Source organism: Aulonocara stuartgranti, assembly GCF_965226115.1.
Source record: "Aulonocara stuartgranti genome assembly, chromosome: 3".
Classification (NCBI taxonomy): Eukaryota; Metazoa; Chordata; class Actinopteri; order Cichliformes; family Cichlidae; genus Aulonocara; species Aulonocara stuartgranti.
This window is the reverse complement of record NC_138941.1, coordinates 78,715,238-78,829,467: the sequence shown is the minus strand read 5'-3', so window position 1 is coordinate 78,829,467 and position 114,230 is coordinate 78,715,238. Positions and strand designations below refer to the sequence as shown.

At 46.3% G+C, this 114,230-nt stretch overlaps 6 protein-coding genes, 2 long non-coding RNA genes and 1 pseudogene across 18 annotated transcripts; 7 read left to right on the top strand and 2 right to left on the bottom strand.

Annotated features, from left to right (window-relative positions):
- Nucleotides 1–12,357: 12,357 nt before the first annotated feature.
- LOC309702152 (uncharacterized protein) lies at nt 12,358–15,579 on the top strand. Of its 4 annotated transcripts, none has more exons than XM_082526594.1 (7): nt 12,358–12,482; nt 13,164–13,239; nt 13,345–13,413; nt 13,497–13,607; nt 13,692–13,728; nt 14,003–14,079; nt 14,178–15,579. In XM_082526594.1, exons 1-7 carry the CDS (start codon nt 12,468–12,470, stop codon nt 14,192–14,194), a joined length of 402 nt encoding a protein of 133 aa, XP_082382720.1. In that variant the 5' UTR covers nt 12,358–12,467; the 3' UTR covers nt 14,195–15,579. The 4 variants fall into 4 exon arrangements, 3 of the variants coding, with proteins under 3 accessions (XP_082382720.1, XP_082382721.1, XP_082382719.1); XM_082526595.1 differs by having other exon boundaries at nt 12,406–12,787; XR_014275390.1 differs by lacking the exon at nt 12,358–12,482 and having other exon boundaries at nt 12,794–13,239; nt 14,178–14,776; nt 14,821–15,579.
- Nucleotides 15,580–20,360: 4,781 nt separating this feature from the next.
- mogat3a (monoacylglycerol O-acyltransferase 3a) lies at nt 20,361–26,250 on the top strand. 2 transcript variants are annotated; one of them, XM_082528204.1, is made up of 9 exons: nt 20,364–20,629; nt 21,102–21,280; nt 21,438–21,498; nt 21,577–21,720; nt 23,753–23,883; nt 24,108–24,151; nt 24,230–24,320; nt 24,565–24,673; nt 25,742–26,250. In XM_082528204.1, exons 1-9 carry the CDS (start codon nt 20,536–20,538, stop codon nt 25,894–25,896), a joined length of 1,008 nt encoding a protein of 335 aa, XP_082384330.1. In that variant the 5' UTR covers nt 20,364–20,535; the 3' UTR covers nt 25,897–26,250. The 2 variants fall into 2 exon arrangements, with proteins under 2 accessions (XP_082384329.1, XP_082384330.1); XM_082528203.1 differs by having other exon boundaries at nt 20,361–20,629; nt 21,438–21,720.
- LOC309703415 lies at nt 20,639–21,081 on the top strand. Its single transcript, XR_014275893.1, has 2 exons — nt 20,639–20,878; nt 20,991–21,081. It is a non-coding gene; the product is annotated as an uncharacterized lncRNA (long non-coding RNA).
- Nucleotides 26,251–27,581: 1,331 nt separating the features above from the next.
- LOC309703613 (TSC22 domain family protein 4-like) lies at nt 27,582–41,987 on the top strand. 4 transcript variants are annotated; one of them, XM_082528536.1, is made up of 5 exons: nt 27,582–27,982; nt 29,935–30,611; nt 31,307–31,440; nt 38,562–38,610; nt 39,218–41,987. In XM_082528536.1, the coding sequence occupies exons 2-5, from the start codon at nt 29,961–29,963 to the stop codon at nt 39,365–39,367; spliced, it is 984 nt and encodes a 327-aa protein (XP_082384662.1). In that variant the 5' UTR covers nt 27,582–27,982; nt 29,935–29,960; the 3' UTR covers nt 39,368–41,987. The 4 variants fall into 4 exon arrangements, with proteins under 4 accessions (XP_082384662.1, XP_082384659.1, XP_082384660.1 ...); XM_082528533.1 differs by having other exon boundaries at nt 27,584–27,982; nt 38,559–38,610; XM_082528534.1 differs by lacking the exon at nt 27,582–27,982 and adding an exon at nt 29,329–29,463 and having other exon boundaries at nt 38,559–38,610.
- Nucleotides 41,988–42,086: 99 nt separating this feature from the next.
- On the top strand, nt 42,087–61,113 carry LOC309703488 (phosphatidylinositol 4,5-bisphosphate 3-kinase catalytic subunit alpha isoform). The gene is made up of 28 exons (XM_082528351.1): nt 42,087–42,651; nt 45,774–45,897; nt 46,131–46,234; nt 46,312–46,474; nt 46,540–46,749; nt 50,093–50,160; nt 50,251–50,379; nt 50,459–50,512; nt 50,689–50,798; nt 50,878–51,019; nt 51,307–51,392; nt 51,492–51,597; nt 52,358–52,510; nt 52,591–52,722; nt 54,269–54,393; nt 54,706–54,787; nt 54,877–55,041; nt 55,208–55,311; nt 55,397–55,496; nt 55,859–55,930; nt 56,015–56,121; nt 56,401–56,522; nt 56,606–56,684; nt 56,756–56,926; nt 57,002–57,119; nt 57,195–57,346; nt 57,421–57,569; nt 58,883–61,113. The coding sequence occupies exons 2-28, from the start codon at nt 45,813–45,815 to the stop codon at nt 59,005–59,007; spliced, it is 3,213 nt and encodes a 1,070-aa protein (XP_082384477.1). The 5' UTR covers nt 42,087–42,651; nt 45,774–45,812; the 3' UTR covers nt 59,008–61,113.
- Nucleotides 61,114–61,346: 233 nt separating this feature from the next.
- On the top strand, nt 61,347–68,915 carry eif4e2rs1 (eukaryotic translation initiation factor 4E family member 2 related sequence 1). Its single transcript, XM_082528589.1, has 7 exons — nt 61,347–61,531; nt 62,125–62,206; nt 62,791–62,925; nt 63,110–63,214; nt 64,398–64,550; nt 65,533–65,669; nt 68,696–68,915. Exons 1-7 carry the CDS (start codon nt 61,515–61,517, stop codon nt 68,733–68,735), a joined length of 669 nt encoding a protein of 222 aa, XP_082384715.1. The 5' UTR covers nt 61,347–61,514; the 3' UTR covers nt 68,736–68,915.
- Nucleotides 68,916–69,026: 111 nt separating this feature from the next.
- On the top strand, nt 69,027–100,232 carry LOC309703489 (retinal guanylyl cyclase 2-like). 2 transcript variants are annotated; one of them, XM_082528352.1, is made up of 24 exons: nt 69,027–69,278; nt 82,942–83,188; nt 83,747–83,977; nt 87,485–87,640; nt 87,721–87,863; nt 88,058–88,213; nt 88,314–88,463; nt 89,333–89,552; nt 89,718–89,793; nt 91,983–92,067; nt 92,278–92,394; nt 92,462–92,545; nt 92,703–92,879; nt 93,245–93,398; nt 93,587–93,730; nt 93,820–93,968; nt 94,063–94,226; nt 94,989–95,112; nt 95,183–95,251; nt 95,363–95,537; nt 98,017–98,115; nt 98,250–98,335; nt 98,866–98,951; nt 99,035–100,232. In XM_082528352.1, the coding sequence occupies exons 1-24, from the start codon at nt 69,255–69,257 to the stop codon at nt 99,120–99,122; spliced, it is 3,204 nt and encodes a 1,067-aa protein (XP_082384478.1). In that variant the 5' UTR covers nt 69,027–69,254; the 3' UTR covers nt 99,123–100,232. The 2 variants fall into 2 exon arrangements, with proteins under 2 accessions (XP_082384478.1, XP_082384479.1); XM_082528353.1 differs by lacking the exon at nt 69,027–69,278 and adding an exon at nt 74,999–75,136.
- Nucleotides 83,132–89,343, bottom strand: LOC309703736. Of its 2 annotated transcripts, none has more exons than XR_014276001.1 (4): nt 89,288–89,343; nt 87,496–87,606; nt 84,417–84,693; nt 83,132–83,215 (listed from the first exon to the last, which is right to left on the bottom strand). It is a non-coding gene; the product is annotated as an uncharacterized lncRNA (long non-coding RNA). The 2 variants fall into 2 exon arrangements; XR_014276002.1 differs by lacking the exon at nt 89,288–89,343 and adding an exon at nt 87,715–87,801.
- Nucleotides 100,233–104,444: 4,212 nt separating the features above from the next.
- LOC309703509 lies at nt 104,445–112,064 on the bottom strand (annotated as a pseudogene). Its single transcript, XR_014280844.1, has 3 exons — nt 111,845–112,064; nt 110,638–111,721; nt 104,445–108,574 (listed from the first exon to the last, which is right to left on the bottom strand). The product of XR_014280844.1 is annotated as an uncharacterized misc_RNA (transcript).
- Between the last annotated feature and the right edge of the window lie 2,166 nt (nt 112,065–114,230).

Genomic DNA, 114,230 nt, shown 5'->3' with positions numbered 1-114,230 from the left:
TAAAACATAAGACACAGGAGGAGGCAAAGTCTCTGTTCATGCTTCTCATCAGGGCCAGTTCGTCTATCTTGTTCCCGAGTGAGCGTACATTAGAAAGGAAGATCCCAGGAAGAGCAGTACGCAGTCCACGTCTCCTCAAACGCACGAGTGCGCCCGCTCGCTTCCCTCTCTTCCGGCGTCTCACTTTCCTGATCAGAGTCAGCAGTAAATCTGCCGCAGATGCGACAAATATTGGAAGTAAATCCACAGGCGTTGTAGTCCTGTAGTTAAGGAGCTCTTCTCTGGTGTAAGAGTATCCAGAGGAGTGCCCAGACACAGAAGAAAAGCACAAAAACAAAACAAAAGTAACGCACTGAAGCACCAGGGCATCCATACGCGGCGCCATCTTGGTCGTTGAGTATACTCCACTGTGTTACATGGGAAAATACAACAAGAGCTTGTTGGAACAAATCTGTCATTGTTAATAGTCTTGTAACGTTTTGCACACAGTCACTACATGAATCTGTGACTGTTTAGTTCAATTTGATTGTTTGCCATTAAATAATGTGGTGGCAGATTTCTTTTCTCATGTATTAATCACATATTTAATCACATCACATTAGTTATAGTAATATCACTTTCTCACTTTACCATAGTGAGAGCACTCCTGTCACTAGTTTACATGCATGTGGAAAGTTACCACAGTGAGGCCGTTGTAATGGGAGACGTTAAACAGATAGTGGGACTCCTGCTTATCAGGGATGTAAATCTTTAGGTGACGGCCAAGCAGAAAACAAGGTCATAATTCTCTCTGTGAGGGAGGAGGTATAGCCCCCTGTGAGAGGGGGCTATACAGGCAGGTCAGGACAGGCAGGTGGCAGACGCCGAGTAGAAACCTGGACACAAGTTGGCAGATGAAACACAGTTCCAACCAGAAGTGATTGCACGCTTTCGAGGAAGTCTAGTTACCACTGTGGGGGTGACTAACGGACTGGCGTGGAACATCCGTCAGCGCCGGGTTAAGTAGATCTTGGTTGATCTGATTTCCTCGTGTTGGTGTTGTTCCCAGATCATCATACTAAATGTTGTTCCAGGATCAACATTGCAAGTGACCAATCAGAATGTTGTGACGTCATACTTTTGCGACTTCGGGAAAAACCGGCGTAAAACAAAAAACTGTACTTAAGCTGCTTGAAACCGCCTCTGTCCGCCGATCAACGGACCCTGACCCTAACCCTAACCGTAACCCTTTAAGAATTGATATTGTCATTGCAACATTGGAATTTCATAAATGCACGAATGGCTTGGCGCGCAAAGGAATAACGTCACAACAATATGATTGGTCACTTGCAATGTTGAACCTGGAACAACATTTTCATGATGGTCTGGGAACAACACCAACACGAGGAAATCAGATCATCCGTAGAGGTTCGTGTAGTCACCGTGATGGAGAGCAGGTGTGCCGGTGATGGCCCAGCCCGGGGGTGTGGCTACCCGAGCATCACGCATTCCACAGACACAGGACACAGTCTCTGTCTCACTCTGGCTTCAGACCCTCCTGGATCAAACTCACCTGGAAAGGCTTTCAAACACCTTTGAATAATAAACATCGTGTTTTATAAGATAAATATCATGTTTTCATGTGTCTGTGCAGTTTGAGCTTCAGTGGATGAATCAGTGCTTAATGTTTAATGTGGATACTAATGATCAATAAATGTGCTGATTGGAATCAAATGAATGACTCGGACTGAATCTGTTCCTGCTTTTCTGTCATGTGGATTCGATCCAGACCTCCAGCTTCTGCCCTCCGCCTCACATTAGTCGCCCAGCACAGCAGCTTTCCCATTAAAGCTCACTTTTCCCACCTTTAAAGGAGCCTCAGACACACCTGGAAACTCGGTTAGAAAAAGTGAGATGGGATTAAGAAAAGCTGGGACAAAAGACACGGCACGAGCTTGTCGTCTGTGAACCTTTGACTCATTTTTAATCTTTGCTGTGATGCAGCTTTGAACACAGGAGACTCACATTTGACCTTTAAATGACACTGTGACCTTTCCTCCAGAGCCACCCTCAGTCCACAAACAGCATGTGACTGATTAACTGAACTGATCAATATTCCAGAAGTTTCACAGACTCGATGCTGCAAAAAATAGCTTTTATTTTGACGAGCAGGGTATAGGTCACTTCCTGTCACTGCTAGCGTGACATTAAGACGCATCAGGAATGTCCTGAACAGTGAAATAAGTTAAAATGAGCTCAGTGAGCAGACCCCCAGACCACACACCCTGTCGGTCTCTCAGGTCAGCTGACCAGCTGCTCCTGGAAGTACCGAGATCCACGAGGAAGCTCAGAGGGGGCGGGGCCTTTTCTATCGCGGCTCCTAAATTATGGAATAGCTTAATAATAATTAATTAAACAAAGTAATAATTTTATGTTTTCTTTTATTTGGCTTTTATTTATATCTTATGTAATTTTAACCAATAACCAATGTTATTCTGCTCCCTCTCAGACCAATATTACCAGTATCATAATCAGCAATATTACCCAACAGATATTAAATTGAATATTTAATATTTGTTTCATCCCCCATCACACGCTGCTACTCCCTTTATTCTATTGCACAACACTTTGTCACTTTCTAGAATCGCCTGCACTGATAGTTAAGTTCTTTATTCTCCAGGATACAGTCATTTATATTTGATACTATGTCTTGCACTATCCTACTACTGTATATTACTGTATACTACTATTCTTACTGTGTATATTATAGATCTTATTCATCTGTCCCTCTGTCTCTCCTGCTGCTTTGAGCATGTACATGACAAAAGAATTTCCCTCGGGATCAATAAAGTCGTTCTTATTCTTCATTTTACTGTATAGTTCCAGTGTACTGCACGTTAGTCAGCTGTGGTTGTTTTAAAGTGTTTTATGAATGCATTTGATGATGATGATGATGATGATGATGAAGCCTACTCAGCAATCCCCTCCCGAGGCACTCACTGTTTTGTTTTTGTCTATATACCGAGCTTCTTACTAACTGCACGCACACACCAATCTCTGCTCCGATTCCACTTTATTTCGTCTACCTCTCCATTTCCTCTGGAGCTTCTTGCTCGCGAGTGAATTGCACACATTGCAGCAACACAGTGCCATCTAGTGGCTGATACACACATGAGTCAACATGTTACATCTCCCTTCTTAAAAAAAAAACACAACTCAGGCTTGTAAAATTTCTAAGGCAACTGAAATTACAGGAATAACATCCTGAGCACATCCATTGATAACATAGCATTCGACTCAATACTGGCTATATCACAAACATAATAAACAGATGCATATAATGACATCATTGGAACAACAAACATGTAAACAGCTTTTGTTTTGTTTTTTTTTGTTTGTTTTTTTTTTTAGGGCAGCGATCCGCCTGCACCCTTTACAATATTACAGGTCCAAGACCTGTCTTGGTTTGGTAACACGCCCATATCGAGTCGTGTATCCAGGTGTTGTAATGTCTTTATCAGGGGGCTCCACAGGCGGGGGCTGAGATACCACAGGGCTGTCATCGCTGATGCCTGTTGGTTGAATGAACTCCTCACCTCCTACGCTGTTCCTGCTTCTGCGGAGGTGTCGGCGGTTACGCCGGTAAACTTGTCCTGTATCTGTGGTTATGTTGTAGCTTCTGGACGTGTCAGCACAACTTGTGATCACAGCTGGTTTCCAGGAACCGTCTTTTTGCCGGAACCGGACCGGTGTGCCAGGATATAGTTGAGGCAGAGGTCGGGCGGCTCTGTTGAAATAAGTCTGCTGGCGCTGCTGGCAGACTTCTCTCCTCTCACGCACTGTTTGCTGGCAAACTACTTGGGGTTCCAGCTGTTTTGGTGTTGCAGGGAGGATGGAGCGAAGTCTCTGGCTCATGAGTAGTTGTGCAGGCGACTTTAAGTTGTCCACGGGGGTGTTCCGGTATTCTAATAGGCTCAAGTAGGGATCCTTATGTTCCGCTTTGGCCTTGTCCAGAAGTTTCTTTGCTGTCTGGACTGTTTTCTCGGCTAGCCCGTTGCTCTGTGGGTAATGGGGACTAGTAGTGGTGTGGGTGAAACTCCATGACTTTGCGAACTGTTGAAACTTACTGGAAGCATAGCACGGACCGTTATCACTAATCACCGACTCTGGAATACCATGCCTAGCCATGGCTGACTTTAGTTTGTGGATCACTGCTTCTGCAGTGCAGCTGTGCAGTCTTTCCAACTCGAAGAATCTACTGTAGTAATCTACCATGATGATGTAGTCTTCCGAGTTCCAAGTGAACAGATCGGTGGCTATGACCTGCCACGGTCGTTCTGGTATTGCATGTGACAACAGGGGTTCCTTGGGGTTAGCAGCTTGTCTCTCCTGGCATGTGCTGCAGGCTCCGACTGCTTCCTCAATCTGCTTTCCCATGCCTGGCCAAAACAGAAGGTCTCTGGCTCTGTTTTTGCTCTTTTCTATGCCCATATGGCTGGAATGAATCCGCTCTATCATGTCCTTTCTGAGCCTTTTTGGGATGATCATTTTCTCTCCTTTAAACATGATCCCGTCTATCAGTGAGATCTCATCCCTGTGGTTCCAAAACTCCTGAATGTCAGGCGGACATTGAGACCGTTTATCAGGCCATCCACTCAATGTGGTCCGTCTCAGGCTGTTGAGCTGAGGATCTTGGGCTGTTTCGTTTCTTATCTCTGAGAGTCTCTGATCACTGACAGGCATGTTGCTGAGGACTGAGTGGATCTGCGCATCCATCCCGTCACATAGTGATTTGACGTGGAACTCTATGGATTTCCGGGAGAGCGTGTCGGCTACCGGGATGTCTTTCCCTGGCTTGTGGATGATGCTGATGTCGTACTTTTGCAGCTGTATTATCATCCTCTGTAGCCATGGTGGTGCTGATGCTAGTGGTTTTTTGAGTATGGACTCAAGTGGCTTGTGGTCCGACTCAATGGTCACATGTTGACCGTACATGTACTCGTGGAACCGCTTGCAACCAAAGAGAACAGCATACAGCTCTTTTTCTATTTGGGCATAGTTCTGCTCAGTGCTGTTAAGTGACTTGGATGCGTAGGCAACTGGCTTGCCGTCCTGCAGCATCACAGCACCGAGGCCACTTTTGGATGCATCGACCTGGAGTCGTAGCGCTTTCTTGGGGTCGAAGAAGGAGAGAACTGGGCCTGGTTCTTTAGTGATCAGCTCCTTCATTCGTTGAAAGGCTCTGTCATGGTTCTTGTCCCATACAAACTCACTGTCCTGCTTTAACAGCTGGCGGAGCGGAGCATTTATCTCTGACAGGTGTGGGGCAAATCTTGCTAGATAATTAACCATCCCCAGCACTGTTTCCAATTCCGCCCTGTTCTGTGGGGGCGCCATGTCTTGGACTGCTTTTACTTTTTGTGGATCTGGTTTCAGCCCTTCGTGTGACAATGTGTGACCGAAGTAACTGACCTCTTTGACGCAGATGGTGCACTTGTCAGGGTTCAGTTTTACACCTCTCTCCCTGCTGCGCTGCAGCATGGCCCTCAGGTTGTCGTCATGCTCCTGTTTGGTTTCTCCGAAGACCAGTACGTCGTCCACAATGGCTGCCACGCCCCTCAGGCCCTCGTAGGTCTCGTCCACGCGTCGCTGGAACTCATCCTGAGCTGAGATTATGCCGAATGGCAACCTGAGGAAGCGGTACCTGCCAAACACCGTATTAAATGTGGTTAACAGAGATGATTCGTGGCTTAGCTTAATGGCCCAGTAGCCTGATCTGGCGTCCAAAACACTGAAATACTTGGCCCCAGCAAGTTTTGTGGTGACATCCTCCAAGGTGGGTAGAGGGTAATGGGGTCTTTGTATAGCCTTGTTGAGGGGTCTGGGGTCCAGACATACTCTGAGTCTGCCTGTCTTGGGTTTTTCCACGACAACAAGTGCATTCACCCAGTCCGTAGGATCTGTGACCTTGCATATGATTTGGTTCCTTTCCATGTTGTCGAGCTCGTCTTTGAGTCGGGCTCGCAGAGCAATGGGAATCCGACGAGGTGGGCTGACTGTGGGTGCAACGTCTGGATTTACATGGAAACTGCATTCACCAGGAAATTCTCCTATCCCTTTGAATACGTCTGCATATTCGTCTAGTATTGCCTGTGAACTGTTGGTTGTCTTGCCTCTTTCCTCCGTCACTGCCATCACGATCCTTACCAGGTTAAGGTCACGGCAAGCTTTCATTGCTAATACAGGTGGGGCGCTTGTGTTAACAACATGGAATTCCAACGTGCAGGTCTTGTCTTTGTGTTTGCATTTTAACTGGCATTTTCCTTCCACGCTGAGTGAGTGTCCCCCATAATCTGTGAGCTTGTGTGTGACAGGCTTCAGTGTCACGTGTGGGAAGAGTGTCTGGAACATGTTAGCTGGAATTGTGTTTGCTTGCGCCCCAGTGTCAACTTTAAACCTCACTGTCTGTGGGGGGGGACCAAGCTGCATGTCTGCATATGCTTGCTCATCATTTCTTCCTTCATTTTCTATGGTGATGCTATCAATGTAGAAACAGTCTTGGTCCTCATCTGTGTCCATAGTTGACATTTCTATGTTCTCTCTCACAGTGTGTACTGATTTGAGGTGGGCTTTTGTCTGCGAAGGGAGTCTTGACCTGCATGCTCTCGCAAAATGGTTCATTTTCTTGCATTTTGCACATTGCTTCCCTTTTGCTGGGCAGGTGTCTTTATTACTGTGTTGTCCGGCACAATAGCTGCACGTTTTTAGTGTTGCATTAGCGTGTTCTTTTGGTCTCACGCTTCTTGTTTGATATTCTTGTCTGTGTGATTTCCTGCCGATGGCGTGCACAGTTTCTTGGCCCCTGGAGTGACCCATAGTTTTTAGCTGTTGCTTTGCTAGCTCGTGTGATCGTGCTATATCTATAGCTTTCTCTAGCGTGAGCTCTGCGCCTTGGCTGAGTAGCTTTTCTCGGACGTGTGGCGAGTTAGTGGCAAATACAATGCGATCCCTGACCATTTCATCTGTATTTGGGTACCCACAGTCTTTAGCAAGCAGTTTCAGCTCTGTAATAAACTGTTCAAATGTCTCATTTTCACCCTGCATCTTTTCATGGAACTTATATCGGGCGTAGATTGGGTTAGCTTTCGGTATGATGTAATCAGTGTACTTATCGTAGTACGTCTGAAGCTTTCGGGAGTCGTCTGCGGTGAGCGTCCACGTGTTGTAGACGTCCCGTCCTTTCTCACCGACCCATAGAAGAAGGTAGCTGCATTTATCTGCCTCCTCCTTCCCCCGAAGAGGACCAGCGAACATTAGCTCGGCGTGCTGCTTGAAACGCCGCCATGCCTCGGGCAGGTTGCTGGAGTCCCAATCCATACGCGGTGTGGGAACGCCGTAAGCCTCCATGTCTGCGCTGTCCGACGGCGAGGGATTGCGTAGAATCCCACTTCTGACACCATGTTTTGTTTTTGTCTATATACCGAGCTTCTTACTAACTGCACGCACACACCAATCTCTGCTCCGATTCCACTTTATTTCGTCTACCTCTCCATTTCCTCTGGAGCTTCTTGCTCGCGAGTGAATTGCACACATTGCAGCAACACAGTGCCATCTAGTGGCTGATACACACATGAGTCAACATGTTACACTCACCACCTGATGTAACAACCCTGGTTATTGTGGTATGGCACCAGTAGGGGGTGCTGTCCTACTATTGTGGTAGTTGGGGAGACTGTTCTGTTTAACTGCCTGGTCTCCGAGTTGTCCGGCTAACATCCACACCACATGCCCGCGGGACCTGCTAGCCACTCCTTCCTTGCCAGACTGCCGTTACACTGCCTGCAGAGTAAGCCACATCAGATGAGACTGCTTTGTTTGTCCACATCCTCGGTTTCTCAGCTAATCAACCATCTCTGTCTGTTCCAGAGAGCCACGCTCGAGTTTCCCACACCTCGATTATTCCCCTGTGAATAGTTAGTAGCTGTGACATTCTGTGCACATCTCCCCACATAAACTCTCCTCATCTGTATTTTGTGAATAAAGTCTGTGTACACGTTAAAAACTGCATTTCATAGGTCCACGTGCACGTGCTGGCCTCTGGGCCCGCCTTGACAGGCGAGCTGCAGAGAGGCATGTAGGACTGCAACTCTTCTTCACCGTCCCAACTCTGGATAGTCACGCTTTGACAGGTTACTGAATTTACGTAGCGAGTGGTCAGTAAACATCTTACCTCTGCTGGATCAGGTGGACCCTACGCAGTTGGCATCTAAGCCACAAAGGGGGTGAAATGAAAGAAGATGCAGCGCTGCTTTCAGTTGATACCGTTGCACATCAGTTACGACAAACAGATGCTCAGGTAAGAGTTGTATTTGTTGGTTTGACTTCAGCTTTGAGGACAATGAGGACACAGGTTTTATTGCAGCACTTAATTAAGACGAGGCTAACTCCAGGGCTGATTCACTGGATCAGATTTATTACTGATCGTCCACAGAAAGTTTGTATGAATCATGTTTTATCTAAAGAAATCATTGTAAGCGCTGGAGCGTGTGTCAAGGGTGTGTCTGATTAACACCTGACACAGAGCGAATCAGCTACGAGCTAAGCTAAGCTGGCCAATCCCCAAATACACAGAGAGTGTGGTTTGGCTGAAGCGAGTGGAGATCACACAAGGGAACAAGAAGTGATGAGTTTTCAATTAAAGTTGCTACACAGATCAGCAAAAACACCACTGTTCGTGGGAACAGGAAGTGATACTCAACACCAAGTGACAACGCCATTCACTTTTTCTATGTGCAAAAAATATATAAAGTAATAAACAGCAGTATCTCCCATGTGCTCTGGTGAAATGCTGATGTCAGTGTGGTGTCATGACTCACCTGATACAGCCTGTCTCTAATCAGTGCAAATGTCAGCTCTACGTCACTTGGTCGAACGCTGATCGTAGGGTGTCATCACAAGAGTCCTCTAGTGGGAAATCCACAGCTTGTTGCAGACTGGTGCCCATCCTTACCTCTGAGAAACCTGGCCTCTCTCTGATTGGCTATAAACGTTCCTCTAGCTGTTTCTGTTCAGTACCACTGACTTTTACAGCCTTTTATCAGCAATGCTGCTTCCATCAAGTTCAAAATGAGCTCACAGTTTAAATATTTGACATATTTTCTGTTCTACTGTGAATAAAATGTGGCTTTGATGATTTATAAATCACTGTATTCTGTTTGTATTCACATTTTTACAAAGCCTCCTAGTGTCACGGTCTGTGGGGGGGCAGACGGTGTGGAGGACCCAGGTGTGGACACAGGCGGGAGGCGGAGCTAATTCTAACCAAAGGCGAGCGTTTGTTTTGAGCTGATAAATCAAAACTATTGCACTGTGACTAGACTGCTATGGACTGACTATGAAACTATAGATTAACTATGATTTCGATGATGGGGAACGATACACACTGGACGTGATGAGGAACGAATGGAAACACTCAGAATAAATACACAGGAGGTGAGGAGGGGACACAGCTGACACAAATTAACATGATCACACCACAGGAGAAAGTAGAAACAAAACAATGAGCTCTTCAAAATAAAACAGGAAACATGGAGACTTAAACCAGACGTGAAACACATGACAAGAAACCAAACAGAAAAACAAGGAGACAGATGACAAAAACAACTTGACCTCAACTAAAACCTAAATAAGAATAACCCTCAATCACAAACCTAACACGAGAAGCTCAGCAATCCAAAATAAAATTCAAAAGGCCCAGCCTGTGACACCTAGAAACACCTGCTTTGTTTCTGGTAACAGATCGTTGTTTACAATTAGCCCTGTTGCAGAAGCCAGGGTAAAGCTGGTCCTCACCTAGCAGGTTTCTCCCAGTCAAGGTGCCAAACTCTTTGTTGCTCTCACTGACGCCTGCAGCCGTCCTGCACCTGTCAGGACTCGTCCTGAACTATTTTCAGCTCTAAACGAGCAGCTTTTATCCCACAGTTTCACTCACACTGCATCTCTCACGCACACACATGAATGTTGTAAAAACAACCTGTTCAGCACACTGAGAGTCACCTCACACATTTTTAATTCCCCCTTTATCCACAGAGGCTCAGCAGGAAACGTTACAAAAAGGGAAGTAAAGCCTAAAAGCTCTCGGAGCAAAAGAACTTTAAGAACTTTAAGTGCTTTAAGTACTTTAAGTGCAATGGAGCCTCATCAGGGATCAGTCTTAACACACACAATGTCAGCTGTGACCAGGATCTGTATTTACTGCAAGCTGTTTGTTGTCACACCTTCTCTCCAGCTCCACGTGATGAGCTGCAGAGTCAGAGATCCAGATGTTGTCCACAGAGAGAGGACACGTTTCAGTGAGCTGTGCAACCGCTCATATCTTCAGTCGTTGTGTTTTTGTGGTTCAGAACTGCTCAGTCACACACAGAGAAACGAGCTTCCTCCATTCTTCATGAACACCAGCGAATGCTCCAGGAGCAAAAATATTCAGTTCATCCATCCACTTCTGCTTATCCGGGGCCGGGTCGCGGGGGCAGCAGCCCAAGCAGAGAGGCCCAGACCTCCCTCTCCCCAGCCACCTCCTCCAGCTTATCTGGGGGAACACCAAGGCGTTCCCAGGCCAGCCGAGAGATATAATCTCTCCAGCGTGTCCTGGGTCTGCCCCGGGGCCTCGTCCCGGTGGGACATGCCCAGAACACCTCACCCAGGAGGCGCCCAGGAGGCATCCTTGTCAGATGCCCGAACCACCTCAGCTGGCTCCTTCCAATGTGGAGGAACAGCGGCTCTACTCTGAGCCCCTGCTGGACGCCCGAACTCCTCACTTCTATCTCTAAGGTAGAGCATCTGCATCACTCCAGCTGCAGCACCAATCTGTCTGTCAGTCTCCCGTCACTCGTGAACAAGACGGATACTTAAACACCCGCGCTTGGGACAGGAACTCGTCCCCGGCCCGGACTGGGCACTCCACTCTTTTCCAGCTGAGGACCATGGCCTCAGATTTGGAGCTGCTGATTCTCATTCCCAGCGCTTCACACTCGGCTGCAAACCGTTCCCGTGTGAAGCCACCAGAAACACATCATATGTGATAATGTAAACAGAATTGGTCCTGCCACTGAACCCTGCAGAGCTCCATAAGTAACCTCAGCGTGTGAAGAGGACTCTCCTTTCACATGATAGATGTTAGATAGATATGATTGCACTGAAGGCTCCACTGGGGTCTAGCCGGACAAACACACACAGTGTGATGAAACAAAGAGCACGTCTGCAAACAGACACCATGGAAACTGTGTGTAAATATTTATCACATCCAGATGTTTGCACTGACACAGTGAGCAGATCCAAACCATCTGCTGCTGTAAGGTACACTCATCAGGAAACCAGACCTCGGGTCCACTCAGAGCCTGTGTCTGTGACCTTTAGCGCGTCTGTAGAGTTCACAGTGATTCTGACTCCTCGCTGCTTTACAAGACGCAGCTTTTATCTGACTAATGATGACAGATCCATCAACACAAAACTTTCTCTTTACTGCAGTGGGCTAAATGTCCACTGAAAGGGCAAAGTCACTCGCTGATATTTTTAACTCTGTGAAAGAGCGCTGGCTCATTCAGGGTAAGGTGTGGCGCGGTGTGGCTCAGCTGCAGGGCAGGGGTGGAGCAGTGGGTAGGGTGTGATGTCAGGGAGGCGGACTCGCACGCGTGGCCCCATTATCTATTCATGTGTCGCCTGATAAAGATGTTGCTGCGACCTGAGGAGAGGGTGTGGTGTGTGTGCTACAGAAGCAGGGCAGGTGGAAAGCCAGCCAATGAAAAACGTGCTGTTGTCGGCTCATTCACCGCCACAAAGCACTTTTAGCAACTTTAAGAGTCTAAATACTTCTTTAAGCACTTTTTGAAACAGACCAACACAAACTAGCCATCCATCAGTAATGGTGATAGGCTCACTCATACTTCACAGGAAGTGATCTCATCTTGGCGCTCTACCGTTTGTGGCATCCTGCAGAAGTCTTGGACCAACATGTTTGTTTTGATATAAAAGGAGTCTAAGAATTTCTGTGTGATCTCAGTCTGAACAGGTGAAACTAGTTATTCCTGACAGGTTTGCACCTTTACCTGAGTGTGTAACAAAACACTCTCTTCAGTCAGCATCACCTTTAGTCCCCACTGCTAGGAGCACCTGGACAGCTGGACACAGGTAGAGTTGGCCCATGTTGTCTCCTTCCTGTCATTAAAGGTCTCTCAGAGACAACAATTTACACCTTTTATGACAATAAAGCTTCAGTTAAACAGTCACACTGCATCTGTTAGTGCCAGAGCTCTGCCCAGACAATAACAGTCCTTCCAAGGAACTCTTTGCCCCTCCCACTTTGCTGATGTAATGTGATGACTCAGGAGTGTTCCTCATCTTAAAGTGGAGCGCAAAAGTATAAAAGAGGTCATAGCGTGCAGGGTCACTCATTCGATCACTTCACACCGTGACAGCAAGGAGACGACAACATGGACGGTCTGCAGGTGAGTGCTGGGCAGGTGACGATGGCAGGAAGCCTGAATAAGTCTGAGAGCAGAAGAAAGCGCACACAAGGACAAGCATGTACAGCTTTAAGAGAGGAGTGCCAGCTCACTGAAGATACATGAAGTCAGAGGAGGAGGAAGGTGAAGGGTTAAAGGAGTCCTGAGATGAAGACTTTTCTCTGATTTTACGACTGACTGCAGATTTAAACACGTTTAATGCAGTTCAGACTTCTTCACTCTCTGGAAGTCCATGACAGGAGGTGCCTGGTCTGTGGTTTTTGCTCTGCGCTGGTCTGATATGGTCTGTGAGTATTTGTGACTCCTCAGATCAGATCAGCTTGTTCTGGCTCGTTTTTTGCTGATACGTGCAGAGGGGTGGAGCCGCATTCTCAGGAATCCACATTTGTTGAACTTTGTTTCTGTCTCCTAGCAACAGGGTTTGAACTGATTGTTTACAGATTAAGATTAGGTGAACATGTGTCTAAAGTTGGATCGCTGAATCTGGTTTCTATCCAGGTGTGTTTGTTACCTTACAGGACAGAGCAGATTGGGCTAATAGAAAGGACTTTAGCTTCAGGTATACTCAGGGTATAGCTTCAGTATAGCTCAGGCAGGTGCGCTATAGTTATGCCCTTCTTACCTGACACTTTGTTGTCCAACTGTCTATGTGTCTTATCCCAGGTGAGCATTGCATGTCTGCTGGTGAAGATGACCTTTGTACAAGGGGTTGCAGGGAGCTGTCCCACCTGTGCACCAGGTAAGGAGTCCTAATGTGTGTTCTCCTGCAGCTGAAGCTTTGACTCAAACAGATCTACCTGTGCACACCTGCGCATGTCTCTTAGCTCATGTGTGTGTCTCTCAGGTTTCTTCCTAGTGAAGAACTGCTCCAAGACTGTAGGGATCGGGTGCAAAGACTGTACTGATTGCTCGGGTAAGAACACTTTCAGTAAAAGGGCTGGACTTACCTATTTGCAATCAGTCACTGCTTAATTTGTCCTCCTATGTGTCCTCCAGCTTTACATCGGGACACTCTATCTGAGTGCACGCAGTGGACTGATGCTGTGTGCGGGAACCAAACTGTGACCACGGTGACAGTCACCACGGTGACCACTGCTGGACCTCCTGGTAGGCTCACCTGTTCATCCTTCTTCTTCACACGGCTTGAGAGGAACCTGAAGTTCTTATCACTGTCCTTTTTCTCGTCCACAGTCTTCCCTGGTGAAATGTGGATCATCCTAAGTGTGATGTAAGGATAACTCTCCTGTAATTATTAAGTGGCCTCTAATCACTTTTTAATCAATCAGTCAACACTCTGTGATGAGCTGTTCATCTGTTATTGATTCCTTTCTTCATCTGATCCTTTTAACCTACTAGTGCTCAGTGTTTTCTCTTCCTGTTTGTGTTTTTGTATTAAACGGATGAAGGCTTCTGATTGGATGTTTAGCTGGACTTAGTTTTATCTGCATTACAATTGGTTCTTTTTTGAAGGGGTGGAGCTAACTGTGTTTCTATATCTGCAGATCAGTGTCTGTGTTCCTGGTTCTGGTGCTCGCTCTGGTTCTCTCAATGCTATCCCAGCGGTACAAGCAAAAGAAAGGTAACAATCTCCACAATCTCCACCCCCTCAAACATCCACCTGCCCCTCAGGTAACAGGCCCTCTGACCATGTGACTCACCTGCTTGTTTCTTCTGCAGCTTTGTACCTGCCCTGAATGAAAGCAAGTCATTCTGAATGCCTCTCAGCACCAACGTCTTAGGGACAAGCCACTGTCCATGATGGCCAAAGCAGCAGATCCAGCTCTCAGAAACCAGAAACGTGGAGTCCAGGTCCAGGGCAGGTTTAGAGTCCAGGTCCTGGGTGGATTAAAGACCAGGTCCAGGCCGGGCTCATGAGTCCAGGTCCAGGTCGAGCTCATCATTCCAGGTCCTGAGTGGATCAGAGTCCAGGTCCTGGGTGGGATTAAAGTCCAGGTCCTGTCCGGGGTCAGAGTCCACCTGTAGACTGGTTTGATCCACCCATTATACTTCACATCCAGGCCACCCTATAAGAATACAAATGTAGACCAGGTGTAGACTAGGTGTAGTTCAGGTGTGAAGTAAGGTTAGATTCCAGGTGTAAGACAGGTGTAGACTAGTTGTAGCCAGATGTGGCGTAACTGTAGACTAGACGTAGTCCAAGTCCTAGGAAGAATTTAATTTCAGGTGAAGTCTGGGTCCACTTCATTAACACGTAGCCCAGGTGTAGCTCAGATGTAGCTCACACATAGACCAGGTGCAGCTCAGGTGTAGAGAAAGTGCAGCTCGGATGTAGCTCACACATAGACCAGGTGTAGCTCAGGTGTAGAGAAAGTGTAGCTCGGGTGTAGCTCACACATAGACCAGGTGTAGCTCAGGTGTAGAGAAAGTGCAGCTCGGGTGTAGCTCACACATAGACCAGGTGTAGCTCAGGTGTAGAGAAAGTGTAGCTCGGGTGTAGCTCACACATAGACCAGGTGTAGCTCAGGTGTAGAGAAAGTGTAGCTCGGGTGTAGCTCACACATAGACCAGGTGTAGCTCAGGTGTAGAGAAAGTGCAGCTCGGGTGTAGCTCACACATAGACCAGGTGTAGCTTGGGTCTATAAAATAAGTCTGTAATTTGTCACAGCTCACCCAGAACCCCCCCACCCCCCCACCCCCACCCCCCACCCCAGCATCCTCCCGATCAGCTGTTTCATTTCCTATATGTCCCATAATGCAACTTTACCTCTGCAGAGGCGACAAGCTGAGAGTAACGTGTGTAAAATCAGTGGAATGACCTTTAACCCTTTCACTGTGAGTGTGAGATGTCTGGATGAGCTATTTCAGTCAGTAGTGATGCTTATTTATTGATTCTGGATCAATAAATCTGATCACCTCTGTAAACTGAACGTGTTGTAAACCTAAATCTCTTTTAAATGTTGAAGTCATTCATGTACTTGTGTGCTCCTGTTTATTCAGAAATCTGTGACAGTTTTATACTTTAAACTTTCTTTGGTACTTCAGGTGTGTATTAGATAATCTGCTGTATGAACAGAGTGTGTGTTTGTATCACATAATAAACTCTAAACTAAAAACATAATGACTCTCGCCATGGATTCATCTGTTTTATTGTAAGCTAGGAGGTTGTAATGTGACGGTACAGGCTCACAGAAGAAGATTTACTGTTTCCAGGATTAATTTACTCCCACAGATGTAATATTATCTACAGCTACTCTTAGTACCATTGATGTTAAGTTAGACTCTTTTTCTCCAATTGATCTTTCTGAGTTAACTTCAATAATTACTTCCTCCAAACCTTCAACGTGTCTTTTAGACCCCATTCCTACAAAACTGCTCAAAGAAGTCCTGCCATTAATTAATTCTTCGATCTTAAATATGATCAACCTATCTCTAATGATCGGCTATGTACCACAGGCCTTCAAGCTGGCTGTAGTTAAACCTTTACTCAAAAAGCATCTCTAGACCCAGCAGTCTTAGCTAATTATAGGCCAATCTCCAACCTTCCTTTCATATCAAACATCCTTGAAAGAGTAGTTGTCAAACAGCTAACAGATCATCTGCAGAGGTTTATTTGAAGAGTTTCAGTCAGGTTTCAGAGCTCATCACAGCACAGAAACAGCTTTAGTGAAGGTTACAAATGATCTTCTTATGGCCTCTGACAGTGGACTCATCTCTGTGCTTGTCCTGCTAGACCTCAGTGCAGCGTTCGATACTGTCGACCATAATATCCTATTAGAGCGATTAGAACATGCTGTAGGTATTACAGGTACTGTGCTGCAGTGGTTTGTATCATATCTATCTAATAGTCTCCAGTTTGTGCATGTAAATGGAGAGTCCTCTTCACACACTGAGGTTAATTATGGAGTTCCACAGGGTTCAGTGCTAGGACCAATTCTGTTTACATTATACATGCTTCCCTTAGGCAGCATCATTAGAAGACATAGCATACATTTACACTGCTATGCAGATGACACCCAGCTCTATCTGTGCATGAAGCCAGATAACACACACCAATTAGTTAAACTGCAGGAATGTCTTAAAGACATAAAGACCTGGATGGCTGCTAACTTTCTGCTTCTTAATTCTCAGCAACCATCTTTTATGAACTCTCTTAACAAGGTCAAGCAGAAAAATCAAGATGATTGAAGGTTTTTTATGATGAGGTGATAGCTTATCAGTTATCATCTCCTCGATTGATCATCTTAAAACTAATAAATCTCCTGGAACTGATGGTTAGCAACCTTTCTCTGAAGAGCTAGCTCCATTACTGCTAGACATTATATTAGAGAGGATTGGAAAAGGCTCTTTATCTCCTGCACTAACAGAAGACATAATCCCCACACCTAATGTGGTTATTGATAACTGGAGACCTAATTGAATGCAGACGACAACATTTTTGCCTCAACACTGGCTTTTCTGGAGCCGATCATTGATGAAACCCAATCTGGTTTCATGAAAAACTCACTGTAATCAACATTTCTATGCCCTGGTGATAACCTAATCCTTTGCCTGGACTTTTAGAAGGTCTTTGATATGTTAGAACTTTATATTTCAAAGCATTGAAAATGTTGGCTCTGGTGACTTCTTCTGTCAAGCTGTTAAAACATTGCATTTTACAGGCTCCATAAGATTAAGACGGTGAACATCCCCATGATTCAAGCTGAGTCGGGGGAGGAGATCAAGACTTCCACTGCTTTAATAAAGACAATGGATTTAAAACAACATCCACTCCATCCATTCTCTTATCTTCATCAGGGTTGGAGGGGGGCTATCCCAGGTGTGATAGGGCGAGAGGTGAGGTAGACCATGGACAGCTCACCAGCCTATCACAGGACAAACAGTGAGACAGACAACCATCTGCATGGCAATGTTCCCTCTAAGCTGCGCACTGCCGGCACGGTCTCTGCACACAGAAAATCTGCGTCGCGCACAAAAAAAAAAAATCTAACCTGAATTGAAATTAAAGTAAATACGTTAACAATTCAGTTTTGCAGTGTTAGTCAGTGACTGGCTGCTCCCGTGTGGGATCAGAACGATGCCACCTTATCCCACAGTCCAGACATGGCATTTAGTCGTTTAGGAAGGGGGGAAGTTTTAGGAGTGACGGCGTGTTTTGAGATGTGAGAGACTTGAGACGTTTAGCGCAAATCTTGTGTAGTTAGTGTGTAGTTAGAGTGTAGTTAGTGTGTAGTTAGTGTGTAGTTAGTGTGTAGTCAGTAGTTTTGTTGTGTGTGTCAGAACAATGAGGCGACTGCTGAGTGTTACAGGTGTTACAGCAGTGATACATCTGCTGCTGTCAGGCCTGCAGGTATCAGGCTGTTGTTCTCCTTCATCTCATAGTGGACACAAATTATTTTTTGGAGCGGCACAAATAATTTGTGTGGCATCAAATTAGATGCAGAACAGCTGATTGTTCTGTAAATAGTTTGAAATGTTTATTTAAAAAACACCTTGGCTGCATTTTTAGGTAAACAGCTGCAAAACACTTTGTTGTTTGCATAACTCAGTTACTTTTTTGAAGAAGTAACTATATAATTAACTGCCCAACATTGGTCATTATTTACTGTATGTTGCAGACAGAGTTACAGACTCTCTCCCAGACCACAGACTCAGAATACAAGTCAGAGCTTTATTAAGAAAATATATATTTTTTTTTTTTACTTCCAATAGTGTTAACATGCTACAGGTCATGGACAAGATTTTATTTTTCGTTGTAAGTGGGCTAAAGCACTTAATTAAAAGTAGTGTAACGTGAATGCTGTAATTTGATTACTTTAATAAACATGTAACTTGGATGGATTGGATGCTGGCGTGACCACAGTGCACACGTCTGCTGTTGCTCACAGTGGTCCAAGGGCCGCTCAGGGAGTTTGTGTGTTCGCGCAGACACGTGAAACATTACAGGGAACACTGCTCACGGGTAATATAAACCAACTAACCAAGCCCACTAACTGTGGGAGAAAACCAGAGTAGCCACTGCAAACGCAGCCGGACTGTGGGTCTGAACCAGGACCTTCTTGCTGTGGGGCAGCAGTGCTAACCACAGCACCACCGAGCTGTCGACCCAGACTTTAAGAAACTAGGAAAAGTATGATTACAGCTCGGTACTGCTTCTTCTTTGTGTTGACAGGTTGAACACAGCAACCACCAGCAGCATGCACGTGGTGTGTGCGGGTGTCTGCCTCTCACAGTGATTCTCCTCGCGTGTGATCTTGTAACATCGGGAGTCCAAACACTAAGACACTAACTGATACGATCACCATAGAAACGTGAAATCACTTAGTTCACGTTCCATGTTAGACTGTTGTAAGCGTCACACCCTCCAGTTTCAGTTTACTGAGCGAATTGATAAACATCTGTAACCACCAACAACTCTCAGTAAAGACTAATAACGAAACGAAGCAGCAGCAGGAGGCGTTGTTGCGGCAACCAAACAAATAGCGTTACCGTGGTAACAGCAACGTCACTCGGAGAGTTTCTGCTGACGTGCGCGTCATCAGCCCTGTGCGCAGAGGTGAGAGGTCACGTGTCTGACTCACCCGGATGAACCTCGTTGATCACCGATGTCAGAGACTTATTATTAGGACTTAAAGTATTCACTAATAAGAACATGACGATAGGTAACACCGCAATAAAGGACAAACAATTTAATAATAAGTTCATCTCTAATACCTCTAATACTACAATGTACCTGCCTTCACATCTAAGGATGTTCTTTACTTTATGGACAATCTGGATTCTAACATCTCAGATGTTGTCATTTTGTAATAGTGCTACGTAAGTTTTTATTCATTTATGTAAGTGGAAGAATGCGTCTCCTATGTTTACCGTCTTCTTGAATTACTTTTGTCAATATTTTAAGTCACTTAAGCTTATTCCAAATATGAACCAAAAAACTGCTGTACTATAAATACTTGCTATTCTAATTTTCCTGCCTGTGTCAAAAGTAGTGATGGGACGTTCTGTATCGAGGCTTCGAAGCGTGTGTCAAGTAATGGAGGGGGCGTTTCCGCGAAGCGCGTATCGAGGCATGCTTCATTTATGGGAGGAGCTGAAAATGATGACGTCCGAAGCCTCGCTGCCCGGCTGTACCACGTGACTGGTTCAGGAAGCGGTTCGAACTTTGCCGCGAGCTATGACAGCGATATAAACCCCTCAGACCCCATTCAAAATGTGGGCGTTTGATGGAGAGTTAGAGACAGTTTAGAAAAAAAAGAAATCGCCTACGACCTGCCACAGTGGAGAAACTGTTGTTTTTAAATAAAAACCAATGATGTGTCCCCTAAACACTAATCACTGTCCTTGCCTCAATGTTACAAAAGCACAACCACTGTCCACACCTCACCTCACAGTATATGATCATTTCCATTTTAGGCATTTCCAAATGATCATTTTCCATACTGCCAGTATAAATATACACAGTACACTGCATCACTACAATATACATGTTTTACACACTCCTTTTGTTGTTGACATTTACAGGCTGTGTGCAAAATGCCACACTCTTCAAATTCATGCCAACTAATATTTTTACGTCCAGTAGGTGTCCTGCTAGAGCAAATGAAGCTTCAAGAAGCTTCGCGTTGGGGTGAACCAATTGGATGAAAAGCTTCAGTGCTTCATGGGGCTTCATCTGCCCATCACTAGTCAAAAGGTCTATGTTCCTTATTTCTTTACCCAAGAAACTTTTATTTTCTCCCTGTAAAGTTATAAAAAAGAAAAAGACTTATTATTAGGGCGTTTCATGTTTTAAATAAACTTTATTTAAAGTTTTTGAGCGTCCCCCTGGCGTGCACGCGCCTCCGCACATGCTCGTTCTCGCCGTGTGTCGTCACGTGCTGCGATTGGCTAAAAGGACACCACCCAGTGTACAGCACGCATGCGCAGTGTAGCAGGATAGGAGACCTCAGAGTTTTGAGTTCAGTGGCGCTTACTGCTTGCAGCAACAGCACGCGTACGGCTGACACACGCACACCTCCACAGACACCGGGAGCACGCACAGCTGCAGACCCGGCCGAGGAGCTCCACAGTCGGCATGAGGATCGAGTTCGCCCCGCTGAACGTCCCGCTGCGGAGGAGGCTGCAGACCGCCGCCGTCGTGCAGTGGATCTTCTCCTTCCTGGCGCTAGGTACAGTCACGTGACCTGCCGAGACACACGTAGAGACAGTGATTGATCAGTGTGATCAGGGTCGTTGATTAATCAGCACAGCGTGCAGTAGTATTGATCTGCAGTCACTCTCAGGCGAGTCCTCAGCAGCTTCAGCCTGTAGGTGGACCCTGCAGGTGGACCCTGCTGTGCTCCGCAGGTGTTTGCGTTTGGCTTCACTGTCCAATCAGAGGCACATCACAGGAAAACTGAAGGATTTCACGGCTTCAGGTGTTAAAAAGGATCCTCCCACTTCTACCTGTTCATTTGTATTCGGATGTTTTATGTGATGTTTGAGTTTATCTGATGTTACACACTCATTTTTATTTTCACCTGGTAAAAGGTTTAAAGAGGCGGAGCTTAGACACACACACCTGTTAGGTGTAGATCAGCCTGGTCACTCAGAGAGCACCTGAACGCCTCAGCTCAGCTGTCTGCCTCACCTGTCTCCCAGCTCAGTGCTGTTTGGCGGCCTTCGTCCTCCTCGCCTTCTCTGATTGGTGGATGGTGGCTCTGCTCTACGCTGGCTGGCTGTGGCTGGACTGGGACACACCCACCAATGGGGGTCGAAGGTCACAGTGGATGAGGAGGTGGAGTGTGTGGGAGCACTTCAGAGACTACTTCCCGCTGACGGTGAGCGATCCCTGAATATTGGTTACTGATCATTCATCAATCACTACTGATCAGCGATCGATCAGCGCTGCTGTTCGCTGATTGATTACCGATCAGTGATCAATCAATCGGTGATCGATCACTGATCGGTGATTGATCACTGCTGGTTTGTCTGCAGCTGCTGAAGACGGTCGACCTGGACCCGAAGAAGAACTACATCTTTGGATTCCACCCACATGGTAACAAACACACCTGTACACCTGCCCTTTTTAGTCCCGCCCCCTGGTGTGTGTCTCCATGCATGTGCCTGTCCTCAGGTGTGCTGGTGGCGGGGGCGTTTGGGAACTTCTGCACGGAGGCGACGGGTTTCTCTCACCTGTTTCCTGGACTCAAGCCTCACCTGCTGATGCTGCCGTTCTGGTTCCGAGTGCCGTTCTTCAGAGAATACATCATGTGTGGAGGTAAGGACCTGTGAGCTCAACTGTGCTGGTCATGTGACAGCGGTCTGTGTGCTGATTGGAGGACAGTCATGCTCTGTTAATGACGCTCCTTTAAACTCTACGCTCCTTGGACTCTTTGTCGCTGTGACCTCCTCCAGCTGTTGTAATCCAGCTGTGCTTTCATCACAGCGTCTCCATCGGGCTTCAGTTGCTCCATCAGCCCTTTGGACTCTGGGCTGCAGGTCAGCAGGGAGGAGGCTGACACAGGCTCTCTGATTGGCTGCCTGACCACACGCAGGGTCACATGGGTCGATGTGTCCCAGCTATCGAGCACCTGGTCGTGTGACTCCGGCTCGGCTCCTGTTGCCCCCTCGGTGCGTGCACCTGTGTCACCTCGGGTCAGACTCACCTGAGGGAGGAAGCGGGGTCATGTGACACCTGGTGGTCTAATGAGAAACTGCAGGATGGAGATTTAGAACATCGTCGTGAGGGTGTGACGAGCGCAGTGTTGATGGAGTGATGGGTGGAGCTGGTGTGTCAGGGTCTCACCTGTGAACCTGTGTATTCTCTGGACCGAAGGTTGATTCCATCTGGATCAGTAAGAGCTGCAGCAGGGATTCAGTCAGTGTTTTTATCTCTAACTAAACTGTTTCTGTTGTTTGATATCTGGTTGTACTTTTTTCTTCTTGTAAGAAACAAACATCTGCCTTTAGTCTGACAGGGCGGGTGATGGTTTTGGTCCTTTTCAGCCGACACCCGTACCAGCCCGAGGTCAGTGTTAGCGATGACGGGCCGATGGGGACTCCAGGCCTCGAGGGCCGGGGTCCTGCAGGTTTTAGATGTGTCCTTGATCCAACACAGCTAGGGCTGCTCGATTATGGCAAAAATGATTATCACGATTGTTTTCACTGAAACTGAGATCTCGATTATGTGACGATATTTATTTAACAATAACAATGTATTGAATAATGACTTTAAAGATTGTCAAAAAATAATATAAAATAGTGCAAATACTGATAACAGTGCAAATGTTTGCAATATAAAAATGAATGAAAAATGTAAACATCTGTGTTTAGTGAACTTTGCAGTGTTGCTCTGTGGTGCAGCTACACTGTAGCAAAGTTTACACACTGTGTCCACTTGATCCACGTCTGACTGAACCCATAATGTTTCCAACCACTGAAGGTTTTTACCTCTTTTCAACCAACAGCAGTCACTCTCCTCTCCAAATAACTTCTGCTCAGCTTTCCGAGCTTCCCTCGGGTCCTCTTAATCAGCGGTCCCCAACCCCCGGGCCTCGGACCGGTCCGTAAGTCGTTTGGTTCCGGGCCGCGAGAGTTGAGGCTCAGGTGTGAAATGTATAGTTTTTATCGATTTTCAGCGTTATTTTGTTATCGTTTTTATCGTTAACTCTGTTTTCCTGGGTCTTTTCAAGTGTGTTATGAATAAATCTTTTATTCGGTACTAGTTTTATTTTGTTGTATTTATCTGCGACACCTTAAAGGCCGGTCCATGAAAATATTATCGGGCATAAACCGGTCCGTGGCGCAAAAAAGGTTGGAGACCGCTGCTCTTAATTGTTGTGACACGTGTTCGAAATGCAGAGAGGTGCGCTCGATTTGCCACACGGAGCAGCGCGAGAGTAAAGCGGGAGGGAGGGGCTATTGGCTCAGTCATTTTTAATGATTGTTGAAAATTCGATTAATTGAGCAGCCCTAAACACGGCTGATTTAAAGGCTAAATGACTTCAACACGTACTGAAGCTCTCCAGAGGCTGGGAATGAACTACTCATGCCAGTCAGGTGTGGAGACCCACCGGCCCTCGAAGCCTGGAGTTCCCCAGCCCTGTCCTGGACGATGAACGTGGTGAAAGTCGATCTGATTGTCAGGTGGAAGGTTTTTGGCGGAGCGCTTTAACGGTGGTGTGGGGGGAGTGGTCTGAGCTCAGTTTCATCAGTCTGTAGGTCGCTGGTGTCTACATGGCCTCTATGCCTTGTGGTAACCATGGTAACAGGTGAGGGGAGGAGTCACTTGTCACCCGTGTCTCTGTCAGGTCTGGTGTCCAGCTCCAAGTCCAGTCTCTCGTACCTGGTGAGCCGTCCCGAAGGAGGGAATGTGGCCGTCGTCGCAGTGGGTGGAGCTTCCGAGGCTTTGGACGCTCGGCCCGGAGCTCTCACCTTACAGGTACGTGTAGTCCTGCTGTGACCGCGACTCGCAGCTCCACCCCATCGCGGTTACATCACTGATGTAGAAAGAGGAAGCTGTGTGGAAACACACCGCACTCAGTGACATCATCGGGTTATTAGCACAGTGAAACATGAGGTCAGAGGTCACAGGCTGGACTAACCACATTTTAAATTTTAAATTTTGCTTTTCCTCACCGAGCGCCGTCTCCGTCTGTTTTTCAGGTTCAAAACAGGAAGGGCTTCATCAAACTGGCTCTGAAACATGGGTGGGTGGAGCCTGTAAAGAGGGCGGGGCCGAGAGGGGCAGGACTATCACCTGACTGACTGTGTTTGTCTGTGTGCAGAGCTCAGCTGGTTCCCGTCTTCTCCTTTGGAGAGAACGAGCTGTTTGATCAGATTGAGAACCCGACCGGCTCCCCTCTGAGGAGGCTGCAGGTCAGAGGTCACACCCCACATCACCGTAGACGCTTCAGGGTAACCTGCTCGATAAAGGAAGCACAGGGGGCCCTCACAACCTTCTACAATCATTTACCACAGCTCTGATTGACCCTATAGCAGCCTCTCAGCGGCCACAAAGCTGATACACTGAATATAATCTATTCATCGCTGCACTTTTACAGCTGCTTGAAATGACTGTGTGGCTATTATGGGATACCAGTGTGTTATCCTGTGTCTACAGAACCGACTGCAGAGCATCATGGGAATAGCCATGCCTTTGTTTCATGCCCGAGGAGTTTTCCAGTACAGCTTCGGCCTGATACCCTACAGGAAGCCCATACGCACCATCGGTACGAGCACACAGCTTCAACCTGACCCTGACTCAGTGTTTATCCCAGCCTAATATAATGCTAACCTGATGCTGTTGCACTGTCGTTCCTCTAATATAGACTCAGAGCTAGCCTAATGGTAACTCCATCTGTGTCCCGTGTTGACTCAATGCTAACTTGATGCTATTGCACCGTCCTGCGCCTGGCGCGTCCTGCCATTGTTGCACACTTGTCCTTTATGTCGTCCTGTGTTGATTGTGTTGAACACTGTGTCGTTTCACTGTGTACTGTATGGTTAAAAGGACCATCAAGCCTCTTCACTTGACTTGCTGACCTTTATGGTGTTCATCTAATGCTAAACCACAGCTAACCAAGTGTACACCACACTGAGCACTAGGAGGGGATGGTGTTGGTCTGCTTTAGTCCCTTTGAGTCCGTATCAGCTCCCGTTCCTATCTCAGTTTTTAAACACCCTCTACCCTTTATCTCTGGCCCAGTGTCAGCCTGTGTCAGCCCCGTTGGCTGCTTGTTGGGTTTATCTAGGCACAAAGCTGCTGGAACACAAGCCCAAACTGCACAACCAAACTGACAAGACGGAGCTCTTTGTCCTTGTTAGCGAGGGACGTCAGCCCAGGCCTTCACCTGTCCTAATTGAATATGCAATTACAAATACATGTGGCATTGTTAAGCAGGTATACCTGAACAACATCAGTGTCTGTAGTCTGTGTGCGTGGGTGCAGCTGTTCCATAGATAGACATGTGACCTTTCAATGCACTTAAACTGTGTGTCTGCAGGACAGCAGAGTAGGCGTCTCGCTAAATGATCAGAACAGGAGGTTGCAATAGGTCATGTGTCAGATGAGCATCTAAAGGTCAGGACAGTTTCTAAAGCTCTGATGGAAATGATAACGTCGAGGCTGCTTCCTCGTCTCGTGGTACACAAGTGCACACAGAATCTCATCAGACCTAACAAGGATCTGATTGTTATCAGCATACGAGTGATGTATGTTTCTAAGCATAAAGGACGATATAAAAAATCAATTCCAACACTGCTGTCAGCCTCATGCCTCTCTCTGCCTCTGCCCTCAGTGGGGAAGCCCATCCCAGTGGTCCAGACTCCGAGTCCCAGCAGCGAGGACATCGAGAGTCTTCATAAAGTCTACCTGCAGAACCTCGCTGAGCTCTTCGAGCAACACAAACGCAGCTACGGCCTTGCTGACGACCAGCACCTCGCCTTCATCTGATGGAGCGCGTGAACATTGAACTATGAACTACATTCATGTAAACACCTGACCTGTGTGTGACTTGCATGTGATTTCACTATGAGTTGGATCTGCTTGCAGAGCCTGTTGACTTAAATTGGAAATTCCAAAGCTGCTATCAGGAAGCACTGATTACAATAGCAAAAGCTAACAGTGCTGGGAGGAGCCATGCATTTAAATAGGAGCTAACACACAGTGGGAAGCATTCTTGCAGGAATCTGCCTGTAATGGGCTTTGCTAACGTTAATGCTAATGGAGCTTTCATGGTACGTTTAAGGGTGTCATAAAGACTACTCTCGTGGGTTTATGTGCAATAAATCATGTAATAGGATCACAGGTAAATGGACTGGTTCTTATTTTGTGCTTTCCTGCTTCGAGCACTCCTAGCGATTTACACAATTCACCCACAGTCATACTCCGATGGATGCGTCAGAGAGCAACATGAGGTTACTGTCTTACTCGAGGATGTTTTGCATGCGGACCGGAGCAGACGAGGGTCGAACCACGAGCCCTCCGGTTAGTAGCTCTGCTCTAACCTGAGCTACAGCCACAGGTGTGGCAGCACAGGGGGTGGTGCAGTGTGAGTCAGAGCTGTTTGCCTATAAGCAGAGACCCTGGAGGACTGAAGCTGCAGATGCTGAAACATCTGGAAATAAACTGAAGCTACGTCTTTGAATTGTTTCCCTTGTTTAAAGTGTTTGGCATGGACGAGCTGAGCGTTGGAGGGTCTTCATGAGCTGTGACTGATGCTGAGCGTCTGCTCGGCAGCAGGTTATGTTGAGAGGGGACGCTCATGGGGATCTTCTGACCTGTGAATTTCCCCAGAGAGCCGAGGTTACCAGAGACATAAATAAATACACTTCACGATTCACATTGATCTGATTTGAATGATGCAATATTCAATAAATTCTGGTAATTGGATTCCACGAAAGCGTGTCAACAGGAAGCAGAGGTCCGACGGCACATGCACGCACATGCTGCTGAGAGCAGAGGTATCACAGGTTTCATCCCTCTGGACAAAAATTCACTGAAGCAGCAGAAAAAGAAAACAACGCTTCACGTTGGAAGAACATCATCATGAGTTCTTTATCTACAGCTTTCAGTACCAATAATCAGCTATGTGCTGCAGGCCTTCAGGCTCCCAGTCGTTAAACCGTGACGGTAACGTCTGTGGACCCAGCAGTCCTACCTAATTATCTCCACCCTTCCTGTTTGATCGACTGCAAGCAGGTATCTGCTATAAAACGCCAGGCCAGGAAAATCTGCTTTGTCTGTTTCCTCCTCAGCTACACAAAGACATCTGCTCACAGCGCCAGCTTTGGCTAAATGCATGTGTACAGTGAGGCTGTGATTGCAGAGGAATAGTGAAATAATTTGAACGCAGGAGCTTCAGAGGGTTCCTTCGACAGCACGCTGATCTGAACTCTAATACTTGTATGATTTATATTATTGTTCATTATAATATTTATGAGCTGAGCTGAATCCGGTCAGAGGTCAGTGCCGACACGCAGGCTGCTCAGTAACGCTCGCTTTCACCTTTAAAGACACACGTGTGTGCACTTTGAACCAAACTTTATTGACAACACGTTTACGGTAAAGACCCCTCCTCTGTCCCCACTGCGCAGGCGCTAACTCTGTCAGAGTCTGTCGTGCACGCGCACGTCGGTGCTCGGACGTGATCCGGATCGGACCCGGACCTGGCTGCGCGTTCACGAGCTGGTACAGAGACGCGCACGCTGTTAGGATGGAGAGGAAGAGGAGGAGCGTGCAGTGACGGAGCGCAGGGTGTTTGTTTACAGAAGAAGAGGAGGAAGAGGTGAAGCTGCGCCTCAGAAGAGTCTCGCTCCTGAAACAGCGCGAGGAGAGGAGGAGGAAGAGGAGGAAGAGTCCCCAACTTCTGACTCCGTAAACTTCCTGCACGCTCCACGGTCGGGCCGTGCTACCGCGCATGCGCCCTGAAGTTTTCACCCCATCGGAACACAATGGACCGATTGTGACGTCACCGGTTGCTTATCCGGATCTGAACCAGTGACGGCGGCGGGAGCGCGCCTCGGCTCAGCGCGTGACCGTGAGTGTTTACTGAGAAGTAAACTTTACGTAACTTTTGCTAAATCCAAACATGTTTTACAAACACACGTTTGACAGACACACAAAGACACACGTCAGCTCCTCCCTCCACCGTGTCCAGAACATGCAGCTCTGCTGACACAGGTCGTCGTGGACCTTCAAGAACATGTCGTGGACCTTCAATGACCTGTGGCTCAGGGTGCGCTGGTGCTACAGGACACCTTTAGGTTCGGACACGGTGTTCGTTATGGACACGCTGTGGTTTCCACAGAAGACCAACAACTCAGCACCGCTCGGGTTCAGATCCAGGAGGCCGTTCCTCCTAACCACACCCCTCCAGGTCTCGCTGTCGTTGTCCATATGAGCACTGACGTCTCCCAGCAGGACAACAGGGTCCCCAGGTGGGGAACCCTCCAGCGCCCCACCCGGGGACTCAAGTAAAGCTGGGTACTCAGAACCGTTGTCCCGCGAATAAGTGCAGACGACAGTCACACTTAACTGCTTCCCACCAGGGAGGTGACATTCCACGTCCCAGTTACTAGTCTTGGTAGCCGGGGTTCGGCCCACCAGGGCTGCCTGACACACGTTGCACCCGACCCCTACGATGCCTCCTGCAGGCGGTGGGCCTCTTTTTACCTTTTTTGGCTGTGCCCGGCCGGGCCCTAACGGACTAAGGCCCGACCCCCAGACTCTCGCACTCGGGCACCCTCGCAGGTCTGGCTCCAGGTCGGGGCCTCGGTAACTTTATCCCAGGCAGGGTGAACATCACCATTAAAGCTGTTTTTTAAGTTATCGTCCCTGCAGAACCGTCTGCACCATGAGATACTCGTATGCTGAGATCTCCAGTAACTAGTATCATCTGGAGTACAGTCAGATTCTGACGACACAACAGCAGAATTAGACTGCTCAGCAAAAACAAATATGGCTTTATGTTATGAAGTAAAAATGTAAGTGAAACACAGGAAGTGCAATCAAAACAAAACAGGTGGGAGCTGGTCTCACTGTTTCTTACATACAACCAAAAATAAATAACTTTGTTTACAAAAGCTGTAATTTATGTTTTATTACAGTTTTATTAAAGCTCAAAGTTTTGTTGAAGCGGTGTTTCAGGCTTTGAGGGTCAGTTAGCAAAGTGACCAAAAGTCTGTGGACACACCTTCATGTTCAGAAACCAACATCATCATTATCACGTGGTCCACCTTAACTCAGCTAGCCAATCACAGCACAGCTCTGAGAACTCCGAGTGCCTCACCTGACCCGGAGAGTGAAGGGTTAAACCCTGCAGAACCTAAAAAACACACACACACACACACACACACACACACACACACACACACACACACACACACACACACACAGTCATGTTGTGCAACAGTCTGAAGCAACACAGCTGAGCAGGGTGGAGTGAACAGGAAGTAGAGAAGAAGCAGAGTGGGATCTGCAGGGCGGTGCACTCTTCTGGACAGACAGACTGCACGAGGGGTGAGACACGTTACTGCTTTTACTCGGACCTCTGCCTCCACACACTGTGTTGGTTTTTGTGCTCTACGGGGACCTGGGTGTGTACATGCTTCTCTGAGGACTTCGAGTGTATTGTGTGTGTTAGTTTTTGTGCTTTATGTGGACGTACCAGAGGTCTGTGCATCTGACGACTTAGTCCACTGATGTAGACCACCTGCGTTTATTGTGAGGCTACGTCCCCAGGATGCGGATCAACACACGTGCACATGCTCAGTGTGTCCTGTTTGGACATAAACAGCAGTGAATGTTAGGAGGCGTACCTGTCAGGTGTCTTCACACTGGACTGTGGTTAAAGCTGAACTTTGACCCCTAAGCTCCTCCTCTGTAGATCAAAAATCCATGTTTATTCTTAATTGTGTTTAATTTTTTAAGCTTGTGTCTCTGAAATGTCCCAATAAACCACATTAACTGGTGTACTCTGCTGTGTGTCAGTGAGCCTGTGGAGTGTGTGCGTGAGAATGAGTGGTGGTAAAAAGAGGAGTGGCTTTCAGATCACCAGCGTGACTTCAGAGGTGAACCAGAGTCCAGCAGACCAATTGTCTCCTAGCGCTGTCCTGCCCATCATCCAATCAGAGGTCTCTCTGCAGTCCCCCCTCTGCAGCCCTCAGGGAAGCTCCTCCCAGCCAACCACACCCTCTCTGAAGAGGAAGTACGTCTCCCTCGATGGCGGGCAGGGGGCGGGGTCTTCCTCCAGGTTCAGGGTGGTGAGACTAGTGAGCGGAGCCGGCGGCGGAGGCCGGGGTGAATCGTATCGTCGCGGGCGATGGATGTGCACAGAGTTCACAGAGCGGCAGGAAGGCCCGGGGTTCAGGCGGGTAATGGACAGCATGAGACACGCCCACTCCTTGGAGTCCCTGGAGATGATTGGCCGGGAAAGCGAGTGGGGTGGAGTCCACTCTCAGGACAACACCCATATGCTGGCTCAGCACGTGCTGCACAGCGGCCCGCCTTCACCCACGCACCAGACGCCAGCTAATGTCCGGCTGCTCGACCACAAGGAGTCACGCCTTGTGGTCGAGCAGGGCTTAGGCTCCACCCCTCCACCACCTTCACCCCGCCCACGCTTCGCCCCAACTCCTCTGCGGCTGGATGTGGACGCCTCAGGACGGGTAAACACACACACAGACACTCGTTTTAATGCCTTAGTGAGGACATCAATCTGACATAATATTTTTGCTAGCCTCTTACCCTAACCCTCAGAAACGACCTAATCTGGACTAACCCGGACTAGCCCAGACCTAATCTGGACTAACCCGGGCCTGACCAGAACCTCATTTAACTCCAAAGCACAACCACAGTGGGCTTTATGTTCAAATGTAAAGAGAAAACCCACCAATCAGCAGCCATATCCCTACTCCTTTGTGAAGCATTTGGTTCCCACAAAGACATTTAGACAAGTATACACGCACACACACGTGTCCTACTGCCTGACTCAGGCGTGATCTCTGCACAGGTGGAGGCTGTTAGCTGCACGCCTTCTCGTTTGCGACGTAGCTGAGTTAGCAGCACCTGTTCTGCTCTGCAGTTTCACCCCTGACACACTAGGGGGCGGTGCAGCTGCTAACAGAGGTGGGGCTAGGGCGTCAGCTGCTTGTGATGTCACAGCTGCAGCTGATCGAGCTGATTGTTGATCAGGTCATTGGAATAATAAAAACATGTACGTGCAGCAGTGACATCAGCGCAACATGTGACATCATCATGACATCACTGAGGAAACCCGCTGGTATATAAAATGAATCTTTAATGTTAGAACATTGCTCGTTGTTTTTACGACAGTCACTCACACCTGTGTCTCACCTGTCAGTCTGTCCTCAGGCTGTCTCACTCTCAGCCTGGCTCCCCCCCTGCTGGACTGTACCAACCCCCTCTGACCCCCGCTCAGACGCCGTCAGGCTTCAGCCTGGACCGCACCATGTTCGACCTGCCGGGGGACGCCAGGTGAGTGTGTTTAACAGGTGTTTGTGATGTCACTGCTCAGTGGGAGGAGTCAGGATGCTTCTCAGAGGTCAGCTGATTAGTTTTCAGTGTTTGGTTTGTTTGTGATTGATCAGGTTGATTGATTGAATGATGAACCCGGACTTTCACAATAAAAGTCCACCCTGTTTGAACTGCGTGCGTCTTAGAGGGCGGTGATGTCATACAGTTTCAGGTAACAGCCAATAAAACACCTGAGAGTCAAACTGACATTAAAGACAACTAATAGACCAAAACGCCTGGAAACCAACCACAGAAATGTCAGCGATCAATATCAGTGATCAGGAATTAATTACTGATCAATACCAGTGAGTGATTACTGATTAGTTCCAGTAATGAGCAGGCAGTTGGTCGTTTCCATGGTCCCTCCGTCTGAATCAATGGGCCTCTGTCTGCGAGTGGGCGGGAGAAGAATGCTGCTGCTGCCTTGCCATTGGCTGAGACCGTGAGTGGGCAGGAGCTGGCAGGCAGCAGCCAATCAGAGAGCAGAGATGTGTGGGAGTGACAGAGAACATGAAGATCTGAAGTCTGGACGCACCTTAGTCTGAAGACAACATCTGGATACAGCTGCTGACATTTACACACCTGTGAGCTCACAAGGAGGCAGCCAATCAGGGGCCACCTGGGAAGGCGGAGTCAGAGGTATTACGATTACATTAAGCTGATTGGAGTTTGCTCTGATGGTGTGCTGTGATTAGTTGGTGCTCTGTGGTGAAGTTCTCACTGGATGTTTCCTGTTGTGCTGTGCTGTGATTGGACTGGGTTTTTTTTCAGAGTGCTGTGATTGGACTGTAAAATATGTAGCTGAGTTCTGATTGGCTGGTGTTTCAGTGGGCCTCCATCAGCTGAAGATGTTTGTAGGTGAGAAGAAGAGGACCTGTCAAACACGTCCTCAGCGCCGTCTCCCTTCGACTCCGCCCCTTCCTCCCAGGACTCTGCAGCTTGTTGCTAAGCAACTGGAGCCTCCAGTTGTCTTACGGGATCATACAAAGGTCAAAGGTCGTGGCTCAGCTGTCAGGGAGTCCTGGCCAAGTTCTAGGACATCGATCCAAGAACTCAAACCACGGGTGACTCAGAGGTCCCTGACCCCTCCCTCCAGAGCTCAGCCTGTCACAGAGGCCCGCCACCGATCCACCAATCAACCACAGCCATCCCAGCGACCCCAGAATCCTCTGCGTCACACTGCCCCGCATCCTCATTGGTCAGTTCCTGCCAGGGCTTCACCCACCGGGCAGGGCTCTGAGGCCACTATGATGGCTCTGCTGCTGTTCTGCAACAGGTAACCACGGTAACCCGGGCGGGGTTCAGATTCACCTGCAAAATAATAAATATGTGATAGTACCTGTCCAGGGCACCGTCGTAATGGAGATTTATCATTTCAGTGGGTTTGTTCATGGTTAGATAAAGTAATAACAGGTGAGAAGAACATCTGTGCAGATTAGAGATGGACCGATCCGATATTACGTATCGGTATCGGTCCGATACTGACCTAAATTACTGGATCGGATATCGGAGAAAAATAAAAAATGTAATCCGATCCATTAAATATCAGGAAAGCACCTCACAAAACTTGCAACACGCCGTAACTCACCTCAGAACGTTAGCACGTCGGAGCAGTATGCATCACGTGATAGAGCGGCTGTGGCATGCGGGACCTGTCGGTGGTCTGGATAGCATGTGGAGCTTCGCTAGCAACCCGGCATTTCATCTCCGACAAAGTTATCCCGAGAGAAGTAAAGCAAGTGTGTAAGTCCATCTCTGAATGTTTGTAAAGCATTCCTGCGTTAAGCTTAACAAGCGACTGCCTCTTCTGGCTGCTGCTTCAATCATGAAACTGCTTAATGATCAGCTGATCGGCTTTTCTGTCGCGAGTCCGTGTCTCTGGTTTGTTTTTGGCCCACTTTGCACCAGAAAGAGGAAACCAGCGGCTGAACAACAGCAGCACGTTTAAGCTTGATCAGCTGTTGTTAGAATGTATTTAATATTACTTTCTACTCCAGGATCTTTTTCTACGTAGCTGACGCTGGTAACTGTGCAGGGGTGGATCTAGCAAAGTTTAGCCAGGGGGGCCGATAGGGCATTAATGAATGAATAATGAATGAATGAATGAATATTCTTTATTGTCATTGTCACAAGTACAATGAAATTGAAAGATGTCTCCGGTCAGTGCAACATCACGAAAGATAAATACTTAAAAACTATAATAGATATGATATAAAAGATAGAAATACATATAAAATACAGTATTCTCATACAGTAAATACACCCAAGCAATCCAGGCCTAAGGCCCCATACAGACACTCAACATACGACCTAGTTGATATATCACTCAAACAATCAATCACTCAGTCAATTTGTTAGCGCATCCAACAAAACATGTCTGAAAGCATTCCAACATCAAGGGCACAAATGACAACAGGGGCAATGAAAGTCATCTACTTTTAGTAGCATTGAGACATGATATTGCAATTGGGTAGAAACTGTGTTTGAGTCTGTTAGTCCTTGTGTATGTTGTTCTATACCGTTTACCTGAAGGCAGCAGTTCGAACATGGAGTGTCCAGGGTGTGAGGTGTCCTTTATGATGTTATGGGCTCTTTTGAGGCAGCGGGAACTGTGTAGGTCTTTCAGTTTGAGGAGAGGGCAGCCGATTGTCCTTTGGGCAGCGTTGATTACTCCCTGGAGTGCTTTCCTCTGAGCCACTGTGCAGCTAGCGTACCATATGCCTATGCAGTACGTTAGTATGCTTTCGATGGACATACTTTTCTTTCTTATTCTCATTTAAAATGTCGAGCTTTTAATAAATAATTATCTGACACCCAAAGTTTTAATTTGATGTAAAATGAATAGAAGTCAATTACTGTATATAGTAACTATTAAGTCTAATATATATACCCTAGTAAGCTATAGTACTTTTTACTTTGGGAAGGTACCATCTGTGCAGTCTGCAATTTTGTTGAAGAAAGATGTTGAATCTATTTAATATTTCTTGAAAAATAATTGATTTCTGTGCATTTTTTTCACACTGCATCAAATTAAGGTTGATTACGTCGATTAAGCATCATGAGGTGGCGCGTGAGGGGTGGTTCCCTATTTTTTATTTATTTATTTTTGTTGCTGGGAGTTGGAACCCTATTAGTTAGGTTGCTTAATATTTACGCTAAGTACTCTTTAAAATACCAGAATAGGGAGGATGGTGTAGGTCTAAGTTTATTAGATTGATCAGTATTGCTGAACTATGAAATGTTTTTTTTTGCATACAGGTATAACAGAATAGCTTTAGTGTAGTTGTTGTTTTAAACTTGAGTATGAACTTATACAAAATGCAGCAAGATATTTAAAAAACAGTTTTGTTGATTAAAAAACACTATATCGGATTCATATCGGTATCGACAGATATCCAAATTTATGATATCGGTATCGGTATCGGACATAAAAAAGTGGTATCGTGCCATCTCTAGTGCAGATGTGGATAAAGGTGCTGATAACGGTCATTCACCTGTCTCAAAGTCACCTATCAGAGAGTCACCTGCCTTTCTCACCTGCCTGTCTCAGCTGCCTGTCTCTCACCTGTCTGTCTCACCTGCCTGTCTCTCACCTGTATGTCTCTCACCTGTCTGTCTCACCTGCCTGTCTCTCACCTGTATGTCTCTCACCTGTCTGTCTCACAGGCCTGTCTCTCACCTGCCTGTCTCTCACCTGTCTGTCTCACTTGCCTGTCTATCACCTGTCTGTCTCTCACATGTCTGTCTCACCTGCCTGTCTCTCACCTGTCTGTCTCTCGCCTGTCTGTCACCTGTCTGTCTCACTTGCCTGTCTATCACCTGTCTGTCTCTCGCCTGTCTGTCTCACCTGCCTGTCTCTCACCTGTCTGTCTCTCGCCTGTCTGTCACCTGTCTGTCTCACTTGCCTGTCTATCACCTGTCTGTCTCTCACCTGTCTGTCTCACTTGCCTGTCTATCACCTGTCTGTCTGTCACCTGTCTGTCTCACCTGCCTGTCTCTCACCTGTCTGTCTCTCGCCTGTCTGTCACCTGTCTGTCTCACTTGCCTGTCTATCACCTGTCTGTCTCTCACCTGTCTGTCTCACCTGCCTGTCTCTCACCTTTCTGTCTATCACCTGTCTGTCTCACCTTCCTGTCTATCACCTGTCTGTCTCTCACCTGTCTGTCTCACATGCTTGTCTCTCACCTTTCTGTCTTTCACTTGTCTGTCTCGCCTGCCTGTCTCTCACCTGCCTGTCTCTCGCCTGTCTGTCACCTGTCTGTCTCACTTGCCTGTCTATCACCTGTCTGTCTCTCACCTGTCTGTCTCACCTGCCTGTCTCTCACCTTTCTGTCTATCACCTGTCTGTCTCACCTTCCTGTCTATCACCTGTCTGTCTCTCACCTGTCTGTCTCACATGCTTGTCTCTCACCTTTCTGTCTTTCACTTGTCTGTCTTGCCTGCCTGTCTCTCACCTGTCTGTCTCACCTGTCTGTCTCTCACCTGCCTGTCTCTCACCTGTCTGTCTCACAGGCCTGTCTCTCACCTGCCTGTCTCTCACCTGCCTGTCTCTCACCTGTCTGTCTCTCACCTGCCTGTCTCCCACCTGCCTGTCTATCACCTGTCTGTCTCACCTGCCTATTTCTCACCTGTCTGTCTCTCACCTGCCTGTCTCTCACCTGTCTGTCTCTCACCTGCCTGTCTCTCACCTGTCTGCCTCACTTGCCTGTCTCTCACCTGTCTGTCTCTCACCTGTCTGTCTTTCACCTGCCTGTCTCTCACCTGTCAGTCTCTCACCTGCCTGTCTCTCACCTGTCTTTCTCACCTGTCTGTCTCTCACCTGTCTTTCTCACCTGTCTGTCTCTCACCTGCCTGTCTCTCACTTGCCTGCCTCACCTGCCTGTCTCTCACCTGTCTGTCTCACAGGCCTGTCTCTCACCTGCCTGTCTGTCTCACATGCCTCTCTCTCACCTGTCTCTCTCTCACGTGTCTCTCTCACCTGCCTGTCTATCACCTGTCTATCTCACCTGTCTGTCTTTCTCAGCTGTCTGCCTCTCACCTGTGTGTCTCACCTGCCTGTCTCTCTCACCTGTGTGTCTCTCACCTGTCTGTCTCACCTGCCTTTCTCTCACCTGCCTGTCTCACCTGCCTGTCTGTCTCTCACCTGCCTGTCTCTCATTTGCCTGTCTGTCACCTGCCTGTCTGTCACCTGTCTGCTTCACCTGCCTGTCTCTCACCTGTCTGTCTCACATGCCTGTCTCTCACCTGCCTGTCTTTCACCTGTCTGTCTCACTTGCCTGTCTATCACCTGTCTATCTCACCTGCCTGTCTTTCTCACCTGCCTGTCTCTCACCTGTGTGTCTCACCTGCCTGTCTCTCACCTGTGTGTCTCTCACCTGTCTGTCTCACCTGCCTTTCTCTCACCTGCCTGTCTCTCACCTGCCTGTCTCACTTGCCTGTTTATCACCTGTCTGTCTCACATGCCTGTCTCTCACCTGTCAGTCTCTCAACTGTCTGTCTGTCTCTCTCTCACGTGTCTGTCTCACCTGCCTGTCTCTCACTTGCCTGTCTATCACCTGCCTGTCTCTCACCTGTCTGCCTCACCTGCCTGTCTCTCACCTGTCAGTCTCTCAACTGTCTGTCTGTCTCTCTCTCACGTGTCTGTCTCACCTGCCTGTCTCTCACCTGTCTGTCTCACTTGCCTGTTTATCACCTGTCTGTCTCACCTGCCTGTCTGTCTCACCTGTCTGTCTCACCTGCCTGTCTGTCTCACCTGTCTGTCTCACATGCCTGTCTCTCACCTGTCTGTCTCACCTGCCTGTCTTTCTCACCTGTCTATCTCACCTGCCTGTCTGTCTCACCTGTCTGTCTCACCTGCATGTCTCTCACCTGTATGTTTCACCTGTCTTTCTCACATGCCTGTCTGTCTCACATGCCTGTCTCTCACCTGCCTGTCTTTCACCTGTCTGTCTCACTTGCCTGTCTATCACCTGTCTATCTCACCTGCCTGTCTTTCTCACCTGCCTGTCTCTCACCTGTGTGTCTCACCTGCCTGTCTCTCACCTGTGTGTCTCTCACCTGTCTGTCTCACCTGCCTTTCTCTCACCTGCCTGTCTCTCACCTGCCTGTCTCACTTGCCTGTTTATCACCTGTCTGTCTCACATGCCTGTCTCTCACCTGTCAGTCTCTCAACTGTCTGTCTGTCTCTCTCTCACGTGTCTGTCTCACCTGCCTGTCTCTCACTTGCCTGTCTATCACCTGCCTGTCTCTCACCTGTCTGCCTCACCTGCCTGTCTCTCACCTGTCAGTCTCTCAACTGTCTGTCTGTCTCTCTCTCACGTGTCTGTCTCACCTGCCTGTCTCTCACCTGTCTGTCTCACTTGCCTGTTTATCACCTGTCTGTCTCACCTGCCTGTCTGTCTCACCTGTCTGTCTCACCTGCCTGTCTGTCTCACCTGTCTGTCTCACATGCCTGTCTCTCACCTGTCTGTCTCACCTGCCTGTCTTTCTCACCTGTCTATCTCACCTGCCTGTCTGTCTCACCTGTCTGTCTCACCTGCATGTCTCTCACCTGTATGTTTCACCTGTCTTTCTCACCTGCCTGTGTCTCACCTGCCTGTCTCTCGCCTGCCTGTCTCTCAGCTGTCTCTCACCTGCCTGTTTCTCACCTGTCTGTCTCACCTGTCTGTCTCACCTGCCTGTCTCTCACCTGTATGTCTCACCTGCCTGTCTCTCACCTGCCTGTCTCTCACCTGCCTGTCTGTCACCTGTATGTCTCACCTGTCTGTCTCTCACCTTCCTGTCTCTCACCTGTATGTCTCACCTTCCTGTCTCTCACCTGTATGTCTCACCTGCCTGTCTCACCTGCCTGTCTCTCACCTGCCTGTCTCTCACCTGTATGTCTCACCTTCCTGTCTCTCACCTGTATGTCTCACCTGCCTGTCTCACCTGCCTGTCTCTCACCTGCCTGTCTCTCACCTGTATGTCTCACCTGCCTGTCTCACCTGCCTGTCTCTCACCTGCCTGTCTCTCACCTGTCTGTCTCACCTGTCTGTCTCACCTGCCTGTCTCTCACCTGTCTGTCTCTCTGTGTCTTGCAGTAGTTCCAGTACCAGTTTGATCGCCATCGACAACAAAATTGAGCAGGCCATGGTGAGTCCTGTTTCTACGTTTCTAGTCGTCTATCAGGCGTCGATCTATAAACCTTTGTATCTGTTGCTGGTAGATTCTGTCATGAAGACATCAAGTCGTCTGTTGTTTTTCTAGTTGTATATTTACTCTTTGCAGTGAGAGAGAGTTTGTCTGTGACTCTGTTCCTGTGTAGATATTTCAGTTCTGTAGTTATTTGATTTCACCTTGATTTAAACGAGGATAACCTGACTCCTGAGGTTAAGGATCTGTTGTGTGAGAGGGTCCTGACTGAGAGACAGTCAGCAGTGGTTAAACAACAGCTGTAAAGGTTTCTGAGCCAACTCTGATGGTGGTCCTCCGTCAGGTCGGTCCTGGCTCAGTTTGTCCTCAATCTGAGGTTGAATGCATACATTCCAAGTATGCATGTAGAGCTGTTCAGATCTGTCCCTGCTGCTGACGACCATAAATGTGACACCGTTCTGTGGTTACAAACGTCTCTCAGTGAGGACATATGAGCAGGAGTTCTCCTCTATGCTGATGATGCTGTTAATCACACAATGCTCCCTCTGTAGGACGGGCTTTATGATTGGCTAGTTTATTTATGCACATCACGTGTGTGTGTGTGTAGGACCTGGTGAAGAGTCACCTGATGCTGGCGGTGAGGGAGGAGGTGGAGCTTCTGAGAGAACAAATCAGAGAGCTGCAGGAGAGGAACCGGCAACTGGAGAGAGAGAACCACACGCTGAGGGCGCTGACCCACAGCATGCACACTCAATAACACACACACTAACACACACACACACACTAACACACTCACACGTGCCGTCATGTCAGGGTTAACAGCACGGCGTTCCGGCTCCTGCGTTTTCTGATCAGCTGATGCTTCAGAGACACTCGCTGTGCCCTCCTGCTCGTCCTCCTTCATGTACCTGTAGTACTGTTGAACTGCAGTATTTGTGGTACTGTGTACTGATGAAAGGTGTGTGTTTCTGTGTGTGTGTGTGTGTGTGTGTGTGTGCAAGTACTTACAGCATCTGACAAAAGTGAGCACACCCTGACATTTCTGTAAATGTTGTGTTAGCTCCTTTCATGGGACAACGTTGTAGGTAACAAAAGAGAGAAGACCCGAGGTGAAAATGTCCAAACTGTGGCCAAAAGTATTATGTTTGGCCACCATTATTTTCCAACACTGCCTCAACTCTGTTGGTCATGGAGTTCACTGGAGCTCCACAGAGTGCCGCTGAATCCTCTCCCACTCCGATGACATCCTTGCACTCCTCCACCTTCCATTTGAGGATGCCCCACAGATGCTCAGTAGGGTTTGGAGACATGGTTGGTCTGAGCACTGACAGGCTGACCCTCCACGCCTCTGCAGCAATGCTGGCAGCACTCATACCTGTTTTCAAAGACAACCTCTGGATATGACACTGAGCACGTGCACTCAGCTTCTTTTGTCGACCATGTCCTGTTAAACTGCTGGATGGTCTCGACCACCGTGCTGCAGCTCAGTTTCAGAGTGTTGGCGAGTCACGTGACACCAGGGAGGGAAAATGGCTAATCGGGCTCAGTTTGGACATCTTCACCTATGGCTGTACTCTCTTTTGTTTCCCAGGGATTCAGTCACTAATGGCTGTGGGTGGAGTTATTTAGAGGTGACACCAAATGTGCACTGTTGTACAAGCTGCTTACTTTACATTGTATCAACGTGTCAGATTGACAGTGTGTCCTGTGAAAAGATGTAACGAAATATCTCCAAAAATGTGAGGCTGTGCTCTGTGTGCGAGTGTGTGTCTGTGTGTGTGTGAGTGAGTGTGTCTGTGTGTGTCTGTGTGCGTGTGTGTGTCTGTGTGTGTGTGAGTGAGTGTGTGTGTGTGTGTCTGTGTGTGCGAGTGTGTCTGTGTGCGAGTGTGTGTGTGAGTGTGTGTCTGTGTGTGCGAGTGTGTCTGTGTGCGAGTGTGTCTGTCTGTGTCTGTGTGCGAGTGTGTGTGCCTGTGTGTGCGAATGTGTGTGTCTGTGTGTGCGAGTGTGTGTTTCTGTGTGTGCGAGTGTGTCTGTGTGCGAGTGTGTGTGTCTGTGTGTGTGTGTGTGTCTGTGTGTGCGAGTGTGTCTGTGTGCGAGTGTGTGTTTCTGTGTGTGCGAGTGTGTGTGTCTGTGTGCGAGTGTGTGTGTCTGTGTGTGCGAGTGTGTCTGTGTGCGAGTGTGTGTGTCTGTGTGCGAGTGTGTGTGTCTGTGTGTGTGTGTGTGTGTCTGTGTGTGCGAGTGTGTCTGTGTGCGAGTGTGTGTGTCTGTGTGTGCGAGTGTGTCTGTCTGTGTGTGTGTGTGTGTGTGTGTGTCTGTGTGTGCGAGTGTGTCTGTGTGCGAGTGTGTGTGTCTGTGTGTGTGTGTGTGTCTGTGTGTGTGTGTGTGTGTGTGTGTGTGTCTGTGTGTGTGTGAGTGAGTGTGTCTGTGTGTGTCTGTGTGCGTGTGTGTGTGTGTGTGTGTCTGTGTGCGAGTGTGTGTTTCTGTGTGTGCGAGTGTGTGTGTCTGTGTGCGAGTGTGTGTGTCTGTGTGCGAGTGTGTCTGTGTGCGAGTGTGTGTGTCTGTGTGTGTGTGTGTGTCTGTGTGTGCGAGTGTGTGTGTCTGTGTGTGTGTGTGTGTCTGTGTGTGCGAGTGTGTCTGTGTGCGAGTGTGTCTGTCTGTGTGTGTGTGTGTGTCTGTGTGTGCGAGTGTGTGTGTCTGTGTGTGTGTGTGTGTGTGTGTGTCTGTGTGCGAGTGTGTGTGTCTGTGTGTGTGTGTGTGTGTGTGTGTGTGTGTGTGTGTGTGTGTGTGTGTGTGTGTGTGTGTGTGTCTGTGTGTAGGTGTGGAGGACAGTGAGGATGATGGGTGGAGTCAGCAGCTCAGCTCCAGGCAGCAGAGGTGTTGTCAGAAACCGATGGACGAGTCAGAGCTGATGGTTTGAAACTCCTTCTTTGAGAGCCCCTCCCACCCCGAGGAGGTTACTTCCTGTTTAAAGGGAGTTTTTCCTCCCCACTGTCCCACCGTGTGAAGCACTCGGAGGCGACTGTTGTGATTTGTGCTGCAAAGTAATCGTCCAAGGTGTCCCGATGATGTGTTTCAGTGTGGCTGCTGAGGAAGGAGTTGCTTCATCAATTTGAACTGTAGCTCAGGATCAGCGGGCTCCGCCCTCACCATGGGTCAGGCTGGACCCACTGTGACCCCTGATCACTCACACACACAGACACACACACACACACACGCATCCTGTAACACAGTAACCCAGAATGTGCCTTACTGACCTCACCTGACGGTGTGGGCGTGGCCTAACGGTCGCACCTGGGACTGTTTGTATTAGCCGTCCAGATGCTGATGCTGATGATGAAGAGTAGAGTCTAATAAATTAATAAAGCCTTACAGACTGATGTTTGTGTGGTCCCTCTGTGTTTGCTGTCTCTCTGTGGGGTATGACGTCACACACAGTGCATGCTGGGATACTGGGTCAGGCTGACAGATGGAGAGAAAACAGCCAAATCAGAGAAAGGAGGATATCTAATCCTTAATCCAGCGAGCCCCTCCCCCTGCACACACACACACACACAATCGTGGAAACAAACACAGGATTAGGATTAACTGATGATCTTTAAATCGGTCAAAATTTGAATGGACTTTGGTTCACAGCTTGCGCCTCTCCTCTAAAGCTGACCTTTGACCTGCAGCTCAGCAGTCAGCTCCTCCTCCCTGTGAAGCTGCTGGCCCTTTAAGAGAGGAAGAGCACAGGATGAGCCCCCCCCTCACACACACACACACACACACACACACACCCTCCTCCTCCTCAGCTGCACATTGTTCTGTGGCTCCGGGAGAAGCCACTTCCTCCTGCTGCTGCTGCTGCTCAGCCCGCTGCAAACGGACAGACAGACAGTTTCAGTGCCTCCGACGGAGAGACGGCGTCTGTCTGTGTGTCCGACGGGATCAGCTGAGGGGGGCGGACACGCGAGCACAGACAAAGACTCGCAGACAGACGAACAGACTGGACGAATGGACTGACAGGATGCGGCACCGCTGGACCCTCGGGCTCGCCCCCAGGTAGGAACAAAGACTCTCCTCCTTTTTTCATGGATGCTCCTGCTCCTGTTGTCATGGTAACCATTTCCCAGTCTGAGGTCACGGAGAGGAGGAGGGCCGGTTTGTTACATCAGCCGGCGCTTCCTGTTTTTACCTGCGTGATGTCATCAGACGTCTGCGGGTCACGTGACTGTAGAGCTTTTGTTTGTTTCAGCTGCAGCTGAGATTTTCACAATAAACAAACAGTATAATCAGCTTCCTGCTGACAGAAGCCTCGTGATCGATGAACGTCCACACTTACATGATAAAGCATCCTGACTCATTTACAGCTTTTAATCTTTTTAGAACTTTATTGTGAAAATTCCTCAAACCTGTTTGTAAAATATAAAAAAATGTTTATTTTATTCTGAAATCAGACATCACTGTGGAACAACAACAGCAGAGTTCTTGTTCAGACTGTTAAAACCTGTTTACACCTGTCTGAGGTTCTCTGTTTAGACCTGTGGTTGGGGTGGACGTAGCTCTCTCTGAGGTTCTCTGAGGTTCTCTGGGGTTCTCTGAGGTTCTCTGAGGTTCTCTGGGGTTCTCTGGGGTTCCCTCTGCATCTCTCTAAGTGCTGCTGGTTCTGTCAGAAAAGCTCTCCTGTCCGTAAGATCACAGTCTGGGATGTGTGTGTGGACCTCCTCAGGTTGGTCGTTCAGAATCTTTGGCTGGTTTGTTTTTATCCTCAGTGATACTTTGACCTCTGACCTCTCAGCGCTTCATTCATTGTCGTGTTTCTGCCCACGGTGACCTACGGGATTCAAACCAGCAGCCCTGGTTCACAGGTCACTTCCTCTGCGTCTGGCTGGCCTCAAACAGCTGATCAGCTCCTCCATCTTCTCCTCTGCAGGAGTCTGTGACACAGACAGTGTGAGCTCCTCACAGCAGGAGCTGACCTCTGACCTCTGACCGCCTCGTCATGCTCTGAGACTCTGAGAGAAATAACTGCTGTTGCATTAAAGCAGCCGGTCAACAGGAAAACAACCCCAGGAAGTCTGCTTCCTCACACACACACACACACACCCCTGCTTTGTCCTGACTGTGTGTGTGTGTGTGTGTGTGCGTGTGTGTGTGTGTGCGTGTGTGTGTGTGTGCGTGTGTGTGCGTGTGTGTGTGTGTGTGTGTGCGTGTCCTATTTCCTTTGTTTGACGGCCTGGTTGGGAGAACAACAACAACAGCACATGAGGATGTCTGTGAAGGCTCTCGGTCACCCAGGGTGGCTCTTAAGTTAAATCATGGTTCTAGCTGCGCACTTGCATGAAGAGGCGGGGCCGGCAGCATCTGACCAATCTAAAAGGAGCGTTTCATGGATCACGTGACTCTTCTTTCACAGAGGTGTCACTGCTCCGCAGATGTTATCAGATGACGATTGAAGACGTCTAATCTGACAGTGAATAATCTGAGCGACCTTAAAGGGTGATTCTGTTCATCAGGACGTTTCAGTGGGAGAAACCTTTCATCATCATCATCATCAGCTGACTTCTTCAGTCTCAGCTGACTGCAGGTTTCCTTTAAACAGGACGTTTGCACAATGACTGGAACCAGCCCACTGAAGGAGCTGGGAGGTCAGCTTGTGATCGTTAATCTGCAAACTGACCACAGCTATGAGAACCATTCACAGAGAGTTGATCACACACTGACCTCACAGCGTTGCAGGATGTACTTACGTGATGACTGAGCGTGATCGAGACATTTTAACAGGGTGCACCTCTAAGACAAGCTTTCTGTGTGATCAGCTCAGTCACCTACAACATCTCCAGGTTTCTGGCTTCGGTCAACCTGCTGCTGGGCTCTGAACACCACACCCTGAGGTGAGAGGTGTCATGATGGTCTCGTACCACGTTACATCTGTCTCCACTTGCATCCCAGTTAGGGAAGCGTAGTTCGTAAGAGATTACAGGACGACCCCACTCTCAGCGTGGACCAAGTGTGCTTGAGCTGTGTCTTCAGTGTGTGTAGAGTCCATCGTGTCTTTGTGTCTCGCTCCCTCGTCCCTTTGTGTCTTAGTCATGTCACTGTGTTTCCTCTGTTCCTCTCCTTGTGTCTCATCCTTGACTCCCTGTTTGTCCATCTTGTGATGTGTCAAGCGTGTGTGTCTTAAGTCTGCCTCTCAGGGTTTCCTGTTTTATTTTGACAGTCTTGCGTCCCACGTTCATTTAGTCGAATTCGTTCCAGCTGTTTTTCCGTGTGTTTCTTCCTCCTGTGTGTATACATTGTGTCATTTTCCACTGATTCCTCGTCAGTGCGTCTGCAAATCTCCAGCGGTCCCTCCTTTTGTCTCCAGGTTTCCTCGATAAATTCCAGTGATTATTTCTGTGTTGGTTTCCCCAGGCTAGGTTGTCATGGTTGTTCTTCGTTTATTTTGCCTTTAGCCATAATAAACCTCTTGCTTTTGGTTGAACCCAGCCTCCTCTGTCTGCTGCACGATCTGCAGCCATAAAGCGTCTCGTTGTCTGCTTCACTGATAAACCGTCTCCCTGTTTTCAGCGAACATCAGATCACCTGTGCTCAGCTAACACACATTAGCCCTCCCACTTTACCTGTGGACCAATACAAACGCTCCGTCAGTGAAGCTGCTCTGTTCATTCAGCATCTGTTCACTTTAGCTGAGAATCATGTGACCCAGCAGCTGTAGCACCTGTTCTTTTCCAGGTGTTCTCATATGGGCGTGGCCTGTAATGTGACACTTTCATTATGATGTATGTAACATGTTACCATAGAAACTCATACAGATTTTTAGGAGGATGCTATTTCTTCTAACTGCAGCTGTTCATAGACAAACCGTCCTCTGAACATCGTTACGGCTCGTAGGAGGACACCTGTGTCTCTGACAAACCTCCTGTTATCAAAGAGGACAAACAAACCCAAACAAAGTACAAAGGCTGGGGAGCAAAGGAGAGGGGGCGGGGCTAAAGAGGAGGCCAAGACGTGATCAAAATTAGTCTCACTTTCTTGTTTTATCAAGTCTAGTTTCAGGTTACAGGACTCCGCCCACAGGTACGGGCCTCACCCAACAGCTGCACCTGTGGAATTGTTCCAGAGTGACCTCTGACCCCTGCTGTTTGCCCTGTGCTGAGCTGCAGCTCTCTCTCTCTTCACAGGTAGCCCAGCACTGAGGTGAGGTGTGACTGTTGGTTGCCATGGTGCCCAGGCCATCGTCAGGGGAACTATGGGGGCTCCACCTGATGCCCCCCCGGATCCTGGTGGACTGCTGCCTGCCTAACGGTACAGCCACGGGCGGATGTAAGCTTGGGTGTAGCTCTGTGACGTCATAATGTCGGACAACAGATGACATCATGACGTCACAGCTTTGTTTGTTTAAGGCTGAACACAAGCATCACTCGTACAGGCTTACCTTCGTCCTCTTTCAGCTCACCTGTAATATTTGTGTTTCTGTTGGATTGTATTTCCGTGGCGTTTCCATGGCGTTTTCATGCTGTTTCCATGACATTCCTCAGGTATGATGGTTAGCCTGGAGTGTCTGAGGGAAACTCCTCTCATCAGTATCAAGCAGCAGCTCTTCTCCGAGGCCAGGAAGTACCCCCTGTACCACCTGCTGCAGGTATACGCTCTTAACTTTGACCCCGCCCCTTCCTTCTATCTCAGTCCAACTATAAATTCCGGTCTCCGATTGGCCAGGAGGAGTCGTGCTACATCTTTGTGGGCGTGACCCAGGAGGCTGAGAGGGAGGAGTTTTACGATGAGACGAGGCGGCTGTGCGACCTGCGCCTGTTCCACCCCATCCTTAAGGTCATCGAGCCCCTCGGCAACCGTGAGGAGAAAATCCTGAACCGTGAGATCGGTAAGGGAACGCCCCATCACATGTAATCACACTATGACCTCATAGTCAGACTCCTCCCCCCACAGGTTTCGCCATCGGGATGCCGGTCTGCGAGTTTGAGATGATGAAGGACCCGGAGGTCCAGGACTTCCGCCGTTCCATACTGAGCGTGTGCAGAGAGGCCATGGAGGAACGGGAAGGAGGGGGGGCCCACAGCCAGGCGCTCTACGTTTACCCCCCCAACGTGGAGTCCAGTCCCCAGCTGCCCCAGCACATCTATAGCAAGCTGGACAAAGGTACTCCCACACCTGCTGGGCCCAGAACCACCCTGTACCTGTCTCTCCTGTGTGAGGTGCCGTGAGGGACATTATTACTGAAACACTGTCACTACTGAAAAACCTTTCAGTTGAACAGGAAGTTGTTTCAGTTGAACAGGAAGTTGTTTCAGTTGAACAGGAAGTTGTTTCTTGACAAGGAAACTGAAGGAAAAAGTGGTAGATTTCAAACAAACCACTGCACAGATGTCTACTCAGCAACCTGCCTAAGTGAAGCAGCTGCATTACTTAACACTATATTAGCCCCAGCATAAGTCACATTTAGAATAACAGACGGGCATTATCCTGGTTATTTATTTGGCATGTGTGCTTTTTGTCTTTTTTAGCAAAGACAATCTTAAAATCATCAATAAAACCAGGGAGAGAAGCTCAGCGCTCCTCCATGTAGCACAATGATGTTTACTCAAAAGTATGATGATGTGAATAATGTCTGAGACACCCAATGCAGATGATCCATGTAAAAAATTATGATGTAATTCAAATAGTGGCACATCATTAATATTTAGGGAAATCCAATTTCTTAACTTTCTTTATTAGAAATTCTGCCACAGGATTAAAGTGTGTTTCTGTAACTTTAGGTAGAAGAGGCTATTTCATAATTTTCAGTACGCTTTATCCAGTGTATATGAAACAACTACATTAGAACCATGTAACCATCCTGTTGTAACTATGAAATATTTTGTCTTTGAAGAATCTACTAATTATACTCTTATTGCATTTTTATCAAACAGCTGACATTGCCCTGGCAATAAATTTGGGAGCACTGATGAGAAATTATTGTATATCATAAACTTTTAATCAAATGAAGCCGAGGCAGCGGGACCAGTGCACTGAATGTGTTATATTCTCTTTGAGTTTAGACAATATTTTTCTGAAAGGTCCGTGTAACTGAGAATGACACCGCTATCATCCACAAATCTGTCATGAATATAATCTTTTTGTTTAACCAGTCACTCTTGAAAATTGATTTTTGATTAAGTGTTATTACCCTATGATTCCATAAGGCTGAATTATGGGGAGAAGTTGTGGGTCGCTCATTTATTGTATCCCTTCACAAGCTGAGATCTTTCTATGTCATGGGTTTTATTCCTCCACAAAAATTGGAAAATAACTGTGTTAATGTTTTTTCTCAAAGATATTTTTATTGATTTAAAGCAACAAAGAAAAACAGGTACACACAGAATTGTTCAACAACAGACAAGTTTCACAGTGACTGTTTGGACTGAAATATTAGAACACAGATTAATGACACACTCACATGTCTAGTAATTGCTTACACCAGTTTACCCCCTACCCATACCACTTAGAACCCCTATCCCTCAGGCCAGGTAGGAAAACAAATAAAACAAAAGAAAAAAACAAACAAAGCAAGAAAAAAGAAAAAACAAACAACAGAAACAAAAAACCCAAACAACAAACAAACACACACAAAAATAAAAAATACAAAAAAACCATTGCAAATACAACACAAAAATAAGACAAACACACATGACTAGAAAAAAATAAATAAATAAAATAACAACATTTTTCTGTGTTAATGCTTTTAGAGGAGATATGTAGAGAGGGACAAGGATAAATCAATTTGGAGATGCCTCCAGCTTTAGATAGGATGTTTCTGCCAAAAATAGCGAGTCTCTGGTTAACCAGTGGCTGAGTGATGTCTTTATCTCCATGATACAGTTAGAAATATTAGTGTCTTCTCTGCTAATTGGGTTTTTTAGATATTATCAGCCCTATATATTTAACTTGAGGAGTCAGAGCTTGTATGAATCGCGTTCACATTTTTTGATACTGAGAGATAAACGAGCCCAGACCTCCCTCTCCACAGCCACCTGCTCCAGCTTATCCAGGGGAACACCAAGGCGTTCCCAGGCCAGCCGAGAGATATAGGCTACGTTCACGCTGCAGGTCTTGATGCTCAATTCAGATTTTTTGATCAAATCCGATTTTTTTGTCTGCTTGTTCACACCACAAATAAAATGCGACAGCAAACGCGCTCTAGTGTGAACGCTCAAAGCGCCGCATGCGCAAAAGAAGACGTCACACACAACGCGCTCTGTTTAGACCCAGAGCAACAGTATTGTTTGACTGATGGCCCTTAATATAAAGACTTCGGACTTTATGTTTCCCAAGTTTTGCTTTAAGTTATTTTGTTATTTACATAATAATGTAAATAACCTAATAATGATCCTTATTGCCGTTTTAGAGGAGAGGTGCTTCAAAGGATAGCTGCAGATTTCTGTCAGAATCTGCAGATTATACAGGACAAATAAAATGTTCACGTTTCTCCAACGTTGTCTTCCCAACAGTTTCACTGACATCTACACGGGATGGCCAGGAAGCGTTCACAATGTCTTCTCTGGCGCTGATAATTGGCGTCTGTCTTGTGTCAGTGACGTAAAAGACAGATTTAATGCGACATGACCATCAAACAGCAGTCGCTTTCTAAAACATCGGATATGTATCGGATTCAGCACCACATACGACGGTGACCCAGATCGGATTTGATGCGCTTTCGCCTGCAGTGTGAACGTAGCCATAATCTCTCCAGCATGTCCTGGGTCTGCCCCGGGGCCTCCTCCCGGTAGGACATGCCTGGAACACCTCACCCAGGGGGCATCCTTGTCAGATGCCCGAACCACCTCAGCTGCCTCCTTTCAATGTGGAGCAGCTGCTCTACTCTGAGCCCCTCCCGGATGGCAGAACTTCTCACCCTATCTCTAAGGGAGGGGCCAGCCACCCTTCGGAGGAAGCTCATTTCTGCCGCTTGTATCCGCGATCTCGTTCTTTCGGTCACTACCCACAGCTCGTGGCCATAGGTGAGGGTAGGGACGAGAAGCTTTGGAGAAAATTTAGTTTTCTCTACCTCGCATTTATCTTTCAAAAAAATAGATGTATCATCTGTGAATTGACTTATTTTGAAGTCTTTATTAAAAATTGATATTCCTTGTATGTCATGTTAACAACTGAGTTGCCAATATAAAAAGCTTAGGGGAAACAGGACATGCTTGCCGAATTCCCTGTTGCACCTTGAATCCATTTAAAGAAGCTACAGTATTGTTAAGTAATACATCTGCTTCACTTAGGCTACAAGCACAGCCGCCCCCACCCCCAGGTCCTGGACCAGTACCGGTCTGTGAGTCGTTTGGGTCGCAAGAGTCGAGGCTTTCAGGGTTTTTATCGTTTTTATATCGTTTATATTGTTAGCTCGGTTTCCCTGGGTCTTTTCCCGATGTTATGAATAAATCTGTTTTTTGGTAGCGGTACTGTATACCTGTCTGACTTGCTGTACCTGTCTGTGCAGGGCGCCTGATTGTGACCATCTGGGTGATCGTGTCTCCATCAAACTCCAAACAGAAGTACACCTTGAAGGTAAACCTGGACACTGAGCTGGTTCCTGAAACAATCAGAACAGGAAGTGAGGTAGTCACCAGGTGTGTGTGTGTGTGTGTGTGTGTGCAGGTTAGTCACGACAGTTTACCTGAGCAGCTGATCGCCGAGTCCATCAGGAAGAAAAGCCGATCGATGCACCTTTCACCTCAGCAGCTCCGCCTCTGCGTTCAGGAGTACCAGGGCCAGTACATCCTTAAGGTACGCCTGTCTGTCTGTGTCTACCTGTCTGGCCCCACACCTGTCGACTCACCTGTCTCCCTCCCTGTGTGCCTCTCAGGTGTGTGGCTGCGATGAGTACCTGCTGGAGAAGTTTCCTCTCAGTCAGTATAAGGTAACAGCTGATCCTGTGGCTTCACTGCACCTGTCACAGTTTGTCCTACACCTGACCTACCTGCTGCCCATAGTTCACATTAATGTCACGTACAGGACAGGTGAGACTGTCCAACGTGAGCTTAAAGTGTCATCCAGGATTAGGTGATCTTCAGTTCCTCACCTGTGTGTCTGCAGTACATCCGCTCCTGCATCATCGTGGGACGTCTTCCTCACCTGATGCTCGTGTCCAAAGACAGCCTCTACTCTCAGCTTCCCGCCTCAGGCTTCGTCACGCCTTCCTACAGGTATGGCCGTCACAGGTGTCACACCTGCAGGTATCACAGGACACAGGACAGGAGGTGACTTGAGCTGTGTGTGTTTCAGCCGTCGGACTCCTCAGCCGTCTCCCTGTCCAGGAGGAGGCGACGGTTCTCCTCCTCGCTCCTTGTGGGCCTTCAACACTCTGCTGAGAGTCCGGCTGCTCTGCGCCACGTACGTGAACGTGAACATCAGAGACATCGATAAGGTGAGTCGGTACTCGCTGCCTGGATCTGCCGCATCACATGTGGGGTCTAACAGGTGTTATCATGATCAAGCATCAGCCCTGACTCCAGTAATTATTACGTGCTTTGAGAAGCTTTAATGTTCAAAGAAGGACTCACAGGGTCGTAGCAGGAGGAGACCCAGGACTCTGCAGAGGTTCTGAGCACTGGGAGCCGGTTCACTGGACTGGATTAGATGTCTGGATGTTTGGGTGGATGGTTGGATCAGTCCCACCAAAACATCAGATAGGATTTTGTTGTGTGTGTGTAGATCTATGTGAGGACAGGGATCTATCACGGAGGAGAGCCGCTCTGTGACAACGTCAACACCCAGAGAGTGCCCTGCTCCAACCCCAGGTACGACACACCCAAACACACACGTTAAAACATCGGCTCCCCTCCTGTCGCTCCTTTTACCTGCCTGTCTGCAGCTAACTCTTACCTGTCTGTCTTCAGGTGGAATGAGTGGCTGACCTATGACATCTACCTGGCTGACCTCCCTCGTTCAGCCAGACTCTGCCTGTCTATCTGCTCTGTGAAGGGAAGGAAAGGAGCTAAGGAGGTAGGAAAGAAGGGAGTACAAGTGATCTGTGTAGTAAGACTGCTGGTTGAACCTGTCCCAGGTCGTTTCTCAGTACTCAAGTACGCAAGTCCGCACTCGTCCCACTCGTGCTTCTGAAGTTCCCACGGGAATCTGGAGTTCCTGAGAACTGGAGGACGCGGCGATCGTTCTAATGTTGGAACGGGCGTGTACTTGATGACATCACAGCTCAGCTCCATTGTTTCCACTGTCACCACCCTTTAATTTAACTGTGATTGATATGCGCAATGGAAATTACACATGACATAAAAAACTGCACAAAGTAATAGATTTCTTTAAGGAAAAAATCTTTTTAAAGTATTTTGCAAAATGCCCTTTTACATACCATCTGCTTCACAGTCAGATGTGAACAGCTAAAAACTGTACACATGTATGCACAGTTCATGCTGCTTATTTAATAGAAACAAAGAGGTTAGAAAGCTTTTATTTTATTTTAGTAGATACTAAAACCTACCACAGACAGCTGCTGGGGTTTGGAAGAGAACTGAACTAATACTCCAAATATAATCAGATCATTGTTGGAGCAGCCGTCAGGATCTCCTCGTATCAACATGCTGTTTTTGTTTCCTCCTGGATTTAATTATTTTTATTGTTAGATTCAATTCAGAGTCAGCTGTTTAAATAAGAACAGCACATTTTACATCAGGTGAAATGACCATCGATGCATGCTCGATAGAAGGGGAGGAGCCAAGACACATCCTCTGTCTCACCTGTCTCACAGGAGCACTGCCCTCTGGCCTGGGGGAATGTAAACCTGTTTGACTACAAGGACATCCTGGTCTGTGGTAAGGTGGCTCTCAGCCTGTGGCCTGTTCCCCATGGCCTAGAGGACCTGCTCAACCCCATTGGAGCCGCGGGTTCAAATCCCAACAAGGTACCCAACAAGTTCTCTCAGACAGTAGAAATGTGTCTGATCCTGAAGTAAGTATTTAATGATGGTGTTGTGGTCTGCAGGAGACCCCCTGCGTGGAGCTGGAGTTCTCCTGGTTCAATCAGATCGTTGTTTTTCCTGACGAGCAGCAGATTGAAGAGCACGCCAACTGGACCATCAGCAGAGAGCTGGGCTACAACTACTGCCACGGCCTGGTAACTACAACATTAAAAACTCCCTCTCTGCCCCCTGAGGTTTGGTGTGTGTGTGAAATCCTCAGACCACGTCCTCTAAAGAGGTCCTATACAAAGATCCTCTACAGAGGTCTTCTACCAGAGGTCTTCTACCAGAGGTCCTCTACAGAGGTCTTCTACCAGAGGTCTTCTACAGAGGTCCTCTACAAAGGTCTTCTACCAGAGGTCCTCTACCAGAGGTCCTCTACAGAGGTCCTCTAAAGAGGTCCACTACCAGAGGTAGTCCTCTACCAGAGGTCCTCTACAAAGATCCTCTACAGAGGTCCTCTACAAAGATCCTCTAAAAAGGTCCACTACCAGAGGTAGTCCTCTACAGAGGTCTTCTACAGAGGTCCTCTACAGAGGTCCTCTACAAAGGTCTTCTACCAGAGGTCTTCTACCAGAGGTCTTCTACCAGAGGTCCTCTACAGAGGTCTTCTACCAGAGGTCTTCTACCAGAGGTCCTCTACAGAGGTCCTCTACAAAGATCCTCTAAAGAGGTCCACTACCAGAGGTAGTCCTCTACCAGAGGTCCTCTACAAAGATCCTCTACAGAGGTCCTCTACAAAGATCCTCTAAAAAGGTCCACTACCAGAGGTAGTCCTCTACAGAGGTCCTCTACAGAGGTCCTCTACAAAGATCCTCTAAAAAGGTCCACTACCAGAGGTAGTCCTCTACAGAGGTCCTCTACAAAGATCCTCTAAAAAGGTCCACTACCAGAGGTAGTCCTCTACTGAGGTCCTCTACAAAGATCCTCTAAAGAGGTCCACTACCAGAGGTAGTCCTCTACCAGAGGTCCTCTACAAAGATCCTCTACAGAGGTCCTCTACAAAGATCCTCTAAAAAGGTCCACTACCAGAGGTAGTCCACTACCAGAGGTAGTCCTCTACAAAGATCCTCTACAGAGGTCCTCTACAAAGATCCTCTAAAGAGGTCCACTACCAGAGGTAGTCCTCTACCAGAGGTCCTCTACAAAGATCCTCTACAGAGGTCCTCTACAAAGATCCTGTACAGGGATCCTCTACCAGAGGTCCTCTACAAAGATCCTCTACAGAGGTCCTCTACAGAGGTCCTCTACAAAGATCCTCTAAAGAGGTCCACTACCAGAGGTGGTCCTCTACATAGATCCTCTACAGAGGTCCTCTACCAGAGGTGGTCCTCTACATAGATCCTCTACCAGAGGTCCTCTACAAAGATCCTCTATCTATCGGTAGTGGTTTCCTGTGTGCTCTCCTTCCATTAACAGTGCTCTTCTTCGGGGTCTTCCTCAAAGTGAACACAGTTGCTTTCCAGCTGTTCTCCAGCTGTTTTGCCTTTGGCTTCTTTTTGCCTCTTTGGGAATTGTGGTGTAATCTTTATAGGTTTCATCTCGACCGAAGAGCAGCAGCAGTCCTGTGCAGTTTGTGTTTCCGATGTTGTTGTGTGTTTTAGTTTGTCAGTGTTTACCTGTGACTCAGATCCAAATACAGAAGACTCAGCAATTGCCTCAGACTACCTGTCTCTCACCCGTCTCTCACCTCTCCCTCAGAGCAGCCGTTTGGCCTGTGACAGCAGTGTTTCGTCAGGCGATGCCGAGCAGCTTCGCTCTCTCTGCTCCAGAGATCCGCTGTACGAGCTCTCGGAGCAGGAGAAGGACTTCCTCTGGAGACACAGGTGAGAATCAATGTAATGGAGTGAACACCCTGCAGGTGTATTTTTGGAGGCATGTCCTCTGAACGCTGTGACGTTCTGAACCCACAGTTAAACCTCCGATCCAGGTATATTTGAACAGGTTTAAATAGTCCCAGATTTACCTAACGTGATCTTTGACACAGAAACTTTCTGGACCTTTCTGTCTGTCTGATTTTAGATGTCTGGCAGCTTCACGTGACTCTCTCTGTTTGTGCATGTTCCTGTCCACCGGCCTTGTCTACCTGTCTCTCCCCATTTGTCTACCTGTGTCTCTGCCTGTCTGTATCTCTGCAGACATTACTGTGTAAACATCCCAGAGTCTCTCCCTAAGCTGCTTCTTTCTGTCAAATGGAACTCCAGAGACGAAGTTTCTCAGGTACCGAACTTCCCATCACAGTCAGGGACAAATGCTTCAAACCCTCACTTTGACTCACCTGTCTCTCTGTCACCTGTCCCCTCCCTCAGATGTACTGTCTGTTGAAGGAGTGGCCTCTGATGGAGCCCGAGTCGGCTCTCGAGTTGTTGGACTGTAACTTTCCCGACCCAATGGTCCGAGAGTTTGCGCTGCGCTGCCTCGTGCAGGGCCTGACGGATGACAAGCTGTCGCAGTACCTGTTGCAACTTGTACAGGTGCGTGTGGTAATGGTAAATGGTAAAGGGTCTGCACACCTGCTGCTGTGTGCCTCACACAGTCCTCTGCAGCACACTGCAGACACACCTGGACTCCTCACCTGTCTGTGTACTGTCACATACATACACTTATCTTTCGTCTTTTGTCTCATGGTCTTTTCTGCAGGTGTTGAAGTATGAGATGTACCTGGACAATCCTCTGGCCCGTTTCCTGATAAAGAAAGCTCTGACCAATCAGAGGATAGGGCACTTCTTCTTCTGGCACCTGAAGTGAGTGCAAATGTCCTGGTGTTTACCTGAGGGATCTAACATGTCTGTTTGGTCATTTTTAATCTAACAGGAAGTGTTCTCACAGGTCAGAGATGCACAACAAGACGGTTTCCCGACGCTTCGGTCTGCTGCTGGAAGCTTTCTGCAGAGCCTGCGGGATGTACCTGAAGCACCTGAACAGACAGGTGAGCCCTGACACACCTGGTCTTCTGAGTCCAGTTCAACATGAGCTCCTTATCTAGTTTTTCTTAACCTAAGACCATCACCACACAACAAAAGTGTGTCTCAGCCCAGGATTTATCAGTCTACCTGTGAGATAGTTCACAGGAACCAGGAAGCCTTGGAAGACCAATCAGAAGCATGGACACATACTCACAGGAAGTATCATGCTGGAAAAATATTAGGTGGTTAAACACAGAATAGAGCGTGAAAATAACACAGAGCAGCAGAGTGAAACAGCAGTGTCAGTGATTAACGAAGCTTCTCTCACCTGGTCGTTTGTATAACTGAGCTACTAACACACCTGTATGTGCGTGTGTGTGTGCAGGTAGAGGCCATGGATAAACTGGTGAATCTGACCGACACACTGAAGCAGGAGAAGAAGGACGAGACTCAGAAAGTATGAAAACAAACAAAGCAACTTAAATCTGACTTGTGATTGGCTGACGGTGACGTGTGTTTCTGTACTGCGATTGGTTGTCAGACTCAGATGAAGTTTCTGGTTGAGCACATGTCTCGTCCAGATTACATGGAAGCTCTGCAGGGATTCGTCTCTCCACTGAATCCAGTTCACCAGCTGGGAAATCTCAGGTAGGCATAACTGGTTAAATAACTGCATGACTTCCTACCTGACCGATCATTGCATGACCAGATCTTTTAGTGTGTGTGACTATGACTAAGATCAGTGTGGATATTTATAGCTCTTGGTAGTGAAATGTGGGGTTTTCTAAATATAAAAGTGATTCATCTGCATATTGACCGACTTTAAGTGTTTTATTCTTTAAAGAGCTTCCTGACTGCATCAGCGTGTTTTCAGGCTTGAAAAACAACAAAGTAAAACAATGTTTAAAAAGTGTCGTGTGCTTTTAGGCTGGAGGAGTGTAGGATCATGTCCTCGGCAAAGCGCCCCCTGTGGCTGAACTGGGAAAACCCTGACATCATGTCCGAGCTTCTCTTCACCAACAACGAGATCATCTTCAAGAACGGAGATGGTAACGAGTTTGGCGCTAACTGTATTACTGCTGTTTACAGCTGTGCCAGGGCACTGTGGGTAACGTAGTGTGTTCTGTTACAGACCTGCGTCAGGATATGCTAACGTTGCAGATTATTAAAATCATGGAGAACATCTGGCAGAACCAGGGTCTGGACCTGCGGTGAGAGCCCGTGACATTAGCTGTGACATCACACCGACACCTGGCTAACGGAGCGTGTGTTTGTGTATTAGCATGTTGCCCTATGGATGCCTCTCCATCGGTGACTGCGTGGGTCTGATCGAGGTTGTGAAGAACAGCTTCACCATCATGCAGATTCAGTGCAAGGGAGGCCTGAAGGGGGCGCTGCAGTTCAACTCCAACACGCTGCATCACTGGATCAAAGACAAGAACCGCGGCGAAGCGTGAGCACACCCCTCTGCACACATGTTTGCATGAACACCTGTCTGCCCTCTGCTCACTTCCTGTCTGTCCCACAGGTACGATCGGGCCATCGACCTGTTCACGCGCTCATGTGCTGGTTACTGCGTTGCCACGTTCATCCTGGGAATCGGAGACCGCCACAACTCCAACATTATGGTGAAAGAGAATGGACAGGTGAGCCTCTGACCCCACGCCCTGACAGCTCTTCCTGGGACTGCAGCCGCCTAACTCTTTGTCTGCCTCCTCCAGCTGTTCCACATTGACTTTGGTCACTTCCTGGATCACAAGAAGAAGAAATTTGGCTACAAGAGGGAGCGTGTACCCTTTGTCCTTACTCAGGACTTCCTCATCGTCATTAGTAAAGGCATCCAGGAATCCACCAAGACCAAGGAGTTCGAGAGGTGCCCTGTCCCTCCTCTTTGCACCTCCTCCTGTCTCCCTCTGAGCCCGCCTCACTCTTTGTCTACCTGTTTAGGTTCCAGGAGATGTGCTACAAAGCATACCTCGCCATCCGTCAGCACGCCAGCCTCTTCATCAATCTCTTCTCCCTTATGCTGGGTTGCGGGATGCCTGAACTGCAGAGCTTTGATGACATTGCCTACCTGAGGAAAACCCTGGCCCTGGGTAAGACTGGAGTGACGGACGGGCAGGAGACAGGTGGTATTATGATGCTGTAGATGTCTAGAACTCCACCAATCCATGGTGGCAGCAGAGTGCCTGTTCTAAGCAACCATCTCCTGTCCATCACAGGGACTCAGTTCAGTACTTGGAACTGTCTGTAACCCGTCTGTCTCTAAGCCATCTGTCATAGACCGGCCTGTCTAAGGTCATATCCCAATTCATGGGTTGGATCCTCCTGAGGACCCGGCCTTCGCGGTCTACGTGGGCCGGGTCCTCAGAAGGTTGGGTAGGCCGGAAGTAAACGGCTGTGGAATTGAACGGTCTAGCCTTCAGATTAGCATCACCGCTGTCTTGGTGGAGTTTAATAAACTCGGCGTAAATTCTCGACCATCTCACACTTCTGTTTAATCAGTTTTCTGTTTGACGTTTATTCAGCTGTGTGAAAACCACCCAGGGTATTAATAAAGTGTTATTTTATCTAATCTAATCTAATAACTTTAATCTCAGCCAAACTGATTTACTCACGAACAAATAAAACACTGAAAAAGCCCAACAATAACATTTTTAGGTTGTCTAAATGACTCTTATATTACATTTAACCTGAGTAGCGAAAGTCCGCGGTGATCTGAAAATGATGTGCCGGGAGTTGTGTCGTTCTCGGCGGCTTCAGTGACCCTCGAGCTCTCAGCTAGCTATCGAGCTGGTGGGTAACAGACGTCTCCAAAAACGTCGAAGCACTTTTGCAAATATGCGATATCTTGATAAACTGAGCAGATATTAGAAGTTTACACGCCCACATTCTCGCCTGAAAATATTTTAAAAGTTTATTTTTTGGGGGGTCCTTTGTCCCTCTTTGGGGGGGGGAAACTCCCACTAGGTTTAAATCTGGGACTCTCCACCATTTGACCCTAGAACTGAAGAAGCTTCTCAAATAAGAGGTGAATCATCTTCAAGCAACTTAAACAAGTCCAGACGCTTTTCTTTCCAAGCTCCTTAGATTAATACCAGTAATTTTAAAACTTAGTAGCTGCCGCCATTGCCGGAAACTGGAGTTTGGCTGGGCCACGCTATGATTTCTGGGATATGGTGGGCCACGATGGACACACCTGACCCATCCTTCAAATTCGGGTAAAAGGAGGCCACACTTGTCGGCTGCATTCAGAGGAGTCTACGAATTTGGACAGCCTTCGGCGCGTCGCTGTGACGTAATCGGTCTACAAATGTGTCCTCAGGAGGATGCAGCCCATGAATTTGGACACGACCTGTAAGTCTTTTCTTTAACCAGTCTGTCTCTAACCCATTTGTCTGTCATTCAGAGAAGAGCCAGCAGGAGGCACTGGAGTACTTCACCAAGCAGATGAACGACGCTCACCACGGCGGCTGGAGCACGAAGATGGACTGGATCTTTCACACCATAAGACACATGCCCAATGAGCACTGACACACACCTACCCACACTGGTGTGTTTGTTTACTGCACTACTGTGATGATTATGATACTAATGATGATGATGATGATGACGACAGACTCGTCATCTGATGTCATAGATTTTCTTTAGAGGTTTTTTGTCCTTGTGTCTTTTGGACGGTTGTCATAGAAATATGAATCTCAGGGTCAAAGGTCAGTGGGGTTTTGATGATGCCAAAGGCAGGCTGGGAAAAAATGACGATGCTGATGATGAAGGTGACGTCACAAAAGTCTTCCAATCGGTGCTACTGTTAGCTTGTTAGCTGCTGTACTTTTCAAAAACAGTCAAACTTTATTGAGTGAAATTTTATTGACAAGCAGCTGTAACTTCATAAAATGTTATTTTTGAGTGACATAACTTTATTGAAACCAGCAAAGTGAACACTGTGGTCACTGTGAGAGCAATAAAACTTCCAATAACCAATCAATATTTAGATTATGACAATCAGTTCTGACCAGTAGGAAGGCAGAGCTGACCAGCTGTGGGCGGAGTCATTGTGATGATGCAGTCTAGAGACTTAAGATACCTTCAGAGTTTATTGGAAGTATCTTTTGGAGTATTTTGTTGATTTGAACCCACTTAAACAGATTTTTACGATCAGCATATCATCCTCGTTAATCAGGGATCAAAGTACTCGACAATCTGAACCAATCAGCTGCTGCCGTTAGCCCTTAGCTAGTCTACTTAGCATTGTTAGCTGTTGGCTCATGAGTCATGCTGAGATAGTTAGCATTAGCCTGTTAGCTATTAGATAGCTGAGTTGTTGCACTGGATAAAGGAACTGTGGGTAGGTTTAGTTACCATAGTGAAAACCCCGTCCCTCTAATCTCATTGGCTGCCAGTTCCTAGGGCAGGGCTACATTCAAATAGTTTTATGTGAAGGTTTTTTCCTGTTCAGGTGAGAGATCAAAGCCCCGCCCCCTGCTGCATGCTAATCATTCATTGCTGACATCATCGACTGTGATGGTTACTATAGTGACTGATAACACACGGGGAGATGTGATGTGTTTGTTTCCATGTGATCAGTATTGATTGTTTTCTGATGTATTAATGATTTTTAACTAATTGGTTTCTTCATGTATTGATTTGTGATGTTATTGATTCTTCTTGACCCTCTGACATAGGAGAGCAGGTCACCTGAAGGGCGGAGCCTGATGTTATAACACCATGCCCAGGTGTTAAAGCACTTATTGATCAGTGTTATTATGGATTATTGTTGTTTTGTTGTTTCAAAATAAAAGTTTAACTGGTGTGTGTGTGTGTGTGTGTGTGTGTGTGTGTATGTGTGTGTGTGCTTTACTCACCTGAGACATGTTCAGTTCCTCTGACGTCCAGCAGGTGCTGCTGTGACCTTTGAGTCCTAACTGCTCTTTTTTTAAAATGAAATAAATAAAACTAAAATAATAAGATATTTCACCATATTTCAAGGAAAATAAATGCAAATAACTCTGGGTATTAATCAATCCATGATATATGACATCTTTTTTTTCCAAGCTCCTTAGACAGCATTTGACACTGTTGACCACACAATCCTATTAAATTAGGGGTCCCCAATCCCAGTCCATGAGGGCCGGTGTCCCTGCAGGTTTAAGATGTGTCCTTGATCCATCACAGCTGATTTAAATAGATAAATAACTGTCTTGTCTCCAGAGGCCTGGTAATGAACTAATCATGTGATTCAGGTGTGTTGACCCAGGGTGAGATCTCAAACCTGCAGGGACACCGGCCCTCGTGGACTGGGATTGGGGACCCCTGTATTAAACCATCTAAAGACATGTGTTGGGTTTGCACTTGTACAAACGTATACATGTATTTTATGTTCACATATGTGTGCTTGTGTGTGAATGTGTACACTCTTGTATATGTATGTGCATATTTGCATGTACACATATATTTTTACAAACATATGGGATGTCACAATGTTTTCTATTTTTTCATCTTTCATCTATTTTAATTCTTTTTATTTGATTATGCTATCCTTCTGTTCAGCACTTTGGCGGACACTTGATGCCCTTTAAATGTTCTTTATAAATAAAGATCACTTGACTTGAGAAGCGTACATTAATGCAGAGAAGTGTATTTTCGTTTATCGTTTTTTTAATGTATTGATTGTGCATTGTTGGTCCTCCATATATTAATAAATATAATTTTGTAGTTTATGCACTATGGGTCCGCCATAATATTTATATATCACTTATTATTATTTTTAATGAAGTCAATTATCCCGCGTTGATCCTCCATACTTATGGACATAATGTTTCGCTTTTATAACCTTTCGTGAAAGTGCGATTAGTGACCATTATCAAATTTGTCCCTTCGCGCCTTCCGTCCACTGTTCCGCCGTAAGCATGCGCATTGACAGAAGCCGTCACCGCAGTCCAGTGTGTTGAGTAGAAGCCGAGTAGGGACAATAGATTAAAAATAGAAAAGTACAGGTGATACAGGCGGAGATAAGGAGCAGAACGAGAGACGGAGGAGAGATGGATCAGTTGGAGCGGTAAGGCTCACCTTTGACCCGGAAATAACTGCAGATAACGCTCGAGCACGTAGAGCTAGCATCCAGTGTGATTCATTCAAACTTTATTTAAACAGACTGCGTGAAATAAGAGTTAGCCGTTAACAACAGCGTTTTTATCCAGGCAGTCGGGGTCTAAACTTTATTGACACAGCCTCCCTGAACAGTCCGTTTGTTTCGGAGCGTGAGACGGTCGCGTGCGCTGTTGTGTACAAGTGAGAGGACCTGTGGAGGTGTGACGTCAGCGCAGGGCTCCGTCTTTTAAATGGAGTTTAGGAAGGACGTGAGATAAAGGGGCGACTTCACCTGTGAGTAGTGACGGTGCGGTGTGTCGAATCTTTCCAGCCAATGGTTTCGGGCGCACGAAGCCCCGTTTAACAGCTCACTGCTGCCATCTGCTGGTCGTTCGGTGTACAGCAGCCCTGCTGTGATAACACATGCAGGCTACATATCAGTGGAAAAGCAAACGTAAAGATGACTCAAGCATTTTAGCTGTTCGTCCACCATAAACCATGGGCACGTCCCTCAGGTGACACCTGGGATTACCTGCTGAGTACTTCCTGTTTGTCTTTCAGTCCCCAAGATGACAACGCACAGGAGACAGATTGTCACGTTGACAATGCCGATGGAAACAACAACAACAACAACCGGCGCAAGGTAACCTGTTCCTCTGTTTTACCTGGTTACCTGTTCACGCCGTGCTCGTGTCTGTAGGCACATTATGTTATCCCAGGTGGAAGTCTCGCTGAGACACGTGGCGTTAGAGGACAGACAACAGTTGTGTTTGTGGATATATGACTGACTGTAATTATGCATGAAATCATCACATCTCTGTAGGATTAAACTGTTTGAACATTATAAGTGCTTCATAAAAACAATGTCACGTGACTTTGCTGACAGGAAGCTAAAAGTATTGTTTAATGTTCCTGTTGGAACTTTTGTATCGCCGCATAAATAAGAGTCATAAAACTCAGCACTTACTTTTAAATGTTTACTCTTCGGCCGCCCCACTTTATCCTCTGCTGTGCTATGAATCCTGGGATATGATGTGCCAACCCACATCATAACCCATCCTTGAAATCTGAGGGAAAGGACGACGCATTTGCAGCAGCCTTCGTCACGTCACTGTGACGTAATCGGCCCTCTGAAGGACAGCCTTGAGTTTAGACACTCTTAAAACCCTCAGACTGTGAGGGCCTGATTGGTCAGCAGCTGTGATGTGTGTGTTTTGTAACCTGCAGACGGTGTGTCCAGGTGCAGGTGAGCACCCCCTGCAGTATAACTACACCTTCTGGTACAGCAGGAGGACCCCGAGTCGTCCCGCCAGCTCTCTGAGCTACGAGCAGAACATACGACAGATCGGCACCGTGGCCTCGGTACGTATGGACAGCTTTCTGTGAGGACACGCCTCCTCTGAGACCACACCCCGTCAGCTTTACTGATAGTTTCAGTCTGACACGATTTTATTTCTTCTCTCTCTGATTCAGTCACATGATCAGTCTGACCAGATCAGTAAGTCTGTGCGATCGATCGTTCTGATAGCCAATAATGTGTGTTCAGGTGGAGCAGTTCTGGAGGTTTTACAGTCATCTGGTGAGGCCAGGTGACCTGAGCGGGCACAGCGACTTCCACCTGTTCAAGGAGGGCATCAAACCCATGTGGGAGGTAACTAAGTACCCAGTACTCCTGCAGTACTCCTGCAGTACTCGTGTAGGACAGATTTGTGCTGCTCAAATGAAAGTACAACAATAAAATCATCATAGACACACACAACACATGCAGGGCTGCAGTGACATCACCACGAACCAGACACGCCTGTGTGAGGCCACACCCACACCAAGAAAGTACTAATGAAGGAAGCATCAATGAATTCTTAGTGAAGTGCTGATGAAGATGAGGGGTATCCATCCGTCTTCCTTCACTGGGGGCAGGTCACGGGGCAGCAGCCTGAGCAGAGCGTGCCAGACCTCCCTCCTGCTGGCCGCCTCCCGGAGAACACAACAAGCGCACCTTGCCCAGGAGGCTCAGCTCTCTCTTCACCACCATGGACCGGTGCAGCATCACTGCAGCCGCTCCAGTGCGCGCTGGAGGACACCACCTGATGAAACCAACAGAACCAATCTGCACGAAAGCCAGAGACGAGATTCTTGGCTGCGCCTGTAAATTCTGTACATGAAGATTCTGAACAGAATCGGTGAGAGTACCATGTCCCACCAGGAACTAGTCCTACCTACTGACGGCTCTGCGGACCAAGTTCTTGCAGAGGTTGCTTAAGGATTAAATGGCCCGTAGTACGGCGATGGGCCCCTGTCCCTTTCCCTGGCTGTGCCACATCCTGGGCCTGGTAACCCCAGGCAGGAGGAACTGTTTCCTGGGTGATCTTCTCATGGAGGTTTTTTAATAACTCTTTGTCTGGTCCCTAAACCCATGTCCAGAAAGGTAGCGCTTCACAGACGAGCGGTCCCACAGCTGTACACAAAAGGCTAAAAGTAACATGAACGTTAGGTCATAGTCAATACAACAGATTAAATAAAACACGTGAAAATAAACAATACATAATAATTCAACTAAGAATTCTTAACAGAAAAGCTGTTTTAACAGGAAAGTATTAACTGCTCATCAGTGTACTCGAGTACTGCAGGAGTAATCCTGGAGATGTACTCATGCGCTAAAGGAGTACTGATACTGCAGCAATCCCGTACCGCCCCCTGCTGTGCTGCTCGTACCAGTTGTCCCAGATAACTTCCTGCAGTGATGTTAGAGCTGTGTGGTCACATGACTGACGCACTCAAACTCCCCCCTGTGTCTCCTACCTGTGTCACCTGTTGTGTCTGTCTCACCTGTGCAGGACGAGTCTAACCGCAGTGGGGGGAAGTGGATCATCCGGCTGCGTAAGGGTCTGGCGAGTCGGTTCTGGGAGAACATCATCCTGGCCATGCTGGGCGAGCAGTTCATGGTGGGAGAGGAGATCTGTGGGGCTGTGGTCTCCATACGCTTCCAGGTAACCACACAACCACTGCAGTGCTGTGCTACTGCAGGGCTGCTGCTCTGAGTCGGAGTGAGGCACAGCGGAGACCTTCTCTACCAGAGATCAGGGCTCAAACTGGGATTCGGTGCTGTCCAAGTAAAACACAATAGAACTGTGTTACTAAAGTGCAGCTAGTGATGACTGTGGAAGTCTGTGGAGTCAAGCAGAGAGAGGACTTCTGTGATTGTTACCAGGGTTACCCAGTGCTGGTGTGCTGGTCCCCTTTTTTTAATAAGAATGAAACTACACTGAGCGTCATGCTCAGTGCTGAATTCCACTTCCAGAGCTCAGGGACCTCCCACGACATCTTTCAAAGTAAAAGTATTTCCAGTCTGGATCATGTGATCTGATCAGTGGGTAGCGTGGGTTCAGCTGGACGGGTGGGGTCTTGTTTGGCCTCAGTGTGTCCTGTATGGAAGACTGTGGCAGCAATGTTGTCGAGCTGTGTTCACAGACCAAATCAGTGAGTCCGATATATGAGCGCTGGAAGTGAGCTCAGAGGAGAGCTGCTGCTCCTCCACTGACAGGAGTCTGCTCCTTTAGCCTAAGCTTAAAATTAGACGGTCTGTCTCCCAGATCCAAACTGGTTCCCCGAGTTGTGCTCTGATGCATCCATCGGAGTATGTGTGTAAATATTAGATAGGAAAAAGGACTTGTGTGGATGGGCGAACCAGGCACGCTGTGCTCAGAGTAGGAAAGTGATATAGGAGAACCAGTCCATTCACCATTTCCTGTCAGAGGCCATAAGAAGATCATTTGTAACCTTCACTAAAGCTGTTGCTGTGCTGAGCTCTGAAACCTGACTGAAACTCTTCAATAAGCCTCTGCAGATGATCTGTTAGCTGTTGGCCTATAATTAGCTAAGATTAGCTGGGTTTAAACAAGCTTGAAGGCCTGTGGTACGTTTATGATAGCATCTGACCTCTGACCTGTCTGTAACCCGTCTGTCTGTCAGGAGGACATCCTGTCGATCTGGAACAGGACGTCCAACGACCAGACGACGACGTCCAGAATCAGAGACACTTTGAGACGAGTCCTGAACCTTCCAGCTAACACCATCATGGAGTACAAGACCCACAACGACAGCCTCAGGTACTACCACTGTGCTAGCACTGTTACTGCTGCTACTGTTACTGCTGCTAACACTGTGCTGTCAGGTTGGTTGATGCTTTGAGTGTATTCATATGAACCTGACGGTGATCAAAGTCACCTGTCTCAGCTCTAAACCATCTGTACTTAACCCTTTAAAACCAGTTAGAGCGGCACGCTCCGTTTTGCCTAACCATTTTTAAATCCCGGTAGAACCGGAACCGTGTAAGCTAGCGCAATAATTTTTTTTGCATATGAAACCAGAGGAGTTGTACTTACATCTTATGCCATCAGCTTGTCCTCGGTCACGGTTCCCTTCCACATATAGCTTTGCAAAAACTGCATAAAAAGCACTTGCAGCAACAAAAACATAATATCCCAGAAACACGCTTTGCCGATCCGATCAGCTGTTCGTAACACTTCCTACGTTAGAATAGACGTCAGCATGAGCTATCGCATGTCCGCCATTACCTGCCCGAAACCGGAAGTGACGTCATTTTCTCAGAAAATGTAGTTTTTTACTTGTAGGCCTTTACCGATGTTTTTAAAAGTCATGTTTGACTTCATGCTTTTCTGAATAGTTGCTGGGATGCTTAGGACTCAAATCGCGCTGCTTTAAATAGTTTATTTTGACGCACCTGCTGTTTTCTCTGCAAATTTGCATTATAGGATTGTTTTTAGTTTTTTCTGCAGTATATAAAAATTGCTGTATCTCAAAAATAAAACTATGAAGACACAAAATAAATTCCCTGTGGTGGGAAACTGTTTGTGCAACTTTTTTGGATTTACAGTTTTGAGGGATAAACCTCTTAAATTTCTCTATTTAGAAATATATGTTAAAAAAATAAAAACGATTTTCAAATTTTTTGTACTTTATTGCAGCGGTCCCCAACCGTTTTTGCGCCACGGACCGGTTTATGCCCAACAATATTTTCACAGACTGGCTTTTAAGGTGTCAACAAAATAAAACTAGTACCGGTACCGAAAAAAATAAGATTTATTCATAACACATGTGAAAAGATTCGATCCCTATACAACAGTTGTAAGAGCTTGGTTCGCATTGCCGGCAATAAGTCGGACTCGTTCCCGGTGGGTGATGGGCTCCGCCAGGGCTGCCCTTTGTCTCCGGTTCTGTTCATAATTTTTATGGACAGGATTTCTAGGCGCAGCCAAGTGGCGGAGGGCTTTCGCTTTGGTGGCCTCAGAATCTCATCTCTGATTTTTGCAGATGATGTGGTTCTGTTGGCTTCATTGGGTGAGGGCCTCCAGCTCGCACTGGAACGGTTCGCAGCCGAGTGTGAAGCAGTGGGAATGAGGATCAGCACCTCCAAATCTGAGGCCGTGGTTCTCAGCCGGAAAAGGGTGGAGTGCCCACTCCGGGTCGGGGATGAGTTCCTGCCACAAGTGGAGGAGTTCAAGTATCTCGGGGTCTTGTTCTCGAGTGATGGGAGAAGGGAGCAGCGTAAATAAGCTTCCTCCGAAAGGTGGCTGGCCTCTCCCTTAGAGATGGGGTGAGAAGTTCGGCCCTCCAGGAGGGGCTCAGAGTGGAGCAGCTGCTGCTCCACATCGAAAGGAGCCAGCTGAGGTGGTTCGGGCATCTGACAAGGATGCCCCCTGGGCGCCTCCTGGGTGAGGTGTTCCAGGCATGTCCCACCGGGAGGAGGCCCCCAGGACACGCTGGAGAGATTGTATCTCTCGGCTGGCCTGGGAACGCCTTGGTGTTCCCCCGGATAAGCTGGAGGAGGTGGCTGGGGAGAGGGAGGTCTGGGCCTCTTTGCTTAGGCTGCTGCCCCCGCGACCCGGCCTCGGATAAAGCGGATGAAGATGGATGTGAAAAGACCAGGAAAACCGAGTTAACGATAAAAACGATAAAAACGATAACAAAATAACGCTGAAAACCGATTAAAAACCCTGAAAACCAGACATTTCACACCTGAGCCTCAACTCTCGCGGCCCGATACCAAACGACTCACGGACCGGCACCGGTCCGAGGCCCGGGGGTTGGGGACCGCTGGTTCATCAAATGTATGTGTCCTCCCTGTAAACCCACTGTTACCCCTCTGTCCACTCTGTAAACCCACTGTTACCCCTCTGTCCTCCCTGTAAACCCACTGTTACCCCTCTGTCCACTCTGTAAACCCACTGTTACCCCTCTGTCCACTCTGTAAACCCACTGTTACCCCTCTGTCCACTCTGTAAACCCACTGTTACCCCTCTGTCCACTCTGTAAACCCACTGTTACCCCTCTGTCCTCCCTGTAAACCCACTGTTACCCCTCTGTCCACTCTGTAAACCCACTGTTACCCCTCTGTCCACTCTGTAAACCCACTGTTACCCCTCTGTCCTCCCTGTAAACCCACTGTTACCCCTCTGTCCACTCTGTAAACCCACTGTTACCCCTCTGTCCACTCTGTAAACCCACTGTTACCCCTCTGTCCACTCTGTAAACCCACTGTTACCCCTCTGTCCACTTTGTAAACCCACTGTTACCCCTCTGTCCACTCTGTAAACCCACTGTTACCCCTCTGTCCACTCTGTAAACCCACTGTTACCCCTCTGTCCACTCTGTAAAGCCACTGTAAACACTCAAGCGTGTTTAGAGAGCAGGAGGATTGCAGCAGATGGTAAATGGCTTGTATTTGTATAACGCTTTATGTAGTCCCTAAGGACCTCAAAGCGCTTTACACTACATGCAGTCATTCACACACATTCACACACTGGTGATGGCAGCTACATCGTAGCCACAGCCACCCTGGGGCGCACTGACAGAGGCGAGGCTGCCGGACACTGGCGCCACCGGGCCCTCTGACCACCACCAGTAGGCAACGGGTGAGGTGTCTTGCTCAAAGAGACAACAAACCGTCAACCTTCCGATTACAGGACGAACTGAACTCTTGAGCAACGATTGCCCAGATGACACTAATTCTGTGTTTAAACTAACAGCTGTGCTTGTCACTGCTGACTGGTGAAATGCATTGTGGGAAACGATCCTGATAAAGCAGTGAGACCTCTTCTGTCTTCTGTTTCAGGGACAACTCGAGCTTCAGGAACACCAAGATCTCTGTCTGAGGTCACCGGGGTCAGCCCAATGGCCCTCTGACCAATCAGGAACTGCCGTGGTGTTACTCTGCTCTCTCATTGGCCAGAGGATGGCCACATGGACCAATAAACTGACTGAACTGGACTGACGGTGTTAGTTTGTATCTCTGAAGTTTGTGCTGGTGTAAATAAAACTGAGTCTTCTTTAAACTCTGAGTGTGACTCTTTAATCCCAGCTGGCACCTCCGGGTCCCAGAGCAGTATAAAGACCTGTCCCAGGATATTCCAGGATGGTAGCTGAGACTAATCTGGGTCTATTCCAGGCTGCAGTCCAGCAGGGAGCTGAGCAGATGGACTTGATCCAGGCCGGGATTAGCAGATCGGAGGTACCATCATCGGTACCTGATCCAGCTCACCTGTCTGATCACATGATTCACCTCCCCTGCTGCTCCTTACACAGGAAGACGCCCTCTTACCACAGGCTGTGACACTACAGCGAGGTGCTGACATCATCAGCAGGAAGTGAAGACGTGACAACAACACAGGTGGATGCAAAGTTCCTCTCTCTCCACTGTAAGTGAATGTAGCTCGACCATGATTCTCTCTCTCCACTGTAAGTGAATGTAGCTCGACCATGATTCTCTCTCTCCACTGTAAGTGGATGTAGCTCGACCATGATTCTCTCTCTCCACTGTAAGTGAATGTAGCTCGACCATGATTCTCTCTCTCCACTGTGAGTGGATGTAGCTCGACCATGATTCTCTCTCTCTCCACTGTGAGTGGATGTAGCTCGACCATGATTCTCTCTCTCCACTGTGAGTGGATGTAGCTCGACCATGATTCTCTCTCTCTCCACTGTAAGTGGATGTAGCTCGACCATGATTCTCTCTCTCCACTGTGAGTGGATGTAGCTCGACCATGATTCTCTCTCTCCACTGTGAGTGGATGTAGCTCGACCATGATTCTCTCTCTCTCCACTGTGAGTGGATGTAGCTCGACCATGATTCTCTCTCTCTCCACTGTAAGTGAATGTAGCTCGACCATGATTCTCTCTCTCTCCACTGTGAGTGGATGTAGCTCGACCATGATTCTCTCTCTCTCCACTGTGAGTGGATGTAGCTCGACCATGATTCTCTCTCTCTCCACTGTAAGTGAATGTAGCTCGACCATGATTCTCTCTCTCTCCACTGTGAGTGGATGTAGCTCGACCATGATTCTCTCTCTCTCCACTGTAAGTGGATGTAGCTCGACCATGATTCTCTCTCTCTCCACTGTAAGTGGATGTAACTCGACCATGATTCTCTCTCCTCTCTCTCTCTCCACTGTAAGTGGATGTAGCTCGACCATGATTCTCTCTCTCCACTGTAAGTGGATGTAACTCGACCATGATTCTCTCTCCTCTCTCTCTCTCCACTGTGAGTGGATGTAGCTCGACCATGATTCTCTCTCTCCACTGTGAGTGGATGTAGCTCGACCATGATTCTCTCTCTCTCCACTGTAAGTGGATGTAGCTCGACCATGATTCTCTCTCTCTCCACTGTAAGTCGATGTAGCTCGACCATGATTCTCTCTCTCCACTGTAAGTGGATGTAGCTCGACCATGATTCTCTCTCTCCACTGTAAGTGGATGTAGCTCGACCATGATTCTCTCTCTCCACTGTAAGTGGATGTAGCTCGACCATGATTCTCTCTCTCCACTGTAAGTGGATGTAGCTCGACCATGATTCTCTCTCTCTCTCCACTGTAAGTGGATGTAGCTCGACCATGATTCTCTCTCTCCACTGTAAGTGGATGTAGCTCGACCATGATTCTCTCTCTCCACTGTGAGTGGATGTAGCTCGACCATGATTCTCTCTCTCTCCACTGTAAGTGGATGTAACTCGACCATGATTCTCTCTCCTCTCTCTCTCCACTGTGAGTGGATGTAGCTCGACCATGATTCTCTCTCTCCACTGTGAGTGGATGTAGCTCGACCATGATTCTCTCTCTCTCTCCACTGTAAGTGGATGTAGCTCGACCATGATTCTCTCTCTCTCCACTGTAAGTGGATGTAACTCGACCATGATTCTCTCTCCTCTCTCTCTCTCCACTGTAAGTGGATGTAGCTCGACCATGATTCTCTCTCTCTCCACTGTAAGTGGATGTAACTCGACCATGATTCTCTCTCCTCTCTCTCTCTCCACTGTAAGTGGAGGTAGCTCGACCATGATTCTCTCTCTCCACTGTGAGTGGATGTAGCTCGACCATGATTCTCTCTCTCTCCACTGTAAGTGGATGTAGCTCGACCATGATTCTCTCTCTCTCCACTGTGAGTGGATGTAGCTCGACCATGATTCTCTCTCTCCACTGTAAGTGGATGTAGCTCGACCATGATTCTCTCTCTCTCCACTGTAAGTGGATGTAGCTCGACCATGATTCTCTCTCTCTCCACTGTAAGTCGATGTAGCTCGACCATGATTCTCTCTCTCCACTGTAAGTGGATGTAGCTCGACCATGATTCTCTCTCTCCACTGTGAGTGGATGTAGCTCGACCATGATTCTCTCTCTCTCCACTGTAAGTGGATGTAACTCGACCATGATTCTCTCTCCTCTCTCTCTCTCCACTGTAAGTGAATGTAGCTCGACCATGATTCTCTCTCTCCACTGTGAGTGGATGTAGCTCGACCATGATTCTCTCTCTCCACTGTGAGTGGATGTAGCTCGACCATGATTCTCTCTCTCTCCACTGTAAGTGAATGTAGCTCGACCATGATTCTCTCTCTCCACTGTGAGTGGATGTAGCTCGACCATGATTCTCTCTCTCTCCACTGTAAGTGGATGTAGCTCGACCATGATTCTCTCTCTCTCCACTGTGAGTGGATGTAGCTCGACCATGATTCTCTCTCTCCACTGTAAGTGGATGTAGCTCGACCATGATTCTCTCTCTCTCCACTGTAAGTGGATGTAGCTCGACCATGATTCTCTCTCTCTCCACTGTAAGTGGATGTAGCTCGACCATGATTCTCTCTCTCCACTGTAAGTGGATGTAGCTCGACCATGATTCTCTCTCTCCACTGTAAGTGGATGTAGCTCGACCATGATTCTCTCTCTCCACTGTAAGTGGATGTAGCTCGACCATGATTCTCTCTCTCCACTGTAAGTGGATGTAGCTCGACCATGATTCTCTCTCTCTCCACTGTAAGTGGATGTAGCTCGACCATGATTCTCTCTCTCTCTCCACTGTAAGTGGATGTAGCTCGACCATGATTCTCTCTCTCCACTGTAAGTGGATGTAGCTCGACCATGATTCTCTCTCTCCACTGTAAGTGGATGTAGCTCGACCATGATTCTCTCTCTCCACTGTAAGTGAATGTAGCTCGACCATGATTCTCTCTCTCCACTGTAAGTGGATGTAGCTCGACCATGATTCTCTCTCTCTCCACTGTAAGTGGATGTAGCTCGACCATGATTCTCTCTCTCTCCACTGTAAGTGGATGTAGCTCGACCATGATTCTCTCTCTCTCCACTGTAAGTGGATGTAGCTCGACCATGATTCTCTCTCTCTCCACTGTAAGTCGATGTAGCTCGACCATGATTCTCTCTCTCTCCACTGTAAGTGGATGTAGCTCGACCATGATTCTCTCTCTCTCTCCACTGTAAGTGGATGTAGCTCGACCATGATTCTCTCTCTCTCCACTGTAAGTCGATGTAGCTCGACCATGATTCTCTCTCTCTCCACTGTAAGTGGATGTAACTCGACCATGATTCTCTCTCCTCTCTCTCTCTCCACTGTAAGTGAATGTAGCTCGACCATGATTCTCTCTCTCTCCACTGTGAGTGGATGTAGCTCGACCATGATTCTCTCTCTCCACTGTAAGTGGATGTAGCTCGACCATGATTCTCTCTCTCTCCACTGTAAGTGGATGTAGCTCGACCATGATTCTCTCTCTCTCTCCACTGTAAGTGGATGTAGCTCGACCATGATTCTCTCTCTCCACTGTAAGTGGATGTAGCTCGACCATGATTCTCTCTCTCTCCACTGTAAGTGGATGTAGCTCGACCATGATTCTCTCTCTCTCCACTGTAAGTCGATGTAGCTCGACCATGATTCTCTCTCTCTCTCCACTGTAAGTGGATGTAGCTCGACCATGATTCTCTCTCTCTCCACTGTAAGTCGATGTAACTCGACCATGATTCTCTCTCCTCTCTCTCTCTCCACTGTAAGTGAATGTAGCTCGACCATGATTCTCTCTCTCCACTGTGAGTGGATGTAGCTCGACCATGATTCTCTCTCTCCACTGTGAGTGGATGTAGCTCGACCATGATTCTCTCTCTCTCCACTGTAAGTGAATGTAGCTCGACCATGATTCTCTCTCCACTGTGAGTGGATGTAGCTCGACCATGATTCTCTCTCTCTCCACTGTAAGTGGATGTAGCTCGACCATGATTCTCTCTCTCTCCACTGTGAGTGGATGTAGCTCGACCATGATTCTCTCTCTCCACTGTAAGTGGATGTAGCTCGACCATGATTCTCTCTCTCTCCACTGTAAGTGGATGTAGCTCGACCATGATTCTCTCTCTCTCCACTGTAAGTGGATGTAGCTCGACCATGATTCTCTCTCTCCACTGTAAGTGGATGTAGCTCGACCATGATTCTCTCTCTCCACTGTAAGTGGATGTAGCTCGACCATGATTCTCTCTCTCCACTGTAAGTGGATGTAGCTCGACCATGATTCTCTCTCTCCACTGTAAGTGGATGTAGCTCGACCATGATTCTCTCTCTCTCCACTGTAAGTGGATGTAGCTCGACCATGATTCTCTCTCTCTCCACTGTAAGTGGATGTAGCTCGACCATGATTCTCTCTCTCCACTGTAAGTGGATGTAGCTCGACCATGATTCTCTCTCTCCACTGTAAGTGGATGTAGCTCGACCATGATTCTCTCTCTCCACTGTAAGTGGATGTAGCTCGACCATGATTCTCTCTCTCCACTGTAAGTGAATGTAGCTCGACCATGATTCTCTCTCTCCACTGTAAGTGGATGTAGCTCGACCATGATTCTCTCTCTCTCCACTGTAAGTGGATGTAGCTCGACCATGATTCTCTCTCTCTCCACTGTAAGTGGATGTAGCTCGACCATGATTCTCTCTCTCTCCACTGTAAGTGGATGTAGCTCGACCATGATTCTCTCTCTCTCCACTGTAAGTCGATGTAGCTCGACCATGATTCTCTCTCTCTCCACTGTAAGTGGATGTAGCTCGACCATGATTCTCTCTCTCTCTCCACTGTAAGTGGATGTAGCTCGACCATGATTCTCTCTCTCTCCACTGTAAGTCGATGTAGCTCGACCATGATTCTCTCTCTCTCCACTGTAAGTGGATGTAACTCGACCATGATTCTCTCTCCTCTCTCTCTCCACTGTAAGTGAATGTAGCTCGACCATGATTCTCTCTCTCCACTGTGAGTGGATGTAGCTCGACCATGATTCTCTCTCTCCACTGTAAGTGGATGTAGCTCGACCATGATTCTCTCTCTCTCTCCACTGTAAGTGGATGTAGCTCGACCATGATTCTCTCTCTCTCTCCACTGTAAGTGGATGTAGCTCGACCATGATTCTCTCTCTCCACTGTAAGTGGATGTAGCTCGACCATGATTCTCTCTCTCCACTGTAAGTGGATGTAGCTCGACCATGATTCTCTCTCTCCACTGTAAGTGGATGTAGCTCGACCATGATTCTCTCTCTCTCCACTGTAAGTGGATGTAGCTCGACCATGATTCTCTCTCTCCACTGTAAGTGGATGTAGCTCGACCATGATTCTCTCTCTCCACTGTAAGTGAATGTAGCTCGACCATGATTCTCTCTCTCCACTGTAAGTGGATGTAGCTCGACCATGATTCTCTCTCTCCACTGTAAGTGGATGTAGCTCGACCATGATTCTCTCTCTCTCCACTGTAAGTGGATGTAGCTCGACCATGATTCTCTCTCTCTCTCCACTGTAAGTGGATGTAGCTCGACCATGATTCTCTCTCTCTCTCCACTGTAAGTGGATGTAGCTCGACCATGATTCTCTCTCTCTCCACTGTAAGTGGATGTAGCTCGACCATGATTCTCTCTCTCTCTCCACTGTAAGTGGATGTAGCTCGACCATGATTCTCTCTCTCTCCACTGTAAGTCGATGTAGCTCGACCATGATTCTCTCTCTCTCCACTGTAAGTCGATGTAGCTCGACCATGATTCTCTCTCTCTCTCCACTGTAAGTGGATGTAGCTCGACCATGATTCTCTCTCTCTCCACTGTAAGTGGATGTAGCTCGACCATGATTCTCTCTCTCTCCACTGTAAGTGGATGTAACTCGACGTTGACGCTCTCCCTCCTGGTCTCTGGTCCTCCCTCGTTCACCCTGACATCATCTGCTTGGTTTTCCTTTGGACAGATGAAGCTCTGAGACAAAGGTAAATAGATCATTGATCGCTTGATTGATTGTTCTGATATTTGAGCTTCTGATGCTCAGACAGTCTTAGACTCTGTGTGTGCAGACAGGTTGTGTTTTGTCCTCTCTGATTTCCGATCCGTTGGAGCTCTCTCCCTGTTAAAAAGGAGTTCTTCCTTCCCACCTTCGATTGCCCCTCTAATATTGTAGGCTCTTTGACTGCTGCTGTAAACCCGAGCTGTATACATAAAGTTAAATTTTGCCTGAATATAGGGAGCATGGGACCTGAGTGATTTAAGTAAATCTGTTAATGAGCTTGATCTTCTTTAAAACCAGCCAATCGGAGAGCTGCAGATCAAGTCTTGACCTCTCAGGTGTGTGTGTGTTTCCATGGTTACCATGATTGGATTAAAGGTGTCAGCGGATGCCCTCTGTGGGTTCAACCTGAGCATGTGTGGTCATAGTTACATACTCTGCTCTCTCTCTCCTGATGCCATGACTGAGGCAACACATTTGCACACACCATCATCGGTTATTGCACAACATGCATGTCTCTGGACAGCCTCTGGTGGCAGCCAGACAAAGGCAAGGCAAGGCAAGTTTATTTGTATAGCACAATTCAACAACAAGGTGATTCAAAGTGCTTTACAGAGACATTAGAAACAAGAACAAATAAAAAGCACGATTTAAAATTGATTAAAACAAGCAAATAAACTAACTAACTAATTAACAAACAAACAAACAAACAAAACAGTATATAAAATCAAAACAGATAAAATCAGAACAGTAGATAAAATCAGTAGTTAAATGTAAGTTTTGAAATTTAAGCTTAAAAGTGTGGATTTGGTGCTTTATTCAAATGCAGCTGAGAACAGGTGAGTCTTCAACCTGGATTTAAATAAACTGAGTGTTTCAGCTGATCTGAGGCTTTCTGGGAGTTTGTTCCAGATATAAGGAGCATAAAAGCTGAATGCAGCTTCTCCGTGTCTGGTTCTGACTCTGGGAACTGATAAAAAACCGGATCCAGATGACCTGAGGGATCTGGAAGGTTCATACTGGGTCAGGAGGTCACTGATGTATTTTGGTCCTAAACCATTCAGAGCTTTATAGACCAGCATCAGAACTTTAAAGTCTATCCTCTGACGGACAGGCAGCCAGTGTAAAGACCTCAGAGCTGGACTGATGTGGTCCACTTTTTTGGTCTTAGTGAGGACTCGAGCAGCAGAGTTCTGAATGAGCTGTAGATGTCTGACTGATTTTTTAGGTAGACCTGTAAAGATGCTGTTACAGTAATCAAGCCTACTAAAGATGAATGCATGGACTAGTTTTTCCAGGTCCTGTTGAGACATCAGATCTTTTATCCTTGATATATTCTTGAGGTGATAGTAAGCTGACTTTGTTATTGTCTTAATGTGTTTTTCTAAGTTTAGGTCTGCATCCATCACTACACCCAAATTTCTCGCCTGGTTTGTGGTTTTTAGGTGTATAGATTGAAGTTCTCTGGTGACCTGTAATCGTTTTTCTTTGGCGCCAAAGACTATTACCTCAGTTTGTTTTTGTTCAGCTGGAGAAAATTGTGGCACAACCAGTCATTAATTTCCTCAATGCATTTACCAAGAGCCTGTACAGGGCCTCGGTCTCCTGGTGACATTGTGATATATATTTGTGTGTCATCTGCATAGCTGTGATAGTTTATTTTGTTGTTCTTTATAATCTGTGCCAGTGGGAGCATGTAGATGTTAAACAGAGGGGGTCCCAAGATGGAACCTTGGGGAACTCCACATGTGATACTTGTCTGCTCAGATGTGAAGTTACCTATTGATACAAAGTATTTCCTGTTTTCTACGTATGTCTTGAACCAGTTTAGTACAGTTCCTGAAAGACCTGTCCAGTTCTCCAGTCGTTTGAGTAATATGTTGTGGTCAACTGTATCAAATGCTGCACTGAGATCCAGTAAAACTAGGACTGACATTTTTCCACTGTCTGTATTCAGACATATGTCATTAAACACTTTGGTCAGAGCGGTTTCAGTGCTGTGGTTCTGTCTAAAACCTGACTGGAAGGCATCGTAGCAATTATTCTGTTTTAAGAAGTAACTGAGCTGTTGAGAAACTGCTTTTTCAATGATCTTACTTAAAAATGGGAGATTTGAGATCGGCCTGTAGTTGTTCATTTGTGTCTTGTCAAGATTGTCCTTTTTCAGTATAGGTTTGATTACAGCAGTTTTTAGTGATTCTGGAAACACACCTGATAATAAAGAAAAGTTGACGATCTGTAACAGGTCTGACTCTAAAGTCTTTGAGACCTTTTTGAAAAAACTTGTTGGCAGGACATCTAAACAGCAGGAGGAGGAGTTCAGTTGACCTAAGATGTCCTCCAGGTCTTTGCTGTTAATCGGGTGAAACTGTTTCATGGTGTTTAAACAGTTTTTTGGTGGACACAGTACATATCCTGGATCTGCTGTTGATGTACCAATTGCTTGTCTAATTTTTTGGATTTTGTCTGTGAAGAATTTGGCAAAGTCATTGCAGGCCATGGTCGAATGAAGTTCAGCTGCCACTGACACAGGAGGGTTTGTTAGCCTGTCAACTGTAGAAAATAAGACACGAGCATTATGGCTGTTTTTAGTGATGATGTCAGAGAAGTAGGACCTCCTTGCACTCCTCAGTTGTAAATTATAAATGTGAAGTTTCTCTTTATAAATGTCATAATGAACCTGGAGGTTTGTTTTTCTCCATCTGCGCTCAGCTTTCCTACACTCTCTTTTTTCATTTTTCACCAGTGTGGAGTTTCTCCATGGAGACTTTTTCCTTCCAGAGATAACCTTCACCTTAATGGGAGCAATAGTGTCCATTACATTTAACATGTTAGCTTTGAAGCTATTGACGAGCTCATTGACTGACCCTCTGGACAGGTCAGGTGTTAATGGGAAGACCTGGTTAAAAATTGCACTACTGTGTTCAGTTATACACCGTTTTGTGATCACTGCTGTTGATATATTTGTGTGGGCTGAGATTTTACTTTCAAAGAAAACACAGTAATGATCAGACACGCCCACATCAGACACAGTAACCTTTGAAATGCTCAGGCCTTTGGAGATCAGTAGGTCAAGAGTGTGTCCTCTATTATGTGTGGCCTCTGTTACATGCTGAGTCAGCCCAAAGTTGCCCAGAGTGTTACTCAGGTCTTTAGTCCCTTTGTCCTGAGGGTTGTCCACATGGATGTTAAAATCCCCAACAATAATTACACAGTCAAAATCAACACAGATCACAGACAGCAGTTCACTGAGGTCATTAAAAAAGTCTGTGCAGTATTTGGGAGGCCTGTAAACATTAAGAAACACAACTTTGGATGGGGCCTTCAGCTGTAAAGCCACATATTCAAAAGACTGAAAACTTCCAGGAGATAGCTGCTTACATTGAAATGATTCATTAAATAAGACAGCAACCCCTCCTCCTCTCCTGCTCACCCTGGCCTCACTGATAAAACTGTAGTTAGGAGGGGTCGTCTCGATGAGAACAGCTCCACTGTTACTTTGGTCCAACCAAGTTTCAGTTAAAAACATAAAATCAAGGCTGTGCTCAGTGATTAAATCATTAATTAAAAATGTTTTCCCAGCTAGAGATCTAATGTTTAATAAAGCCAACTTAAGTGTTTTAGAGGTATTACTTGTCCCCTCGTGTTTGGGAGCAGTCTGTGGCACACAAGGTATGTTTACTATGTTTAAAGATCTTTTAGAGTGCAGCTCTCTGTGTTTTGACCAGGCCACATGTCTCCTGTCACCTAAAAGTACAGAGATTTTAAAACCTTCTAGTAAACAGGGTCCCAGCTTCTCCTGGGAAAAGTCACCACTGCCATAATCCTTGCAGCCCGGACCCTCCACACATCAGACTGCGGAGACAGGGCATGAAGAGGAACTAAGGGGGGCGAGGCTGGGCAATGTGACTTCGATTGCTCTGTTGAGGGTGGGGCTCGATGGCGAACCTTTGGCCGCTCTGGTGGGGGGTTTATGGGGGACAAAAAGGGATTGGGCCGGGGGGTAGATCTGAGCCCAGCATTGACCCGCTCCATCATCTCCTCAGTGAATTTCAGGTGTGGGGAGGAGGGGGAAAGGGAGGGGGAGGAGGGTGATGGCCTGTCAGGGGTTTGGGGGACTGGGGAAGGTCGTGGTCCCTTGTCCTGGTCGTTGGTGTTGTTGAGAGAGTTGGAGGCAAATAGGGACCCCTCTTCTTGCCTCAGATGTCTCTCCTTTCTGAGGCTCTTCCCGGGTGGGGGCAGATGGAGCTCCTCTTCAAGGTTTCTGCTGGGCTTTGTCTGTTCTTGGAGTACTGTTTGTTCCTCTTTATGAGATAACTCCTCGTTTATCTCAGCCTTGGCACCAAGCACAGATGGATAACGTATGGAATAAAACAAGTTGGAGGTGAACAGTTTCACCCCTGACTTGTTAAAATTAAATCCATTTGCTTTGAACAGATGCCTGCGTTCCCAAAAAATATTAAAGTTGTCGATAAAGTGCACTGAGTGGTCAGCACATGCTGATATAAGCCATTTATTCAGTGTAAACAAACCAGTGAAAGCCTCCACCTGCTCTCCAGTTGCTGTACCTAAGGGTCCAAACTTTAGGATTTATGGTCTCTGAGGAGAACCAGTCACAAATGAGCCACAGCTGAGGGTCCTGTTTCAGAAAGCCGGTTCACTGAGGCTCAAGTCCTGAAGGGGGTCATGGTTCATAGTGGTCCTACACAAGCGGTCCTAGTCCCTTAGGAGGTTGAAGGTTTCCAGTGCCTGGTGGTTTGAGTGTTCAGCTTCAAGTCATCACAGTCTCTAATGTGGACTCAGACCTACCTTCAGATTAATTATCCCCAGAGGGAAGCATCTCTGTGACATCACCTGGAGACTCATCACAAACCCCACATAGTCACAGCTGCAGGAGGTCAGAGGAAATGTGGTCGTTTCAGAGGTTTTGACAGTCAGCTTTCAAACGCTGATACAAGCAAGCATCCCACGTGTGGTTAACTGCATCTCATTCATAGTTACTGTGGAAATGACACTTAAGTCATGTGATGTCAAACAGAAGGTCTTCTTCTGAGGGTTTATTGAAGTATTCTCACCTTAAAACAGAGCGTGGTCCTCTGTGAAGGGGCCAGCAGGTCCCTGTGACCTTATCACCTTGGAGCTTCTACATTGTCATCATCTTTTAACGAAGCACTACGTAGGCCTCTAAATTCTTAATCTGTTATTCACTTTAATACCTAACACAAGATTAACCCTTTACAGCCGATCAGAGCGGGCACGCTCTGTTTTGCGTAACTATTTTTAAATCCCGTAGCTCTGCAACCACGTGAGCTAGCGCAAAATTTTTTTTGCATATGAAACCGGAGGAGTTGTACTTACATCTTATGCCATTAGCTTGTCCTAGGTCACGGTTTCCTTCCACATATAGCTTTGCAAAAACTGCATAAAAAGCGCTTGCAGCAACAAAAACATAATATTCCAGAAACACGCTTTGTGATCCGATCAGCTGTTTGTAACACTTCCTACGTTTGAATAGACGTCAGCGTGAACTTTTGCATTTCCGCCATTACCTGCCCGAAACCGGAAGTGACGTCATTTTCGCGGAAATGTAGTCTTTTTTACTATCAGGCCCTCAGAGCCTATACTGGTCTTTTTAAAAGTTTTCTTTGACTTTATGACTTTCTGTGTCGTTTCTGGGATGCTGAGGACTCATATTGCACTGCTGGAAATAGTTTATTTTGATGCACATGCTGCTTTTTTGCAAATTTGCACTATAATACTTATTTTCGTTTTTCCTGCAGTATATAAAAATTGGTGTATTTCAAAAATAAAACTATGAAGACACTCAAAATAAATTTCCTGTGGTGGGAAACTATTTTGTGCAACTTTTTTGTATTTACAGTTTTGAGGGATAAGCCTCTTAAATTTCTCTAACAAGAAATATATGTTAAAAAACAAAAACGATTTTCAATTTTTTTTGTAGTTTATTGCACTTTTTTGCAATTTATGTAATTACTATGCACTTAATGTGAATACATATTATTAAAATCTGGGCTATAATGGTTGTATTGATGTATAGCAACTTGAAATGCTCCCAAAAATGGCTCCACAGCAGGTAAAAATATGATATAAGCTCTGGCGGACTTGGTTCTATGGTAGGTCTTAAAGGGTTAAGGAGCAGATGTTAAAGGTAAGATGTTACATCATTCAGGTGGCAGGCTGGTCGATGGATTTAAAACCTCTGCTGTAGTATAAACTTACAGATCATGTGATTCTGGCTACCCACAGTCCACAGTGACGCAGTGGTTAGCACTGTTGCCTCACAGCAAGTCCTGAGTTTGATTCCACTTTGAATTTGACTACATGTTCTTCTGCTGTCCATGTAACTGTGACATGTGACTGCATTGCGTCCAGAGGAAGCCAAACCCCGTAAAAGCATCAGTGTACATAAGCAATGCTGGTCTACAAAATCTATTTAAAACAATGGCTTGCTCTTCTGTTTTGACTGGTATGTTTAGTGTAAATGTGTTTTCAGTGTTACAAACAAGTGATTCATACAGATTTCTGATGCTTGTCTCCTCTGAGTTGTATGTCAGCATTATTAAGTCTTATTACAGACTGCCAGAGCCAGTCCAGTGTTCCACAACCAGTGGATTCAGCCTTCCTCCTGAATCCGAAGGTCGACTACAAATCTCTTTTCCAGAACACTGGCACACACTTTCCCAGGAAAGCTGTTGAGTGTGATCCCTCTGTAGTTGGAGCACACCCTCTAGACCCCCTGCTTAAACAGGGCAACCACCATCTGGTCTGCCAATGTAGAGGCAATGCAACACTGCAGAAACGTAACCTTCAGCACCTTCTCAGTCCCCCAGCAGGACAATAGAGTTCCTTATTGGAGAGTTACTGAGCGTTATTACCCCCACCCAGTGACTCTAAGAAGGCTGGATGGGGTGCTGGAGAACTCTGTAGGGTCATTTGGCTCATACACACAAACAAAAATTAGGACTCATTCCACGACCACAAGGCGCAGGGAACCACCGGGGAAAACTCCAACAGCAAAGGCAGCCAACCGTGGCGATACATGTAGTACCACTCTGTCCGTGCCCTCACATCGAGGGTAACTCCAGAGGGGAACAGAGTCCAGGTCATCTATAGGAAACTGGTTGAGAACCAGAGCTATGCACTGAGGTCATCACATCTTAACCTCATGCACCAGCTCAGGCGCCTTTCCCACCAGAAAGGCGACATTCCATGTGCCACAAGCCAGTTTTGGAAGCTGAAAATCGGAGCGCCAGTACATCAGACTGTCTGGGGTGGCTGTAGCTCAGGTGGTAGAGCGAAAGCTTGGTGGTTCGATCCCTGGCTTCCTCAGGCTGCAAGCCAAATATCCTTGGTCAAGATCCCAAATTGCTCTCCGATGCATCCATCGGAGTATGAATGTGTGTGAATGTTACTTAGAAAGCACTTGGAAAAATGTGCTTGTGCGAATGGGTGAATGTACAAGTTGTGTACAGCGCCTGAAGTGCTCAGAAAGAGTAGAGATGCACTATATAAGAACCAATACATTCACCATTTACCATCTAAGCACCCAACCCTACAGCCCCTCGTGTGGGTGGTAAGCCCACAGTCTTAAGCCCTGTCTTTAAAATGAACTGACATTGCAGGTTAAGTAATTCATTACGTGGAGGTTTCAGGTTCCTTGTTAACAGACAGTAGTTTGACAAACCTGAATCAGTTTTTTTTGTTTCATCTTTGTTCAGACGAGTTTGTGTTCTTGTTGACTTTCTAAAAATCTGTCTGAATCTCTGGCAGGTTGTCAGGATGCAGCTTCGATGGTTGCTAGGGGCGTGTCTGTGGTTGCTATGCATCGAAGAGGTTCGGACAACAACCTTCAAGATCGCCTTGGTCGGTCCGTGGTCATGTGACCCGTTGTTTTCCCGGGCGATGCCGACAGCAGCGGTCACGCTGGCGTTGTCCAGGTTACGGACTGACACCAGTATGAGCAGAGGGTACTGGTATGATGTCAAAGTGCTGGACGAGGACTGCTCTGCCTCCAAAGGTCTGTTATCCAATCAGCCAACAGGACCTTAAAATAAAGTTCAGTAAAATATTTAGAAAGAGATTACCAGTTACAGTTATGGTTAGTTACACTAGAACAAAGTGCTACAGGGTTAACCAATCACACAATGATGAGTTAGCAGCCAATTATTAGACCCCCTGTTAAAAGGGGGTTTTTCTTTCCCACTGTTGCCAAAGTGCTTGCTCATAGGGGGTCATGTGATTGTTGGGTTGTTCTCTGTATCTGTTATTGTGCGATCTACTATACAATATAAAGCGCCTTGAGGTGACTGTTGTTGTGATTTGGAGCTTTATAAATAAAATTGAATTGAATGAACAATCAGAACACATTTAATAAAACCTTTAATTTGAAAAGTCTGCTTGTTAGTCACATATTAGACCACCTCCAAAGGATCATTAGACATTTAATCAGTCTTATCAACACACGCTTATTTGAAGTGTGTTTATCAGCTTACAGACTGGAGTAAGTGAACAATTTTTTATTTTCCTTATTTTTATTTGTGTGATATTTATTTGACCTTTGACCTTTTTATTTTAGCTCTGACCAACTTTGGGGACTTTGAAGGTTATGGCTATGCCTACATTGGACCCTTTAATCCCGCCCTCTGTCACTCTGCCTCCCTAATGACTGAGCATTGGGAGGCTGGACTCGCCTCTCCCGGTTGTCTAGATGCTGACTGGCCAAACCTGCCGCCACTGACTCCTCCCACCAGAGTCCTGTTCACCGTGCTCAGATTTTTCGGCTGGGCGCATGTCAGCATCATCACAGGTAAGGGTTTGACATCACAGTCAGAGTGGTGGGGTGGTTCTCACCATAATCTCTTCATTCAAACTTGTGTTACTTTAATTTAGTCTGAGCCGGTTATTTGATCTGAGCTTCACCATTTTAGACTGTTACACTCATATATTAGGCCCCCTTTGTTTGATTTTGGTGGTTTGACTTTTACTGCCCATCGGACTATAACTGCAGTGGTTCATTGGGACATCACAGAAGTGGAGGTGTTTTCTGTGAGGGCTTTAACTTAACCATTGTTACTTATGAGCTTCTGAATGGAGATAGAAGTGAGAGCTAGACCCAGTTTAACAGTATTGACATGTTCACCAGGACTCTTTCACCAAGGAAACTTCTTGCTGACATGAAATCCTCTCTGCCAAAGTAAAGTACAGAGATAGACAGAGACAGCTGGAGGTTCAACAGATCCACTGACCTTCTGATCCTCCAAGTCTGATTTCACCATTCTGAAGGAAAAAGGAGACATGGACCGAGCCCTTCTCTTTATGGACCCATCCAGGAGGACCTCAATTGTCCTGGTTGTCTGATTCCAACTTATTAAGGACAGCTTCTTAAAAGCTCAGATGATCTCCACGATCTTTGGTTCTTCATCATTTCAAACCAACCATCAACTAAATGATCCACACGAAACCTTGATGTCAGGGGGCACTCATTCGATTAATGTCCAGACGGCTGTGATCATCTCGTCTTCTCTGTGAGAGTAAAAAACAGAGCAGTGTCAGGTCAAGTGGCTTTATTGTCATTGCAACCATGTGCAGTATGAAACGAGACAGCGTTCCTCACACTGTTCCTCTCACTGTTCCTCACAGCGTTCCTCACACTGTTCCTCACACTGTTTCTCTCACTGTTCCTCACACTGTTCCTCTCACTGTTCCTCTCACTGTTCCTCACACTGTTCCTCACAGCGTTCCTCACAGCGTTCCTCACACTGTTCCTCACACTGTTTCTCTCACTGTTCCTCACACTGTTCCTCACACTGTTCCTCACACTGTTCCTCTCACTGTTCCTCACACTGTTCCTCACAGCGTTCCTCACACTGTTCCTCACACTGTTTCTCTCACTGTTCCTCTCACTGTTCCTCACACTGTTCCTCACAGCGTTCCTCACACTGTTCCTCACACTGTTCCTCTCACTGTTCCTCACACTGTTCCTCACAGCGTTCCTCACACTGTTCCTCACACTGTTTCTCTCACTGTTCCTCTCACTGTTCCTCACACTGTTCCTCTCACTGTTCCTCTCACTGTTCCTCACACTGTTCCTCACACTGTTCCTCACACTGTTCCTCTCACTGTTCCTCTCACTGTTCCTCACACTGTTTCTCTCACTGTTCCTCTCACTGTTCCTCACACTGTTTCTCTCACTGTTTCTCTCACTGTTCCTCTCACTGTTCCTCTCACTGTTCCTCACACTGTTCCTCACACTGTTTCTCTCACTGTTCCTCTCACTGTTCCTCACAGCGTTCCTCACACTGTTTCTCTCACTGTTCCTCACAGCGTTCCTCTCACTGTTCCTCACACTGTTCCTCACAGTGTTCCTCACACTGTTCCTCACACTGTTCCTCTCACTGTTCCTCACAGCGTTCCTCACACTGTTCCTCTCACTGTTCCTCAGACTGTTCCTCACACTGTTCTTCTCACACTGTTCCTCTCACTGTTCCACACACTGTTCCTCACATTGTTCTTCTCACACTGTTCCTCTCACTGTTCCACACACTGTTCCTCACAGCGTTCCTCACACTGTTTCTCTCACTGTTCCTCACACTGTTCTTCTCACACTGTTCCTCTCACTGTTCCACACACTGTTCCTCTCACTGTTCCACACACTGTTCCTCACACTGTTCCACACACTGTTCCACACACTGTTCCTCACACTGTTCCTCACACTGTTCCTCTCACTGTTCCTCACACTGTTCCTCTCACTGTTCCTCACAGCGTTCCTCTCACTGTTCCTCTCACTGTTCTTCTCACTGTTCCTCACACTGTTCCTCACACTGTTCTTCTCACACTGTTCCTCTCACTGTTCCACACACTGTTCCTCTCACTGTTCCTCTCACTGTTCCTCAGACTGTTCTTCTCACTGTTCCTCTCACTGTTCCTCACACTGTTCCTCTCACTGTTCCTCTCACTGTTCCTCAGACTGTTCCTTTCACTGTTCCTCTCACTGTTCCTCACACTCTTCTTCTCACTGTTCCTCTCACTGTTCCTCACACTGTTCCTCACACTGTTCCTCACACTGTTCCTCTCACTGTTCTTCTCACACGGTTCCTCACACTGTTCCTCTCACTGTTCCTCTCACTGTTCCTCACACTGTTCCTCTCACTGTTCCTCAGACTGTTCCTCTCACTGTTCTTCTCACTGCTCCTCACACTGTTCCTCACACTGTTCCTCACACTGTTCTTCTCACTGTTCCTCACACTGTTCCTCTCACTGTTCCTCACACTGTTCCTCTCACTGTTCCTCAGACTGTTCCTCTCACTGTTCTTCTCACTGCTCCTCACACTGTTCCTGACACTGTTCCTCACACTGTTCCTCACACTGTTCTTCTCACTGTTCCTCACACTGTTCCTCTCACTGTTCCTCACACTGTTCTTCTCACACTGTTCCTCTCAGTGTTCCTCTCACTGTTCCTCACACTGTTCCTCACACTGTTCCTCTCACTGTTCCTCAGACTGTTCCTCTCACTGTTCCTCACACTCTTCTTCTCACTGTTCCTCTCACTGTTCCTCACACTGTTCCTCACACTGTTCCTCACACTGTTCCTCACACTGTTCTTCTCACACGGTTCCTCACACTGTTCCTCTCACTGTTCCTCACACTGTTCCTCTCACTGTTCCTCTCACTGTTCCTCACACTGTTCCTCTCACTGTTCCTCACACTGTTCCTGACACTGTTCCTCACACTGTTCCTCACACTGTTCTTCTCACACTGTTCCTCTCAGTGTTCCTCACACTGTTCCTCTCACACTGTTCCTCTCACTGTTCCTCACACTGTTCCTCTCACACTGTTCCTCTCACACTGTTCCTCACACTGTTCCTCACACTGTTCCTCTCACACTGTTCCTCTCACACTGTTCCTCTCACTGTTCCTCTCACACTGTTTCTCTCACTGTTCCTCACACTGTTCCTCACACTGTTCCTCACAGCGTTCCTCACACTGTTTCTCTCACTGTTCCTCACACTGTTCCTCACACTGTTCCTCTCACTGTTCCTCTCACACTGTTCCTCGTTCCTGTCACTGTTCCTCACACTGTTCCTCTCACACTGTTCCTCACACTGTTCCTCACACTGTTCCTCACACTGTTCCTCTCACTGTTCCTCTCACTGTTCCTTTTGTGAACCTGCACGAGGTCTGGCTGACAGCTTTTACCCAGCATTTGCGTAAACATATGCATCACCCCGGCAGTTTGTTTAAATTGTGATCATCTTTGTTGTCTTAATTGTTTATCAGTGTTTCCTTTCTCCATCTCTTCTCCTCTGTTGTGTAGCTGCCACCGACCTTTGGGAGAGCACCGGACAGGAAGTGGCCTCTGCGCTCCGGGCTATGGGTTTGCCGATTGGGCCGGTGGTTACCATGGAACCAGGCAGCAAAGGCGGGGCTCGGGAGGCGCTGAACGAAATCAGAGAAGCCGACAAGGTCAAAGGTCAGAGCTAAGAGGTGATCGTTAAGCTGCATCCCTGAACTGAACACATCAGATCAGAGAACTTTTTATTTCACCTTCAGTGGTCATCATGTGCATGAGCTCTGTCCTGATTGGTGGAGAGGATCAGAGGGAGGTACTGCTGGCCGCCCTGGAGATGGGGATGGTTTCCAATGGTTACGTGTTCATTCCCTACGACGCCCTGCTGTACGCGATGCCCTATCAGGTAACGACCAACAAGTTCTCAAGGAGGTTTTATTCCATTTTCTCCGATCCTCAAAAAAAAAAAACTGAGTCAAGCAAACTTTTCTTATGTACCACCCATACACCACCCCACTGTGTTTACATATTAACTGATGACATGTTTAACTAAAGGCTGAGTTCTGATTGGTTCCCTCCCTCTCTGTTTTATCCAATCAGCACACAGTCTTCAACCAGCTGACCAATAGCACGCAGCTACGTCACGCCTATAGTGCCGTCCTGACTGTTACCATGGCATCCGACCAGAGTTTCTATGAAGCTTTCCGCGAGGCTCAAATGAGCCGAGAGATTCACTCGGCTGTCTCCGCCACAGAGGTAAACAAACGAACAACAACATAAATAACGTGTAAACAATGTGTACGTCCCCAGTAAACGAGAGAATCTAATGTGACAAAGTGTTGTCCTGTGTCTGCAGGTGTCTCCTTTGTTTGGGACTATTTTCAACATGGTCTACTTCGTGGCAAAGGCAGTGGAAGAGCGCCGTCAGGCGGGGAGTGGACACTGGGTGACGGGCAATCAGCTCATGAAATCAGATGGAGGCTTTGATTTTCAGGGTTTCAATCAGGTCACACAGATTTCAGCACTCGCTAGCTGAGTAACTGATGGAGTTGCTGCTTTCAGTATCAAAGCTGAGATAAAAGACGTTCTCCTCGTTTCCTTCAACAAACTGCTCCAGATCAGATAGACTCGTGACACTCAGAGGGAGAGAGGCAAAAACTACAACAAGGCACACTTCACGGTTTTTAAAACTATGACCTAAAACTCAAGTTTTGTTTTGTGGCAGTGAAGAGTTACTCGTGACTGAACCTTCTAGTGTCAGATGACTCTGATCTGGGAACAGTTAGTTCTGATTAAGTTAGACAGACTAATTGAGTCTCTGTGTCCACAAACACAAGAGTTTTAATAATTGTTTTTCACCACTTAATACAACATAATCACATCTATCCCGTCGTTAAGTGTTTGCATAAAGTTCTCTAAGGAGCTTGGAAAGATTTTCAGTGTACACTGAGAAGAATAGAAACCTCAACACTGAAGTTTACCGGAAACCGACACACATGGACCAGAACCTTTGACTCTGAAGTTCTCCAGAGGCAAAGAGGTAAAGAACTAATCATTTGACCCCGATGACCCAGGGTGAGAGCTAAAACCTGCAGGACACCGGACCTCGAGGCCTGGAGTTTGAGAGGATCAATAATGGGTCAACAACCCTCTTAAGGGACACTCCCACAGACGCTTTTCTTTCCAAGCTCCTTAGACCATGATGACCTGGATGACTAAGAAACTTCACAGACATTTAGAATAAAGTTAATAAATTAATAATTTCTGAACCACAGAATTTGATTTGATCTTTTTTGTTTTGCATCATCATCATTTTCATCATGTCCTCACCTTAAACTCAATGGTACAATCAGCTCCTGTCTTCTTCCCTTTCAGGTGTTGTATGGAGGTACTGAGGGGCGTGGCCTGCAGGCCAGCTACGTAGTGTTGGACAGCGATGGCGACCGCCTCGTCCCAACACACTCACTCTCTCCGACGCACACCGACGGGACGACCGGAGGTCTGAGACCGCTGAGCCGTTCCTTTGTCTTCCCGGGAGGAAAACCCCCCTCAGCCAGCTTCTGTTGGTTTAATCCAGATGAGGCCTGCAGTGGAGGTGTGTTTACTGACCCACAGAGAGGGTGGGAGCTTTGTGTTTCAGTTCAAATGCGGTCTTAATTACACCTGTAGTTTCTGTATGTGTCGTGATTTAGTGTTCATGTTGACAAAAGGTTGTTGTCCGGCATGGCTATAAATGTGGAAACCTCTCCACTCCCTGCAGGTATGGGCGCTGTAACTGTGCTCTTCCTCTTCCTGTTGTTCTGCACTCTGCTTGGAGGCCTTTTCTTTTGGAACAGGTTAACACACAGGCTTAATCTCACACACTCCTCTCTAACGTACCTGGTGCTTATTCTGCTTTCAGTCTGGTTCTCAGTCATCCCGGTCATGGTAGTCTAAGAAACTTGGAAAGAAAAGCGTCTCGACTTCTTTAAGTTTTGTGAAGACATTTCATAGGCAAAGCTTCTTGAGCTCTAACACCAAATGGTGGAATGACCGAGGCTTTAAGGCCTAGTGGGAGTTGTCCCTGGAGAGGGTCGTTGACCAATTGTTCATCATGTGACTCATCACATGAGCCGATGTATTAGTGATGTGTCAGTCGTGAACGAAATGGCTCTTAGAGCCGACTCTTTGAAGTGAACGACGCGAGCCGGCTCCTTATTGGGAGCCGTGGGATTTTTTTCTTTCTCTCACCCTCTCTCTCTCTCGCACTTTTTTCCGCTTCACTCTGCACGCGAGCCTTGTGCTGGGCAGAGGGGGGAGGGGCGGTAGTTACACTCAGTAGCACAGGAACAGAGCGGGAGGGAGAGAGAGAGCAGGGACAACAACGTCACATCAGAAAGGTATAGTAATCATCCACAACTATTTTCAGCTGCAGATGATAAAGGATTCAGAAAGTTTATTCATGCAGGCCCATATGACAGAGAATGTGCATCTTCTTTGTGTTTTCATATTATAATTTATATTTAATTGTGTTGTGGTTTGCAGTGTTTTGTGTTGTTTCACTTTAAATTTGTTTAAAAGGAAAAAGCTGAAAATTTAAATAGTTAAAAGTTGAACTGTAAGTAATTGGTTTTTCTATTATATGATTTATTTATTACATTTTATGTGAATAAATATAAGTATATTTACGGTGGCCCCTACAGACAAAACACGTACAAAAGACAACAGACGTGCTCCAGGATGCTAGGGGGCAGTGTTGAGCTTTTGTTACCTAGTGGCTACACAAGCCAGGAAGTACCAACGACCGGATTTGGTGTGTGGTAGTAACAGGTAAATGAACATTTGTTTAAATTATTTGAATATATATGAGTGCCTGTGTATAAATACACAAACAATACACACATGCTTTCAATTGTGTAATTTAAGTGATCTAGTAGCTTTGCTTTGGAAGTTCAGTTAATGTTAGAAATGTGTTTTGGAGTTTGTACGTGTTTTGTCTCTAGGGGCCACCGTATATATTTATATATAAACATATAAATAAAACCACATTTTTTTTACATTAGTAATTTCTTTTGTGCATAATTTTATATTGTTGTTAATAATAAATTAATTAAAGCAACAAAACAACCTGAAGAGCCGGTTGGGAGCTGAAAGAGCCGGGTCTCTAAAAAGAGCCGGAAATCCCATCACTACGAGGTATGAGGGTCATTTTTAGCAGACGTAGCCAACCTTTACATGGAGGAAGTAGAAAGTATGACTCTTGGCAGCACCTCGCCACTGGTGCAGACACGTGTATGCCACCTAACAGTTTGCTGTTTCTGGACTGTGCCGTGCACATTGAGGAGAATCGAAATCTCAACATTAAAGTTGACTGTAATAGAGAGAAGATGGATGATTTGAAAGAGGAGTGAAAGAAGCCATCTATGTCCACTGTGAATGACCATCTTTGAACAGAGGGCGGGGCTTATCACACCAACTGTCGGCCATCTGTAATCCAGTCTCTGATGCTTCCCAGGTGCCCTAAGGTCTCACAGTGGGTTCACCCAAAACCTCTGCTTATAATGACTCACACCCACCTTGGCTCATGTAATGAGGCCATGATCAAGAGTGGGCCAATGACCCTTTTAAGAGGCCACTCCCACTAGGGCTTGAATACCCGGGACTCTCCACTATATAGTCTTAGAGCTAAGGAAGGTTTCTCAGACAGAGCCTCTTTAAGAAACTTGAAGAAGTCCAGTAGTTTTTCTTTCCAAGCTTCTTGGATTTCTGCTGCTTAGTTAAAACAAACAAACAAACAAACAAACAAACAAACAAACACACAAACAAACACACAAACAAACAAAAAAGCCATAACCACCCTGAACTCACTGACGACATAGTTTCACCCCCCAGTCCAAGGACTTCCTTCCATACACAATCGACCATCACCACTGTGTAACACTTAATTTAAGTGCAATGACCCACACTGTAAATATATAACACTACTTATGTTGTATATAGTGCTGCAGAACTGTGCACCTTTCTTTTCTCACGTGTCTCTGGACAGGAGTACTAAGGGAGCAGTGACAGCAACCAAAATGATCCTTACTCTGGACGACATCGTCTTCATCGATACTCAAGTCAGCAGGAAGGTCAGAGAATGTTTACTGGTGGTAACTAGTGTTCAATCTGGTACCATTGCTGGTACTGGTGCATCTGTAGTTCTGTAGAAAACTGGGAGCAGCGGGAGTACTAACAGCGAGGCATGTTTGACTAATGAGCTAATCGATGAGCTGATCAATGGGCTGATCAATAAGTTGATCAGTGAGCTACCTTTGGTCAGATTGTTGTTGTTTCCATAGAAACTCAACGATGAGTCCATCATGAAGAGTCTTTTGGAAATTAAAACTCCATTGCGATCGCTCGCTCGAAGTTATATCCTCACAACACCGGAGAGCTCCAACATCGGGATACTGGAGGTATTACCTGCACCTGTGTGAGCCTACCTGTCCTGTCACATTCCCTGATTGGCTGTGCTGTTTTCAGGGTGACTGGGTTTGGCTGAAGAAGTTCAGTACTGGAAAAACACCAACAGAAGCCAATCAAACCACCCAGAATATGTTCAGCCAGGTATGATGAGCAGAAAATCTACAATAGAAACACAACGGACACAGATTCTATTTGTTTCCGTGTCCGGTTTTCTGTTCTGTTGTATGGCGCTACCATCTGTACGTGAAACAGATTAACAGTATTGCAGTATTAAGAGTATTTTCTGCCTGGTGTTCAGTTGCGGGAGATGCGACACGAGAACCTAAACCTGTGCCTGGGTCTGTTTGTGGACTCGGGGATCTTCGCCCTGGTGGTGGAACACTGCCCCCGAGGAAGTCTGGCAGACCTGCTGGCTGACGGCAACGTGAGGCTGGACTGGATGTTTAAATCCTCACTGCTCATGGACCTCATCAAGGTACTGCCGAACCCCCTGTCCCTGGTGTTCACTTATATTTGCTGTGAATAGTGGTGGTCGGGGGATGAAACGAAAGAAGTGAGTTCATTAGATAATCACTGTTTGTACAATGCTGCTACTTATACAACAACTGGTGCTGTGAGCATTACTCACACTAGTACTCTCTTATTATTAATAGTGCCATGATAAAACACTGCTGTCCTAATGAAGGATCTATGAACTAGTCTGATAAAGTTCAGGTTTCACGACTCGACTTCTAAGTCAATTAATTATGCAGCTCTATTCGACTTTATCTATGATATCTTTAAAGACTGTTTCATTTCTGATCAGACCGATCAGGTTACTGATATTTGTGTTTGTTTCAGGGCATGAAGTACCTTCATCTGCGAGGTTTGACTCATGGCCGTCTGAAGTCAACAAACTGTTTAGTTGATGGTCGCTTTGTTCTGAAAATAACAGATTATGGACTTCCTATGATCCTGAAATCCCAGGGGATCAGCATTCCTGAGGATCCACACGGTAGAAACATGAGCATGTTCAGATGTTTGAAGTTTATCTCAGACGCTGTATCTCTGCTTACACGTGTGTTTATGTCAGAGGGCATATTAAGACTCTCCATCCTAACCCTAACATTAACCCTAATCATGAGCACAACACAAACCTGTTCCAATAAAAACTGCAGCTGTGTTTCTCTTCCCGTCTCTCAGACATGCTGTGGACAGCTCCGGAGCTTTTGAGGAATCCGGTCTCAGGAGGTTCGTTTGCTGGAGATGTCTTCAGCTTCTCCATCATCATACAGGAAGTGATCTCCCGCACACTGCCATATGCCATGATGGACATGCCGGCTCATGGTGAGGGAGGATGTCTGATCAGCTGTGTCTCTTATAAACCGCCTGTCTCTTATCACCTGTTTGTCTCTTACCACATGTCTGTCTCCCAGAGATCGTGGAGCGTCTGAAGCAGCCTCCTCCTCTCTGCAGGCCGATCGTTTCGGTCGATGAAGCTCCTACCGAGTGTCTCACGCTGATGAATGAATGTTGGAATGAAGACCCGAGTAAGAGGCCGAGCTTTGATGACATTTTCAAACAGGTGAGCCGAGTCTCACTGCTGCCACCTGCTGCCTTCTACAGGCTCGGGGTTATTTTCTGATTTCATCTCGACTCCTTCGACAATCTGTTTGCAGTTTCGAGGTATCAGCAGAGGCAGGAGGGCCAACATCATCGACTCCATGCTGCGGATGTTGGAGCAGTACAGCTCAAACCTGGAGGATCTGATCCGAGAACGAACGGATGAATTGGAGATTGAGAGAACCAAGACAGATAAGCTGGTGGGGCAGCTCCTGCCAAAGTAAGACTAAAACAGTAAATTACTAGTAATAATTAGCAGTAATGTGAACTGGAGGTGTGGTCAGAGTCTCTGATGGGTGGGTGGATAAGAGTCCTTGAGAATAGAACTGTGTCGTTGGGCCTCGTTAATGAAGTTCGCTGCAGACAAGAATGAAAGGTCCTCATGATGCAGACTTTGGTCCTGATGGGACGCCGACTCCCGAGAGAGGAGTGGCCATGCTGGGAGGGTTTAGCCTGGCTCGGGGTTGTGGAGTTGCACAGGTGCTAATGAGAGGGCATGCTGCAGCCAATCACTCCTCAGGTTATGAATGATGAGCTGCATTGTGCATTTGGAGGAATGCCCCAACATGATCTTTGGTGAGTTTAACTTGTTGCTGTATCACAGGAAGTTCGTCCTCCGTTGTGCTCTTTTGATTTGAGCTTGTTTAGCTCTCTGAGGACCTGTGAGATGATAGCTGCTGGCAGGCTGAAAGGTAACCCTGTCTTACTGGAATCAGACAGGATCATTGATATGGTTGGTGCCAAGGTTTTCGACTCCACTGGGGGCAGATTTAGGCAGGAGGATTTGTTCTTTGGCAGACCAGGATGATGATGGCGTTAAAAGTGGAGCTAAACTGGAATCCATTATTGGTTCCTGCGGAGTCCTGGGTTTGAAGGATGAACTGGAGAGCCATGTTAAACTTCTGGCCTCTAGTTTGGCTGTTTGCTGCATGGTTACACTAAGCAATGAAATTCTTACTTTGCGAGTTCCCATTTGTTCCAGGTCTGTGGCTCAAGCTCTGAAGAAAGGGAAACCAGTCGAACCTGAACATTATTCGGACTGCACCCTTTACTTCAGCGACATTGTTGGATTTACAACTATTTCTGCTCTGAGCGAGCCCATCGAGGTACAAACTGTTTGAACTTGTTTTTGTGCATTTCATTTTTCAGTGTTTCACTAAACCCGTGTGTGTGTAGGTGGTCGACCTGCTGAATGACCTCTACACCATGTTTGATGCCATCATTGCTCTCCATGATGTGTACAAGGTAACACACTTCCATTTAAAACACGTGTGTGACCTAAACAGTGAAGATTTCTCTTAATTTCTGGATGATCTGAACAAAGACACATGAAATTTGGTTCTGGTTTTGTTATAGGTGGAAACTATTGGAGATGCCTACATGGTGGCTTCAGGTGTTCCCAACAGGAATGGGAATCGACACGCAGCTGAAGTGGCCAACATGTCTCTGGACATCCTGCACTCGATAGGAAACTTTAAGATCAAACACATGCCCGAGATTAAAGTCAAAATCCGCATCGGACTGCACTCAGGTACACCTGTCGACCGTTATCTGCTCATTCAGTACCAGGACGTCAGGAGAGGGTTCATTTATCAGTGTAACTACTATACTATCAGCTTTCCTCATCTGAAGAATCCAGAGTATGTTCAATGTGTCTCAGGTGTAAGTCACTCTTACTGTGGACACGTGTGGATGAGATTAGTGAAGCTTGACGTCTGTGGGCAACTGCTGAAAGATTTAGAAATGTCAGGAGTAGTGAGTAGAAGTGTCTGTTGACAGAGCTGTTTTGGGAGACCTCAGGGCTGGCTCAAGTCCTGCCTCATCAGCAGCTGGTGCTCAGACCACAAGGATGGGAATGATATTTGAACCAGTCAGACTGGATTACAGTACCAGTTTTGGACAAAACAGTGTAATGGTTTTTCTTTTTAGATTCTTGCTGAAGGCATCAACTAATAATGAACACGTGTTGAATTATGTAGTAAATCAAAAAGTGTGAAATAACTCAAAACACGTTGTTTGTTTTATATTTTAGATTCTTCGTAATATCCAGACTTTGCTTTGATTACTGTGTAACCTGGACGTGTGTCCCTCTATCCTAATGAAGGGATCCACCCTACTGGCCCCAAGTGTAATATTTACAATGTTGGGGTCTCGGGCCTCCCAGTGAGAATCACCACGAGGCTACTCCGAGTCGCACTCACTGAGCCTCTAGGTTCTGAAAGGAGATTGGCAGCAGCAGACTAAATGGAAGCAAACAAGGCCTCCAGCCCACACAACACTACTGATGGGAATTCTGAGTCTTTTTAGAGAACCGGCTCTTTCGGCTTGGCTCACTAAAAAGAGGAAAACCATGACTGACCTTCAGTTGTTAAAGTAATGATGGACTGTTGTTTCTCTTACTTTACTAATATGAATGGTAAAGGTTGTCAAATATGTCTGTCAGCTGTGTACCAACCTGATTTCTGCACAACACAACTGATGGTCCCAACCCCATTAAGAATGCAAGAACCATTCTTAATTAGGGGGCGACCGTGGTGCTGGGGGTTGGGATGTGCATCTGTAACCGGAAGGTTGCCGGTTCGATCCCCGGGCTCTCTGTCCTGGTTGTTGTGTGAGGGGCCGATGGCGCGATATGGCAGCCTCGCTGCTGTTAGTCTGTCCCAGGGCAGCTGTGGCTACACCTGTAGCTGCCTCCACCAGTGTGTGAATGTGAGATTGTAAAGCACTTTGGGTGCCTTGAAAAGCGCTATATAAATGCAATCCATTATTATTATTATTATAACCAATGAACCCTGACAGGCTCACCTGTGAGGTGAAACCATTTCAGGTGACTACATCATGAAGCTCATGGAGCAGGATAAGGGTTTGCAGCGCTGTCAACAAAGCAAAGGGCAGCTACTTACAGGAATCTAAACTATAAAACATATTCAGTGTTGTTTTGCTGTACCCTCAATCATCCAGGTGAGTAAATCCAAAAGAGTTGATTCAGTTCATCTGAACGTTCTCAGTGGGAGAAACGTTTCATCATCATCAGGTGACTTCTTCAGTCTCAGCTGACTGCAGGTTTCCAACCTTATAAACATGCATTTGCATAATGACTGAAACCAGCCCACTGAAGGAACACTGGGCTGGGAGGTCAGTTCCTTCATCATTAATATTCACGTTGTCATGTGGGCTGCTCCTGCCGGGAGCGGTGGAGGAGCTGCTCCAACCGGAGATGGCAGATGAGGGGCGCAAGGGTCCACACCGACTGGAGGAAGAGGAGCTGCTCCAGGAAGGGCTGTTCCAGCCGGGAGTGGTGGAGGAGCCTCATAAGCCAGAGGTGGATGAGGGGCGAGAGGGGCTGTGCCTGCTGGAGGCAGAGGCGCCGCACGGGGAGCCGCGCCAGCCGGGTGGCTCCCCAGCCTCAGTCGGGCGATGGGGGTATTTGGTGGGGCGTGGCCTGCGGTGCTGTGCAGGGAAGGTGGACACACCTGCACGGCATCGGCAATCTTGCCCCGCCAACTTAAAAATGGGACTGGTTCCTGACTGGGGTCTGTTGGTGATGTGCATTGAGGAATAAACATATACAGAACACAACTGGGTCATGGCCCATTGTTCATTCATGCTGGTTTCAGTGACTGTGCAGATGTACTGTTTATAAGGTTGGAGAAAGCTGAGACCGAAGAAGTGACAAAGCATTTCTCCCACTGAAAACTACATCCTGCATCCAGCTGAACATAATCAACTTTCCCGGCATATTTAAACTTGTTAATCAGTTTTTTCTTTGCTACATAATTCCATATGTCGTGCTTCATATATATGAGGTCTTGAGTTTGTATCAAAAGTAGTAAAAATAAAGAAAAACCATTAAATGAGAAGGCGTGTCCAAACCTTTGACTGGTAGTGTATTTGTGTTCGCAGCTAGTTTGAATGTAACCCTACATCTCTGATTAAAGTATGGTAATAATGGTTCCTGAGGCTGTCTATGGTGTTAGTGCCAGGTAAAGGTCGGCCCTTCCTGTCTTCAGGTCCCGTGGTAGCAGGTGTGGTTGGACTCAAGATGCCCAGGTACTGTCTCTTTGGAGACACGGTGACCACGGCCTCACTCATGGAGTCCTCTGGGCTACGTAAGTAAAATCTTTGATCAATGGTTGGATCACTGAGAGACCACCCTGATGTCTCTCCTGTCTGCATTTAAATTATGTCAGAATCACTAGCTTCCTCCTGAGTTGTGGTGTGACGATGTGTTTGTGGTCTGCAGCTTACAGGATCCACATCAGTCTGAGTACGGTCAAAGTCCTGACCAGTCTGAAAGTGGGATACCACATAGACACCCGGAAGGCACAGGTATGCCAATCTAAACAGACCTGAAGCAAATCCAAATATAATTGCATGACGCAGTAGCTGTGGATGCTGTTAGAAAACACACACAATGGTGATAAAGGCAGCACGCTGGCTCGGGTATTAGCACTGTTGCTTCACATAAAGGAGGTCTTGAGTTCGATCCCACCCCCTGCCAGGGCCTTTCTGTGTACTGGGTACTGTGGCTTCCCACAGTCCAAAGACATGCAATTAGTGAGGTTATGTTAATTGGAGAATCTAAACTGGTCATAGGTGTGACCACGAAGCTTAGCCTTGAATCAGGCTGGCGACCTGTCCGGGGTGTACCCTGCCCCACCCCTGCGACCCTGATGAGGATGAAAGAGAATGGATGGTTTATAAAACCTTATCTCAGAGGTCAGGTTATTACCCTCAGGTTTACTGTAGTCCAGTCTGACAGGTTCAGAGTCTGGTCCAGATCCCACCCTGTCCACAGTTAGTCAGCCTGATGCCAGTCCGTGGTGGGACTCGTTGATGTTTGGATGCTTGTGTTGCAGGTTAAGGGCACAGAGGACACGTACTGGCTGATGGGTCGAGAAGATTTTAATAAACCTCTTCCTGTTCCTCCAGACCTCGCCGGAGGGTAAGAACACACAGCGGTCATTATCGATTACCAATAAAGTAATCATTAAACTGAAACTCGCTCTCCACCCGTCTCTCTGTCAGGGCCAGCAACCATGGAATCAGCCTGGATGAGATTCCAGTCGACAGACGACAAAAGTTTCTGGACCGACAGAACAAGATGAAGAAGTGACAACACACACAGTGTCATCAGCTGATGAGACCCTCTCAAAGACATCTGAACCCTGGAGATCTTCAGCCTCCCGAAGGCTGTAAAGTCTGAGTGCACAAACCAATCATCATCATGGGCGCTAATTTCTACTTCCTGATTTAACTGGAAGTCCTCTTTGATTGGTCGCTGACATCGCTTCTGTTTGACTAGTGGAATTTGTCCCTCACACTGTCTGATGTTTTACAGTTGTATAGAAACTGACTGTTACCATGGTGACTGTGATGTGTTAGTAACCTTGAAATAGAATCAGGGTTGTTCATGTCCAATGAATGTTGGGTAAATGACTGTTAAAGAGTGGATGCGTGACAGATGTTGTGTTGATCAATAATCGGTTCTGCGCACTGACGCTGGCTGTATGCTGTCGCTGTTCCTGATGCTTCTTTAAAATGTAAATGTTCCATTAAACTCTGAGGTAGACTCAGTGCTTAAATATGGATTTTCCCGGATGCTCCTGAAGGCACCGTCTTCCTCAATAAGTCAATCAAACGTGCAGTTCAGGTCTATTTTCTTCACTACCAGCTGAGTTTCACATAATAATCTGTAAAGATAACACACAAACACCCATTGTTGTGTAAGTAATAATACTTTTTTAAAAACAAATGACAAAAATACTAAAAAGAGTGAAAAAACAAACAAAAATGGAAACAATTTAGTTCAACTATTGTCTGAATTAGACAGAGGGCGGCTGCTGAGATGCTGTCTGCGGACAGGTGAGGGCTGAAACGAGCCACTGACTCCTTTTAAACCTCCCTCTCAGTCTCAGTTTATTCCTTTTCCAATTTTCATTCGTCTCATGTTTTGTGCATTTTGAATTAATTTCCTTGTGCTTCCTCTTCTTAAATCCTATTTTTAAGCTTTTCACCTTCTAAATTCAAAAATGGATATTCTCTGGATTATTCCAGTTTTACCTTAATTTAATTAAAGTTGATTTAAAAGTATTAAAAATTTTTTGATATAACCCTTAACCCTCTCTTCTCCTCAGAGTGAATGCTAAACATAAGCAGCTGTACTCCAGTTAACCTGGGTTTCGATAATCGATTTTAGCTTGAATAAAGTGATATTGATTCATTAGATCCTGAATCAGTTTTTAAATATAAATGTATTTTGCCAGAAATGCCAGAATCTCAGGTTAAAGCTCACAAAACTAGATCCCAGATGTGAACGAATGAAATATTCTTATTAAATACTTAGTTAGATTGTTGATAGTTGATATTTAGTTGAATGTCCTGACAACAAAATCACACAAACATTTTCAATGGAAATCAAGCTTAGCAACCCATGGAGGTCTGGATTTGGAGTCACACTCAAAATGAAAGTGGAAAAACACAGGCCGATCCAACTTTGATGCAATGTTCTTAAAACAAGTCCAAATGAGGCTCAGCAGTGTGTGTGTGGCCTCCCTACAACACCTGGGCATGCTCCTGATGAGGTGGCAGATGTTCTCCTGAGGGATCTCCTCCCAGACCTGCACTAAAGCATCTGCCAACTCCTGGACAGTCTGTGGTGCAACACACCTACATGATGTCCCAGATGTGCTCAACGAGTGGGCCAGTCCATATCATCAACACCTTCGTCTGGCAGGAACTGCTGACACGCTCCAGCCACATGAGGTCTAACATTAGCTGTGTCCCAAGTCAGGGGCCTCATCCTCCAGAGGCATTTGAAGGCCGATCACGTCACAGCCAGGCGATAAAGGCTGCTCCAAATGCGGCCCTCATTTCCCCTGATTCGAAGCATGGGTCAGGTGTGTACTTTGTGGCCCAACCTATCCCAGAATTCATAGCGCTGCCTAGCCAATTCAGTTTCTAACGATGGCAGCAGCTACAGAGACGGTAGAAATTGTTAATGTTAAGATATTAAAGTTAATGGAAGTTTCATTTTAAATATTAAGGTGATTTATTTTACATTCATTAAACTTACGTGACTGTAACTGCACAGTGCCGCTGGTTTTAACATAAAGGTTAGTTTTAATATTACTCTCATTACTCCTTCTGGGTCACAAAATAAACGTTTAAAATATTTTCAGGTGAGAATGTAGCTGTGTAAACTTCAAATATCTGCTCGGTTTATCAAGACACCGCATATTTGCAAAAGTGCTCCGACGTTTTCTGAGACGTCTGTTACCCACCAGCTCGATAGCCAGCCGGGGGCAAGGCTCAGTAGAGGCCGCGAGAACAGCGAACTCACGGCACATCGTTCTTTTAACCCCCCGCGGTCTTTCACTACTCAGGTTAAACATGATATATAAGTCACTTAGATAACTTAAACATGTTATTGTTTGGCTTTTTCAGTGTTTCATTTGTTCCTGAGTAAATCGGTTTGTTATAGTAACTTATAGTTTTCACACAGCTGAATAAACGTCAAACAGCTGATCATCAGAAGTGTGAGATGATTGAGAATCTACGCCTGTGTCCTGTTATATTTTAGATAGCAAGGAGCAGACGGCGAGTTTATTAAACTCCAGCGAGACAACGAACACCTTTTCACCACTGTGGGCTGCAGGTGCAGCAATAGTATGCAGTTCTTACTCTGTTACGTGTGAGGCAGAGTGATGTTTTTGGTCTTGTGGTCCTAATTTAGTACAGTTTGCTGTGGATGCTGTTCAGGGACTAACATGAGTGGGATGTTCTCTTATATTCCGTCTGTTAGGGCAATTCTTATGAAGATGGGCCTGGTGGGAAAAATCACCCCTTTGCAGGCCAACAAAACAAAACAAAGTATGTACAGTAGTGTTAAAATATGTATTGTTAACTCTAGTCTTTTGAACTTATTCGTGTAAACCTGTACTGTTGCTGTTTTTGTCCATTGCCACTTGTGATTTCCTCTGCTGTTAGGATTGCAAGTATCCAGGGTCAGGCGAGGCAGTGAGTGGGAAGCCCACGGCTGCTAAATGGTGCTGGTTTGTCCTTATGGATGAGGTGTTGGGACAGAGCCTTCTACCAGGCTCCAGTCCTAATTGTCTCCATCCAGGAGGACACTCCAGGCCCAGTTCAGCAGTGGGCCAGCTGCAGCCAAGAGTGGACAAAAGAAAGACAGGAAGGATGAATTCTTGGACTTAATAAGAGAGGGCATGAGACTGCAAATGGAAACGGAGGAAAGAAGAGCCGGAGAATGGACAGGCTTCTTCACAGTCATGTCTCCCGGGGTCAGCTGGCTGATACTTTGCCACTTTCCTCTCTGACACTGTTAGTAATCTAGGTGTTCTGTGATATAGCTCTTTCAAACTTGATAGACAACTATCCTCTGCAGTCAAATCTAGCTTTTACCCACTGCTTCTTATTTCTAAGGCTAAGCATTATGTAACACACAAGGATCTTGAAGCTTATTCATGCCTTTGTGACCTTCTGATTGGATTACTGTAATTCCCTCTACTTCTGTCTCCAGTCTGCTCCATAGATTGCAGCTTGTCCAAAATGCTGCGGCACGCCTTTTGACTGCAACCGGCAGGTTTGCCTCTTTCACTCCTGTCCTTGCTGATTTGCACTTCCTCCCTATCAAATACCAAATTTAATGAAAGTATTGCTGCTCACCTTTAAAATCATAAACCATACAGTGTCTAGCTATCTTGTTGAGCTCCTTAGACCATACACCCCTGGGAGAGCCCTCACATCATCAGCCCAATTACTCTTGGTACAGCCTAGATCTCGGCCTAAGACCAGAGGTGAGCGTGCATTTGCCCTGGTTGCGCCTAATTTGTGGAACAACCTGCCCATTCCTATCCCTATTCTATGTCACTGTCTGGTATGGTAACTGCACCGTATTGGATTGCAATACCCCACAATGGATAGTGAGAGGAGCTGTGAAGATCACTGGAGCCTCTCTTCCCTCCATCACGGACACTTGTAGCAACTGCTCCACCCGCAAAGCCCCCAGCATCATGGAGGACCCCACACGCCCCTCACACACACTCTTCATCCTGCTGCCTTCTGGAAAGAGGTACTGGAGCATCCGGGCCCTCACGACCAGACTACCGTTCAGTTTCTGAGGGCGATCGTGGTTCAAGAGTTGGGAATTCGCCTTGTAATCGGAAGGTTGCCGGTTCGAGCCCCGGCTTGGACAGTCTCGGTCGTTGTGTCCTTGGGCAAGACACTTCACCCGTTGCCTACTGGTGGTGGTCAGAGGGCCCGGTGGCGCCAGTGTCCGGCAGCCTCGCCTCTGTCAGTGCGCCCCAGGGTGGCTGTGGCTACAATGTAGCTGCCATCACCAGTGTGTGAACGTGTGTGTGAATGGGTGGATGACTGGATATGTAAAGCGCTTTGGGGTCATTAGTGACTAGTAAAGCGCTCTACAAATACAGGCCATTTACCATTTCTTCCCCTAAGCCGTCAGACTCCTGAACACTCAGTGACTGGACACACCCACCCACACACACAAACACATGCACACCTTCATACACCAAGGTACTTTTCCACAATGCTCAGTCTTCTGCATAAGCCGCTGTCATTGTTGCACTTTTCTGTTGCAGTGTTGTGTCTGTATTTTCTGTTCTGTCTGGTGTTTCACTGTCTTCGTTTGTTTTTTTGCAACTTCTACACACTTGCACTTTATGTAGTCCTGTGTTGATTGTGTGTCATATGTAGCACCCTGGTACGGAGGAACGTCACCTCATTTCACTGTGTACTGCACCACTGTACGTGGTTGAAATGACAGTAAAGCAACTTGACTTGAAAAATGAACCAAGATGGAGCTGAATGCTTTACAATCAGAGACCAGGTGAGTCTCTCTCACAAACAGTCTATTTTTGTTAGAATTGATACTCGTGGATCTCACTCTGGTTAAAAATCCAGGTTTTGGATGTTTCACGAGCTGACTGGTGTATTTTTACCTGCAGGCTTCATACAGCGTGAGCACTCAATGCTCAGACGGCCTCAAATGTTTATACTGTGGAAGAAAAACATACATCATAGTGCAGAGACTAATAATTACATGTGAGGATATGCTGCTGTTGTCATGAGTGTTACTGTATTATAATGTATAATGTATTGTAATACTAATGTTTTAATGATGAATAAATAAATATAAATAGATGATTATACTGTTGTTACAGTGGAACTGTATCACTAATTACAGGAATGTAAAGAGCATTTTATGGGCTTGCTTCCTCCAGAAGACACAGGTTCTTCCTGATAACTGAATGAAATCTCAGCTGTGATGGAGCTTTGTGTGTGTTTGCTGAGTGTGTGTGAGAGCTGCTGCTTGCAATAAGCTGAAAGTGTTTGAGGAACAAAGAGAAACAAAGAAAATCAGCTGATGATCCAGTAAAGACTCTCTGAGCAAAGTGACTGAATGAAGCAGATTTTATTGAGGATTGACAGAAAAGTGCATCGAGCAGGAGACGATTCATGTGGAAGACCCGAATATAGAGAATCTGAACAGATCAAGTCCAACATGAAAGGATCCAAATGTTTCCACTCGGCCTGAGCCATCACAAATATCCAGCATGAACACATGAAGAATCAATCGAGGCATCGATCAGCTGGAAGAAGATCAGATTTCAGGACTGGACTCAGAAACACTGAAGAGTCAAAGTTGGATTATTTCCACACTGTGTCTGAGTTCAGTGTCTCCAACATCCTCTGCACTCACTGAAAGACAACAACATGTTGGACTGTCTCTGGATCGTGTCAGTGACACGTTACTGTCCCACAACCAGTTTACTGAGTCAGCATGAGAGGAGAAGCAGGATAAAGCTCACACTGACAACAGTAGAACAACGTGACAGAAACACATGTATTTGTGGAGATAGTGACGTCAGAGGAGCAGGGAGCTGTTCTCACACACTGTTGTACTGATCGTTAAACAGCAGGGGGCGCCCTCGCTGCATTTACAGCACAGCTGGCAGCTCAGACCAGCTCTGCTCTGCATAATAACTGACTGTGGAGTTTATGTAGTAATACTTGTCATGTGCTGTTACATAAGTACAAATACCTGTGTGAAATACATGTATATTAATAAAGAAAAAGCAATAATTCAAAGTATTGTGGAGATTAGAATATTATTTTACTGTTACTATTCATAACCATTATCATTACTGTTGCAGTACTTATCGTTTATCATTATCATTTCATCAGAGCATTTATTGAAGCTGTTGATGTTACATTAAAGTCTGTATTTCAGGTGTTAGCATAATCACATAATAATCTTTCATTGCAGGTGCAACTGTAATCATGTTATCCATATGGCATTTTTGTGCTAATTAAAGAGTTGAAGCTCGGTCAGTTGATGGTCTGAAGCTTCGAGCAGCGCGACTTCCGCCCGATCAATTGAGAAATGCATCGAGCTACGAAAGGATTGCATACATGCTTACAATACAATACACCACATATAACCTGTAAACAGAATACAGGCCTGTGTGCACTCAGCAGCCTGCTGCATTGGAGTTTGCCTGGTAACAGATGACTCAGAATAGGTCATGCACTGAGGTCAAGACACACATAGGCTGCCTGTACACATACACAGTATCTAGACTTGTTTTGCTCGAAACTGCAAAATTGTTTTACCTGCGTATGTGACAGTTTAGTTCCACAGATGAGTGAAGTGCACTAAGTGAAATAACAGGAAGCATCTGGCGGAGGAACAGAGGAAGGAACTGTTCTTTTTTGAATGTGTCCAAGGTCGGAATTACTGGAACTGATGCATGTTAGTTATCTGCTTTGACGCATGATGCTCGTCATCAACTATGTTATATATACGACTGCTCATTTATTGCTCTGGGAAGATCGATGCTTTTTGGGTGATCGTGCTCGGCTTCCCACATACATGTGTTTAAATAAAATCATTGTTTTGACGCACCTCACGGGGACTTTGCAGTCGTTTGTCTCTTACCTCAAAATACGAAATCAGGACAGTATTCTTTATAAATGAGAATTTAGATTTTTTTAATGACTGGATAAAATATGAAAGCATACATGATGTTCCCGTCTTAGAAGGAGGCCATCATCATCAAATTACAATAATAAAATTTAAACCCATCATCACCACCCAACAGCCTAAGTCATCAAAAGGTCAACATGCACTATTCTACCATATGCAAACTTATATCATTAAAAGATTATACTGACTACTGAGAACTTGGATAGAAAGGTCATCATATTTTTACTGATCAATCATTTTCATGTCATGTTTAAATGATATAAATTCAATGACATTTCCCACATATTTGGAAAATATGTGAGAAACATTTTTTTTCTTGAGATGAAACTAATGTTGGAAGCAATCGACATTTTTCTGCAGGCATCACCAAAGCACACAGAGCCACATGTTGTATTTGGTACAGATTTGATGTCAGATGCATAAAACAAACAGTGAGCCACAGTAACTTCTCCTTAGGACCAAAGAACTGCTAAACAAACTGACTGATCTCTAAGTAGAGACGTCAGTGCTGATCAATAATCAATAACAGGCTTTTTTAAAAGTAATATGCCATCTGTCAGCAAAAACAACAACAACAAAAACAACAACAAAAAACCATGTTGTGTACATCTGAACATGTAGCATAGAGTGTGTCAGAAAAAAAGCCATTCACACAGCTGCATGATGCTTCACTTACGCCTGACAGAGGATTTCCCTCTGATAGCTGATGCTGTTTGAGTAAACTTGTACCATGCTGCTTTTTTGTTTTTTTCATCCACTCTGCTTCTCATCTCCTCCAGTTTCTGGACCTTCTCTGTGTCTCCTTTCTGCTTCATCTTCTCAATCAGGAAGTCCAAGTGGACAACAGTGGACGCTGAATCAGCTTTCAGAGCGATCTGCTCCAGTCTGACAACATGTTGGTAGGACTCGTCCAGGAACCGCGACTTCTCTGCTGTCAGCTGGTTCATTTCCTTTTCAAGATTTTCTAACAGGGTACACTCCTTCTCTTTTTCTTTTTGATACTTTTCATATTTCTGCTGCATTTCTTGTTTGTTTAGTGATGAATCAGCTGCTGTTTTCTTTGTTTCATCCACTTCCTCTGCAACAGTTTTTAACTCTCTGGCTTTCATCTCATATTCTGACACATTCTTCTCATACTGCTTTTTCATTTCTTCATTCGTCTTCATTACCCTCCTTGTCTTGGTCACATATCTCCACTTTTCTTTCACATGATCTGATGCAGGACACTTGTTGGTACAAACAGTGCAGCGGCCTCCTTTCATGACTTCACAGTGTGCAGGTTTCCAGGCCATTGTGCATCCAGGATAGTGACAGTTCTCCTCACAGACTGTACAGCAGACAGCTGCTTCATAAAACAACAACAATCTCATCCCACCATCAATGGCTTCTTTCTCTTTGTAGGGCTCATCAACTTCGACAGTGAAATTCTCATTCCTCTTCATCTCTGCTTCAAGTTCCTTTATAGTTTGTTGTATTTTTAGAGCTTCTTCACGTTTCTGTTCTCCTTGGTTCTTTAGAGTTTCATAGATTTTTTTTAGCTTCTTCAAGCTTTTTCTTTTCTTCTCTTTGTTTTTCTTCATGTTTCTTCAGAGCTTCTCTCTTTTGTCTGATTTCTGTCTGTTTAAGTTCACCCAGCTCAATTCTCTCTTTCAGGTTTTGGATGCAGGCTTTCAGTCTGATTCGTTCATTTAACACTTCAACTGCTTTCATCAGTGTTTGAGGGTTAGAGTTTCCCATGAAGTCTGTCAATTGATTCATGTTTTCCTGTGTGAGTTCCCATGAAAGTTTTGAAGACTTGTTTTCTTCTGTTCGGTTTTCATACTGTGAGTTATTAAAGAGGAAGTAAACTGGCTGATTCTTCTTATTTTTGGCACATTTAATTTCTGAAACTTCAAGAGCTTTAATAGCATTTTCAGGTCTGCTTCCATCTGAGTGTGTGATCAGAGCTACAATGTTTTTCTCCAAGTTTTTTCCAAACAGAGACATCACTGAATCAAAGACATACAGCAGTCGGTCACTCAGTCGATTATCACTCGCCTTCATCACCAAACCCACTGCATGAACTTCATGGACTCCATCCTCTGATCCAAACAAGTCCAACAATCTGTGACTGATGATGTCATCATGTTCAGTCCCTCTGGTGTCTCCATATCCAGGAGTATTGATGATGGTCAGAGAGTAGGGCAGAGTTTCATCTTCAAAACCAAAGATCTCGTACACCATCACATCTGATGTCTGACTTTGTCTGTCCTTCTGATTGACTCTTCTTCTCCTCCTCTACAATCGTAAACCAGACTCTATCCTCCCACTTCACTCCCATGGTGTAGTTGAGCAGAGCGTTGGTCAGAGTAGATTTTCCTGCTCCTGTTTCTCCCACAAGTAAGATGGTTCTGTCTGTCTTGTCTTGTCTTTTTTCTCCAACAGTCATTCTTGTTCCAAACTTCTGTTTCTTTGCTCTCAGCTGGTAGACAGCAGGAGGTCCTGACCTGATCAGATCACTTCTGGAGATGATGTCCTTGTATTTTGAGACGTTACTCGTCCTGCACCAAAGCAGAGTTTCAATCAGAGGGCAGAGTGAATGCAGAAGTCTTTATGAGTACTGCTGTCTGTGATTATCATGTTATCTGTACTGATGCAGCTGCTGTACAGCTCAGACTTTACTTTTACAAACACTATGACGTTTAAATGAGATAAAACCTGAAGACACAAACATGTATGGTGACAAAACTCAACATTTATGTGATCAAAATACAGAAATCAGATGAAGCCAGACGTCTTACTAAGTTTAATAATAATAATAATAATAATAATGTATATAATTCATGTGAGAAGGAATATAAAATGAACAGGTATATCACAGGGAAGCTTCAATAATAAAATTGAATAAAATACGAAAACATGGTTGACCTTCAAATAAACAAACAGATAAAAAAAATAAATCAAAACTCCTCTGCGTCTGTTAGGAATCAATCAATAAATAATCAATTTAAGGTCACAGGAACTGAGTTAGAGATCAGTCATCTTCTACTCTCAAAAAGAAACTGATATTCAAATATGGATTTATTACCCGTAGATTGATTCTGTTCATCTGGACAGAAACGTTTCGTCACTCGTCCAAGTGACTTCTTCAGTCTCAGCTGACTGAAGCTTTCCCCAAATCTTATAAACAGTACATTTGCATAATGACTGAAACCAGCACTGCTGAAGAAACAATGGGCTGGGAGGTCAGTTTATGATTGCCATGACCATTGATTATTGTCCATGAGTACCATTCACAGAAAGTTGGGCAATTACAGCAGGTCTAACTCAGGCAAGCTGAAAGCCTGTGTAAAAATTATTTGAGAGTGACTTTGAGCGTGTGTGTGTGAATGAGACAGCACACAGGAGATCTCTGAATGTGCAACATTTAAAGTGTGTGATTTAGTAAAAAAAGGGGCCTGTATTGAACGTATTGAGTTTTAAAGAGAAAAGTATTTGGATTAAAAGGACTCATGTTAATGTGCTAATGAAATGTGAGCTGAATAACCTTTGCCTTAGAGATGGAGAGGATAATAAGGACGGGCTAAAGGTCAGTAAATCTTATTTAAACACCTGATTGTTTGACTAGATATAAGAGAGAGGGAGGTGCGGGGAGTTGAAAGTTAAAAAGTAAACTGGGATGTCTGGAGGCATTCTGGGTCAGTCTCCAGTGTCCTGCGAGAAGGGCAGTTCAAAGGATTCCAGAAGTTCACTGTTGGAAATTTCAGCAGCAGCACCGGAAATCGTCCATGTTGGACTTGGATTTGACTCTGTTCCTCCTCCTCATCATGATTTTAATTGATGTGTTGGATTATAATTCTGAGAAGGATTTGGACTTCCAAAAGCATCCTCGGGCAAGATGCTGAACCGCAGGTTGCTCTCCGATGTTACAATCAGAGTGAGCTCTTAGGTAGCAAAAACAACAAAGCTTTAATGGGTGAAAGAGGAACGTTGTATAAAGCACTTAGAGTGGTCAAGTAGTAAAGCGCTGTATAAGAACCAGTCCATAAACCTGACCACCCTCTGCACTATTTAATAACCAGCCAGCGGAGCTCCTTCTCTAACAGACAAACACAAGAATTCTCTACAGTCCCTTTATTATGTAATACCTCTTTATGGTGAAAGGACTGAAAGCACTTTTCTACTCTCCCGGAGTACTCAAAGTGCTCTATACAACATGCCACATTCACCCAATCACAGCCATTCTCACAAGCACTGTCTTAGAGCTTCCTACACATCTTACTCTGATGGATGCATCGGAGTACAATTTGAGGTTTGTATCTTGCCCAAGGATACTAGACATGCAGACTAGAGGAGCCAGGGATTGAACCACTAACCTTCTGATCAGTAGATGACCTGCTTTACCTCCTGAGCTACAGCCACCCCATGTATAATACTTATAAAGTTTACTACTGATTTTTCAGATATGAGATAAACTATTCTTTATTTTTATGAAATAAACAAAAGTTCATGTACAAAAAGGGGTGTCGAGATGAAGGGACTGACTGATTTTGATTGCGTGACCTCACTGTGTTTCGAGGAGAACCCGTATCTGGATCAAGTCATCAAAACATTCAGATCATACCTCTGTTGTTTCCCACATCTGAAGTTGATATTACACAGCATGCTGACTTCTTCTCTGACTTTTGTCTCCAGCTCGGCCAGGGTCTCCTGAATCATAAACTGGTCACTGGTTACAGTCACAGCAGACCAGTCCTGCAGCTGGGGCTTATTGTAGGTAAGAGGGAGGACGTTCTCCAGGAAGCTGAAGGGGTCTCTGATGAGCGAAGCTTCATGACACTGCAGCTTCTTCTTCTTCATGTGTGTAATCTCTGCCTGCAGCTCATCAATAAAGCTTTCTGCCTCCGTCTCATTTATTTTCTGCTCCGTCTCGATCGCCTCAGACAGTCTGGTGAACTCTGTCTTTATGTGCTGCACCAAAGCGGTCATCACCTTCCTGCTGTACGATAACGCCTCCTCAGCTTTACTTCTGCTGGTCTTCACTGACTGTTGAAGCTCCTGGATTTTCTGCTCACGCTCCTGGATCATCTGATCCATGCTGTTATTTTCTAATCTCAGCTGGGATTTCCTCATCTCAGCCTCGTCCTCCAGACTCACTGTTTCATGTGTTTTATGGTCACCGCATTTACAGGACTGACACAGAAACCTTTGATCCAGTCTGCAGATCAGCTCCAAAGGCTCACCGTGATCCCGACATATTCTGCTCTCCAGGTCCTGAACTGGATCGATCAGCTTGTGTTTCTTCAAAGCTGAAATCCTCTGATGAGGCTCCAGATGTGTTTGACAGTAGGACAGTAAACACATTAAACAGGACTTCAGGGCTTTGACCTTTGACCCTGCACAGATGCTGCAGAGCACGTCTTCATGTCCTGCTCGTTCAGCTGAACTCAACAACATTTCTTGAGCAGATTTTTTAACCTTTTCTGCCATTTCAGCAATGACAGGGTTAACCCGAAGCAACGGCCTGGTGTAAAACATCTCTTTGCACAGTGGACATTGGAGTACAGACAGGGTGCTCCAGTACTCTGTGATACAGTTCATACAGAAGTTGTGTCCACAGGGAATCGACACAGGTTTAGTGAACACACTCAGACAGACGGGACAAAGAAGACTGTCCTCAGACACCAGAGCCGACGCCGCAGCCATGACTGCAACATACAAGCAGAGCTAATATTAGCACAGTGTAAAGTTACTATAATCCTCATTTATCATTATCAGAGTTCAATATACAAAAAAGCAACAGTGATACTGAAAAGAAAATGCAACTGTACCTTCTCTATGAAGACTGAGCGGTGTAAATCAAAGAAACAGGCTCTTCTTCTTTTTAGTTTCTACTGACACACTGACCACATCGTCTCCTCCCACTTCCTCGTTTGAGTAGAACAAATTAACTCTTTAGAAAACAGACCATGAAACCCTCACAGGTTAAAAAGGTTCACTGGGAAGCTGATCAGCATGAAAACTACAGCAGCTCAGAATGAACTCCTGGATTCAAACCTCCACCTTCAAGAAAAACAAAGTGGATAGAAGTTTGAACATGCTCAGAGGAACGAGTTAAGAGGAATGAACAATGGGGAGTTCTGACTCCGCCCACTGAGACTTGCAGTTTGTTCCTGCATCTGTGATCTTTATCTCTGACATGAGGCTCTGGGCTCAGGAACAGAAGTGAGTACACTTCTGTACTGATATCAGCTACATGTCAAATCCTTCACAACATCACAGTAATTTCATCATCACTGAGTTCACAGCTTGAGGCTTTTTTTCTCATGAACATTCAAGAACAGCTTAACACGGCCTATATTGAAAAGAAAAGTAGAAACACAAAATGAAACTAAACTGGGTACTCCTGTGTTAGCCTGATATCATGAGCACAGTCCAAAATAAACACTAGACACTCATACTGAAATTCAGGGCTTTGTCTGCATTAGTGAGTCACATGAAAAATAATTAAGAGATAAATTAAAACGTCAGACTGTGACATGATGGAAAATCTGACCAAATAAAAGCAGCTGCATCAGAAATCAGAGTCATGGTGATATTTTAACATGAATCCACACACAGCAGGGATGCTGTTCCACACCGTCCAGGGGCTGTCAGTGAAAATGAACGTCCCTCAGAGTGAAGGACAGTGTCCACGAAATAAAAACGTTGTTTGCTCTTTAGGACAAAAATGCAGACTGAAACGTTCCTAAAGAACTCTGATGAATAACTGGAGCAAACTGGAGTCCAAATTTGTTTGTCTTAGAAAAGTTCCAGCATAATAGCATAATAGAATTGAACCTGTCCGAGAGTGTCACATGCAGAATCCTGACAGTGAAGCAGGGTGTGATGATTTGGGACTGCATGAGTCTGAGAGATGGAACCATGCATTCGTGCAAAAAACCCAAAAAACATGTGACAGGGTGAATCTCAGCCTAAGGCTGCCTGGCAGAGGAGGAATATTCCAACTAAAGCTAAAAACTAAACTGGAAATCAGGAAACACTGCAACTGTTCAGTTTATATGACATGTTCTGTGATTAAGACCCTTTTTGAAAGTGGTCGGGGTGTTGAACTGCATAAGAAGGGTCTCTCACAGTGCGACATCTTTGCTGAGGTGGGACGCAGTAAGACGGTCATCTGAAATTTCTTAAATGATCCTGAGAGTTGTGGAACAAAAAAGCCAAGTGGAAAACCCAAGAAAAAAGTCACCAGCTCTGAGCTGGAGGATCCAGTTAGATCTCCATCAAGACACTGGACGATCCTTGACCCAACAACTTAAGGCCATTACTGTTGCTGACTGCAGCTCCATACCCATCAGACAGCACCTGAGACTGTATGTATGTATTGGTTTGAAAATGATCGTCACTAAATTGAAATTGAATTTTATATGTTGAAAATCAATTCATTTTCTTTGAAACTGTATTTTATCCTTTACAAAAGGATTTTAACAACAATTTAGTTTCAGTTTTAGAATTCAATTTCTGTTCCAAAATTCAGCTTTTTGGGACTCACATCCGGTTCCGGTTCAAGAGTAATCGAGCGCAGATTAATAGAACTACATTTTACTAGCAGACCAAAAGTGTTACTGACGGGAATCTACAGCATCCTGAGCTGGAGCTGGATTAAGACTTTAGAAGTCATTCGTCATGTCGAATGACCAGCGGATAAACTCTAATGTTGGTAATAAATGTATTACATGTATAAGAACATGAACTAGAAGCTAGCAAACAGAAGCATTCTAGCTTTTTAAATGGCGACCTACAACACATACATTAAACCTAACAATAACAGTCACAGTGATGCTAATAAAGCCTGAATGATGTCCTGCTAAAGGATGACTCACCTTCCCTCACTGCAACTGTGTCTAAGTGCTGCAGAAGGTGAGCTCGGGTCTCCACGTCTCCTGCCAGAGTGAACACAGAGGCCAGCAGAGCTGTAGCTGCTGCTCAGGTCACTGAGAGACTCCTGTAGACAAGCCAGGCTCTGGATCATCACATAATCCTTTAAAAGGTCAAAACAAAGATCTTTAATGGACAAACAGAAATCTTCTTTCATTAAACCCAGTGTGAGAAGAATAGGAGGCAGAGTTCCTGATTCAGTCACTCAAATAACAAAAGCAAAACTCGTACTACGTACGGTGCGTACTAAAAGTACGAGAAGTGCGGAAGTGAGAGGCT

Coding starts and splice junctions, on each gene's coding strand:
- mogat3a (XM_082528203.1), top strand. CDS start 20,536: ATGAGGATCGAGTTCGCCCCGCTGAACGTCCCGCTGCGGAGGAGGCTG. Junction 20,630..21,101: donor CTTCTCCTTCCTGGCGCTAG/GTACAGTCACGT, acceptor CCTGTCTCCCAG/CTCAGTGCTGTTTGGCGGCC. Junction 24,321..24,564: donor CCCCTCTGAGGAGGCTGCAG/GTCAGAGGTCAC, acceptor CTGTGTCTACAG/AACCGACTGCAGAGCATCAT.
- LOC309702152 (XM_082526593.1), top strand. CDS start 13,110: ATGCCCTTCTTACCTGACACTTTGTTGTCCAACTGTCTATGTGTCTTA. Junction 13,240..13,344: donor CTGTCCCACCTGTGCACCAG/GTAAGGAGTCCT, acceptor TGTGTCTCTCAG/GTTTCTTCCTAGTGAAGAAC. Junction 13,608..13,691: donor GACCACTGCTGGACCTCCTG/GTAGGCTCACCT, acceptor TCTCGTCCACAG/TCTTCCCTGGTGAAATGTGG.
- LOC309703488 (XM_082528351.1), top strand. CDS start 45,813: ATGGTGCCCAGGCCATCGTCAGGGGAACTATGGGGGCTCCACCTGATG. Junction 54,394..54,705: donor GACTTCCTCTGGAGACACAG/GTGAGAATCAAT, acceptor GTATCTCTGCAG/ACATTACTGTGTAAACATCC. Junction 55,497..55,858: donor TGAAGCACCTGAACAGACAG/GTGAGCCCTGAC, acceptor GTGTGTGTGCAG/GTAGAGGCCATGGATAAACT.
- LOC309703489 (XM_082528352.1), top strand. CDS start 69,255: ATGCAAAGTTCCTCTCTCTCCACT. Junction 69,279..82,941: donor AAAGTTCCTCTCTCTCCACT/GTAAGTGAATGT, acceptor AATCTCTGGCAG/GTTGTCAGGATGCAGCTTCG. Junction 95,113..95,182: donor CTCTGAGCGAGCCCATCGAG/GTACAAACTGTT, acceptor GTGTGTGTGTAG/GTGGTCGACCTGCTGAATGA.
- eif4e2rs1 (XM_082528589.1), top strand. Junction 62,207..62,790: donor ACAACAACAACCGGCGCAAG/GTAACCTGTTCC, acceptor TGTAACCTGCAG/ACGGTGTGTCCAGGTGCAGG. Junction 65,670..68,695: donor ACCCACAACGACAGCCTCAG/GTACTACCACTG, acceptor CTTCTGTTTCAG/GGACAACTCGAGCTTCAGGA.
- LOC309703613 (XM_082528533.1), top strand. CDS start 29,961: ATGAGTGGTGGTAAAAAGAGGAGTGGCTTTCAGATCACCAGCGTGACT. Junction 30,612..31,306: donor ATGTGGACGCCTCAGGACGG/GTAAACACACAC, acceptor CTCACCTGTCAG/TCTGTCCTCAGGCTGTCTCA. Junction 31,441..38,558: donor GACCTGCCGGGGGACGCCAG/GTGAGTGTGTTT, acceptor TGTGTCTTGCAG/TAGTTCCAGTACCAGTTTGA.